The sequence below is a fragment of the Mobula hypostoma genome, chromosome 4, assembly GCF_963921235.1.
Source record: "Mobula hypostoma chromosome 4, sMobHyp1.1, whole genome shotgun sequence".
In the NCBI taxonomy this organism is placed as follows: Eukaryota; Metazoa; Chordata; class Chondrichthyes; order Myliobatiformes; family Myliobatidae; genus Mobula; species Mobula hypostoma.
The window spans coordinates 152487349-152631527 of NC_086100.1; the positions used below are offsets into that span (position 1 = coordinate 152487349).

A 144179-nucleotide genomic window follows, 5' to 3' on the forward strand; every position below is an offset into this window, starting at 1 on the left:
TCCCAGTTTGGCAAAAGAATAAATCAAGGAAGGTAGTGCACCTGTGGCTGACAAGGGAAATTAGGGATAGTATCAATTCCAAAGAAGAAGCATACAAATTAGCCAGAAAAAGTGGCTCACCTGAGGACTGGGAGAAATTCAGAGTTTAGCAGAGGAGGACAAAGGGCTTAATTAGGAAGGGAAAAAAAGATTATGAGAGAAAACTGGCAGGGAACATAAAAACTGACTGTAAAAGCTTTTATAGATATGTGAAAAGAAAAAGATTGGTTAAGACAATTGTAGGTCCCCTACAGACAGAAACAGGTGAATTGATTATGGGGAGCAAGGACATGGCAGACCAATTGAATAATTACTTTGGTTCTGTCTTCATTAAGGAGGACATAAATAATCTTCTGGAAATAGTAGGGGACAGAGGGTCCAGTGAGATGGAGGAACTGAGAGAAATACATGTTAGTAGGGAAGTGGTGTTAGGTAAATTGAAGGGATTAAAGGCAGATAAATCCCCAGGGCCAGATGGTCTGCATCCCAGAGTGCTTAAGGAAGTAGCCCAAGAAATAGTGGATGCATTAGTGATAATTTTTCAAAACTCTTTAGATTCTGGACTAGTTCCTGAGGATTGGAGGGTGGCTAATGTAACCCCACTTTTTAAAAAAGGAGGAAGAGAGAAACCAGGGAATTATAGACCGGTTAGCCTAACATCAGTGGTGGGGAAACTGCTAGAGTCAGTTTTCAAAGATGTGATAACAGCACATTTGGAAAGTGGTGAAATCATCAGACAAAGTCAGCATGGATTTGTGAAAGGAAAATCATGTCTGACGAATCTCATAGAATTTTTTGAGGATGTAACTAGTAGAGTGGGTAGGGGAGAACCAGTGGATGTGGTATATTTGGACTTTCAAAAGGCTTTTGACAAGGTCCCACACAGGAGATTAGTGTGCAAACTTAAAGCACGCGGTATTAGGGGTAAGGTATTGATGTGGATAGAGAATTGGTTGGCAGACAGGAAGGAAAGAGTGGGAATAAACGGGACCTTTTCAGAGTGGCAGGCAGTGACTAGTGGGGTACCGCAAGGCTCAGTGCTGGGACCCCAGTTGTTTACAATATATATTAATGACTTGGATGGGGGAATTAAATGCAGCATCTCCAAGTTTGCGGATGACATGAAGCTGGACGGCAGTGTTAGCTGTGAGGAGGACGCTAAGAGGATGTGGGGTGACTTGGATAGGTTAGGTGAGTGGGCAAATTCATGGCAGATGCAATTTAATGTGGATAAATGTGAAGTTATCCACTTTGGTGGCAAAAACAGGAAAACAGATTATTATCTGCATGGTGGCTGATTAGGAAAAGGGGAGGTGCAACGAGACCTGGGTGTCATTATACACTAATCATTGAAAGTGGGCATGCAGGTACAGCAGGCGGTGAAAAAGGCGAATGGTATGCTGGCATTTATAGCAAGAGGATTCGAGTACAGGAGCAGGGAGGTACTACTGCAGTTGTACAAGGCCTTGGTGAGACCACACCTGGAGTATTGTGTGCAGTTTTGGTCCCCTAATCTGAGGAAAGACATCCTTGCCATAGAGGGAGTACAAAGAAGGTTTACAGATTGATTCCTGTGATGGCAGGACTTTCATGTGATGAAAGACTGGATGAACTAGGCTTATACTCGTTGGAATTTAGAAGATTGAGAGGGGATCTGATTGAAACGTATAAAATCCTAAAGGGATTGGACAGGCTAGATGCAGGAAGATTGATCCCGATGTTGGGGAAGTCCAGAACGAGGGGTCACAGTTTGAGGATAAAGGGGAAGCCTTTTAGGACCGAGATTAGGAAAAACTTCTTCACACAGAGAGTGGTGAATCTGTGGAATTCTCTGCCATAGGAAACAGTTGAGGCCAGTTGATTGGCTATATTTAAGAGGGAGTTAGATGTGGCCCTTGTGGCTAAAGGGATCGGGGGTATGGAGGGAAGGCTGGTGCAGGGTTCTGAGTTGGATGATCAGCCATGATCATACTGAATGGCGGTGCAGGTTCGAAGGGCCGAATGGCCTACTCCTGCACCTACTTTCTATGTTTCTATGTTTCTAAGACATAACTACCAATGGAGCAATGATTAAAAGAAAACAGAATTTAAGGAGATTATAGAAGTAATTGCATCAGAACTTAAAAGCATTTCAGTCTGAGAAGCAGATTTTTGATAAATTGAAATAAACACTGATTTTCTGAAATGTAATAATTTTGAAGTATTTTTCTCTCAACTACACTATTTTCTTTACCAGAAGCTACAACTCAATATCTACAAGAACTCTATTTTTTGCTGCTTTTCTGACTTTGGTCTACCCATGTTTTTTCACAAGTTCAAAGTAAATTCATTATCAAAGTACATATCTGTCAGCATTTAAAACCCAGAGATTCATTTTCTTGTGGGAATGTCCATGCTAGCCTCCAGTGCAGCAGCCTTCTTGTGTTTTGTCCTTAATCCTGTCAATTATTTTCCCTAAAGCACCTATCCAATTCCCTTTTGAAAATACCAACTGATGCTCTTCTTTCCACCCTTACAGAAAGTTCCAAATCATCACCTTTGTCTGCATTAAGTAAAAGGTTTACCCTCATAGTTCCACCGCTTCTCCTTCCCTTCATTTTGAGTCTGTGTCCTCTGATCTGTCAATCATCTGCTGATGGGAACTTCTGTTCACCTTATCTAAACTTGTCATGATCTGGTACACCTCTACTGAATTACTTCTCAGACTCCTTTGCACCAAGGAGAATAGCCCCTTGTTTTTCTATTCTGATCTTGTAGCTGAAATCCTCTACTCCTGGAACCATTCTATAAGTCTTCCTGCACACTCTCTAGAATCGTCATGGCCTTACTAAAGTATAGCTAACGGAACTGGATGCAATTTTATAATTGTGTCCCAACCAGTATTTCATAAAGACTCAACATAATCTCCCTACATTTGTCTCATCGTATGAATCCCTGGATGTCAAATACAGTACTAGCCACTCTCCCATTACATCCTTCCACTTTCATGTACAGATAGTGTATAACGAAGCTCACTTGTTCCTCTACATTCTTTCTGTGTGCCTTTTAGCATATTTTGTGCCTCCTTATTTCTACTGGGTTGCAGATCCACCAGTTAAATTTCGGCTTGATTAGCAGTAGTCTGTAAAGCATACAGATATGTTCTGATTTTCTTCTCTGAATAAGATGTGTGAATTTAGAAAGTTAAAATTTGAATTAAACTTTAACAAACAGTTTAATCTCAATGAAAATTACATAACAGCTTTCACCTTTGTGTTATATATCAGAATTAGCAACAAACTTACTTATTAGATTATGTGAAATTAGTTAGGCAGCAGCAGTACAGTGTAAGGACATAAAATTTCTATAAATTACGAAACAACTAAATAGTGCAAACAAGAAGGAATAATGAAGTGGTGTTTATGGGCGTCTGGTCTGTTCAGGGAAGATAAGATGATGTTTCTGAATTGTTGAATGCAGTTTTTTAGGCTCCTGTACCACCTTTCCAATGGTAGTAGCAAGGGTATAAACAAGAATATAAGATGAAATAGTCTCTTTCAGATATACTCTGCAAAAGCAAATGTAAGAAGACAATTTGTACTAATATAGTAACATCATTATAACTAGTTCTACTGTCTTTAAGTCTTGCCCCATTTTACTGACATCAACCGTTTTACCACCATTGTAGAAGAGCATAAAATTATATCCAACATTGATAGTGCTATGACATTTCTATTCAATTAAATTCTGCAGTGGGAAAAATGTTATGAATGTAATAAAATGTTACTGAGGCATCAACAACTGTAATGCTGTAGATGGTGCAGTTGTCTCCAAGCTCCAAAGACCTGGGTTTGATTCTGACTTCTGGAGCTGTCTATGTGGAGTTTGCATGTCCTTCCTGTGATAGTGTGGATTTCCCCAGAGTGCTTTTGTTCCCTTTACATTGTAAAAAAAAAAGTGATAACTGGCCACTGTAAACTACCTCTAGTGTAGATGGTGGTGGGAGAATCGGTATGAGTTGGATTAGAAATGTTAATAGGCATATATGACAGAGAATGGACAAAAGGGAGGTAAGTGGTTGAATGAGACTGGTGGGATTGTTTCAAGTGCTGATATAAATGGAATGAGCCGAACAGCACATGAGAAATACTCACAGTCCTTCATACTCTACAAGCACATTGAATATCTGCACAGCAATTTGAATTTTCTGAATCTGCGGTTTATCCATGGTTTATTACAATGGATGAGTACCTGTTTGGCCTATTTCAGTTCCTTTTCTGGTAAAATAGCAGAGGGAGAACGCTTCAGGGATTGTAGAGGATCAACAAATTCCTCACCCCCACTCTGGCCTTTCACTACTCACCTGCCTATTACTTTCCCCTGGGTCCCCTCCTCCTTCCCTCTCTCCACTCTCCTCTCCTATCAGATTCTTCTCCAGCCTGTGACCTTTCCCACCCACCTTGCTTCACCTATCACCTTCCAGCTAGCCTTTTCCCCCTCCCCCACCCTTTTATTTGGGCATTCTGTCCCTTCCTTCTCAGTCCAGAAACACCGACTGATTGCTCTTTTCCCTTGGTGCTGCCTGACCTGCTGTGTTCCTTGAACATTTTGCGTTGCTTTGAATTTCCAGCATCTGCAGACTTTCTCATGTCTGTTATAGCATCGCACGATGTCATTCCCGGAAAGGAAAATATTTCATCACTTTGTGGTGCCGCAATTGATCCATGTTGCATGGGTTTAGAGCCTAATTAGAAGCTAGAATGGACTTGAACAAGTAGATTGGTGGCACTCTTTATGTTCCATTGTCGGATTCCTGTGCCATCAATAATTGGTACTTCATCTGCAGCTGAGCTTCATCATATCAGAGGAAGGAACTTCTGCAGAATACAGCACTACAGAATTCACTGCATGCTTCATGTTAATAAATATATTTGTCATATTTTGCCGGGAATTGTGTGCTGCGAGAGTTCTCAGATGAACTTCAAGTAAACCAGACTCAGCTTTCAGAGCCCTCTATGTATCATTCAGCATACTATTGCACCAGTGTACAGGAATTTAGATTACACTGGTAATAAGGTGGAAAGGACTTGAGATCTACGGAAGCAGCAAGTCATTAAATGCACTGAGTGACTTTGTACTCATGGTAGTGTGGGTGTGAAAACTAACAGTCACAGTAATTACAAAATGTAAACATAAAGAAATAGAGCCCTGGGTCAGGCTTCAACAAAAGGGTATGGTGATAGATTGTTGAACATAAACACGAAAGGAGTGATGGAGCAAAATGATGGCTCAGAACCGAGGTTACTATTAGCAGCCTTGGTGCTTGTAACAGAGTGCAGGGGCACAGAGCCTCATTGTGTAAAGCTGGACCCTGAGGCAAAATAACATTAATCAAGTTGAATGTAGATAAAAAGGCCAACACTATCAACTAGAACATGAGTCATCTGTATATACAGTGAAAGAGGCATTAAAAAAAAGCAAGATACGCATGGCAGATCAAGTCTCACTTTAAAGTAAAGTTGTAGATTTTTCTTTCAAGGTTCAGTTCAACACCAGACTTCACCCCAGGATGTATTCTTATAGGAGTGTGAATGTAAATAAGACTCGAGATGTACCTGAGTCATGTTCAATCATTTCTGAAAGGGAAGGGTGGAAAAGACAAATGTAATCACCGTGTTTTAAAGTGGTTCATATTGTTTGATAAGATTGGCATGCTAACACCACTAAAGATCGGAGATCAAAGATGAGAAAATGGGGCATTGGGGCACTGGACGGATTGTAGTAATATGTGGTTCCAGGACTTGTCTCTTGTGACTGAGACAATTTCATGTGGATCACTTAATACGAATTTCCTGGGACAACTCTAAGAAAGAATGTGTTTGAATTTGCTCTTGTGGTAAGTCCTGCAGCTGCTGAATCTGTAGATTAGCATCAAGACCAGAGGTGGATACTGCAACAAAAACCTCATTTGAGTTTCCAAGATCAAATCAAGTAACATCAGCACAGTTACAAGAGCAAGAAGAATATGAAATGCCGTAAATCAGTAAATATTTTCACACAAGATTAACTCAGCACTACCTACCCCTCCACCTATCTTCGTATCACCCGCAAACTTTGCCACAAAGCCATCAATTCCATTATCCAAATCGTTGATAAACAATGTGAAAAGTAGTGGTCCCAATACTGACTCCTTGAGGAACACCACTAGTCACTGACAGCCAACCAGAAAAGGCCCCATTTATTCCCACTTGATCCTTCCTGCCTGTCAGCCATTCCTCTATCCATGCCAGTATTGTGTCACTCAATTAGATATTTGATCATGTGTGTATCATTGTGCACTTGTGCACAGTGGAACCTCAGATAAATCTGAAATGCTTCAATAATCAGAGTCCTGTGTCTCCCTCTTGTATTACTTGAGCAGAGACAGGAATCCACAATGACAATCACATTACACTGTAATGGAAGAAGGGAGTTGGAATAAATAATATCAATTGTTCTCATGCAAAGAAAATAATCACTCTACACATGTAGTGAAAGAATTAGTGTTGCATTCATAATTCAGATTGCCTTCTACTTTGACAATACTGTCTACCACTTCCATTGGTGACTTCTTCACTATGCTTGTCACTAGTCATCTGATTTTCAACACGTCCGCATCTCCACTGTGTGCACATCTTTTGATATTAAACTAAGCCTCCAGGTAAAGCCAACACAGCTTCCAGTTACCAAAATTGACCATTGATGCATTCAGCCAAAATTGTTCAGGGAAACCGTGTAGATTTAGCTATCGACAAAGTTGGTGGGGGTGGGGGGAGGGCCTGTGGCTGAGAGTGACAAGAGGCCTAGGCGAGCATGGTTAGGACCCAGGTTCTGGAGTATCCGAAACCAGAATCAAGGTACGATATGGAAATGAAACAAAGATAGGGTTCTAAATTAGACACTAGACGAGAATTCAAAATTGAGCTAAGGATTGAGCACCGAAACTCAGTTCAGGTGCTCTTTAAATATTAAATCCTGGTGCCAAAATATGGCTGCCAATTAGTAGAGCAGCCTGGATCTTTAAAGGAGCCACACCAGTTATCCATATTCTGGAGAGTTAGAGCGTCTAAACCCTGGAAGCTGGCATGGTAGGGTGCATGCCATAACAGGAATCTCTTCCCTATGGCCAACTCCTGATGGCCCTGGCTGCTCAGAAAAATGATGATGGTGATCATGGATGACAGCCAGATCTAAGGTGTCCCTCTCAGGAACCTTGCACTATTCCACGGGTCCGAATCTTTCCCAGTCTACGAGGAACTGCCGACCACCCTGAACAGTTTGTGAATCCAAAATTCTTCTCACAGTGAAGACCTGTTCCTCATCAACAAACCTGGGTGTCTGCGGGGTTGATGGTGGTGGGGCTAAAGGGCTGGTGTTCATAGGTTTTAATTCGGAGATGTGGAAAGTGGAATTGATCTTGAGGATCTTGGGGAGCTGCAAGGTGTAAGCCACCGGGATTACTTTCTTGAGCATCTTGAAGGGTCCAATGAACTTATGTGTCAGTTTCCTAGACTACACTCATAGAGGGAAATCCTGAGTTGACAGCTAGTCCTGTTGCCCAGGCTGCAAAACTGGATCCTGTCTTCTCTTACGTTTGCTTTTATTTCAGCCTTCTGGATAGAGGCTAACAAAATCTCCCTTGCCCAGGTCCATTTCTCCTTCCAGTTTCAGATGAGATCTTCGGCCTTGGGAACCCCAACCTCAGCCTCTGGCTCAGGGAAGAGTGGCGGAGAATACCCAAATTGGCATTTGAAAGGGATGTCCCATGCACTGAATGCCATGAAGAGTTGTGGCGACCTCTGCCCACATCAAGTGGTCAGACCACTTGCCCAGTTTTTCAGGGTGCATTCCAAATCTTGGGACATCTGCTCCATCTGTCCATTGGACTGAGGGTGAAAGCCAGAGGAAAGACTCGCTGTTACTCCAAGCAGCTTACAGAATGCCCTCCAACAATGTGACATAAATTGTGCACAGTGATCCAACACAATGTCCACTGGAAAACCGTGGATCCTAAAGATCTGGTGCAGGGCAATTTCAGCTTTCTGTGCCGCATTTGGTGATCTGCACAAGGCGATGAATTTGCAGACCTTCAAAAAACGATCTACAATTACCATGATAATGATCTTCCCTTGGAAGGAGGAAGACCCGTGAAAAAGTCCATGGAGATGTGAGATGATGGTCTTTCCGGAATAGGCAGAGGGTGAAGGAGCCCTTGAGTTTGGGTGCAGGTCTCCTCATTCTGGCACACACCTTGCACACCTGAACATATTGACAGGCCCCCCCTCTCCATTCCAGGCCACCAATATTTTCTCTTAATAAACTTGAGTGTCCTGACAATCTCTGGGTGAGCGGTTATTCTCATTGCGTGTCCCCATTGACAGGATGGAACTAGGAACGAACAGACAACCTGGAGGGTCATCCTGAGGAACCTCCCCTTGCCCTTGGGCCTTGCAATCAAGTGTGTCAATTTCCCAATGCTATCACCTTGGCTTGGAGCAAAACAGTGGTAGGCTGCTCCTCTCATTCGTGTTCTTGAACTGATGTGTCATTGACCTCAGTCGATAGGTCAGGACAAAAGTAAAGCACTTATTTACAGCCAGATTCCCGTGGTCCATCCATATGTTAAAAGGGTTCTTGGCCCCCTCAAGCCAGTGACGCCATACATCCAGAGGTTGTAGTCATCTCTGCCAGGGATAGCCACCTGGAAAAGAACGCACTTGGGTGGAGTTTATTATCCGAAGGTGTCCATTGAGACAGCACCTCACCCATTTTGACATCTGAGGCATTCACCTCCATGATGAAGGGAAGGACTGGGTTGGGTGGGAACAAAATGGGAACTGTCATGAACTGCTGAGTTCTGCAAAAGCAGCCTCTGCCTCAGTAGTCCAAATAAAAGGGCCCATAGATCTTTTGGTTAGTGCTGTCAGCAGAGCTGCTACTGAGCTGAAGTTTCTGATGAACTTCCGATAAAAGTTGGCAAATCCCAGGAATCATTGGATCTGTTTCACACTGGATGGTTGTGGCCAATGTCTGACTGCTTGAGTCTTACTAGGGTCCATCTTGAGATTGTCATTAGAGATGATGAAACCCAACAATGAAATGGGAGTTACATGAAATTCGGACTTCTCCAGCTTGACATAAATTCCATGATCAAGAGTCCTCTTTAGGATATCTCTGACGTGAGCAATGTGCCCCTCCATGGACTTGGAGAAAATTAAGATATCGTCCAAGTAGATGAAGGCGCACTTATGGAGCACATCCTGGAGGCCTGGAAAACTACTGGCGCATTTGCAAGGCCAAAGGACTGACCAAATACACATAGTGCCCTGTTGGTGTGTTGAATGTCATCTTCCACTCGTCACCCTCCTTTATGTGAACCAGATTGTATGCACTCCACAAATCTAGCTTTGAGAATACACTTGTCCCTTGAAGAATCTCGAAGGCCATGCTCATGGGTGGAAGAAAGTAACGATTCTTGACCATTCTGCAATTCATCCCTCTTTAATCAATTCATAGCCACAGACTCTTGTCCTAATTCTGTGCAGAGAAGAAACCAGCACTGGCTGGAGAGGTAGAGGGTCGAAAGAATCCCAGGGCAAGAGCTCCTCAATATACTCCTCAAAAGTGCTTCTTTCCGGGCCTGTGAGCACATATAATTGACCCTGCAGAGGATAAGTACCAGGCAGGAAATCTACTGCACAGTCATAGGGTCGGTGTGGTAGAAGAGTCAAGGCGTCTCCCTTGCTGAAGACTTCTTACAAATCCTTGTAGATGGAAGGGATTTTTACCAGCTTAGGTGCTGCAATTACCCCCAGAACCTTCCCCTGAGGATGACTCATGAGGCTCCTTAGGTAGCAGGGGGAGTCGGCAGTCCCCAGAGTCCACTCCATAGGTTCATAAGAGTCTCTAGTGAAAACAGAGGCCAAATCGAAGTTTAAATCCTCGTCCATATCCTCAGACATCAGCAGCAAGGTGTGACAGATGGTCCTTGTGCTCTTGGGGCTAGATTTCAAGAGTCTCTGTTTCGTATCTTACCTCTTAGATGGAAGCTGGCAACCTTGGCTACTAAAGTTCCAGACTGCTTGGGCATCTCCTTGGCTTGCTTCTGAATTAGAGATCCTCTCTCTCTAGTTCCAGCACACTCTTGACTGAACAGGTTCAGGACTCACAGGGACCTGTTGGTGGAACCGGCTTGTCTGCCCTTGAAGGCAGAACTGGGTTTTCTGAAGGCTCCAGGTTACCCTAAACAGAGGTTTGCCCCCTCGTTGGCATTTGGTCTCAGGAGAGTCTGGGGGTCTGAACACCAAGCTGAAAACATACCTTTGTGCAGTGACCGGACCATGCAATGATCCTCCCTTCCTTCCAAGTTCATGGAATGGTTATACTGGGACAGCCAAAGGTGCCCAAGGATCAGGGGTTTGTGAGGAGACTCAGTGATACAGAAACCAATGATTTGCCTGATCCTCTATCCTCATCCACAAGTCTGCTCCCTGATCTGCCTGGAACTAAGCAGATGGTTATCCAGGACATTTGCTATATGCTGAGCTGATGTTGAAATTTCCTGCTGCCCCAGAGTCTAAGAAATCATTCTCCTCTCGCCAGTTCTTACCTCAGGAGATCTCTGCCCTCAGCATGACACCAAAATCCTTGGGTTTGGGGGTAGTAGCTGCTTCCGTCACAGTCCTCCCAACACCGTTCTCCCGACGGCAGCAGCTTTGGATATTTGGCCCACAGGTGACTTGCTTCCCCACAGTGACAGCAGCAACCTTGACTCCAATGCCAGAACTCCTCACTGGCGGAGAGTCTTGTGTGGCCAATTTGCATGAGCTCGACAGGATCCTGAGCAGGAGACAGGCTAGTCATTGTCCAAGGTCGGGATGTGAAACTGTGATGCGTTAAGGCCAGGCTTAGGCTTGCCCTCTTTGACCTTTTGAGGTAGCCTCACTTTCGCTCTACCAGGCGATTATCAAGGTGGATGGACCCTAAGTCCTCTACCATCTCCCCCCAGGCAAGAGCATCCTTTAATTCACCGCAGAGTCCATAGCAGTGCAGAATGACCAAGGCCTCCTCGTTCCAGCCCTCTTGGGCCAACGTCTGAAATTCAATCGCGTAGTCGGCTGCTGACCATCTGACCTGACACACCTTCATCAAATGCTCCGATGCTCAGTTTGCTTTGGCAGGATCAAGGAACCGTCTCCATGGTGTCCATGAATTCCTCCGCATCCCAGCAGATCTCCGAACCTTGCTGCCAATGCGTGGTGGCTCTCCCGGTCAGGACAGGGATCATGAAGGCCACCTTTCCACGCTCTGTAGGGAACCAGGCTGGCAGGACGTCGAACACCAATGGACCTTGAGTAAGGAAGCCACGGCATGAGCACAGGTCACTGACGAATCTCTCTGAGGTCGTGTCATAAGGGGGGCATTGGAGGAGGACCCAAATGCAAGACACAGACACTGATGTACTAGGAACAGGACTAGGTGTGTCAAGAAAGCAAGGGAAGTGAGGAAGAAATGACGCTGGACAAGACACAGGCCCTGGACGAGGCTAGGATACAGGGCCTGGGCTAGGACTAGATTAGGAAAGCGGGACCTGAACGAAACCTGGACAAGGACCCGGAAACTGGGTCTTGACTTGGGCTCGGACCCTGGATCTAGGTTAGGACAAGACGTGGCTACAGGACAAGGAGTGGCAACAGGACTGGACGTGAGACTCCTGGACAGGACGAGGGAACCCCAGCACCAGGCTGGGCAAGGTTGTCCTGGGTTGAGCAAGGCACGTGGACAGGACAAGAACACAAAGCCTTGACTTAGTCGAGGGAGAGAGGAACGCAGAGCCTTGGTCTTGAGAGAACAGGAACATGGAACACAGTGCCGGGACCCCTCCTTAGGAACAGGACTTGGGGCCGGGGCTCTACACAGAGTCAGGACCCCTCCTAGAGAGCAGGACATAGGGCTGGGACTCATACACAGAACATTGAGAGACAGATCTCCACTCAAGATAGTGGCAAACGGCCGTACCTACCCAGCGAAGGCAAGGGCATGGAGACAATTCCAAACTCAAGGTAGCGGCAAACAGCCAGACCTACCTAGTGAAGGTGAGGACACAAAGAGACAGTTCTAAGCAAAGAAAGACAGTTCCTTATCTAGACACAGCTAGGCTCCGGTCTTGCTCCGGCAGTAGAACCTGACAGCGATACAGACGAGGACGCAGGCGAGGTCTTCAGGTCAAGGCTTCAGGCAAGGGTTGCAGGCAAAGGTGAAGGTAAGGGAAGGGAACAGTCCAGCCCAAAAATGAGAATCATGTGCCTCAATTAAGGCCCACAACAGGACAAGGGAAAACTGAAAAACCTGGAATAAGGAACGATGGACCAGACCATGAACCAGAATGCGGACTTCACGGACCAGACCATAACAGGTCGGAAGATGGACTGGTTCTGCAGAACAAACAACAGCCTCACGTGAGCGGCTCTGGCTTCCTCCCTTCAGTAGTTGGAACACAGCGACCTGGAGGTCATGTTTCTCCAGCCTCTGTCTAGAAATTTTCTCACTGTGGCTGGCCACAGCTGACAACAGGATCCAATACTCCAGTGGATTCATGTTGGCTTCATTGTACAGTGACAAGAGACCTAGGCGAGGATGGTTAGGACCCAAGTTTGGAATATCTGAGTCTAGAATCGAGGCACAATATGAGGTTGAAATGAAGAATGGTTTCTAAACTAGATGCCAGACAAGAATCCAAAATTGAGCTGAAGATATTACACTGAATGTCAGTTCAGGTGCTCCTTAAATATTAAATCCTGACACCAAAACATGGCCGCCAATTAGCGCACTGGCCTGAATCTTTAAAGGAGCTATGCCAGTTGTCCATATTCTGGAGAGTTAGAATATCTCGATACTGGAGTGGTTAGGTGTGTGTTTTAATACTGAGCCTGAATAGGAATCTCTCAAATGCTTCATTAGTGCATTGTTAAGGAGACAACATGATTAACATTAATGCATTGCAGGAATGAGTGTAAAAGATGCTAGATATGCAGAATTATAGTTATGAGGATATACTATCCAGATTAGGACTGATTACTTTGGGGCAAAGCTGAGGGGGAAAATGAAGATATTTGATACCTAGCCATGGTGAGCTAGAAGGGGCAATTTCCCACATTACATTTTTCTCTACGTTCATTAGTTAGATACATTTTCTTACAAGGTGTAGAGTGATATAGTACTGCAACACAGAAACAGGCCCCTCAGCCCATGTAGTCTCTGCCCAACTATTATTCTGCCTAGACCCATCAACCTCAAGTTTCTCCTTAAACAATGCCCCCATAAAGTGTTTGCAAGACTGTCACATGGGCTCAGCACCCTCCCTCTCCCCCCCCCCACCATGCCCACCAGTGACAGGTCCTTGGTTTGTGCTCCTTCCCCACAGATCCTCTGAGGTGACCACTGCGGGCATCCCATGAATCCATCAGCATCTTGAAATGCACCAGTCAGCGCCATCTACTTGCAAACATCTCATTTCACTGGAAACCCAACAATACGGTGTAGGGAAGTGTATGGTCATGCAGTTTGGGAGGAGGAATACAGGTGTAGACTATTTTCTAAACAGGGAGAAAATTCAAAAATCAGAGGTGCAAAAGGATTTGGAAGCCCTCATGCGGGATTCCCTAAAGGTTAACTTGCAGGGTAAACTTGTGGTAAGGAAGTGAAATGCAAGAGGACTGGAAACTTTATAGGGCATTGGTGAAACTGCACTAGGGGTATTGTGAGCAGTTTTGGGCACCTTATCTAAGACAGGTTGTGCTGGCATTGGAAAGGGTACAGAGAGGGTGCATGAAAATGATTTCAGCAATGCAAGGGTTAACATATGAGGAGTGTTTGATGGCTCCAGGCCTGTGCTCAATGGACATGAGAGGGGAATCTTATTGAAATCAATCAAATCTTAAAAAGTCTAGATAGTGTGGATGTAGAAAGGATGTTTCCTATAATGGGGGAATCTAGGACCAGAATGCACAGCTTCAGAATACAAGGTCACCCCTTTAGGACAGAGATAAGGAGGAATTTCTTTAGTCAGAGGGTGGTGCATCTGTAGAATTCATTGCCACAGTGGCTGTGGAGGCCAAGTCTTTGGGAATATTTAAGGAGGAGGTTGGTAGGTTCTTGACAAGTAATGGTATAAAAGATTGTGAGGGAAAGGCGGGAGAATGGGGTTGAGAGATAATAAATCACCCATGATGGAATGGCTGCACCAACTCGATGGGCTGAATAGTTAATTTTCTCCTCTGTCTTACGGTGAAAGTCCCAGCAGATCAAAATATATCTTTTATTAAGTTGATCTTTTAGTAACAGTTGATATTTGCTTCACTTTGTATTCCTGGGAACAGCCTGTAGAAAGCAAAGTCCCCTGTTAAAAGGCTATTTAGCAAAAACCTCAGTGAGGATTAGTGCTTCCTTTTCAGACCTTTCTTGCAAACTGACTGTCCATCAGGAGGGAAACAATCATCTCATCCTCATCACAGTTATTCCAAGAGTAAAATGGTAGGAGTAGGACTCCAGTTGTGCAGGAAGAATCAGAGGTGATGACTTGGTACTTGCTTGTGACTAAAATAATATGTGCAGGAAATACAATACAGTCAGTACAGGTTTCTCTTTACATCATCAGTCCTGATGTCTTGGCTCAAAACATTGGCTGTTTATTCCCTTCCATAGATGTTGCATGACCTGCTGAGTTCCTCCAGCATTCTGGGTGCTGGTCGCCATGGTAACGTAGTGGTTAGCATGACACTATTACAACCTGGGGCATTCTGGAGTTCAGAGTTCAATTCCGGCGCCATTCTGTAAGGAATCTGTATGTCCTCCCCATGAAATGCGCGGGTTTTCCCTGGGTGCTCCGATTTCCTCCCACAGTCCATAGACATACTGGGTAGGTGAGTTGGTCACTGCGAATTGGGTGGCCTTCGATTAGGTTAGGGTTAATCGGGTTTATCGGGCTTTGCTTGGGTGGCGTGACTCAAAGGGCTAGGAGGGATACCACGCTGTATCGGTAAATAAAAATAAAATAAACACTGTTGTGATGATCAACACATGTGAGACAATGTTGTTCACTGTTTCTCAGTACATTTGACAAAAAAAAAACAATTTACCAGTGTTTGAGAGACTGATTACTTTGGCTTATGTCAGAAGATGGTTTTGTGATAACTGGATGTTGTACAAAGTATAGCCATTACCGTCATGGGTGCAAACTTTCCCGCCATCGAGGACGACTTCAAAAGTAGTACTTCAAGAAACCAGTATCCACCATAAGGATCCTCACCACCTGGGGCACGCCCTCTACTCATTACTACCATCAGGGAGGAGGTACAGGACCTGAACACCCACACTCTGTGTTTTAGCAACAGCTTCTTGTCCTCCACCATTCTCCTCGCTTTAGGAAGACTAAGCCTGCACTGCTCCCTGTAACTATTGATGGTGAGGACGTGGAGGAGGTGAGGACCTACAAGTACCTGGGGTGCACCTTGATGACAGATGAGTGGAGCTCCAACACAGAGGCTCTGTACAAGAAGGACTAGAGTTGCCTCTGCTTTGGAGAATGCAAGCCTCTCCTTCACATGTTTTACCAGTCTGTTGTTGCCAGTACAATCTTCTATGTAGTGGGGTGCCGGGGCAATGGCACCATCAATATAGGTGATGCTAACAGGCTCAATAAACTGATTAGAAAGGCTGGCTCTGTTGTAGGAGTCAAACTGGACGGTCTGGAGTCTGTGGGAGAACAAAGGACCCTACAGAAAATCCGGGCAATTGTGGACAATGTTTCTTACCCTCTCATGCCAACTTGGCTGATCAGAGGAGCTCTTTCAGTAATAGACTAAGACAACTGTACTATTCCAAGGAGCTCACTCTTACCCTCCTGTACCTCCTCCCTGATGGTAGTAATGCGAAGAGGGCATGCCCCAGGTGGTGAGGATTCTTATGGTGGATGCTGGTTTCTTGAAGTACTACTTTTGAAGATGCTCTCGGTGGCAGGGAGGCTTGCACCCATGATGGTGATGGTTATACTTTGTACAACACCCAGTTATCACAAAACCAACTTCTGTCATGGTCTGGTCCATGAAGTCTGCATTCTGGTTCACAGTCCAGTCAGTGGACTCAGGACTCTGGGTCTTCCAGCTGTCCCTTGTTTGACTAAATCAAAGGCACCTGATTCCCATCTTTGGGCTTGCAATATAAGTAGCCTTGGGATTGAGTGTGGGCTGCTGGTTTGTCTTGTCAGTCCCCCTTGGAGCAACCTGCTGGTGGAAGGCTAGAATAGCCAATTGCCATCTTTAGGCTGTGTTGGGGAACCATCTCCTCATGGAGCCTTGCTGTCAGTAGTTGGAGCTGTCTTTGCGGTATGGATTTGGCTGTTTCCTGGGCCAGCTGAGTGGCTGCCAGCCACTCCAAGCTAGGCAGGGATCCAGCTGTTTCTGTAGCCAGCTGAGGTTGCTGGCTGAACTGAGACTTGGAGCTACCCTGGAGCAAAGATGGAACTGCTGTCTGCCAAGCTCCAAGACCCCAAGCCTCGAGGATCCTGCAGCCAAGCTCAAGACCCAAGACCCCAGCCTCAAGCCATGTCATGGCCTTGCCTGATTCTGGGGTCTGAGCCCGAGGCAAGACCCAGGTTCTGGGTCCTTGTCCAGTCTCAGGCTCAGAGTCCAAGCTGTGTCTCCTAGTCCATGGTTCCTAGTCCTGGTCCTGCTTTTCCTAGCCCAACTCTGTGTTCTTGTCCCTGCTCCTTGCCTGAATCCTGTCACGTCCCCACTCTAGTCAAATCCTGTTCCTTGTACTTCAGTGTCTGTGTCTTGCATTTGGGTCCTTTTCCAGCACCCCATTGTGACAACTTCAGGCATAAGCCAAAGTTATCAGACTCAAATACTGGTAAGGTCATTCTAACCCTCAGTCATTAGGCTCTATAATGAGTCAACCTGTAGCTGGGGAAGTGATGACCCCCTCCTGTTAGATGGTTTGAGGTAACTTTTTAAAAATTCTTTCTTACTTTTCTTCTAATATTTGTAAATCTGTGCACTTGTAATGCTACTGTGACACTGTAATTTCCTTTAGGACTAATGAAGTATCTATCTATCTATCTAATCTACCAGATTTCTGAACAGTCCATGAATTCATTAACATCACTTGGCTGGTCCTCTTTTGCGTCATTTATTTATTTATTTATTTTTATAACTTTAATGTCTTGCACAGTACTGCTGCCGCAAAACATCAAATTTCACGACATATCGCCGTTGTAATAAATCTGATTCTGATTTTCGAGACTTCCACTGATACGCATACCTTCATATTTACGGTTTTGCCAACTACCTATGCTCACATCATCGACTAAAGTCTGCCTGAATATAGCAATGAGCATAGATACTTCGGCGCAAAACACACACTGGTGTGCAGGTGAAAAGGAAAACTTTTTTAAAAATCAGTAAATAGGTCCAAGTATTCCTCTCCTTAAATCATCTTAGCACTGCAGTCAAAGAAAGGAAAGCTGGGAGTGGTTAGGTCCTTGTGTGTAATCCTCTGGTGTAGAGATAACCTGTCTGACAACAAGGATTATGTTACAGGAGTGAGAACTCGCTTTACAGACTATAATGGAAAATGCCAATAGTTACATCAGCGGACTGTAGAGATATTTTGATCGTTCACCGACACTTCCAATGACGCAACATAACGACTGGAATTATTTCACTCAAAAGGATGTTCCCTACTTACAAATCAGGTAAGGGATATAAGCAGGACCGGCTATTATTGTATCACATGACACCTGAGAGAATTTACGCGCGCAGCAGTTCACCTTCAACAGCATTAGGACGACGCTTGCTGAGGGCAGTGAAACCAGCCAAGGCACCGTCTGTGCTTTCACAAGCAATGCAATGAGCTAGACCTGGTGCGGAGGTTGTGTACCTGGCGACATTGTCACCTGAATTTGTCCGGCAGAGCCCTCAGTTAGGTAGAAGTCACCAAAAATGAACAAGGAAGATGTGGCGAAATTCCTGGACGCCAATCCTACATTCACCAAGCAGTACTTTGAGAAGATACTGCGTCCCGAAGTTGTCGTTCAGTTCATGCCCACGACAGACTCTACTGCTGATATCACAACTTTCCGGGAAATGAGCCAAGTGGAAGAGGGGGAAATTCTCTTCGATCTTATCCGGGATATGCAGGAGAGCATAAACATGGAAAAAGTGGTGTTCAAAACTTTAAGGAGGGTCAGTTACCTGATCCACGCCGAGCGAATGAGTCTCTTCATGTACCGGCAAAGGAACGGCATAGGGGAACTAGCCACAAGACTGTTCAACATCCACAAGGATGCCGAGATGGAAGATTGTTTTGTTCATCCAGACCATGAGATTGTCTTTCCACTAGACATGGGCATTGTAGGGAATGTGGCCCAGACCAAAAAAACTGTAAACATCCCTAATGTGGCTGAGGTAGGTCTGAGAATGTGGGAACAAAGTAAATATCTGAAAGAAAGTCTTTGGGAGTTTATAAGTTTGCGGAGACGGGTGCTTTTACCTGACGGAGCAAATTGCTTAATAAGATTACCCGGCTCTGCCCGTGAGGTTGAATTAAGATTTTAATAACTTCACTGGTATGGAACGAAATTTGAGGAAATAAAGGGAAAGGAATTCAAGTTTATTGACATGGACAAACATACCCAGGGTGTAAATACCATGAAACTTTTTGCAGTAGCAGAATCGCATTCGCGTATACAAAAATAAATAATAGAATATAATTATAAAATAATATAACAATACAAAGAAATATTGTTGTGCTAACAAATTTGTATATCTGTACGTTTTGCATTTATGTGATTCTGTATACAGTATATGTGCCAATTAAGAGAAATTACGTAACACTGAGCGCTGGGACATCATAGCAAGGGTATATTTTAAGCCGACTAACTAACGGAAATTTTGGCCTCGTCATCAACATGTTTTATTTGTAAGGCCCCTACAATGTATGAGGTACTCAGGCGCTGTGCAGTTTGTGTCGCTTGTTGTAAAAAGTGTGTTTAAAGATGAGTCAAATCCTCTTGATGTAATCCAGTGACCTGGTTATCATATCTGGGATTAACTTTTCAGTTTAAATCTTATTAATTCTATTCAGTTTGGATCACTAAGGTCAGTTCCTCTGGTGGGCAGAGCGTTTCGGATGTAACCCACACTTTATTGTGTTAGTATGGGTTTTCATTTATCTTTTCGACTCTAGAAATTTGAGTCTGTGCGTCTCAGATCATGCGCCAGAATTCTGCATGTGTAAATTTTGTGCGGAGACGGTGACTGGAATATTTTACCTTCATAAAGTGCAATGTATTGTGCGTCCAAGCATTGTAATTCTGGGCCTTCTGTGTGGTTATGCGCAAAAAAAGAAAATACAGGTTAAGTGTGAAAGACGCCAGCTGAATACAAAATTCTCCAACGGCAGAAACGCTTAAAGCTGTGCCTCTCATCAGGAGTCGCCACTTTAAACGGGGGGGGGGGGGCACTTCCAGTAGCAGATCAGGTTCCAGATGTTTTTCCATCTTAGTGCACAAGGAATAACGCGCAAAAAAAAGCTGGGGGGACTCAGCAGGTCAAGCAGCAGCTAGGCAGGGATATATGCAATCGACGTTCAGGTTCAGACTCATTTCCATCCATAGATGCTGCTGGATTTTCTGAGTTCCTCCAGCGTTTTGTGTGCGTTATTTCTTGTGTGTGTGGCTCCAGATTTCCCAGCACCTCAGATTTCACAACCTGGTATGCAAACACCAATGCCCTTGAATAGAATATCCCATAATCAGTAGTGGGTTATCACTTCTGGGCCATCTGAGGTAAGGTCCTCCCCACCTTTGAACAGCGTTGTTGCAGGAAAGCAGCAACCTTCATCAGGGACCCCCACCACCAGCTCATGCTCTCTTCTCACTGTTGCCATCAGGAGGAAGGTACAGGAGCCCCACTCACATCACCAGGTTCAGGAACAGTTCTTAACTCTCAGCCATCAGGCTCTTGAACCAAAGGGGATAACTTCATTCAACTTCACTTGCTCCATCACAGAACTGTTCCCTCAACCAATGAACTCACTTTCAAGGACTCTTCATCCCATGTTCTTGATATTTACTGCTTAATTGTTGTTATGATTTCTTTTTGTGCTTTGTATTTGCACAGTCTGTTGTCTTTCACCCACTGGTTGCAGGCCCTGTTGGGTGTGATCTTTCATTGATTCTGTTATGATTATTGGATTTGCTGAGTATGCCCACAAGACAATGAATTTCAGGGTTGTATGTGGTGACATATATATACTTTGATAATAAATTTACTTTGAACTTTAACTTTGATCTGCAGTATCTCTTGTGTCCTGCACAAGGAAGTTCTAATTGCACTGAGCAATTGATTTTTTCATACCCAAGTAATTGTTGGCATTAAAAAAACTGAAATTCCTATTGGCCCAGTATGTCCCACATCACATACATAGGTGAGCCCTGATTCTCAATGCCCCAGGAAGCATTTACATGAATGAAGACTGTGTAAGGAGCAGGATGTCATTTTCCAGCTATTATCCCAGCTAGTGGATCCAACGTCACATCCTGACCCTTCCTGGTCTTCAGTTGGTGGCAGAGTGTCACTGAATTACAGGCTGCAATCCTTGGCATTTTCTGGGAGATTAGCAGAAAGCAAAGTACTGGGATGCTATAAGGAGAACTCCAGAGATTCATGATAGGGGAGTAACTCTTCACAGAAAGGGTGATGCACACATAGAATGGCCTGCCAGATGAAGTGGATGAGGCAGAGAAAGCAACAACATCTCAAAGACACTTGGACAGGTAAATATGAGGTTTCAAGGGATATGGGCTAAACATGGACAAATTGGACTAGCTCAGATGGGCAGTCTGGTCAGCATGGACAAATTGGGCTGAATGGCCTGTTTCTATTCTGCATGACTCATCAGAAAGCAAAGATCAAGCATTTGGTTGCTAAATATTTTAATCTTTTACTGGAGTTATCAGATTCTCATGACATATAAGGAAGCTATTCAGCCTATTGAATCTACATTGAATCTTGAAGCTTCCCTATCAATCCCATTCCTCTGTCACTTATTTCCCTGTAACCTCTTCTCCAATTGATTTAAGCTCACAAATATTAGGCCAACTCGGTATTCTTTGTTCTCATCCCATCTGCTGATGTACTATAGTTACTCCAAGTCTATGCATCCGTTCCAGTCCATTGTGCATCTTGTTTATCTTTTAACACAATTACCTGATCCTCACTGCAGTCCATTGATCTGAGAAATTGGTTCAAACTCTTCCATATGATGCTGATGAACTTGGCACAGAAGGTATTGGCTATAACTCTTTTTGTGTGTGTGTGTCACTGTTCTTTCTAAGCGGTGCATGTATGTGGCAGCAGAGTAACAGAAACGCTCCTGTGCACATAGCCTTTGTTACCACACAGCTGGAATAAAGACAGATGGGAAATAGTTTACAAAACATGAAAGAGTATCTTTGTACTGTATTTCATTATACCCTTCAATTAATAAAAAATCAAAACAAATTTCAGGCTGTGTAAAAGTTTCCTGCTCAGTGCAATGGCTGGTCCATGCAACTGTAAGAAAATTAAAGGGAACGTTGCTCAGAACTGGTCCCAATGCCCCTGGAATCTGGCTCCTTCTCTTCAGCCACACAGTCACATCCATTATCATTCTATTTCTGTACTCAATAGGAATCCAGAGATCATTGTCTGATATTCTGCTTAAAAGTATTCCAAACTTGCTCAGACCTGAAGGAGGAACTTATCCCTGCACCTATGTCACTGGCACCAATATGGACATAGTCCTCAGCTGTTCATCCCCATTCCTTCAAATAATCTTCATTCCCCTCACACCCCCTCTCTCCGCCCCACCTGCCCATGACCACCTTCTGGTCCCCTTACTCCTAACCTTTATTTTATGGTTCACTGTCCTCTCCTAGTTGATTCCTTCTTCTTCAACCCTTTAAGGATAAAGGTTAGCTTTATTTGTCACATGTAAATATTCAAAAACTTTTTGCTGTACAGTTCATTTTTCTGATGTATGAACCTGTTTCTCAGAGTAACTTGGGACCATTCTTATATGGGAATGAATGTGTGGATGTGGGGTCATTGGGGGGTGGATGGGTGTGTGTGTGTGGGGGGGGGGCAAGACTTGTGTCCGCGCTATCTATTCCTTCTCTTCTTAGAAGTTTGAAGTACAATTCCTGTGCCTGCCATGGTGAGCGTATGTTCAAGTGCTGGCCAGCTTTCCAGTGGTCAATGCCACATCTGCTGTTGGAGCTCAGTAGGTTGAGCAGCATCTGGGGAGAGAAAGGAATTATCAACATTGCAGGTCAAAACCTGATGCCGTCTCCCTCAGATGCTGCTCGCCCCACTGAGTCCCTCTGGCAGATCGTCTGTTGTTTGAGACTCCAGCATCTGCAGTACTAAAACTGCTTCTGGATCTACATACTGCTGCTGTCTCAGCCTGTGGACACTGGACCTAACCTCGGCACTCTTTAAAGCACTTCTTACCCATTGACTATACTTTTGAGTGCTGTATTTGAAACAATTACTTTCTGCGTATCACTTTTAATATTTAGTTATTTCTGTTTAAATCCAACATGTGTGACTTTATGAAAGGCGAATCAGTTGGCTCAATCTGTTCAGAAGTTTGGAGATTCCAACTAGTGGTCAGTCTGGAATTCATTGCCGCTGGCAGCCGGAGAAGCCAAGCCATTAAGGAAGAGGACTTGGTTAGTCAAGGCGTGAAGGTTTATGTGGAGAAGGCAGGAGATTGGGGCTGAGAAGGAAATCGATCAGCTATGATGAAATGGCGGAGCAGACTCAATGGGCCAAATGGCCCAATTATGCTCCCATATCTTATGGTCTTATGGTATAATGTGGGGGTTCCCAACCTTTTTTATGTCATGGCCCAATACCAGTAAGCAAGAGGTCCGTGGACCCCAGATTGCAATCCCCTCGTCTAATGGGACAAACCAGTGGATGTTAACATCTTTTAATTATTTTTTAAATCATCAGATGATTTTCCACATTAAATGTAATGGATAAAGGATTGGTTAATGAACAGAGAAATAAATGGGTCTCTTTTGATTAGTACTTTCCCTTTTCCTTAGTACTTTCAATTTATATCATTGACTTTAAAGAAGGAACAAGTAGCCTATTTATATGTGCTAATAATACAAACCTAGGTGAGAAAGCTGTAAAGAGACACAAGGTATGGCAAAGGGCTACGGGACATAGAAATGAATTCAGGTCCTCCCCAGATTTAGAATGTCCGATTTATGTTCAACCCATATATATGACCGAGCATTTGGGTGGCTTTTCTGGATGCTGCGGGGCTGCTGGCATCTTCTGCTGGGTTAGAATGGGGCATTTCCATGTGCCTTCTCTCCCCATCCACTACCCACCCCTCTCGATCCACAACTGAGCCGAGCAGAGCTGGGAGCGCTGAGCAGGTTCGCTCACTCGCTCACTGAGTCAGTGAGGCCAGCTGGTGGCCACTCCTGTGCATGCTCAGAGCGGGTTCCGTGATTCTCCCCCACACACTGTTCTTGTTCATTTCTGACCTACGGACTGGTCAGGTTAGTTCTCAGGAACAGGACACTGTCCTCATCTGGGGAGAACCTGTAGGAAAAGAATGTAGCAGCTGTAACATAATGCTAAGATCTATCTCAGAAGGTTAATTTACAAGCTGAGTCTGTGGTAAGGAAGGCAAATGCAATGTTGGCATTTATTTCAAGTGGAATAGAATATAAAAAGCAAGGAGATAATGCTGAGGCTTTATAGGACACTAGTCAGGCCACACCTGGAGTATTGTCAACAGTTTTGGTCCCATATCTTACAAGCGACGTGTTGTCATTGGAGAAAGTCCAGAGAAAGTTCACGAGGATGATTCCAGGAATGAAGGGGTTAACATATGAGAAGGGTTTGGCAGCCTTGGGGCTGAACTGACTGGAATTTGGAAGAATGTGAGAGGATCTCATTGAAACCTACCAAATGTTGTAGATAGGGTAGATGTGCAGAGGATGTTTCCTATGGTGGGGGTATTCAGAGCTAGAGTGCACAGCCTCAAAATTGAGGGACAACCCATTAGAACAGAGGTAAGGAGGAATTTTTTTAGTGAGAGAGTAGTGAATCTGTGGAATGCTCTGCCACAGACTGCGGTGGAGGCCAAGTCCATGGGTATATTTAAAGGGAAAGTTGATAGTTTTTTGATTGGTCAGGGCATCAAAGGAAATGGTGAGAAGTCAGGTGTGTGGGTTTGAGTGGGATCCGAGATTAGCTTTGATGGAATGATGGAGCAGACTCAATGGGTTGAATGGCCTAATTCTGCTTCTATGTATTATGGTCTTATTATGTGAATACAGGCGGTAGCGATGGGTTCTTCCTTGTTGTTAGGTTTCCCAGTATTCCTGTTGGCCCTTTTAAGGGCCCATTTGATTTCCTTCACCTTGTAGCCATTTTGTAGGAATATCGTACATTATGGTCTACTACCGCCTGTCTTTCCTATATTTTCACCATTTCTGGAAGAGTTGCAGGGATCCTGAAGGAATACCAGATAAACACCATCCACAAACCTGTAAGGAAGTTCAAATCCCAGATTATGCAGGCCAAAGACGACCTGGGACTCAGGATGGCTGGTGTTTACAGGATTTTCTGTGAATGCAGAGTAGCGTATATTGGAAAGCCACATCAAGGAGCATAGGAGGTGTATCTGTTTGGCTTACCAGGAGAAATTAGCGGTAGCAGAACACTGCATTCACGACGACGATAGGATTGATTTTGACGGCGCAAAACGACTGTGCCATGCCAATTGTTTTTGGGATCGCCTGATGAAGGAAGCCTTTGAAATAAGACTAATGAACAAGAATTTGACAAAGAGAAAGGTTTCACTTTAAGTAAGAACTGGAGTGCAATTTTAAACAAAGCAAGACAGCAGAAGCTTGACTCAAGATTCATTTATTATCAAAGAATGTATAAATTATACAACCTTGAGCTTTGCTTGCTCCCAGGTAACCACAAAGCAAGAAATCTGAAAGAAACCAATTAAAAGAAAAAGAACGGAAAAACAAAAATGAAAGACCAACACTTGATGCACAAGCAACTCGCTCCCGGCCCAGATTCCGTCACCAAGCCCAAAGCCGCTCTCAAGCTCTTCAGATCAGCTCTGTACCCAGAGTGATCCAACCTCACACCCAGGTCAGTTAAACATACGTCAGAACTTCTCTGCCTGGGCCTCAACCTCTTCCAGAGCGATCTATCCTTGCTCCCTGGGCCAGCTGTCTAGGCATCAGAACTCCAACTGCAACAATTCTGTAACAAACCATCTTGGCTCATGCTCTGAACTTGTCTCACTATCGCTCACCCCTTCACTAATTACAGTAATAATTTAATACTATTTACCACAGGAAAGGTATTTTTAGTGATGATTTTAGTCAGATTTCTTAACTTTACGACTACCAGAATCTGTCACATACGTTCAGTCGGTAGTGCCAGTTGAGGACTAACGAATCAAGAGGGATGAACAATGGGAGATGTGTATATATACCACTGGACTAGACAGGCCTAGGCATCATCCCTGATGAAGATGACGGAGTGTCTCATCGAAATGTCGGTTAAAATCGATATCTGGACCCAGCTGGAAGCCTGAGAAGAGTTTATGCATTTTCTTCCCTCTTTAAATAATTCCAGTGATTCATCCACCAGGATAGAGAATTCCAGAGGTTCACCACTCTGAAGGAAGAAAGTCCTGCTTTGTAAGATGGCCCTGACAGGACAATACTAAGAATTAGTCTAGTGAATCTCTTCTGAGCTGCCTCCAACGTCAGGATATCCTTTCCTTAAATATGTGAATCTAAATAGTACACAGTAGTCCATGTACGGCTTCACCAGTTTCCTGTTCAATTGCTGGACTCTTGTTCAATCCCTTTTCAATAAAGGTCGGTCTGCTATTTACCTTCCATCTACTTGCTGCACCTTTCTGCAAATATTTGCAATTTGTGCACAAGAACACTCAGATTCTTATATACTATGCTTACCAGCAATCTTTCCCCATTCAGTTACTCCTCCGCTTTTTGAATGCACTCCAAAATGGAGGAGGAGGAGAAGATGGTGGCGCGATGCAGCGCGCAGTGGCCGCTCCGGTGAATGATATCTGTTATTTGTCAAGTAGGGTGCCGTGCACAATCCTGATTTGATGGAGACGGACGTGAGAGTACTGAGGAACATCTGGAGAAACTTCTGAAATGCCTTCTTCGCTGCCGCTGTTACTGTGTGATCCAGAATCTCCGGAGGAGAAAGCCCTGAGTTCTCGGCTTTGCATGTTGCTAGGCAGCGGGGACGGGGTCGAAGCGCTCGGCAGAGATGGTGCTCGATGCTCGGTGTCGGAGGGCTGGTCAGAGGCTCGAAGTTTTCGGTCAGACTCAGAGTTGGCTGTGGTCGGGTGCTTCCAATGCATTGGCAGTTGTCGGTGCCTGGGAGTTTATGGCAGGGAGAGTTTCTCCCTTTTGCCGCCTTCTATCGGGGACTATCGGGAGTGGATCGGAACTTTTAGACTTTTTTTTACTGTTCCTATAGTCTGCTCTTTATCAAATTATGGTATTGCTTTGCACGGCTGTAACGATATATTATAATTATGTGGATCTGTCAGTGTTAGTCTTTGGTTTGTCCTGCTTTTTTGTGATATCACTCTGGAGGAACATTGTATCATTTCTTAATGCATGTATGCATTTCTAAATGACAATAAACGAGGACTAAGTGTCCTCATAATCTAAAAAAATCTAAAAAAAAATGTGTGACCTCTCACTCTCCTACACTGAACTCCACTTGCCTAGTTTCTACTCAGTCACTCAACCTATATTCATACCCATTTGCAGAGTCCAAATACCTTCATCTCGTTATGCCCGCCCATCTATTATGTCAGAGGCAACACTGGAAACCTTACACTCTATCTTTCCTTCCAAGCCACCAATATAAATAATAAATAAGATTACAGATATAATTACATGACATGTCTTCTAAAGTAATAGTCTCTAACACCCTGAAGGTGAGCACATTACCCAGCAATCAATACCGTTCATGAAATGGAAAGTTACAGAAATTTTTATTATGATTGAATTGAATTAACTTTAGTTCTTACATCCTTCACATACATGAGTAAAAATCTTTGTTACGTCTCCATCTAAATGAGCAATGTGCAATCATAGTAATTTATGATAGATAGAACAGTCAATGTAAAATAGAAATACACTCAATCAGCGTGAGTTAATCAGTCTGGTGGCCTGGTGGAAGAAGCTGTCCTGGAGACCTGTTGGTCCTGGCTTTTATGCTGCAGTACCGTTTCCCGGTTGGTAGCAGGTGGAATAGATTGTGGTTGGGGTGCCCAGTAAACTGCAGAAGGACCATAAGAATTGGAAACAGGAACAGAACAGGCCCCTCCAACAGACTCCCCCATTCACCAGATAGTGTCTGACCCTCTATCTCAGTTTCTTTCAGTCTAAACCCCTGCATTTTGTTATCACAAAATCCTCTGTCTTTGGCATATCCAATAGCTGGGCAACAGCGCCCCTCTGTGGTGGAAAATTATGAACGTACAGCGCCCTTTGCCTGAAGTAATTTCTATTCATTTTAAATTTACTTCATTTAGAAATAAATACATTCTGGCCCGACGAGCCCATGCTGCCTAATTATATCCATGACCAATTAAACTAACACACACAAAATGTTGGAAGAATTCAGCAGGCCAGGCGACATCTATGGAAAAGAGTACAGTCGATGTTTCAGGCGGAGACCCTTCATCAGGACTCATGTTTGTGACCAATTAAACTACTAACCCGTACATCTTTAGAATGTGTGAGAAAGCTGGAGAACCTGGAGGAAACCTATGTGGCCATAGGGTGAATGGCCAACCAATCTCCTTACCGATAGCAGTGGAATTGAATCTGGGTCAGTGGTACTGTAGTAGCATTACTCTAACCATTACATTACTGTGCCATCCCAATTGTGATCATGAATGACTAACTAGATATTCTAGGACAATAAATCTACAGAACCTGGCAACCTGATATGTCAAAGTATTTTTTTATGTTTCATGGAAATCACCTCCCATTCTGGGGAATAATTGCTTAGCCTCCTCCATCGTTAAGAGTTAAACTCATCTAATGAACCAGTCCGGTGAATCTCTTTAGGCAAGCAGATGAAGCCTGCTCATGGTGTTCCAGGAACAATCATATTAAGGCCCTAAATAATTAAAGTAAAATGTATTCACGATTTGATTTTGTGATTTCTTAATGAATTGTCTCCATTGGATAGAGAGTTGGAATAGAAGTGTCTTTGTCATGTGGAAGAATATAAAGTCAAGGATCAGTTCTTATCTGGCCAATGAATGTGATATCTTTGTCATATACTAGATACTGTATTTGTTCCCCACTCATGAATGGATATGATACTTGCAAATTCCCTACAAGATCCAATTATTCCCTATTAATAAAGTCAGGGACCTGCAAACTATAATGGGCTATTATAGTTGCCACCTCTAGAATCAAAAATGCTCTCTTGAGCATATTTGATGTTTTTCACACTGGCTCAGGGCTATAGTGATTTTTTTAGATTATGAAGAACGCAGTCCTCTTTTATTGTCATTTAGTAATGCATGTATTAAGAAATGATACAATATTTCCTCCGGTGTGATATCACAAAACGCGGGACAGACCAAGACTGAAAAAACTAACAAAACCATATAATTATAACATATAGTTACAACAGTGCCACAATACCATAACTTGATGAAGAACAGTCCATGGCACAGTAAAAAATTCAAAGTCTCTCAGATGTCCTACATCTCACGCAGACGGGAGAAGGAAGAAAACTCTCCCTGCCATGACCGACCACAGTCCGACTCTGAGTCATCCGAAAACTTCGAGCCTCCGATCAGCCCTCCGACACAAGTACCGAGCACCATCTCTATCCGAAAGATTCGACCTCAATCTCGGTCGCCAGCAGCGGGCAAAGCCGGGGATTTTGGGGCCTTCTCTCCGGAAGATTCTTGATCACCCAGTAACAGCGGCAGCGAACCTGCATTTCAGAAATTTCTCCAGATGTTCCTCTGTGCTTTCACATCTGTCTCCATCAAATCAGAATTGTCCACGGCCCCTATTTAACGGATACAATATCATTTTCACCGGAGGGCTGCACGCTGCTATCTCCTCCTCCCACCTAGTGATGGCTGTCATACCATACTCTACCATATGTCTGCCTTTAATGGCATTCAACAATTTGAAAGACTAACTCCTTTGAGTGACAGCAGCAGTTTAGAAAGAACATAATTCTGCCTTTCCTCTGCCAAGGCAGTGCTAAACTATTCAGGTGAAACCTAGTTTTAATGCAGGGAATGTTTTTTTCCAATATATATTGGTTCTTATTGTCAACAAACAGAATCATTGCTCGCTATGTTCAACATGATAAACAAATTGTAAAGTCGCTGGTTCTATTTTTCCAGTCAGTAGCTCTTTTCTTGCACAATAGGAAATTTAAAGCAACAGTCTGGACATTGTGATATCTAAACTTTAGTGAAAGATTTGTTTTTAAGTTGTTTGGGAAAGTTACCTTTACAGCTGGTCCTTAGATAGCCTGACTCAGACGTTGTCTCCTGGTCCACAGCTAACCTACTGATGGAAATGGTGAGAATGCTATGAGGTAAAGGATCTCAGAACATTTACCCAGTGGTGATGTATGGATGGAATGGATGTATGTATGGATAATGATCTTACTACATCATGTGCTCTTGTTGTTTGCAGTGGAAAAGGTCAGAGAGGTAGGAGTGAGCTTGAGTCAGTTGCTTCCGTGAATACTAGATAATGTACACTCCACAAACACGGTGCTCCTCAAGTTCAAGTTTATTGGTGTCTGACTGTACACATATACAACCAAAAGAAGCAACGTTCCTCCAGACCATGATGACCCACCCCAAAACATATATCGCACACAACACATAAAACAAAATATTACCGTAAATATGTTAATAAAATATAATTCAAAATGCATGTAGTGCACAGCACAGATAAACAGTAAATAGTAATCAGCTCACTAGTGACAAGACCTCCATGGTAGGGATCTTCAACAATGCTTTGGGCTCTTTATCTGCAACACTCCTATCCTCTCAGCTGTTTTTACCATGCTCTGTTGGGTCATACCTTGCAGCTTCCATACCAGACAATGGTACAGCCAGATAGAACACTGTCAATGATTATCCGATTGAAATTTATAAGAGTGAAGGTATGGAGCCTTGCATGCCTCAGTCTTCTCAGAACGTGTAGATGCTGCTGTACCTTTTTGACAAATGAGGACATGGTTTGGGTCCAGATTAGGTCATCTGTTATGGAACTCTGTACTATTCATTTTCTCCAATGAAGAGTGGTCAACCAGTGTCTTCCTGAAGTACACAACCATCTCTCTCTCTCTCCTATAGTTGGATACAAGGGTAGGGCCGTAGACTAAAGCAGGTGTTCTGTTTTGGGTGGTATTATCTGAGTGTTTTTTTTTCTTCTGTAACTCTTTCAGATAAGAGGTGAATATTCTGCTACAGTTCTGCCATGTAGATGAGGAAGAGTTTATTGGAGTCAGAAAGTGAGCCGTCATTCCACACTGCAAAGCTTCAATCTTCCTTCTATTAGTCCTATCCAAGTCTGGCCTGTCATGATCCCTAAGTTGGTGTCCGGATGATCTATGGCTGGACATCAAATATGGTGTGAGCTGTACTACACTTGTTGGGTTTTTACTGAGGAGCTCACTTGGATAGAATAAGCTAGTAAGGCATGATTACAAACATAAAGGTTATTCACAGTATATTGCTGGTAATAGGTTACACATCAGCTCTATGCACACTTCTGGAAGAAGACCTTGAGATGCTTTGTGTTTGGTAGTGTAATCACATGAGCATGGGATCAGTTATGTGATAGTCTGCTGCATGGTGCTTGCAGTAACAGATCCCGTGTCCAACTGCTTTAAGATAGCTGAAATTGTGTTTTTACTCAAATATCTTTCTTGATCTACTTCATTTCACTCTTTTGTTTAAATGAGCGATCAGAATAATGTTTCCAAAGTTGGGTAATCAGTATCAGAAATAGATTTATTATCACTGACAGGAGTACAGATGTACAAGAGTGAGGTGGGTTAGCTGCTTGATTGGTGTCACAACAACCTCGCATTAACTGTAAGCAGACCAAGGGACAGATAGTGGGTTTCAGGAAGGGGAGGTTAGTAGAATAAGCACCTGTCCTCACTGAGCAGCCAACGGTAGACAGGGTGAGCAGCTTCAGATTCCTGAGTGCCAACATCTCGGAGGCTCTATCCTGGACCCCACAGACCGACGTAATCAAGAAGAAGGCAGACAGATGGAGTATGAGGAGATTTGGTATGTCACCAAAGGCTCTTGCAAATTTCTACAGGTGTATGGTGGAGAACGTTCTGACCGGTTGCATCATAGTCTGGTATGGAGCCTCCAATGCACGGATCACAAGAGGCTGCAGCGGGTTATAGACTCAGCCATTTCCATCATGGACACATCCCTCCCAGCTATCGAGGACATCGTCAGGAGGCAGTGCCAAAATTAAAGACCCTTACCATATGGGACATGCCTCCTTTGCGTTACTACCATCAGGGAAGAGGAACAGGAGCCCAAGAGCCACGCTCAATGATTTAGGAAACAACAAATTTCACAACACATGTCAGAGACAATAAGCTTGATTCCAACATTCTGACTTACATGATGTGAAATTTGCTGCTTTGCAACAGCAGTGCAAAGACATGCGATTACTATTAATGACAAAAATCAATAAATAGCGCCAAAGAAAGGAATAATGAGTCGGTGTTACTGGATCCATAACCCAATCAGTGATCTGATGGTGGAGGGAAAAAAGCTATTCCTGAATCATTGAATGTGAGTGTTCAGGATCATGTACCTCCTCCCTGATGGTAGTAATAATAAGAGGAAATTATGCCATTCCTTCAAGTTATATTGAGTTTAGTAAAATAAAAGTGCAGTCTATCATTTGTGATGGTTTGCACTGGGCAATGAAATAGCTAGGTACGCTGTTTTGGACAGAATGATAATGTGTTGTATTGTGTACGATAGTTGTTGTGACTATGAACAAAGTTACTGGGACACACTAAATCATACCCCACAGACTGATGGGGAAAGTGCCTTCGCTGGGTCTCAACACCTCCCTCTGCAATTGAATACTGGACTGCTTAACAGTAAGACTGCCGTCAGTCCGCGTGGGCAGAGATGTCTCTCGTCCCATTACACTGAACACCGGGGCTCACCATGGCTGTGTGTTCAGCCCGCGCTGTTCACACTGTTGATGCATGACTGTGTCACAAGACTTAGTTCCAACCGTGTCATCAAGTTTGCAGATGACACAACAGTGGTCGGCCTGATCAAGAACGATGATGAGACGGAGTATAGAGAGGAAGTGGAGCGGCTGGTGGATTGGTGTGAGAAGAACAACCTAAGCCTGAAGGTGGAAAAGGCAAAGAAAATCATTGTGGACTTCAGGAAGGTGCAGACGAACCATCCCCTTCTGCAAGTACATGGTTCCTCTTTAGAGAAAGTTATGTGCACCAAACTCCTGCGAGTTCACATCACGGATGACCTCACCTGGTCCCTTAATATCACCTCCTGGAACAAGAAGGCACAGCAGTGCCTCCACTTCCTAAGAAGGTTGAGGCAAGTAAGGCTCCCCCACCCATTTTAACTGCGTTCTACAAGAGCACCATTGAAAGCATCCTGACAAATTGCATCTCCATCTGGTATGGGAGCAGTCGAGCATCAGACCAGGAGTCCCTATAAAGGATGGAGAGAACAGCTGAGAGGATCATAGTGGTCTCCCTACCATCCATCGGGGACGTTTATTGGGGGTGCTGTGTATGTAGAGCCTTTAGTATTAATGATCCCTCCCATCCATCCAACATCCTCTTTGACTTTCTACCATCAGGCAGGAGACTATGATGCATAAAAACAAGAATGATCAGGATGAGAAACAGTTTCTTCCCCGGGGCCATGAGGCCTCTGAACTCCCTGCCACATTGTATTCGAAGTGTCACTGGTTAATCTGTTCCATACCTTACAATAATATTAATGCACTTCAGTTTGTTATTTGTGAATGATTCATCTGTAGATTTTATGTTTACCTTTATACGTTATCGTGTGTTGTGTGCACTACTGTGCTTTACACCCAGTTTCGGAGAAACGTCTCATTTCTATATACATTATATAGTTATATACTTTATATATGTGTATCTAGTTAAATGACAATAAACTTGACTTGACTTGAAGCTGGTGATATAGTAGTCTCTATTCGGCACACAAACAGACATCATTCTTGACACACTCTCGGAAGAAGAGGATTCCTGATCCAATATTACATCACACTTTATATGTTAAAGAACAAAGGTAACAGGGACAATTTCTGTTACCTTTGTTATAATGCCTTCATAATGCTTGTCCTGAGTTCCAGGTATTTGAAAATACCTGGATCTTCCCACCAAAAGACCAAAATGAGTATTAATACATGAGTACGGCTCACAGACAATGGTAATTAACACTCATTTTGGTCTTCTGGTGGGAAGATCCAGGTATTTGAAAATACACGTAACTCAAGACAAGCATTATGAAGGCATTGTAACTATAGAAATAGTCCTGTTACCTTTGCATTTTAAACTCAGTCTACAGTCCAGTTCAGATTTGAAGACTGATTGCTGTTGAAATTAATACTTGCTATATACGATGACTTCAGAATACACCCTAACAATAGTGACACGGAGTGGGATAATCTGTTTTGGCATTCAGTGGTGTGGGATGTTGTGACTGGCAATGTGATGGTGTAGTGTACTGCGTTAGCCAATGTGGCAGTGTTCTGTTTTGTGTTTAGCGTTGTACAGATGATAAATTGTACTTGGCAGTTTAATATTCTGGTGTACTGTGCTTGGCAATATGATGGTGCTGTAGTTCAGGTTTGGTGGTGCAACATCTTTCAAAAAAAGTCATCAATAACATTGAAAGAGTAAAGATAAATTTCCAAGGGTGTTGGCAGGATTTGAGAACCTGAGTTATGGAGAAAGGTTGAACAGGTTAGGACTTTATTTCCTGCAGCGTAGGAGAATGACTGGTGATTTGATAGAGGCATATAAAATTATGAGTGGTATAGATAGGGTAAATGCAAACAGACTTTTTCCACTGAGATTTCATTCAGACTAGAACTAGAGGCCATGGGTTAAGGGTGAAAGGTGAAATATTTAAGGGGAATGGGGGGGAACTCCTTCACTCAGAGGGTGGTGTGGAATGAGCTGCCAATGGATGTGTGGATGCATGTTTAATTTCAATATTTAAGAGAAATTTGAATAGGTACCTGGATGGGAGGGGTATGGAGTGCTAGGGTTCTGGTGCAGGTAGATGGAACTAGGCAGAATTATAGTTTGGCATTGACTAGATGGGCCAAAGGAACTGTTCTGTGCTGTAGTACTCTGAATCTATGAAGCTAAAGAGTGATAAAGCAAAGTGTTGTGCCTGCTAATATGATATACTCTTCTATTGCTATTGGCAATCTGACAGTGTCATACTATGTATTTGGGAATCGATGTTGTAAAGTGCTGTGCTTGGCAGTGCATTGGTGCGGTGCATTAGGCTGCATAATAGAGTGGCTGATAGAGCTTCAGTGTAAAGATGGTGTTACATTGTGTTTGGCGATGTGAACGCATGGAGCATGGAACCAGCCCTGTGATAGTGTGCTTGCAATAGTGAGGGCGGGTTGTTTGGCCTTTCATAAAATGAAAGTACAGTGTCTTGTGTTAGGCAGTGGGATTTTGTTCTGTGCTATGTTTTGCAGGTTGTAATCCAGGGAGTGGGAGGCGCAGAATCAAATATCGCTGTGATGATTGTACGTTCTAGTACAAATTGTTTGGCGACAATGAAGTATAAAGTATAAAGGTTGATTATATGGTGTCTTGTATTTTACAATTCTTCAGTCTGAGTACTTGCAGCATTTTATATTTTTGTTTCAGATTTCCAGCACCTGCAGAAATTTTTTTCTCTTTGGTGAGGCAATGTCTTGAGTTTGCCAGAGGGCTGGTGTGCTGTCTTGTGTTTGGAATTGTGAAAACATAGAATATAGCATTTGGCAGTGTACTGGTGTGGTATACTGGGGTGTCTAGTAAAGTAATTGTATGGAACACTATTTAGCAGCCTCATGGTGTGATACTACATGCTTTGTAGTTTGCCATTCAATACCTTAGAGTTTTGTTTGGCATTGTAATGTTGCTTTGTATTGGACTGAACAGATGTTTGACGTGGAATGTTGTGTCTGACAGGGAGGTGCTGTAGATTTTGTGTTTATATGCAGGGTAGTCCTGTGTATTGTTCTTCTAGTATAACACTGTGTGCGTTGTGTTTGTCAGGTTGGTGGTCTGGTGTATTGTCATTATAAATCTGATGGTGTGGAGTACTGAGTTTGTTTTACAGTGGAGTAGTATTGATCTTGTGTGGGCACATGACCAAGTGGTTAAGACATTGAACTAGCGACCTGAAGGTCGTGAGTTCGAGCCCCAGCCGAGGAAACGTGTTGTGTCCTTGAGCAAGGCACTTAATCACACATTGCTCTGCGACAACACTGGTGCCAAGCTGGATGGGTCCTAATGCCCTTCCTTTGGACAACATTGGTGTCGTGGAGAGGGGAGACTTGCAGCATGGGCAACTGCTGGTCTTCCATACAACCTTGCCCAGGCCTGCGCCCTGGAGAGTGAAGACTTTCCAGGCGCAGATCCATGGTCTCGCAAGACTAACGGATGCCTTTACTTAGTATTGATCTTGGCACCGTGTTGCTGTTGTGTTATATTTGCTGGTACGATGAAAGACTGGATCGACTAGGCTTATACTCTCTGGAATTTAGAAGATTGAGAGGGGATCTTATTGAAACGTATAAAATTCTAAAGGGATTGGACAGACTAGATGTAGGAAGATTGTTCCCGATGTTGGGGAAGTCCAGAACGAGGGGTCACAGTTTGAGGATAACGGGGAAGCCTTTTAGGACCGAGATGAGGAAAAACTTCTTCACACAGAGAGTGGTGAATCTGTGGAATTCTCTGCCACAGGAAACAGTTGAGGCCAGTTCATTGGCTATATTTAAGAGGGAGTTAGATATGTCCCTTGTGGCTAAAGGGATCAGGGGGTATGGAGAGAAGACAGGTACAGGGTTCTGAGTTGGATGATCAGCCATGATCGTACTAAGTGGCGGTGCAGGCTCGAAGGGCTGAATGGCCTACTCCTGCACCTATTTTCTATGTTTCTATGTTTCTATGATGACGTGGTGTTTGTGGGTGGCTGTGTGGTGGAACAGATACTGTCCTACTTGTAGTTAACTTGTATTAATTAGTAATAACTAGTATTTTAACTACTATAATTTAATAGTTTTATTATATCTCTAAGTTAGCGAGGCTTTTTCAAATTGTCCTTCAAGCTTTTGCAGCGGACGCATCAGAGAGTGTACAGACACAAAATGCTGGAGGAACTTTTAAAATTCTTCAGAGAGTGTTCAGTGTGGGTTGCAAATCTGTTGAAACCTCAAGAGCCTTTTTATTCCTGCAATACAAGGTCCGCTTTCAAATATTCTTTTGGTTCTCCCGTCAGCTGATGCTTATACAGTGAAGTGCTTCCGTCTCTGGATCCTGACTTTGTGCCATTTACTGTGATTGACAGACTTGAAATGTGGAGGAGAATTATGTCAAATTTAATGCACCAAAACAAGTTATTTACTGGATTTTTTAACAGTGTTTCTGCTTTCTTGAACCTCTTCTCACTCCTTCTAAAATTCCATCAAATTTTCTAACCTGGTCTCTCTCACAGACTTCTCCTATCTCCCTCTAAGTACATATGTGCTGTTCGGCTAAACCTCATGTTGTGTGTCTGAATTCTGCATTCTCTCAGCTCTCCGAGATGTAGATTTCTTCTTCATTCTTTCATCGGATTATTGGAGACTTTATTAAGAAATTAAAAGATTTAGTGTTTTGCTCTACCATAAAAAATAAATATATTCTCCTTGATTAGAAGTTTTAATAAATTTCAGGACCTCTAACAGATTTTGCCGATGTTTTCTCCTAGTTATTGAAGACAGCTCTAACCAGCTCAGTGTTCTAGTGACCATACTTGCAGGATCTTTTTCATCTTTGTTCTCATCTGTTTTTGTGTGTAACCACATTTTTAGTTGTATTCTGCGAACTTGATTCTCATGGTAATAAATTAGACCATAAGACAAAGGAGCAGAATCAAGCTATTTGGCCCATTGAGTCTGTTCACCATTCAATCATGGCTGACTTATTATCCCTCTCAACCCGATGCTCCTCCCTTCTCCCTGTAATCATTGATGTCCCTACTAATCAAGGGCCCATCAACCTCTGCTTTAAATATAGTCAATCACTTGGCCTCCAAGCCACCAGTGGCAATGAATTCCACAGTCACCACCTCTGGCTAAAGAAATTCCTTCTCATCTTTGTTCCAAAGAGACATCCTTCCATTCTGAGGCTGTGTCCTCTGGTCTTCCACGATAGGAAACATCCTCTCCATGTCTATCTATTTCAGCCTTTCACTATTCGATAGGACTCAATAAGATTCTCGACCCCATTCTTCTTAACTACAGTGAGTACAGGCCCAGGGCTATCAAGTGTTTCCCTTTCATTTCCGGGATCATTCTCGTAAACCTCCTTTGGACACTCTCCAATGCCAGCACATCCTTTCTCAGATAAGATGCCCAAAACTGCTCACCATACTCCAACTGTGGTCAGACCAATGCCTTATAAAGCCTCAGTTTTGTTTTACTGAGTCTTGAGAACATAAATTGTATGCAGCAGTAGGAAAGGACTACTTGGCCCCTCAACACTGGTCCATCACAGAATAAGATCACATTCACGACCTTCAGATGCCACAAACCAGGGATGATCCTTTAAACCCTTGCTTAACAAATACTATACACCTGCCTTAAAAGCCTCTGTTTCCACTTCCACAAAAACTCTAGTACCAAGGACTTACAACCCTTTGAGTGAAAGATCACTTCACCATGTCCCCTTATTTTTAAACTTTATATTCAACCAGTTAAATCAGTCATTAATTAATGAGCTAGTAACTGTAATCAGTAAAACATTGATTTGATTTACCAATGTTTTTCTGCTGTATATATTGTACCTGGGCTGGCCTCTGTGATTTCAGATCCACCAATTAGCTAGCCTTTTAAAGGTCCTCTCCTGCTTCCGAATGCCCAATCTATGTACAGCCTGTATATAAGAACAAGTATTTGGGAGAGAAACGAGATGGAGTTACTGACTATTGCTTGGCTTCAGGCAACTGTTCTTGACACTAGCTGTAATCTTGCCACATCAAATCCAAGTGGAATACATTCTAGTTTATATAATTTTTATGTGAATCCTATCTAAAGACTCGCCATCCGAGCCCACAACAGTGTTCTTTTTAAAAGTGAGATATAGCATTTTTGGGTGGGGGGCGGTGGGTGAGAGTGGAGACGTATCTCTACCAAAGGAGGTGTAAGGCACTCCTTCTCTCCACGAGCCTGCAGATCACCCTTGGGCAAGGTACAGCACCTGCTTAGCCCCCTGATCAGGAGCACATGAAGCCATGGGAGCAGGTGGATGGCTGTATGAACAGCTGATGTATATAGCAAGTCCTGGTAATGCGACCACTGACACCAGACAGATAATGGCTTGGGTCACCTATCTTGTAAAGACACTGCCCAGAAGAAGGCAGTGGCAAGCTACCTCTGTAGAAAAATTTGCCAAGAACAATCTTGGTCATGGAAATACCATGAACATCTACGTCATATGACATGACACATAATAGCATTTAAAACGTCATCTGCAATAAAATCTTTTAAAAGAATATCATAAATAGCCCAAGATAGGCTAAATTTGTGAAAATCAGCTTTAAAATTAAGAATGGAAAAACATGATTTAAAATGCCTCTCTAGACCATAGGCATCTCCTGCCATGTAAAATCTCAGTTTGTGGCGCATTTCTGTCCTGTGACCTGTTTAGGTTATGAACAGTTCTCATGAAAGGAGCCCTTCCTTAACCTAGGGAGGACCTGTAATCATCTTCCTTGTTCAGGAGTGGACAAATTTCCAACATTTCCAATGATGTCTATGTCTTATAAACATAACCCCAACCTGAGGCTCCATGTTAACAGTGCTAAAGCCCTTTAGCCCATTGGTTTGTGTATCCCAGTGTCAACAGACTCAGCAACATGGAAAAGTTTCCAGGTATGTTTGGGTCTTCTTTTGACCCAGATAAAATGCTGAGGCTATATGCCATTACACTTGCATGTTAGAGTGGAATGTTTCTTTGCTGACTTCACATCTGCTGTGTGATGAGCTGCAAATAAAAGACTAAGCCTTTCTGCTTATAAGGTTGAGCTGGAAATAAGGAGAACTAAACTTGCAGTGTTGTCCTGCTTTTCGAGACATCATCAGAAGTTTGAGTCCAAAGCTCCACACAGGCCCAAAAAGAGGAATTGGGATAAAAATATTTTAAAGGACAAAATATTCTTTGGCAAAGGGAGCAAATCAATTCAGTAGAAGTTATGTCTAAGTTTTAGTTAGACCTTGAGAGGAGAATTTCAGAAAACTCTTTATGGAGACAAAAGGAAGAAGCCAGACTCTATGGCTTACGTTATGAGGAGAATATAGATACTAAAGCTATCTCCTGGAATATGGAAAGTTCAGGGTTGATCATTTTCAAGTTTTCAAAGCATTAAGGAAGAAATGACAGGAAAATAAATCAAGACTAAGTCTTACTCCTGAAAGGAAAGTCCAGGACAAAGGGAATAGTCTAAATATCAGCAAGACTTTTCAGGGGTGAAAGTGGCAAAGTGCTTTCAAAAAGGAATAGACATGTGAAAATCTCTTTGGAAAATAACAATTGACATTAAGTGTTAATTTTGGTTGATTGATAGATTTGAGTTTACCCAAAGATGTTGAAGGATATGACTGAAATGCAAGCTTATGAAATAGACACAGATGAGCTATGACGTATTGAATGACTGAAGGCTTCAGAGGTTAAATAACTCATTTTGCTGTAAATTGGATGATGCATAAAATCATATTAGTATATAGCTTATGGACAGTATAATGCTGTGGTGTTGATATCAGTCCCAGTGTCTCTACAGTAGACACTATGTCTCTACAGCTGTTATCAAATCAAATTTGGAAAATGTAGATCAAATAAAATAAAAACTAAGCAAATAACTTTCCTCATATTTTGCATTGCATTAATTTTGTGAAAATTCTCTCCCTCCTCTCTTCTACCTAATTTATTTTTGTTTCTTTCTTGCGGATTAGTCCAGCTTTTACAGCAGTTTTGTCGATGAACTGACAGAGTATCAAACAAAGAGTGTACTTGCAACCCCTATAATGAATGGGAAGGATGTTGTTGCTGTGATAATGGCAACCAATAAAACAGATGGATCTCATTTCACTGAAGATGATGAAGATGTAAGTCTTCCCATGTATCTGTAAAAACAAGTTCTTATATAAAATAAGTATGTTTGTATTGGTTTATTTACAGAGCATAATCTGTTTTCTTTCAGCTTTTCTTGAAATACCTCAACTTTGCCAGTTTGAACCTCAAAATCTATCATCTGAGCTACCTTCACAACTGTGAAACCAGAAGAGGCCAGGTAAAGAAAATTAAAAATAAACATTTCCGGACAGGGGAAGTCTAAAATAAAAACAAAAAGTACTAGAAAAACTCAGCAGGTCTGACAACATCTGTGGAAAGAGAAAGAGTTGGTATTTCAGGTTGAATAGATTGTCGTAGAAATGGATCTTTGATCTTCAAGTTTGTTTCTCTTCCACAGGTTTTTCCTTAAAGTTTCCAGCATTTTTGGTTTTTATTTGAGCTGAGGCAAAATTTCTGTTGAGATTTCTTACTGTTATCTTTGCTGCATTCCCAAGGAATATTATTATGATTATGATCAAGGAATGCATAGATTTTGAAAAGGTTGTAATTTTCATAATATTACATTGGGAATGTGGAACTACTGTTACATTACATGAAGTGCTCACATACCCTATTCACACTCCAAGAAAAGCCAGTTGCTTGGTGTTCACTTACATTACTGTGACATATAATTTAACACAAATGAAGAAAATTTCCAAATTAGCAGAATCAGTCACTGGGTTTTGGAAGTAGTTTATTTTTATTTCTTTTTCTTCAATTTATACATAGGTCATGAGCATTATTGACAAGTTCAGCATTTATTATCCATCCTGATTGCCCTTAGGATAGTTGTAGGAAACCACCTTTGTGGAGTGTGGTGGTCTATGAGATGATGGTACTTCCAGAGTAGTGAGTTTAAGGACTTGCATAAATTAACAACTGGAATTATATATTTTAAAGGCAAAGATGGTCTATGACTTGGAGGGAACCTGATTACATTTCTGTCAAGGTGTCAATGATAGTTGCTTCATGGTGTTTCAGTTTATTACTACAATGTATACTACTAACACTGTGAACTTCACATGAACAGGGAATTCCATTGCACACCAGTGTATGTACAATAATCTTTGCTGCATTCCCAAGGAATATTATTATGGTTATGATCAAGGAATGCATAGATTTTGAAAAGGTTGTAATTTTCATAATATTACATTAGGGAACAGATTTGGGAACAGCTTCTTTCCAACTGTGATAAGACTGCTGAACGGATCCTGACCCGGATCTGGGCTGTACCCTCCAATTATCCAGACCTGCCGCTTGGTTTTTTTTTTGCACTACCTTACTTTTCCTTTTCTATTTTCTATTTATGATTTATAATTTAAATTTTATTATATTTACTATCGATTTGTACTCCAGGGAGTGCAAAGCGCAGAATCAAATATTGCTGTGGTGATTGTACGCTCTAGTATCAATTGTTTAGTGACAATAAAGTAATAAAGTAATAGTCTAAACTACATGCATGTATTTGGGATATGGGAGGAACCAAGAGCACCTGGAGGAAACCTATGCCATCACAGGGGAACATGCAAACTCCACACAGACAGCACTTAATGTCAGGATTAAACTTTGGTCTCGGGCATTGTGAGGCAGCAGATTTGTTGCTACCTCCAAAATGGTGCCTGATTTGTTGGATATTTCTAGCAATTGTTGCTATATTATGCATTTCTAGCATTTAGTTTCATATCCACTCTTTTTATTCTAATATCGTGATATTTTTTCCATTGCTATAGGTTCTTTTATGGTCGGCTAACAAAGTATTTGAGGAGCTGACAGATATTGAGCGCCAGTTTCACAAGGCTCTTTATACAGTGAGAGCTTACCTGAACTGTGAGAGATACTCAGTTGCACTGCTAGACATGACCAAGAAGAAGGTTTGGATCGTGCTATGTTTATTATATTGATTTAAGTACCACATCATTGAGAACCATTGAATTGGATCTTGTCTACTATGAAATCATTTATGTGTCTGAATATTACTTTACAGAAATTTAGGCTTTACCCTATTCACAAATTCTTTCCTAAGCCAAACACTTAGGGTTCAGTTGAGTTCGTTTGCAGTAATCCTGATGTATTGACGACATAACTCTACTGGGGCTGGTGCAGCCACCACAAATACTCTGCAGAGAGAGGTTACAGTATAAGGCCTCCTGCCTTTGCACACTGAGGGTCTGGATCATGTAATTTGGTCATGGAATGAATGTAGATGAAAACATGATGCCATTTTATTTAATGGTGGAATGATATATCTTGGCTACATATAGTACTAAACATATTTATTAAATATTTAGTTTTATTGTAGATAAGGCTGTTTCTCGTGATAAAAGAAAAACACTAATACAACTATATTCTACTTGTAATATAGATAGTGAATGAGACAGCTAATTCACCTCTGTGATGGTATTGGCTTTGCTGTCTGTGAAATTCTAAACTCAAATGAAGATGTTAAGCCCTATTTGATATAGATAGCTATGGGTACCCCCACTAAAGAGAGGTTATATTGTAGCCACTTATTCTTTAAAAGCTAGATCACTTGCCTTGTTATCTTCCATAGCAAGTTTAACTGCCAGTACCCCGTATTTGAATGGTGTGTCCCCTTTTCACATAGATGATCCAAAAGCTTCTGGAGACGGAGTTCTCAGACAAACAAAATTAACACTGTGAAGGGTGATCCTCTGAGTACAGAAATCTTTCAACTATTGATGGATAAACGATTTGCTCTGCTAAGTGACAGTATCAATTTGGTCTGCAAACCTCCTTGAACTTAATAATTTTGCCAATGTTGTCTGGTTTGATACAGACCCAATTAACAATCCCACTGTCTTACACTGCATCTCTTAAGCAATCAGCCTCATGCTGTGGATCATCAGTCTAAGCTCTATAAACAGTTTGCTAACTGTCCTTTTAACTTCCGAGTGATTATTGCTTGCCATTTACATCAAGAACTGAAGACTGGCTCCCATTTATGACATGGGGCTGAACAAGTATTATTGGTTGGAAGTCTACCTTACTCAAAAACAACCCTTTGATCTCTACAAGCGTCAGCTGCTGTATTAAAAAGCTGAGTTTGGCAGAAAGGTGTCCTGGCCCTAGACAGTGAATATCCATCACATCTGCAAGCCCACCAAGCTCTATAGTCATTAGATATCCATTGATGCTTACTTTCACTGGTTAGCAATGCCGAGTGGGGGCCTTGGTTGATTTCATTTATGTATCCCAGTGACACAGGCTCATTGCAGCTTTGGCAAGGAACTTCAAGCTAAACTGATAGTGCAACCTATAGACTTGATAATAAAATTGCCTTTGTTGGTGATGCATTCGCTAAGAAAACCTTATGTCATCTTTATTGTGGTAATAAAATAAGGTAAAAGGTAATTTAAAAAAATTAAAATGGTTTAGGTTTAATTGGGGTTCTATTGGTCTATGTTGCATTAAAGTAAAATCTACTCTACAATTAAACAAATATAGAATAAAGCTATATAAATCTGAAGTTCATAACTTCACATTTCCAAATTTGTCATTGCTTAACACATTATTAATTAGTTTTGTATTCCTGAAGCTGTGACTTATATTTAATAGTCATAGTCATACTTTATTGATCCTAGGGGAAACTAGTTTTCGTTACAGTTGCACCATAAATATTTAAATAGTAATGGTACCATAAATAGTTAAATAGTAATATGTAAATTATGCCAGTAAGTTATGAAATAATTCCAGGACCAGCCTATTGGCTCAGGGTATCTGACCCTCCAAGGGAGGAGTTGTAAAGTTTGATGGCCACAGGCAGGAATGACTTCCTATGACGCTCTGTGCTGCATCTCGGTGGAATGAGTCTCTGGCTGAATGTACTCCTGTGCCCACCCAGTACATTATGTAGTGGATGGGAGACATTGTCCAAGATGGCATGCAACTTAGACAGCATCCTCTTTTCAGACACCACCGTGAGAGAGTCTAGTTCCATTCCCACAACATCACTGGCCTTACGAATAAGTTTGTTGATTCTGTTGGTGTCTGCCACCCTCAGCCTGCTGCCCCAGCACACAACAGCAAACATGATAGCACTGGCTACCACAGACTCGTATAACATCCTCAGCATCGTCCAGCAGATGTTAAAGGACCTCAGTCTCCTCAGGAAATAGAGATGGCTCTGACCCTTCTTGTAGACAGCTTCAGTGTTCTTTGACCAGTCCAGTTTATTGTCAATTCGTATCCCCAGGTATTTGTAATCCTCCACCATGTCCACACTGACCCCCGGATGGAAACAGGGGTCACCGGTACTTTAGCTCTCCTCAGGTCTACCACCAGCTCCTTAGTCTTTTTCACATTAAGTTACAGATAATTCTGCTCACACCATGTGACAAAGTTTCTTACCATAGCCCTGTACTCAGCCTCATCTCCCTTGCTGATGCATCCAACTATGGCAGAGTCATCAGAAAACTTCTGAAGATGACAAGACTCTGTGCAGTAGTTGAAGTCCGAGGTGTAAATGGTGAAGAGAAAGGGAGACAAGACAGTCCCCTGTGGAGCCCCAGTGCTGCTGACCTTGATGGAAACCATGATTGATAGTCTATGCTGTAACAGTAATAGCTTTTACTGTGTCACTGGTAATCTATGATAAACAATGGATACCATAGATCAGTAGGATCTTGTCTCCCCTGTGACTATCTCATCGATATTTTCATGGCCATGTGTTGCTTTCTCTTGTGATGACAAATTAACAGGCCCAATATACAGTTTCATAACAATAGATTCTACATCTTTTTTTACATTTCGTTTGCAGGAGTTCTTTGACCTATGGCCTGAACAGATGGGTGAAGTTCCTCCCTACCAAGGTCCCAGAACACCAGATGGCAGAGTACGTTTTTATTGGATTTTGTTTGAATATGAGAATTCTGTTATTGACATTGACAATAGAAACTATCTTTTTTATATTGTGCATTTCACAATCTGTTCATCCCTTTACAACCAATGACTTATCATTACCCTTATAATGTAGGGAAGGTGGTAACTCATTTGTACACAGCAAGGTTCCATAATGCAATGAGTATCAGATAATATGATTCATTTATATTGGGTGATACATATTGGCCGGAACTTCTGTGATCTCCTTTGTATAGTGCCATAGATATCTTTAAATGGGCTTCTGAAACACAGATGTTGCTTCAGTTCAACATTTCCTCTATTTTCCCATCACCCTAGTGCTTGCTAACCCACAGTGATTCACAGTCAAGCTATGCCCCGATTTTTACATTCTGAGCCTTGTCCTTAAACCCTCCCAGGCCATACCCCTCTCTATCTCTTTAATTCCCCCTCGTGCACTGTGATAAAGGATCACCTCAAATTTTGGCTTGTTGCTCAACCCTGAATTTCATTACATCTGTATTAGTTTCCTTGCCTTCTTCTGCCAACATCCCAAGCTCCAGAATTCCCTCCCTGTATATCCTTGCCTTCCCACCTCTTTTCCTTTCTTATAGGCATGTGTTAAAACCTTAGTCTGTGACCAAGATTTTGGACATCTGCCCCAACACTGTGCTGAACATAATGCCAAATTAAACTAAACCTCTTCTGCCTAAACTTGATCCATATCCCTCCATTCCCTGAATGTTCAGTGTCTATCTGAAAGCCTCTTAAATTTCACTGTCATATCTGTTTCCACCATTACCCCTGGCAGCCCATTGCAGGTATCTACCATTCCTTGTGTAAAAAAAAAACCCACCCCGTACCTTTCCTTTAAACTTTCCCCTGCCCCACTTTAAATGCATGTACTTGATATTTCTACCTGGAGAATAATTCTGACTACCTATGCCTCTCTTAATGCTACAAACTTCTGTCAGATCTCCCTTCAGCCTTTGACATTCTGGAGAAAGCAATCACAGTTTGTCCAACCTCTCCTTATGGCTCATGCCCTCTAATCCAGAAAGAATCCTGGTAAACTTCTTCTGCACACTTTCCAAACCTTCCTCATCCTTTACTGGGATGACAAGAAGAGCATACAGTAGCCCGCGTGCAGCATAACCAAAGTTTTATACAGCTGCAACATGACTCCCTTACTCTTACTCTCAATGCTCTGATCAATGAAAGCAAACATGGCATATTCCTTCTTTACCACCGTATCTACATCTGTGGCCATATTCGAAGTTATTGAATGGCTCTGTGATTTGAGGAAGCATCCTGGTATGTCTTTGCTAGTTTAAGGATGCTGAATAAACAAAAGCTGTTGTTGGAAGGTGGCAGAGCAGAATTTGGTCCAATAAAAAGCAACACACGCATTCCACTTCTGAAACTTGATTTTGTTAATTTCAATAGAATCAAATTTCCGAAGAGAGTATAAAACAAGATGAATTACTTCCCACCCCAGATCTCTGACAATTCCTCAGATTTCGTCAGAATAGTACATGAATCCACAACCTTATAGGCAGGAGGAATACCATCTAAACCAAGGTGGAAACCAGGCCATAGCAGACAACAAATTCCAGCAGATTTCATTGTAAATTCTGCCTGTTAATAGCAAATGTTATTATTTTATAGGAAATAATCTTTCACAAAATCATTGATTACATCCTACATGGGAAGGAGGAGATTAAGGTCATTCCGTAAGTTTTAAACATCTCAGTTGGCAACTTCTTTTTCGGGTGGTAAAATAATATAAATATCCAACTTGTGGTTTTTTCTCTCCTTCAGGACTCCTCCTGCGGATCACTGGGCCTTGGTTAGTGGACTGCCAACTTATGTTGCGGAAACTGGCTTAGTAAGTTTTGTTTTCAAAGCCTCTAAAACATTTTGCTAAATACCAACATCTTACCTTGGAAAACAAATGGAGGAGAGAGATGGAATAATTTATCTACTTAGAGTTGGGGCATGGGTAGTAACAAAGAACACCACCCAGTCAGCCTTGGCAACACATGCTAGGAAACTGAGAACATGAACTGTGAAGGCAATCCAAAGTAACATTTAATGGGTGATAGCTGCATGTCACAAGAGATAAGGGGGTTACAATTGCCCTATGGTCAAATGCATTGAAAGTCACTCTCAGTTCTGACTCCAGTGTATTCTGAATGTTCTAGCATGTGAGTAATCCTGCTTAATTTTAAACTTGTTTGTGACAAACTTTTCCATAGGCCTCACAACTTGGTCTGTCTCTCAGAAACTGTCTCCAAGCCATTTAATTCCGTACGCTTGGATTTCCTAAGTGGGCTGCTCCTGCGTAGCCTTTGTTTCATTACCTTTTGCTTCCATCTGAGAGCAACATGTCATTCCACTTGAGCAGCTACTAAAAACGCTGGCGACCCTGCTGTAAGGTTCCCCATGTGGAGGTCCACTCCTCTAGCACTGGAGATCCAGGACATAGGCTATGAAGTGATACAGCCACCTGAAGTGCACCAGTGCATACTTCTACCCTGTTTGTAAACTTTTTGAGACTTTAAAGCTCCTTTGTTTGTTCTGTAGATGCCAATATATTGCATTCTGAAGAGATTCCTTGACTTTTGCAAGGCAATTTGGAAATACTTTTGGATTGGAAACCTGGGGTTTCCCATTATCCTGTGGAGTTTTACTTCAACTGTGAATGCTTTTTGTTTAAGACAAAATCCACACATGGAAATCAGCCTAACTGGCTGACTGGATTCTGATGGAAAAGAAGAACATCCAATCCATGACCCACTGCGGTGAGAGGGTGCACGGTGGGGTCAAGGTTGAAGTGAGGTGATATATGTCAGGTGATGATGCTAAGATGCAACGATACCTTGTGGAGGTGGCAAGTCACCTTCACAAAATGTCTGAACTCATTGACCTTCTCCTGGAAGCCAACTTCATCCCACTTCAGTTGAGTTTCCAGAGATTTCGGACACCCATTCTTCCCAGTAAAACAGAGTTAGTTAAGCCAGAGGCTGAATATATTTAGGATGTTAACCTAGTATTGGAATGATTTCCTCTTTCTTGTTCTCTCCCAGTAAACGTAGAAGATGGCTTGTTGAAGTCAATTTTCCAATACAGTTGGAGCTTTATTTCCAAGTTAGCCCTTATATCCTCACAATCATTCACGTTTTCATGTTTGTGGACAATGATTGGTGGAATCAGCATTTATCTTATCTAAGCCATCTTGTGCTCTTTTATGTGGGTTCCTGAAACCTCCGTGGCATAGTGACACAACCAGTAGAGTTTCTGCCTCACTGCATCAGAGGCGTGGGTTCAATCCTGGCATGACTTCGCTGCCTGTGTGGAGTTTTCATGCTCTTCCTGTCACCATGTATGTTTCCCCAGATAAGAATACATGTTCTTCCTGTGTTTGCTTCCACATTACAAAGACATGTAGATTCATAGGATGATTGACTGCTGTAAATTGATTCTAACATATCAGCGAATGGTAGAATTTAGACAGGAATTGTTGAGAATATTGGGAGAATAATAAATCGGGTTAATATATGATTAGTGTAAATGGTAGCTGCTGCCTCTGTGACTAATCTGGTTTGTTATATCTCCTCAGATCTGCAATATCATGAACGCAGCAGCTGATGAAACTTTCAGCTTCCAGGTAAAGCAGTTATTCGCTAGAACCACAAGCCTACTGACTTCCGCACCCTCTTTAAATCCCAAGCTCTACAATTCAGAATGACATATTTCAAAAACAAAACTAAATTGTATTTGGATTATTCTGTTCATAATAAGAAACTGGTATTTGTTGCTGTCAATAATTTTATTGCTTTTGGATTTGCACAACTATGGCAAACAGGTTTAAAAAAGGATGGAATGTCAACTGTGGAAAATAGCTTTTGACAACTAAAGGGCAACGAGGCCTTCTTCATTTGTAGTTATGGAAGTAGTTAGAGGCTCAGAACTTATGAGTAATTCCTGAATCCTGAGGACACATGGAAGAGAAATGGTCTGTTTGGGCACTCTTGTAACTCCAAGCCACTTCAATAATGCCGGTGCCTGGTTGAGCACAAGATAGGTAGGTCAGTGGCAATGGTAGAGATGGAATCACCTGTTACAGCACTATCCTGGGTCATGTCTGTGGACCCTGACTTATGGACTCATGCATTTCCTAGCTCCCAGTATTAACGTATCAGTGAATTGTGTTTGGGTCCCCTTTTCACTGAACTGGCAAGAGAAACTGTAACTTGTGTACAGAGGAGATGCAGTGCTGTTTTACTGATAAGTCTCTTTGAAATATGGCTACTTTGAAGATTTCCCTCTCTCTTTGATGAGAGTTCTGTGAGATTCTCTCACCGCTCACCTCGCGATCTCTGTGCTCTCCTGCTCTTTGACCATGTGTTCATGCAGACTCACTACCACAACCATGCATTCTTCCTGGGTGCTCACCTCCCTACCTCCCTCCTTTTATTCCATGGTCACTTCCTGGGTGTTCACCTCCCTACCTCCCTCCCTTTATTCCATAGTCACTTCCTGGGTGCCCACCACCCTACCTCCCTCCCTTTATTCCATGGTCACTTCCTGGGTGCTCACCTCCCCACGTCCCTCCCTTTATTCCATGGTCACTTGCTGGGTGCTCACCTCCTTATCTCCCTCCCTTTACTCCGTGGTCACTTCCTGGGTGCCCACCACCCTACCTCCCTCCCTTTATTCCATGGTCACTTCCTGGGTGCTCACCTCCCCACCTTCCTCCCTTTACTCCATGGTCACTTCCTGGGTGCTCACCTCCCTACCTCCCTCCCTTTATTCCATGGTCATTTGCTGGGTGCTCACCTCCTTACCTTCCTCCCTTTATTCCATGGTCTATCCTCCCCTCCTACCAGATTCCATCATGTTCAGCCCTTTGTCACTGTCATCCATCACTTCCCAGCTTCTGATATCATTCCCAGTCTTCCCTCCCTCGTCTGCCTATCACCTCGCTCACCTAGATCCACATCACCCACCAGCTTCTGTTCCAATCCTTCTCTCCACTATTTTCTACTCGTTATTCCCCCTCCAGGTGAAGGGTCCCAACCTGAGATTTCCTCTATACATGCCATCTAACCTGTTGAGTTCAACTATTGCTTTGTACATCACTCACGAATGTGTATACAGTAGTACACACTTTTCCTAAATCAATTGTAAATTGGCAGTTGGGGTTTTGTGTGGTTACTACCAATTTAATGTGCCTGGTGTCTGGATCAGGCAAAATTAGGCCCATCAGTTGGAAGAGGTGGTAAATCATTAAACTCGATCTCTAGGGATTACCAAACCAAATGGGAACTTCAATCAGGTACCTCTTGTTATGGTAATGTTTTACACCAAAGTGGCTAACATTTCTGGATGAGAATGATACCGATTAACTCACTGAAAGTTGTCCAAGCTGCAATAAAAGGGAATGAAAACAAAGTACTCAGCAGGTCAGGCTAATGAAATAAAATTAACGTCTCAAGTTGGTGATCTTTAATCAGAATTGGGGGATGTTAGCAATAAACAGGTTTTAAACGACAGAAGAAAACTGAAGTGTGAAGCAATGAAGAAAAAAGAAAGTTTGTGATAGACTGGAAGGCAGGAAAAGTTAAATGAGAAAAGGGATGACAGTGCAAATGTATTGGGTGGTTGTGGGATAAGTAAGGAATTAAATGAATAATTCAGGGAGGCTCAAATGATAGAAATAGAATCGATATCTGAGATTATCTGAGTTAAATTCTGTAGATGTTGAAACAAATCTAAAATAATTTAGCTAACTATTCTACTTCCAGGATGTATTCCTCCCGCAGGTGATTCTTTTGTTTCTTATCAATCACTACTCCTTTTCTGTTTTTCATCTTTGGGAAGTATGGATCATGCAGGGAAATACAAAACATCTTTACGACAAATAGTAAGTAAATCAGGGAATAGATTGTCCTTTATGCAGCCATCACTAAGGGGTTTTTGGAGAGAGAAGTGTTTGAGAGGGATGGTGAGAGAGCCAAAACAGCAATCACAGTAGCTGCTGGATCAAAGACTTTTCCTGTTATTTCTGCTATTGACGTAGCATCTTCCAGTCATTTAAGCATTGGAGTTGTTGTCAGTGTTAAGTGTGTTGCATCTTTGTATGTAATCACCATGGGGCTCTGTTGCAGAACTGGGAAGAGAGCAAAGTACATTAAAATGGTTCCTAAGTGGAAAGAAAAGAACATTTTTACATTGGGGCAAGAATTGCATACTGTATTTCAAACTAGTGACTTTTTAAAAATTCATTTCTAGGAATGTGGACTTTGCAGGTTGAGTCAGTATTTAATTTCCCATCCCTTATTTCCCTTGATAAGTTGTGATGAGCTGCCTCCTTGAACTGTTGCAGTCCTTGAGGTGTGGGTATACCCACAATGTTGTTAAAGTGGGAGTTTCGTGATTTTTGCTCATCGACAGTGAAAGAGCGGTGATATATTTACAGAACAAGATGATAAATAGCAAGAGGGTAACCTCCAGGGGTTGGTGTCCTCATACTTTTGCTGCCACTGTTCTTCTTGCTGAGAGACGGCATGGGTTTGGAAAGTGATATCTAAGGATGCCATTTAAAATATTCTCTTTTCTCCTGCATTCAGACTGAACCTTTGGATAGCTTTGGATGGACCATCAAAAATGTCCTTTCAATGCCAATAGTAAACAAGAAGGAAGAGATTGTTGGAATCGCTACATTTTACAACAGGAAAGATGGGAAACCTTTTGATGAAATGGATGAAGTTCTTATGGAAGTAAGTCTCACACCATAACTTTTCATCATATTTGACCAGTTTGATTTTTAGTCTTGAAGTGATAACTGATATTTCATTATTCTCTGCCTCTAATTTCACCCCTAGTCCTTGACCCAGTTCTTAGGCTGGTCTGTTCTCAACACGGACACATATGATAAAATGAACAAGCTGGAATATCGGAAAGACATTGCCCAAGGAATGGTGCTGTATCACGTGAAATGTAGCAAGGATGAAATTCAGGACATATTGGTAAGTATTCCAAGTGTCACCACGCTTCCAGCGTCAACATAGGATGTCCATAACTCACTCATCCTAACAATACATTTTTGAAATGTGGGAGGAAACCTATGCAGTCATGAGGAGAATGTACGAACTCCTTACAGACAGCAGTGGGAAATGAACCCCAATCTTGCAGCAACTGATGTAAAGTGATGTGATAACTGCTATGCCACTGTGTCGTTCCACCTAATTCATCTAGTGGTCTAATTCAGTGTAGTTAAGATTGATATTTGCACACAGAAGAAAATGGTTTGACAAGTAGTCTTTCAGGAAAGTTATACCCCTACTATTCTGACAGTGAACTGTGTGTCTCTTCAGATAATCAACAGTAATTGCAATGAATCAGTAAAGCAATAAACCTACAGAATCAAACTGTACAGAATGTAGCCATTATCACTAGGGCCACATTTGCCTTCACCTAGTTTTCTGGTACCTCACATGTGCCTAGCAACAACTTCTATCAGGGCCCCAGTAATCCTCTGCTTTACTTCCTGTAACAGTTTGGAATACATTCCATTGTGTCGTAAGAATTTATTCACCTTTATATCTGGTAAGACATCTGAATACAACCACCATTTCGGTGTTAACATGTCCCGGATTACCTGTACCTCTCCCTGAAAAATGTAACTTCAGTGAATATAAATAAGAAGTATTCAGTAAAGACCTCTCAGGCTCCATGCACAAATTGCCCCTTGGGTTCTCTTTCCCTAGTTATCTTCTTGATCTCAACATATTTATAAAATCCCTTGGGATTTACTTTAATCTTGTCTGCCAGATGATATTGTTTGCCCCATTTGTCCCCCCTACACATTCTAAACCCCCGGAGGGCCTCACCTGTTTTCAGTGTTCAGTACCTGTAACCTGATTCAGTTTTCTTCCTGCATCAAGCCCTCAATATCCCTTGACAGCTAGGGCTTCATGGACTTATGTTCCTTAGCTTTCACCCCTACAGGTACCTGTTGGCCCTGAATTCTCACTACTTCAGCTTTAAAAGGCTTCCATTTGTCAGAAATATATTGACCCACAAACTCAAAATTTACTTTTTTTCTGGGCCTTGTCTTGTAATACTGAAATTACCTTTACTATCATTCATGTCCTTAATTTCTGGACCACTCTTTTCCCTTCCCACAACTACCTTGTTACCTTGTAACATATAGAGTTACGGTCATTATCCTGAAGATGCTTGTCCACAAACATTTCAATCACTTGCCTGACTTTGTTCCCTAAATATTAGGTCCTGTACAACTTCTGCTATCTGCATACTGGCACAAAAAGCTCTCCCCAATGTATTTTACAAATTCTACCCCCTCTAAATTCTACCTAGATGGGATAAAAATTGAAGGTGTTAACATCTACAATATAAGACATGCAGACGATACCACCCTAATGGCAAGCGCTGCAGAAGACCTACAAATCCTCCTGGACAAAGTAGTACAAACAAGTACAGATTTTGGTCTAACCGTGAACTGTAAAAAAAACAAATGTATGGTAATATCAAAACAGCAGGATGCTCCCAGCTGCCAATTGTACATCGGTAACCAAGAGATTGAACAAAAGACCAGCTTTAGTTACCTTGGTAGCTTTAAAGACAAGATCACAAGATGCTAGAAGTAAAGTAGAAATAAAAAGAAGAATTGCCATTGCCAAAACCAACTTCCAAAAAATGAAACCCATTTTTACCAACAGACACATTTCTATGACAACAAGGCTCAGGCTACTAAAATGTTACATCTAGTCAATCTTGCTGTATGCTTCCGAAACATGGACTATAACACTAGAACTCCAAAGAAACTTAGAAGCAACAGAAATGTGGTTTCTTAGAAGAATGCTGAAAATATCATACAGAGATAGGGTAACTAATGAGTCAGTATTCCAACGTGGCCATACAAAAAGATCTTTAATGAGAGGAAACTTAAATTCCTGGGCCATGTCATCAGAAAGGGAGAAATAGAATGCCTTACATTACAAGGCTGTATGCCTGGGAAACGCAGAAGAGGAAGGCGAAGAAGAAAATATATGGACACTGTGAAAGAACTAACAGATCTAAGTGTGCGAGATATCATTGATGCTGCATGGGATTGTTCGATGTGGAAAGCCATGATCACCCGAGCGTGTAACGCGCAAGGCGCATGAAGAAGAAGAAGAAGAAGACCCCGTCTAAAGCCTTCACACTAAGACAAGGGATATTGGGGAGGTGAACCTTATTGCTCCAACTGCTCTCATTGATCTGCTCTTCAGTTTCCTGCTGACTGTTGGGAGGCATGTGATATAATGCCAGCAAAATGATCACTCCTTTCCTTTTATTCCTAAGCTCTATCCACTCAATTTTTCAAAAAGCCTTGTAGGAAGTCCTCCCTCATTACTGAACGTTCTCTTTAACCAATATTCTAATGGCACTTCCCCTTTTACTTCCCCAGAAGGCCCAAAGCTTGAAGATCAAGTTTCCAGTGCTTCCATTTTTTTTACCATGTTGCTTTAGTTCTACCAATCTTTGTACTGCATTTGTGTGGACTATGATATTTGTAAGATAACCTGATTGATTAGCTGGCTTCTGGTGTAGTGCCACCAGCACCGGGCTTCAAAGTGGATGGTCCCAGGTTCGAATCTGGCCGGCCCCTTGCACACTTCCCATCTGTGCTGGGTCGAGCATTGAGCTGGCAACTTGGCCTCATAAAAAATCAGGCAAATGCTAAGGAAGCAGCAAAAAAATGCTGCCCAGTGCATCACAAAGCACGAAAAGGAACAGCAACCTTATGAATTCCATTCTATCAAGTTAAAATATGAAATAAATAACGCAGCAAGAAACTGCAAAGTAATTCCCTTGGAACAGTCATTACAGTGATTATTAGAGTATTAGATCCACTATTATAGATTAACGGCTTGGACATAGGAACTGAAATCATGGCATTAATTCCAAATTGTTAAAATAACTTGCAGCAGTATCACTGGCACGGAGTATCGCATACAGTGCTTTGAAAAAAGCTTTCAGACCCCACAACTATTTTCACATTTTACTGTATCATTTTCTAACTGTAAAATATATTGAGGTTGGATTTTTGAAACTAATCTACAAAACATTGTGCATCATATCAAATCAAAAAATATATTCCAAATTCTGTTAACAAGTTACTAAAAATTAAAGACCAAAATTGTGAGGCTGAAAAAGTATCCATCCCCTTTGTAACTGCTATGTTAATTTTACTCAGGTGCAACACTGTATATTACCTTACCAACTCACCCAATTTGTTGATGTAGGAAATTGGAAGATCTTCTGTTTTCAATAGAATAATTACCCTCTCGCCTTGTAAAGTCCAGCAGTGTGGTAGATTTTCAACAGACCAAACCTAATGAAGGCTAAAGAGCATTCAAGACAAGTCAGGGAAATGATAACAGAGAAGCACAAATCTGAGGAAGGGTACAAGGCCACTTTAAAGACACTGAACATACCTCGGAGCTCAGGGTAGTCTATTGTGAAAACGTGGAAAAACTATAAAACCACAGCCACACGGCCTAGGTCAGGCTGCCCCTCTAAATGTAGTCACCAGAGAAGAATGTCACTTGTAAGAGAGGTACTGTGATGCCAACCGTCACTCTGAACAAGCTGCAGAAGTCAGTGGCTGTAAGTGGAGTTGCATTTCATGGCTCCACAATCTCTAAAGTCTTGCACAAAAAGGGTATTTCTGGAAAAGTGGCAAGGAAGAAGCCCTGGCTAAAAAAAAAAGCATATCCTTGCCCATAAAGACTTTGTAAAGCATCATTTAGAAGATCCTGTAAAGATGTGGAGAAAGGTTTTGTGGCTGGATGAGACTAAAGTGCAAATTTTTGGCCTCAACTCTCAGTGGTACATGTGGCGTAAATCTCATACTGTGCATCAGCCAGGTAATTCCATCCCTACTGTAAAGTATGGTGGAGTAGCATCATGCTGTGGGGATGCTTTTCAGCAGCAAGGACTGGAAATCTGATCAGGATTGATGGGAAGATGATTGCAGCTAAATACAGAGAGATCCTGGATAAAAACCTGCTAGTCTCTGCCGGAAAGCTTAAACTGGGGAGGAAGTTCATTTTTCAGCAGCACACTGTCAGGGCAACCATGGAGAGGCTTCAAATGAAGAAAACTGATGTCCTTGAGTGGCCTAGTCAGAGTGCTAACCTTAACCTGATCAAACATCTCTCGCAAGAACTCAAGATTACTGTCCATCACCGCTCCCCAACTAAACGGGCACACCTTGAACAATTTTGCAAGGAAGAATGGGGAAATCTCGTTCCATCATATTGGGCAAAGCTAATAGAGACTTATCCAAAAAGACTACTAGCTGTAATAGCTGCGAGAAGTGGTTCAACTAAGTACTGAACAAAGAGGGATGAATACTTTAGAACTGCTGACATTTCAGGAGCATGTGATTCACAAATAAAACTTATCAGTTAAATTGATCAAAATCCCTGGTTGTAATACACATTTATGTGAACAAAGGGTTGGGGCTGCATACTTTTTCAAGGCATTGTATACAAGATTTATGATAAAAACAAATTATACAAAATTATACAAGAACACAATTAGAACAAAATAATTTAAATGGAATATGGATGATCTGTACTACATTCCCATTTACTACTACCTAATAAAAATGAACTTATAAGAGTTTTGAAAGCTCCAATGAACTCAGCAACCATAACTATTTGGAGAGTAAGTTGTAGATTTCTACTACCCTTTAATGTGGTGAGTATGTTTCCTGATTTCCCTGCCTACTACCAGTATTCCATATTTGAGATTTTGACCTCCTTAAACTTCCTTGATCAATAGAAGCAGTTGCCTTCTATAAACACCTTCAGGCAAGAAGTTAACTTTGCATAGTGGCCTGCTCAGCCATTGAAGCAATAATTTTGTCTGATCAATATAAAGCTGCCATAAGCTGGTCAATATGATAATCTAAATTCAATTTGCATCACTTAATTTAACTGCACTAAGTAGCATCAACTCTGATTCAAACAGTGACCATTCTCGTAGCTAATACTCAGGAATAAAAATTTAATCATTTGTGCGATCAATAAATCTTGTCCTTTGTTACCAGCCAACAAGGAAATATTTTGGAAAAGAGCCCAATGAATGTGAAGAAGAAGAATTGCAAGAACTCCTGGTAAGACATTCCTGATTGCTGATGCTCGAAGCATTATAAAATTGGGCTGTCATGTAAAAACAACATTAAACCTGCTATCTATCAGGGCAAAGAGGTGACATGCACAAGTTGATACGCAAATTTGTAAGTTGAGATGCCTGTTACTAGATCATCAGCAGTGAGAAAAAGTTAGTTTTAAGTTACTTCTGTAACTATATTCTGAGTTATGATAAAGCATCTTGACCTGAAACATCAACTTGTTCAAACTTTAATTCCCCATCTCACTCCCACTCTGACATCCCTGCCTGCCATCTCCTGCACTACTACAACAAGGTTGAGGAACAATACTTCATCTTCTGACTGGTTATGTGGGAGTCATCTGAACTCTATGAACTCCAACTTTAGTTAACTCAATCTATCTTTCCCTCTAGGTCACAGCTGGCCATTTCTGCCAGTCATCCATCTCTCATTTTGGCTGAGGTTTTAACTTTCTGCTGGACATGTTCCACACCTTTACTATTTTCAAACCATTAAACTGACAAAGTAGCATTATCTTATTCTAAATCTCACATTAACTCATTTAGTCACATCCTATCAGAGACATTTTTGTTCTATTCTTCCCTCCCTTCATTCTCCAAATGAAAATTAACTTGTTTTCTCTCTCACCCAGTTCCAACAAATGGTCTCAGACCTGAAACGTTAACTCCACTTCACTTTCCACAGATGTGGCCTGACCTGCTGAGTGTTTCCAGCATTTTCAGTATTTATTTCATAGTTTCCAAGACAGTTCTGGTTAGACACTTTATCCTCCCATGTTCTCTCTTAACCCCTCCATTCAAAGTCTATGAGGGTTGAGGCTGAGATTGTTGCCATGGAGAACAAAATTCTTTCATGCTTATTCCACCATTAAGACCTTCAGCAGCATTGTAAATAATAATAATATGAAGCTTTCTATAATAACCAGTTAAATATTTAATGATGAGTTCTCCAGATAAATTAGATGGATTTATTAACAAAGATGATTTCAATATTTTATTGATATCAATTAATATTTTCATTATTGAATTACAGTGCAAAAATGAAATTGGTATTTAATAACCTTCCAAAATTTTTATATGTCATTTTCAGATGAGTAAAACTACAGCTATGATGAGACTTAGACTACTTAATCATACAGACACAACTCTCTCCTAAATCCATTTTCCTTTAGAAGAATGAGTATGAGAACAGCAGGCCAACACACTTCCGCAATAGTACTGACTAAATAATCTGACAAAATCATCTTATTTTCCAGGACCAGCAACTTCCTGAACCAGAACAGTTTGACCTTTATGAATTCGGTTTTAGTGATTTAGAATTTGCTGAGATGGATCTTGTGCGATGTGGCATACAGATGTACTATGAATTAAAAGTTGTGAACAAATTCCATATTCCACGTGAGGTAAGTAATTCTGTGCTGTGGGGAAACTAAAAAGGAAGGAGCTGGATAATTATTGGGATTTAAAATTCCTGGACACTAAAAGGATCTTCAAAGAATCCAGTAGTTGTTGTTGTTGCTTGTGTGTTCTGTAAACATGGTAGGCATGTTACATTGGTGCCGAAATATGTGGTTACACTTGCAGCCTGCCCTCAGTACATCCTTAGATGGTGGTGGTTGTTAACACAGATAAAACATTTCACTGTATATTTCCATGTTCAGGTGATAAATAAACCTAAATCTGAATCAGATTGTAGTAGATTATTGAATAAACTGAATATAACTTTCCAAGTGTCATTAAGAGCAAGAGAGTTATACAGCATGAAAACAGACCTTTCAGTTCATCGAGTTCTTGCCAACCCACTTACACCAATCTTATACTTGTTCCAATTCTTCCCAGATTCCGTTCAAATCTCCCTAGACTCTACCATTCACCCCAAACACTAAGGGCAATTTCAATACCAATATCTTCATCTTTATTCCTTTGAAGAAAATATCTGACCCTAAAGTTTCTCTTTAGTTGACTCTTATTGAGTAATTTCAAGGTATATGATTTAAAAGATGTAATGATAGCAATAAGTACTTTATTGATCCCATGTAGGAAATTATTTTGTTACAGCAGCAACATTTAAAAACACACTTAGCAATGATAATAAATAATAATAATATTAACTAATAATAAAGTACAGAATAATATACACAATATTAATTTACCAATGTGCAATACTATGCAATAATAATGTGCGAAATAATAAATGAGACTATTGTACTATGATGTGTGTTCTGCTGTCGCACAGAAATGAACTGTTGTATATCTTACTGCATTTAGTCGTAAAGATTTGCTGTAACAACCTTTGTGACAGCAGAGCTGGATGAGGCTGTTTGAAAGGGTGCTCCGCTGCTTAGTCAGTCGGTCATGGAGAGGATGTGTCTGACATGTAGCATGGGTCAAACAGTTCATACTGCATTTAGTTTAGTTATCTAGACCCAGAAAAACCAACTGTCATTGCTGCCACATGTTGATGATTTCAGCCATAGTAACATGTTAGCAAGGAAAAGCAACATAGTTCTAACTCGTGATCATTCATCCACTGAATTAATGAGGTCCAAGCCTAAGACTGGAAAGGGACAACTGATTGGAACAGAAATAGAAATAAATCATGATTTAACCAGTTCCGGCACCATTGGAAAGCACATCAGTTCCTCATTCAGGATGCAGAGGAGGTTTACCAGCAATGGAATTGGGGTGGGCCACTTCAAATAGGTGGAGAGTCAAGAAAAGCTATGATTGGCTCCCTTGAAGCATATAAAGCTAAGGCAAGATTTAATAGAAATTAGCAAAATAATGAAGGGTGTTTAGAATACCAGGGAGATGCAAATTAACAGGAAGACACACTTAAGAAATAGGAAAAGAATCAGGAGGAGGTGGTAAAGGAAATTGTTGTCATCCTATGAATTGTTGTGTTCTGAAATGGACTGCGCAGAAAGATGGTAAGAGCATACTAAATTATCATATTATCATATCAAAGTGAACTGGAGAATGTATTTGAAGGTATTGAGGAAGGAGCAGGCACATGAGATTAATTAGATGAGCTTTCAAAGAGCTACACAGGCATAACAAGCCACAGAATCCCCTGTTCTGGTTCGGTCTATGATCCTGAGAGGTTCCGAACTGATCAAAGTTAACATTTTGTTCGAGTATTCTTCTCCAGCTATGTGGCGGTGCTTGGTCTCAGATTTCTGGGAATGAAAGGCTTGTAGGGACGTGGTTTGTGAGCTCCATTGCACTGACTGTCCTTGATTCTCATAAAGTGTCAAAGACAATGTTTTATATTGATTGCCTAATATTGCTCTCTCATTTTCCTGTATTAATAAAATATCCTATGGATAATTCATAGGTGTTAGTCCGATTTATTTATTCATTAAGTAAAGGATATCGAAGAATTACGTACCACAATTGGCGCCATGGATTCAACGTTGGGCAGACAATGTTCACTCTTCTGATGGTAAGATTAGTTTCATGTTTGAGACTCTAAAATCTGCATTAATGTTACAGCCCGTTTTTCCCCCTTTGTCCTGTAACACACAGCACTACCTTAACATTCATGATCTAAAGTATGCCCTAATAAATCGCCTGTGAGAAATCTTTCTAAATTAATACATTATATCAGCATAAGATATGAATGTTCTTAAAGGAGAGGACAACGCTAATGACCGATATTAGCACCCTACATACTTTATCTACAAATTCCATGTTCACACTTTTGTGGGCCTGCAACCTCTGATTACTGCTTAAAAATATGTAATGATCAATTCTCCAGTCAGGAAGCTACAGGAAGCTTCATCAATAAGATATGCAGCCATGTGGATTAGCTCCTAAATGTCTTTGATTGTTTTGCATTTGCAGACCGGTAAGTTGAAACGGTATTACACAGACTTGGAAACACTGGCCATGTTAACTGCAGGACTTTGCCATGATATTGATCACAGGGGGACCAACAACTTGTACCAGATGAAGTAAGTTCTTGATGAACAGATATTCTACTTCTCACTCACAGCTACATTTCAGAATTATTAAACAAGGTCTCTTTATGTTTCTTTTATTCATAGTTCTCTGACAAGTTTCTATTTGTCATTGTTATTTATTTATCATCAGATCCCAGCACCCACTAGCAAAACTTCATGGCTCTTCAATTATGGAGCGTCATCACCTGGAGCTTAGCAAGACTCTACTTGCCGATGAGGTGAGCCTTTGGATCACATGGACACCTGTGGTTAGATGTGGGTCTCCTTACCAAGCCCATCAAACATTAGAGTGAAATGGAACAGAATGTAGTTACAACAGGGGGAACTGAAGATGAAATTCCCTTGGGCAATCGCTCTGCCTCTGCATGATGACTCACTGCAGCACATTGTGATTATTTTTTCCATCGACTTCAAGAGAAATTTCAGTTGTATTAACACCAGGAGAAAATAAACTGGGCTACTGCATATATTAATTGAGCTACAAAGACAATCACTGGAAATGTGAACTAGGGAGTGCAGAGGCCATTTACAAAGGTAGTAACTGTTCTCTTATTTGCACGTGGAATGTAGGTGCCATTGGCAATGCCAGCATTTATATTTAGTCCTAATTATCTCATGAACTGAAAAGCCAGTTAAGAGCCGAACAGGGTAAGGATGGCAGATTTCCTTCTCTGAATGATACGTGGACCAAAGCAGAGTTTACAAAAATATAGTGCTTTCATGGCTACCATTACTGATTTGTGACCTTTAGTTTCAAGTTCGAATTCAATCATACACATGAATACAGCCAAATGAAAGAGTGCTCCTCTGGGGCCACGGTGCAATACACAGGGCCAATAGTCACAGAGGGGACATATAGCATATATAGAACATAGAATAGTAGAGCACAGTACAGGCCCCTCGGCCCACAATGTTGTGCCGACCCTCAAACCCTGCCTCCCGTATAAGCCTCCACCCTAAATTCCTCCATATACCTGTCTAGTAGTCTCTTAAACTTCACTAGTGTATCTGCCTCCACCACTGACTCAGGCAGTGCATTCCACGCACCAACCACTCTCTGAGTAAAAAACCTTCCTCTAATATCCCCCTTGAACTTCCCACCCCCTACCTTAAAGCCATGTCCTCTTGTATTGAGCAGTGGTGCCCTGGGGAAGAGGCGCTGGCTATCCACTCTATCTGTTCCTGTTAATATCTGGTATACCTCTATCATGTCTCCTCTTATCCTCCTCCTCTCCAAAGTGTAAAGCTCTAGCTCCCTTAATCTCTGATCATAATGCATACTCTCTAAAGCAGGCAGCATCCTGATAAATCTCCTCTGTACCCTTTCCAATGCTTCCACATCCTTCCTATAGTGAGGCAAACAGAACTGGACACAATACTCCAAGTGTGGCCTAATCAGAGTTTTATAGAACTGCATCATTACCTTGCGACTCTTAAACTCTATCCCTTGACTTATGAAAGCGAACACTCCATAAGCTTCCTTAACTACCCTATCTACCTGTGAAGCAACTTCCAGGGATCTGTGGACATGTACCCCCAGATCCCTCTGCTCCTCCACACTACCAAGTATCCTACCATTTACTTTGTACTCTGCCTTGGAGTTTGTCCTTCCAAAGTGTATCACCTCATACTTTTCCAGGTTGAACTCCATCTGCCACTTCTCAGCCCACTTCTGCATCCTATCAATGTCTCTCTGCAATCTTTGACAATCCTCTACACTATCTACAACACCACCAACCTTTGTGTCATCTGAAAACTTGCCAACCCAGCCATCTACCCCCACATCCAGGTCGTTAATAAATATACAATTACAGTATCAGGTAAACATACAGCTACCCAAAAAAATATAGCCCAAGTCCCTGAGTGTCATGGCCTGGAGATTGATGGTGCATGGGATGTCGTCCTGACGCCACATTTTCTGCAAGTAGAAGGCAGCAGCAGTCCTCCTCGTGCACTGGTACGGCTGCAGACGAACGCAATCCACCTCGTCTTCCAGTGAGCAAAAGCTCCGGCAGGGAGGACCGACAGGAGGGGCCAGCCGCCAGCCCAACACTGAATCCAGCCGTGTCCCTGCTCTCTCCTACACCACCTTCAGCAGCTCCTTCCTTGGGCGGCTGCAGCAGGAGACCCCGTAGCTTGTGGGCCTGGTCCACGTAACAACCACGGCTACACGGCTCCCCTGCCATTCTCTAGCCAATGAACCCATGAATTGGACTTGTAGCATTCAACATTATCAATGTCCAACAGGGTTTTGTGACCGTAAGAAAAACGACCAAGACAATCATTTGCACTGTTTGCTGGACTGCACACGGCCCCTGCTCAGCACCTTTCTCCTTGGGTGGCTGTAGCAGGCTGCACCACAGTACACAACAGGTCCAGCTCCGCCGTGACTGGGCAACTCACCAGTGGGGTAGACCTGCAGTACTTGATATTCTTAATACCCAACAGTGTCTTGCTATCATAAAAAAACTAAAGGATGAACTATCACACCTTTGTTTGGATCCAGAGAAGCTGCTGCAACCGAGCACGGCACCATCTTACCAAAAGATATTTCACTGAACAAGCCAGAAGTGTAATGATGTGAAGTTAAATTCCCCTGCTGGCATGGTAGGAGTCGAATTCACATCCCTGGATAAATAATCCAGCAATCTAGTCACTAAATCAGTAACTATATCACACTGGAGTGCTTAACATAATTGAAGGTTGTGTTGATAATAACACTTTTGAGGTTAAAATATCTATTATTCCTGGATTGGCAGACTATGAATTAACCTTGACCTGCCTCACAACTCTGAAAATCTGTCGTGCTATGGTTTTGTACTGCTATGTTTTGTACCTCTGGAAATTAATTGAGAGGTAAACATGGGAGCCCGGGAGTACTCATGTTCTTTGTTTTATTTTCAGTGAGGCGTGCACGTATGCTGTGCTGGCGTAATGACTTATTCTATTCACTTATTTCTTATATATGACCCACGGTAAACAAACAAAGAATGCTTAATCAAACAATATATTTACAATATTACTCAAATAGTCCAGTAATATTAAGTACACAGCACTTCTCCCTGCTTAGCTATAAACTCCAACTCAATATAGAATGCATCTCTAATATACATACATACACATGCACAGTATGCTATATAATACAGATACCATACAGATATACGCAACTAGTAAATTTTAAATTGTCCCACTCAGGCCTAACGATTTAATCACTGTGGAGGATTTCTTATTCTTGTGGAATGATGTCTTTCCTGACAAGGGGAGTCATTGTGTTTGACAGGTGAGACTTGTGGCTGTGAAATAGTATCAGGTTCTGGGGCCTCCTCTGTGGTGGTTGTAGGAGTTGACTGAGGGACTGAAGGAAGTGGTTCTGACAACTCTGGGCACTTTTCTTCTTCAACAATTGACTTTTCTCTCCTCAACTGATTGATGTGTATCGCCAGATGACATCAGACACAATCTCCACTGTGTAGGAGAGTGGACCAGTCTGTTCCTAATCATTCCAAGTACCCACTTTTGAACATCTCTGTCATCCATCACTAGGACTGCTTGTCCAGGAGTGAGATATTGAACCTACTTGTTTGTGGAGCCCTCAGTTTGCCTCAACTGTTTGTCCTGCATACTCCTTCTGAGACTGGGTTAGAGGACATTCAAGTGTAAGCACATGGGACAATCCAGGAAAAGCAAAGCTGGTGAGTTGGTTGTGGAGTGTACTGCACTGCAACATGCAAGGAGAAAGTTGGCGAGTTTCGGATTCAGTGTTGGTGTGTTCAGTTGACATTGCTCAAAGAATGTTCTTTAGATTTTGGACAAGCATTTCCACCAAGCCATTTGGAGCTGGGCGGTACAGTGCTGATGCAATTATTCCATTATTTTCAGGAATCTTATTCCATTCATTTTCAGGAATGACTGAAACTGTTCTGCAACAAACTGTGGTCCACTGTCAGTGACTAAGTGTTCTGGAACACCAGAACTCTTGCGAAGAGCCTTCTCAACACATTAGCAGTGTGCAGTGCTGTAGTGGAGGCTTTTGGAAACAATTCTGCCCACTTTGTAGTTGCATCCACTACTACCAAGGAATATGAGCCCATGAATGGTCCTGAAAAATCCACATGAATCCTCTGCCAGGGCAGTGAAAGCTGTTCCCAGGGATGGACAGGCCCTGCTCTTGGCATCCCAGACAGTGCATGGCAAGCTGCTTAGTCTGCTGGTCTATCCCATGCCACCAGACAAAATGCCTTCACTTTAACCATGCCTAGATGACTGGCATGTAGCTCGGCCAACACTTTAGCTCTCAACTTGGATGGTACAACAACTCTGAGTCCCCACGTAAGACAACTCCTGCCAGGTGCAAGGTCATTCCTGTGCTGGTAAAAAATGGAGTAATTGGAATTTCTGCTGCACATTCCAGCCAGTTTGTGTTGCCATATAGACTGTGACAGTGTGTGGTCTTTCTGGTTTCCCTTTGGGTCATCTCTGCCGTAATAGGGAGACTTTCAGTTTTGATTAGAGGGAATACGTCAAGAGGAGAGTTTTCTTTTGCCAGGTTTTCTGACATTCCCTTTTCCAAAGGTAAAAGGGACAATCAATCTGTATTTCCATGATGAGATGTCCTCTTGAATTTGATCTTGTAATTGTGTTCTCCCAGAACCAGAGCCCATCTCTGCAGTTGTACTGCTACTGCTGTGAAACACCCTTCTGAGGACTGAAAATGGAGACTAGTGGTTGATGAACAGTAATGAGGATAAACTCTCTCCCATACAACTACTGGTTGAAATGTTTTACTTCTCAACCAGTCTCAAGGCCTCTCCGTCAATCTGTACATAATTTTTTTCTACAGTGGTAACGAAACATAATGCAAAGGCTATGGGAGTCACTTCCATCCCTCATAACATGTGACAAATAGGCAGGTTTGGAAGGAACCTGTTGTAGGAATTGACAATCCTAAAAAGGCCTGCAACTGTGACACGCCCTTTGGCCTTGGGTCATCCACCACTACTTGAACCTTCTTGTGTATTTCTTGTGCATCAATGGTGTGACCACAGTAAGTGATGCTTGGTTTAAAGTCACACTTGTCGCATCATACTCTGAGCCTATATTTTTCTAATCTTTTTTCACACTGTCTGGAGATTTTGGAGATGATCCTTGTAGTCCTCATGGATAACAATGTAACACTGAGTACCTGTGCAGCCTTGTAGCACCTTGTCGACAGCTTACTACCAGTGTGCTGGTGTAGATACTGCTCCAAAATAGGCCTATTATAGTGATAAAGTGCTTTGTGAGTGTTTATGATGAGAAACACTTTGGACTCTTCTTGCATCTCCATCTGTAGGAAGACCTCAGCTAAGTCCACTTTGCTGAAGTGTTTTCCTCCAGAAAGATTTGCAAAGATATCCTCTATCCTGGGCAGACGGTCTTGATTGACTTTCAGTACTGGGTTAATGGTGACCTTAAGATCACCACAGATCCTGACAGACCCATTTTTCTTGGTTACTGGGACAACTGGTGATGCCCATGGGCTCCACTCAAACTTGGAAAGAATTCCTTCAGCCTCCATGTCATCCATCTCAGTGTCTATCTTATTACAGATGGTATAAGGAACTGGATGAGCTTTGTAAAACTTGGGTGTAGCATTTTCATTTGACATTATTTTACCTGTGATATGTTTGAATTTTCCAATGCCATCCTTGTATACTGCTATGGCATCTTACCTTTCTTAATTTGCTTTCAGTTGACTTTATTGCAGGGGATGTGGTATGAAAGTGGTGGATGGATCTCCAATCAAGTTGTAGTTGTCTCAGCCACTCACTACCCCACGATGCTGGCCCTCCTGTTTTTACTGCATACAAGCCCAATGTGGCTTGTAAGTTGTTGTGTTTCACTGCTACAAATGTCATTCCCACAGGAGTTATCTTTTCTCCAGTATAAGTTCCTCGTGGAATATCTGCAGGCTTCAGTTCAAACTGCCTTTGTGGAATGACTGAAACAGCCAAGTCAATATCCAAATCCATTTTAATTAATTTGATGTTCACTTCTGGTGTAAGCCATATTGCCTGTCTCCTGTTACTTTTCGCATTGTATACTGTATCTCAAGGTTACTCAGTTTCATGTCACTCTCATCATTATCATATTTTTCACCAAGAGCATGCTCTTTTTGAAACTGCAACTTAATTTTTTTATCTTTTTCTTTTTACTGTGCAGTATATTTATTTTTGTCTGCCCTCCATGATCTTGTATGTGTCCTACTTCGTGGCATTTTCTGCAAATTTCACCTTTAAACCTACATTGGGTCTGGTGTATGTGAACCCCTGCCACAATGGTAACACAACTTGATCGATCAGGCAAGTTTCTGTTTAGATGTTGCAATTTTTTTCTTGTTCACTTTCATTCTTGACTGCTACTCTTTAGTTGCTGTTTTCATGAATACAGCAATTTCAACCAACATACATCAAAGTTGCTGGTGAACGCAACAGGCCAAGCAGCATCTGTAGGAAGAGGTGCAGTCGACGTTTCAGGCCGAGACCCTTCGTCAGGACTAACTGAAGGAAGAGTGAGTAAGGGATTTGAAAGTGGGAGGGGGAGATCCAAAATGATAGGAGAAGACAGGAGGGGGAAGGATAGAGCCGAGAGCTGGACAGGTGATAGGCAAAAGGGGATACGAGAGGATCATGGGACAGGAGGTCCGGGAAGAAAGACGGGGGGGCGGGGTGACCCAGAGGATGGGCAAGAGGTATATTCAGAGGGACAGAGGGAGAAAAAGCAGAGTGAGAGAAAGAATGTGTGCATAAAAATGAGTAACAGATGGGGTACAAGGGGGAGGTGGGGCCTTAGCGGAAGTTAGAGAAGTCGATGTTCATGCCATCAGGTTGGAGGCTACCCAGATGGAATATAAGGTGTTGTTCCTCCAACCTGAGTGTGGCTTCATCTTTACAGTAGAGGAGGCCGTGGATAGACATATCAGAATGGGAATGGGACGTGGAATTAAAATGTGTGGCCACTGGGAGATCCTGCTTTCTCTGGCGGACAGAGCGTAGGTGTTCAGCGAAACGATCTCCCAGCCTGCGTCAGGTCTCGCCAATATATAGATGGTCACATCGGAAGCACCAGTGCCTTGCAAGCACTGAATTTATCATGCTTCAGAAATTTAAAGCATACCTTGGCCTTCAACATCAGTGTAGTAACAACATGTTGCATTCCTGGTGGTGTGAATGGGATAATAATGGGTTAAGTCAGGCTGCACAGATAATTCTTTTTCCCTATTATTAGCTGGTTCAAGGACCATGAAATATAGAGTTAATGTGAAGTGAACAAGATATAGAAGGGATATGAGGATTTTTTTTTTATGCAGAGTAATGACGATCTGAAACTCACCGTCTGGTGGTGATGGAAATGGAGGCAATCACATTTTTCAAAGGTAAATAATTCATGGGTTTGAGGAAAAATAATTTACAACCTGTGAGGAAGCAACAGTGTGACTGGACAGAATTGATAGCTGATGAGGAGCAATATATACTCAGAGGAGTAAATAGCTTCCAGTGCACTGTATGATTCTACAGTGATGGATTTATATTACATTCAACGACTACTTCTAATAAGATATCAAGAGGCCATTTTTGTCATTAATGAACAAAACTTGTTCTTCAAATAATAACAGCATAAATTACTGGCCATTCATCTCACTGCTTTTACTGGGTTTTGGCTGCAGCAAAATTATTGAAGTTTCTGTCCACTTTAACATTAAATATTCTACTTCATGTTAACTGATTGTACATGAAGATCTTTAAAATGTTCTAAGAAACATGGTAAGACTCATTATATACAAATTTATCCTTGGCTGCTTTGCTGGAATGTATTTAGTACTGGTATCCAGCAATTCGAGATCATTTGTTTCATACTATTCAGCTACAATGCAATTGACATTCAGGGATATGTGTCCTCAATTTACAAAGCTTTTCTCATTATAATGAACATTCTTAAAGTTATGAAATAGACAACAAGATTATTTCAATATGTCCAGTAATCTGTTGTTGAACTCCCAGGTGTGTCTTTGACAAAAAAACTCATTACCCAATAACACCGACAGGCGCATTGACATAAACAGCTGCTTACACAGTCCATTGACATAAAGACCTAAGAAACAAACCATTGCCAATTACATTAATTCATTATTAATGCAACTCACTGACTCTAATGGTTATAATAGAATGCTACCCCTGGAGGTACATCTTGTTGTTATGAAGGGCAAAGATTTTGTGATGTAGAGAATCAGAAAAGGCTTAGGGATATGGTTAGAAGGTCAGAAGCAATGGCAGGTCCCTCTGAGTTTGTGATGTACAGGAAAAACTGCAATTGCAAGGCAAGGAGCTCACAGGATCTGTTAGACTTTGAGTATCAGATGTCAAAGGAGGAAGAAGAAGCCACCAGCACTGCACCATTACCATGACCAAAACAGCTCACCACAAAGAGACATTGACAGACTTTCAGCCCTTTGAGAAAAACAAGTCAGCTACAAAGATGACAATCCCAACATAGAGCACATTAGATGTAACCGCATCACTGGAATTGCTTGATCAGATGAAGAAGAGGCAAACTGGCCAGATGCCAATTGATATCTTCCCTAAATCTTGTTTATTAGCTTGCCAGAAAAAGTCAGAAGGATCCTTATCTTCAATGTTGCCAGCACCAAAAATTCTCAGAATCATCAGGACCACCATCAAGTGACCCTGGGGAACTCTGCTCTCACATTTTATGCTGACATCTTAGCAACATCAGTCAGTAGCAAGAGTAGACCACTGGGCCCTTTGAGCCTGCTCCACCATTCAATATAATCATGGCTGATCTGATTGCCACATCAACGTACCATTCCCACTTTCGTTATCTGCGTATAAGGGAAGTGTCTCAAAGAAGATTTATACTTATGACTTAATACAACTTCAATGTCATATTTAAGCTTTCTGATGATGCTACTATTGGCCGAATCAAAGGTGGTGAGTGAATCGGCGTATAGGAGGGAGATTGAAAATCTGGTTTAATCGTGGGACAGCAACAACATTTCACTCACAATCTTCAGAACTAAAGAGCTGATTATTGACTACAGGAGGAAGAAACCTGGGGTCCACAAGCCGGTCCTCATTAGGTGATCAGAGGTGGAGATGGTCAGTAACCTCAAAATCCTTGGTGTCCTGATCTCTGAAGATCGACCCTGCATCCAGCACATAAGTGCTATCACAAAGAAGACACGGCAGTGCCTCTACTTTCTTCAAAGTTTACACAGATGTGGCATATTATCCAAAACTTTGACAAACTTCTACAGATGCACAGTGGGGAGTATGCTGACTGGTTGTATCACGGTCTGGTATGGAAACACCAGTGCACAAGAACGGAAAAAATCAAAACAAAAAACGGTAGATACAGCCCAGTCCATCACAGGAAAAACCCTCCTTACCATTCAGCACATCTACAAGGAGAGCTGCCGCAAGAGAGCAGCATCCATCATCAAGGGCTCCCACCTTCCAGGCCATCTCTTTTCTCCTGCCATCAGGAAGGAAGTACAGAATCCTTAGGTCTCACAGGATCAGGAACTTCAACCATCAGGCTTTTGAACCAGTGTGAATAACTTCACTCACCTGAACGCTGAATTGGTTCGACAACCGTTATTCGTTTGTCTATTTACTTATTTATTTGTTTGTTTATTAATTATTTTTTGCATTTGCTCAGCTTGTCTTCTTTTACACATTGGCTGTTTGTTCATTTTTGTTTATATGTAGCTTTCCATTGATTCTATTTTTCTTTGTTCGCCTGAGAATGCTTGCAAGAAAATGAATCTCAAGATAATATAGTATATGATGACATATGTATAGTTTGATAATAACTTTACTTTTAACTGAAGTTTCTGTTTCTTGGTAAGCAGAATATTGGGAATATTAATGCAAGATTCCCTCAAAGTTAACTTGCAGGTTGAGTTGGCAGTAATGAAGGTAAATGCAACATTAACATTCATTTTGAGAAGACTAAAATATAAAAGCAAGGATATAATGCCAAAACTTTACAAGGTATTAGTTAGACCACATTTGGAGTATTGTGAAGAGTTTTGGGTCCCATAACTAAGAAAGGGTGTGCTGGCATTGGAGACAGTCCAGAGAAGATTTATGAGAATGATCTCAGAAATGAAAGAGTTAATGTAGGAGGAGCGTTTGATGGCTAAAGTCCTGTACTTACTGTAGTTTAGACGAATGAGGGGTCTTTTTTCATTGAATCCTACTGAATATTGAAAGGCCTAGAATGAGTGAATGTAGAGAGAATATTTCCAATAGTGCACTTTGGAAGGACAAACTCCAAGGCAGAGTACAAAGTAAATGGCAGGATCCTTGGTAGTGTGGAGGAGCAGAGGAATCTGGGGGTACATGTCCACAGATTCCTGAAAGTTGCCTCACAAGTAGATAGGGTAGTTAAGATCACAAGACAAAGGAGCAGTAGTAGGCCATTTGGCCCATCGAGTCTGCTCTGCCACTCCACCATGAGCTAAACTATTCTCCCATCTAGTTCCAATTTCCGGCTTTTCCCCCATATCTCTTGATACCCTGACTAATTAGATACCTGTCAATCTCCTCCTTAAACGCCCTCAATGATCGGGCCTCCATAGTTGTATGTGGCAATGAATTCCATAAATCCATGACCCTCTGGCTAAAAAAATGTCTCCTCATCTCTGTTTTAAATGGGTACCCTCTAATTTTAAGACTGTGGCTTCTTGTCCTGGACGCACCCACCAAGGGAAACAGCCTTTCCACATCTACTCTGTCCAACCCTTTCAACATTCGAAATGTTTCTATGAGATCCCCTCTCATTCTTCTATACTCTAATGAATACAGTCCAAGAGCCGACAAACGTTCCTCATATGTTAGACCCTGCATTCCAGGAATCATTCTCTGCATTCTCTGAACTCTCTCCAACATCAGAACATCCTTCTAAGATAGGGGGCCCAAAACTGCACACAGTATTCTAAATGAGGTCTCACCAGTGCCCCATAGAGCCTCATCAACACCTCCTTACTCTTATACACTATTCCTCTTGAAATGAATGCCAACATAGCATTCATTTTCCTTACTGCCGATCCAACTTGGTGGTTAACCTTAAGGGTATCCTGCACGAGGACCACCAAGTCCCTTTGCACTTCCGATTTTTGAATTTTCTCCCCATCTAAATAATAATCTTCTCTATTATTTCTTCTTCCAAAATGTACAACCGTACATTTCTCAACATTGTATCTCATCTGCCATTTCTTTGCCCACTCTTCTAAACTGACCATGTCTCTCTGCAACCTTTCCATTTCTTCAACACTTCCTGCTCCTCCACCTATCTTGGTGTCATCTGCAAACATAGCCACAAAACCATTTAATCCATAATCTAAATCATCGATATACATTGTAAAAAGAACACCGACCCCTGCAGAACGAAAGCTTATGGGGTGTTAGCTTTCATAAGTCAAGTTCAAGAGTCGCGAGGTAATGATGCAGCTCTATAAAACTCTGGTGAGGCCACACTTGGAGTACTGTGTCCAGTTCTGATCGCCTCTCTATAGGAAGGATGTGGAAGCATTGGAAAGGGTACAGAGGAGATTTGCCAGGATGCTGCCTGGTTTAGAGAGTATGGATTATGATCAGAGATTAAGGGAGCTGGGGCTTTACTTTAGAGAGAAGGAGGATGAGAGGAGACATGATAGAGATATACAAGATATTAAGAGGAATAGATAGAGTGGATAGCCAGCGCCTCTTCCCCAGGGCACCACTGCTCAATACAAGGGGACGTGGCTTTAAGGTAAGTGGTGGGAAGTTCAAGGGGGATATTAGAGGAAGGTTTTTTACTCAGAGAGTTGTTAGTGCGTGGAATACACTGCCTGAGTCAGTGGTGGAGGCAGATACACTAGTGAAATTTAAGAGACTACTAGACATGAATATGGAGGAATTTAAGGTGGGGACTTATATGGGAGGCAGGGTTTGAGGGTCGGCACAACATTGTGAGCCGAAGGGGCTGTACTGTGCTGTACTATTCTATGTTCTATGTAGTGGGAGAGTTTAGGATGAGAGGGCAGAAGTCAAACCCGAGATTGGTGAGTCCTGAGGTTGAGGCCCGAGTGAGAAAGTCCCATTATTGGTGAACTCTGGGGTCAATATCCAGAGATTGATGAGGTCCGGAGGACAAACGCAAAAGTCAGAGAGTCTGGAGGTAGAAGCCTGAAGTCGAAGCACTTGTGTCAGCTTGTTTGGAGGTTGAAGACCTGACACCTGCAAGTCTGAGAGTCCAGTGCCAAGGACTGGAGGCCTGGAGGAAATCTGCCCTGGAACTGGTGGCCTATCAGTGTATGTGAATGGGAGGGGGGTGGGAACAGCCTTGCTTTGATGGTTTTTTTTGCTGCTAGTTTAGTTCTGCTGAACATTGTGGCAATGCTGTTTTGGCAGTGGTGACATTTTCAGTTTGCCCCATCACATCCTGAGGTGTGCTGGTTGTTAACACAAATGAATTTCACTCTATGTTTCAATGTCATGTAACCAAATCCAAATCTGAATCACAGCCTCAGAATGTAATGACATCCTTTTACAACAGAGATGAGGAGGGATATCTTTTGCCAGATAGGGTTGAATCTGTGGAATTCATTGCCACAGATGGCTGTGGAAGCCAGGTCATTGGGGATATTTAAACTGCAGGTTGATAGGTTCTTTAGTGTAAGGGTGTCAAAGATTATGGGGAGAAGGCAGGAGAATTGATCCGAGTGGCCAAATGGCCTAATTCTGCTCCTATGTCTCATGCTTTTATAGTCTTTCACCAGCCTTTGAGGGAAGTTCTAAAGAACTTGTGAGAGAAAAAAAAATTAATTCATCCCCATCTTAAATGGATGTCCCTCGAATTCGAAATGGTGATTGCTAGTTCTAATTTCTCTCTCAAAAGAAGGTATCCACTTTGTCAAGACCTTGCAAGATCTTGTGACTTTATATGGTATATAATATGGCATATTATGACATTTTTTTGTCATTAGTTGATTTAATAGTTAATAAAACACTTTTTAAACTTTCAGGTAATTGTATTGGTATCATTTTTAGGTGTCATTGACTGTGATGCTTGAACTTTGAAATACAAGTTTTTACATTGAAACCAGTGGAATCATCTCTTTGATAACAAATTTCCACTTTAACTGAAACATTTTCACAGAAAATAACTACTTAAATTGAGGAACATCCTGATAATGCATTCCTCTGCTTCAAATGTAGAGATTAGGTGGTTATTATTAAAACCTAATTTCAAATGTGGAGCACAATGTATAGCTAAAATTTGCACAATCTACTGAGGACAGATTTTTACCATTGTTCCTTCATCCATTCCTCCCTGTAAGTAGCTTCGATCCAATGCTGCCCAAATCCACAGTCTAGCTAACAGCAGGAGTTCCCTGTCCAGAGAATTACAGGTGAAGTACTGTTTTAATACATCACTGGGCAACCATTTTTAACACATCTCATCTGTTTTCTTCCAGACATTGAACATATTCCAGAACTTGAACAGGAGGCAGTATGAACATGTCCTGCGCCTGATGGACATTGCTATTATTGCTACAGACTTGGCTCTCTATTTTAAGTAAGGGACAGTAAGTTTCCCATTTTGAGAAACAACTTTGTTGTTCATCCAGCGTATATATTGTAGAAAGAGAAATAAGGCTCAGCAGTGTCTGACCCCGAGAACTGATCTTAGTCACAACGATTTAGGATAAAGAGATTTTTAAAAAATGCATTGTGACATAGTTTAAATTCTTCATTTCAACTACAAAAGGTTTGTAGGATGGGGAAGCTGGTGGACTCCATTTTGGTAGCTGATGACCACATCTGCTGCCAGTGTTCATTGCTTGAGGAAGTCAGCAAGCCGGAATATGAGCTTCAGACACTGTGATGGTTCAGAGAGGGGGAGAGTTACTGGGCACTGACTTTCGAGAGGCAGTCAAATCCACTAGAGTGAGTGCTGGAGGAGCCTCAGCCCTTGAGGTTGCATGACAAGGTTGATGCTCCCTATGAGGATGAGAGTGGAGGTTGAACAACTGAACTATGGCACTGTCATTCAGAGAGCCATTCACGAGAGGGGAGAGAAGGGAAATGTAGCTGCAACTGGGAACAGTATTGTCAAGAGAATAGACAAAGTCCCTTAATGCACAGATCAAGAGTCCTGAAGGTTGTCTGCCTAGTACCTGGGTTTGGTATATCTTAGGAGTTTGGAGCGGGAGAGGAAATAACCAGCTGTCATGGTCCACGTAGTTCCCAACAACATAGGAAGAACAAGGAAAGAAGTTCTCCTGAGAGAATTTGAGCAGCTAGGGATTAACTTAAAACGCAGAACCAAAAAGGTAATAATCTCTGGATTGTTACCTGAGCCACATGAAAATTGGAACAAGGTTAATATGATTGTAGAGAGTTAAATGCTTGACTCAAAGATCGGTGAGAGAGAAGTAGGTTTGAATTCATGGGACATTGTCACTGGTATCAGAGAAGGAGGGAGTGTTCCAATGGGACAGGCTCCACCTAAACTATGCTGAGACCAGGGGGGTCCTGGCAAATTGTACAATGAAGGTTGTGGATAGAGCTTTCAACTAAATAATAGGGGTACAGGTTCAATTACTTGGAAAAGAATGAATAATGTGAAAGGGAAGTAGAGTGCAGGAGAGTTTGTGAAATTGTCCAGAGTAAATTACAAGACAAAACATTTAGAAAGGGGTAAGAATTTAACTTCAGGCAACTTGGAGAGAAAATTGAAAAGGCTGGCAAATACAGGACTAAAGGTGTTTGAATGCACACAACATATGAAAAAAGGTAGAAATTGACAGGTATGATGTGGGCATCACAGAGTCGTGATTGAAAGAAGAACACAGCTGGGAACTTAACACACAGTGTTGAAAGGACAGACCGGTGGGTAGAGGGGACGGGGTGGCTTTGTCAGCAAAAATTAGTGGGAAGCTAGAGGACTGGGAAGTTTAAACAAAAACAATGGAACATAACTGAAAAAAAAAGTTAGCAGAGAAATGATGAAATATGATGGTAAGCTAGTCAATAATATAGAAGAGGATACCAAAAGTTGTTTCAGATATGTAAAGAACAAAAGAGAGCCAAGAGTGGACATTGGACTGCTGGAAAATGATGCAGGAAAGGTAGTAATGAGGAACAGGAAATGGTGGATGAACTGAATAAGTATTTTGAGTCAGTCTTCACTATGGAAGACACCAGCAGTATGACACAAGTTGAAAGGATGTCAAGGAGAACTGACGGTAGACAAGTCAGCTGGACCAGATCATCTACACCCAAGCTTTCTGAAAGAGGTAGCTGAAGATATCGTGGAGGCATAAAAGACATTAGTATTGATCTTCAAGGGGTGGGTGGGTGGGTGCGTGCGTGCGTGCGTGTGTGTGTGTGTGCGCGCGCGCATACATGAGTATTTGCATGTGTGTCAGTGAGTTTTAGAATGTAGAACAGTATGGTGCAGTACAGGTCCTTTTGTCCACAATGTTGTGCCAACCCTCTTAACTTACTTTAAGATTAATCTAGCCCTTCCCTCTTGCATGTGCTTATCTAAGAGTTTCTTAAATGCCCCTATTTCTTGGTTCTAAATCTTGGTTTTACCAAGAAACTTTTTGCTGCCTGAAGCTCTCATTTGGTGCTAATGCCAGATAAGGTCTCTCATGAAGCATCATGAAGTTTCCCAAAAAAGTCATTTAAAACACCATCCGGGTGAATTCCACCCTAAGATCTGCACTGTCACAAGGTTTATACACTTTCTCTTTGGATGAGGTTCAAACGAATGTGACTGCTGATTACTTGCTGAGCAGCAAATATAAAGAAACATCGGCCTCTAAAAGCAAGCTCTCTGTGGCAGTGAGGCAACAGCATAACATACCATGGCAACCAACGAAGGGACAAAGGCTGCACGGAAGAAGAGTTCCCAGAACATTTCCCAGAAATGAAATACATGCCATGAGCACTGGATGGAGCTGGTGCTGGAAAACTGCCTGAGCTGCTGTTAGCAGGGCTTGGCAGGAGTTGGCTTGTCTCCTCCAAGTCCATGGAGCAATGAGTTTTAATGGCCTCACAAGTTAGTATGTCCAGGTGAGCTGCGCACACCATTGAAAATACTGGTCTCTTATAGACACGTACACTGTGGTCGCAATGAGAGTTCCTGAATACTGGAGTAATATTGGAACAAAATTCATGACTTGGCAAGATATATCAAGGTAGGCTATAGAGAAATAGAAAATAAAACTCTTCAATGCTGACATTTTTAAACACACACACACTCACATGCACATAAACTTACTCCATTCACACCTCCAACACACTTTCCCTCCTCTATACCAGCTTTCCACCGTCATTCCACTATAAACATTTTATATCCTCTATCTACAATATGGGCTGGAACCTTCAAAGGGTGAACATGAAAAGATTACTTAATGTCCTTCAACTCCACCCTTTAGGCTATGACAGCAATGAATAGATGAGAAGCTACCTGTACAGGGACCTCAGTGAATTTAGTAGTTTGACAGGTTAGAGGAGACCACCCTGCTCCTCAAGATTAAAGGGAACAAGGCTACCTAAAAACTTTACAAGCAAAGACTATATGTGAATTATCAGGCAAGGTGAAATAGCATCAGTGAAGAATTATTGCAGGTGATTCCAGTACAGAACAATTAGATCTGAGAATGCAGACCTGTTCATCACCAGACGAAGAAAAGAACTGAAAACATTACTGCTGACTTCATCCACCCTAGCTGTCACCTATTCACCAAATTGCCATCAGGGAGACACCATCACCACCAGGACCCCAAGTCTTCTCCAAAGCATCTTTCCTGTAGCTATCCAGCTTCTCAACAAAACTCACTCAGGTGTAATACTCTTAACTGTCCCCCGCACAACATCTGTTAAATGGTTTTCCTGCTCTCCTTGTTGATAATTTTTGACTCTGTTCATATGATCACATTTATTTAAGTTGATGACTGATGTTTGTGCATGTGACTGCTCTGCTAATTATTGATTGCTCATATCTGTTGGCACTATTGTCTGATAAATTTTTTGTTGCTATTGTGTTGTCTGTGATGGAATTATCCTATGTTCTACGCTTGGCACCGCACAACAATCACTTCTGGTATGTTTCACATACTGTTAATAAAGTGATTCTGAATCTGATTCTGATGATAATGCTCTGTGCTGAGTGAAAAGCTGTGCTCTACCATTGACATACCATATTGTTTATCTTGAAACGGTTGGTTGATACATTGCTTTAAAATGAAATTCAATTCTTCACTTCAAGTCTAGTGAGTGATTTTTCATTATTTAATGGTTATGGATTTTATTGGCTTCAAATGTAGGGCAATATGATATATGTGTTATCAAGTGCATTACTCTCAGCTGGAGTAACTGTAATGCTGACCTGCTGTTCTTGATACAAAAGGCTTACACAGTTCATACCTACACAGTGGTTCTGCTTTGAGGAAAGGATATCTTGTATTGAGGTCAGATTTCTTTAGACCAGGTATGACTCATCAGCAGACAGAGATTCAATGGAAACCAGTTTAAGTTATTAGATCAGGAAATCTTTCATGACGATTTATAAGCAGTACGAAGGATGAAACAAAAGACGACATGAATGATTATTCAACTGGATTCTGCTGGCTGTCTATTTGTAAATGATGCTGGTGCTAAGTACTGTAATGTAGAGTGGACTGCAGTGAGGGCACTCATTCAGCAAGCTATGAAAAGTGTCCGTCTGTGAGAGAATCCCTATTCTGACAATGCATCTCTCTTCCAATCTGATGGGAGTCCAGATGGTTGCTTTTGGCTCTACCTGCGATCTCTACAGACTTCGGTCTGCACTAGTTGTTGTTTTTGCTTGTCTAGGGTGTGTAGGACACCACAATAAAGTCTTTGCACTTGACTAGCATTTATTGTAGGGAACCTCTGAACTGAACAAGTACTGAACCTTATTTCAAAATCAGAGTTGATTGTTATACATAGGTGCAATGAAAAACTTACTTGCAATGGTGGGTAACAGCACACAACTTTCGCAAGAAAAACATAAATTATGCATAAATTATACATGATTTTTACAAGAAAGAATATAAATAGAACAAAAGAAAATAATTTGTTGTGCAAGTGGTCAAAATTGCAAATATCACTCTACTCTTCAAGAAGGAAGAGATGCAGAAGAAAGGAAACTATAGGCCACTCTGACCTCAGTGATTGGGAAAATTTTGGTTGATTATTAAGGATGAGTTCTCAGGGTACATGGAGGTACATGATAAAATAGGCTGTAGTCTGTATGGTTTCCACAAGGAAAAATCTTGCCTGACAAATCTTCAGAAATTTTTTGAAGAAGTCACAAGCAGGATAGGCAAAGGAAAATCGGTTGATGTTATGTACTTGGACTTTCAGAAGGTCTTTGACAAGGTGCCATACATGAGGCTGTTTAATGAGCTAAGAGCCCACGATATTTCAGGAAAGATTTTGGCATGGATAAAGTAGTGGCTAATAGGCAGGAGGCAAAGATTGGGAGTAGTGGGAATAAAGGGACCCTTTTCTGACTGGCTGCCAGGACTAGTGGTGTTCCACAGGGGTCTGTGTTGAGACCGATTTCTTTTATGTTATATGTCAATGATTTGGATGATGGAATTGATGGCTTTGGTGCAAGGTTTGCAGATGATATGAAGATAGGAAGAGGAACAGGTAGTTTTGAGGAAGTAGAGAAGCTACAGAAGGATGTGTACAGTTTAGAAGAATGGGAAAAGAAATGGCAGATGGAATACAGTGTCGGGAAGTGTATGGCCATGCACTTTGATAGATGAAAGAAAGGGCTGACTATTTTCTAGATGGAGAGAAAATACAAAAAACTCAGATGCAAAGGGACTAGGGAGTCCTGCTGCATGATTCCTTAAAGGTTAATTTGCAGGTTGAGTCTGTGCTGAGGAAGGCAAATGAAATGTTAGCATTCATTTCAAGGGGACTAGAATATAAAAGCAAGGATATAATGTTGAAACTATATAAAGCACTGGTGAGGCCTCACTTAAGAGTATTGTGAGCAGGGTTAAGCCCTTTATCTTAGAAAGGATGTGTTGAAACTGGAGAGGGTTCAAAGGAGGTTCATGAAAATAATTCCAGGATTAAATGGCTTGTCATATGAAGAGTGTTTGATGGCTCAGGGCCTGTATTCACTAGAGTTCAGAAGAATGAGGGGTGACTGCATGGAAACCTATCAAATGGTGAAAGGCCTTGATAGAGTGGATATAGAGAGGTTGTTTCCCGTGGGAGAGTCTAAGACCAAGAGGACACAGCCTCAGAATAGTAGGCATCCTTTTAGAACAGAGATGAGGAGGAATTTCTTTAGCCAGAGAGAGGCGAATCTGTGGAATTCTTTGCAACAGGCAGCTGTGGAGGCCAAATCTTTATGTATATTTTAGGCAGAGGTTGATAGATTCTTGATTGGTCAGGGCATGACAGGATACAGGGAGAAGGCAGGAGATTGGGGCTGAGAGGAAGATTGAATCAGCTATGATAAAATGGTGGCGCAGACTCAATGGGTCAAATGGCCTAAGTCTGCTCCTACATCTTATGGTCTTATGGTCATGCTGTTGCTATACTGAGGTGGTGATTAGGGTGTGCAGGTTGTTTCAAAGGCTGAATGGTTGAATGGGGTAGCTTTTCTTGAACCTGGTAGTATGGGACTTCAGGCTACTGTACCTTCTGCTGAGTGGTAGCTACGAGTAAATGGCATGGCCTGGATGGTGGAAATCTTTGATAATAGTTGCTGCCTTCTTGAGGCCGTGCCTCATGTAGATACTATTGACGTGGGATGGGATGAGTCAGTGATATGTTGGGCTGAGGCAAGTTTTATCTGCGGCTTCTAAAGTTCCCGTGCATTCACATTGCTGTAACAAACTATGAAGCAAAAAATCAGGATACTTCAAGTATCTTTGCTAGAGTATTCAGTGTCATGTCAAACTCCTAAACCTTCTAAGAAAGTGCACCTTTCTTGTGATTGCATCTATATACTGAGCATAGATCAGGTCATCTGATATGTTAACAACCAGGAATTTAAAACCGTGGACTCCCTGCACTGCTGATCCACTGGTGTAGCCCGATGTACACTTGCATTTTTAGAAGACCAATGATATTTTAAACATACTGGAACCTTCTTATCTCACATTGTGGCATCGTTCAGATTCATAGTCTTGGATAGTAATAGCATGGAAATAGGCTCTTCAGCCCATTGAGTCTGTACTCACCATCAACACCCTTCTTACATTAAGCCTACAATAATTACCTTATTCGCCCCACATTCTCAACAATTCCTCCCGCATTCTACCTGCTCCCACACACTGTGGGAAATTTACAGTGGGTGATTACCCTACCTATCTACATGGCTTTTGGATATGGGAGAAAGTTGGAGCACCTGGTGGAGACTCATGCAGTCACATGGAGAATTTGCAAATTCCACATAGACAGAGGTTGAGATCGAGCCCCGGTCTCTGTTGTTGCGGGTCAACTGCTTTACCAGCTGTGCTGCCCGGAAGGAGCAGTGTACACTAGTGTTTGGAGTGTGGTCCGTAACCTCCAGAAGCCATCCGTCTGGCAGTGCCAGCCACTAAATATGTCTGCTAGTTTGGTCCTTCTGTGGTTGAAGATGTCATTGTGCTTCCCAGAAGATCTAGTTTCTTACGTGGCTTTTGTGTGCGCCTGAGTGGAAAATCATGATGCCCCAAGCACCACTTCATTCTCGCTGAAATGATAGAAAATGAGATAATTTCTCTATGAAAACAATGCCCGGGTGACTTTGCTGAAGTAGGATGTTAATTAAAATGGGATGCACAACAAATATCTGCGCCGGCTGCTTGGAAAGTTCTTAGGTGAGGAAATTCAAAATCCATGTGACTTCGATATTGAGGAAGTGTGCAATCCAGGCATGAGAAAATGTACTGAAGGTCTCTCTGCATATGTTAGTGATGACATATGCATTCACACTCATTCCATATCACCATATCAAAACATTGGACACATTATTAAATGTATGGGGTGGCCTTCATAGATAAAGCTTCTGGTCTAGATAATGACAGTTCCAAGTGTTTTTACTGCAATGATGCTGCCGTTTCCCTTTCACCCTTCACACATTTCTCCACTTACCATACAAGTAAAACTCAACCTGGGCAGAATTGTGCTGCTTGTGTTTGCTAACAGCTGGTTCAAGCAGTATTCTAAATATTGCTTGGTTTACAGAAAGCATGGAAGTTGCCTCATCTGCTGGATGGGATATGTTTTTAAGCCCTAAATCCATCAGGCAGTTTAACACATAAATTTACCCCTGGAAATCCAGGTCCTTTCTGAGTCCATTTTGTTTAAGTTTGGCATTTTAAAATTATTTTTAAAATAGGTTTAGATTTATTGTCAGCTTTTGTTTACAGTTTACCAGAGCTTTCCAAAGCAACTATGATGCAGAAAACAAAAGTTTGTGTCACAAAATAGAGCCCGTTCCATTGAGTTCTGATCTATATCAGGAAGGGAAGAAATGGACCATTCTGGAAAGGTACATCTTTTATAGGATTTAATTGCTTCTATTCTTGCAGAAAAAGAACCATGTTTCAAAAAATTGTTGACCTCTGCGGGACTTATGAGGATGAAAAGGCATGGGTAGAATATATGTCTCTGGAGAACACCAAGAAAGAGATTGTAATGTAAGTATAAGGCTCAAGGTTCAAAGTTCAAAGTACATTTATTATCAAAGTATCTATACATTATACAACCTAGAAATTCATCTCCTAAAAGGCAGCTACGAAACGAAGAAACCCAAAAGAACCCATTTTTAAAAAAAGAACGTCAAACACCTGATGTACAGAGAGAGAAAAAACAAATCATGCAAACAATAAACACAAGCAAATGGTGTTCTGAACTGAAGTCCGCAAAGAGAATCCAAACCCAGACCCCTAGTTGGAGTGCAGGGCAGAGCAGCGAGCTGAATCAGCCCGTCCCTCACCTCGGGCCCCGACAGCCCGACTTTTCTGATTCGGTCCGGCACTTAAATTGTCATCCAGACATCAGTTTCTGTCACTTCACTATGCTGTGGAGCCTGGACCCCACCACCTTGATTCGGCTTGTTTCCGACATTTCCAATTTGGCCTGGCCTTAAATCGTCGTCCAGACATTGGGTTCAGTCACTTTGATGTGCCCTGTAGCATGGACCCCACTGCCTCAATTTGGCCTGTACCTGACCTTTTCAATTAGGCACGGCACTTAAATCATCATCTAAACATCGGGTTCTGCGGCTCTGAAGCCTGGATCCAGGCACTTAAATCGATCACACCTCAGGTCTGAGAGTGAGGGCCTGCTGTCTTGCTTTGCCTCGGTTCTGCCACGTCAAATTGCATCCAAGTCCAAAGGGAAGTTACAGTCTTTCAAAGTTACAGCTAGGTTATGTTGAAAAACTGTATGAATAACTGATAATATTTGGTCTTGTTACACTCAGGGCCATGATGATGACAGCATGTGACTTGTCGGCCATTACCAAACCCTGGGAGGTTCAGAGCAAGGTAAGTTCCAAGATCCATCAACTGTCTGTGCCGTCAAGAACCCATGCTACTTGGAGGGTCACACAGTTTTCCATCGTTCAGACTAAATGTTCATAGTGCCATGTAGCTTATTCTACATTGAGCTTTTTGTGAACTTGCAAGCTATTGTGCAGATTTACAATGGGTTTAATTCAAATGACAAGACTTATTGGAAGTTCTTAGTTACTATCTCCCAATGGAGATGTGGTGATTTAATAGTTAGTAGATTATCTAGAACTTTAAATTTAGATTTTAGAATCAGCTTTATTATCACTGACATAGGTCATGAAATTTGTCATTTTGCAGCAGCAGTACAGTGCAAGGCATAAAATTAGACCATAAGACGTAGGAGCAGAATTGGTTCAGGCATTGCTCCACCATTATTAATTACAATAAATTACAATAAGAATATATAATAAATAAATGGTGCAAAATAATGAGGTAGTGTTTATGGGTTCATGGACTGTTCAAAAATCTGATGGTTGACGGAAGAAGCTGTTCCTAAAACATTAAGTGTGAAGCTTCAGTCTCCTGTACTGTACCTCCTCTCTGATGGTAGTAATGAGAAGAGGACATGTCTTGAATGACGAGGGTCCTTGAATGATGGACAACACCTTCTTGAGGATAGAAATGGTTAAATAATCTTATAAAGTATAAAAGGGGGAGGGGAAATAGATATATAAGTTACAATATTTCTTTGTTTTGAACTCATTGCTTGATTATAACAATGAGATTTCCATGCTTGCGAATTGTCTATTCTTTGTATTCAATTATAGCATCCATGATGTTAAAATGTCATTTCTCCATTGGACTCCAAATGACTCAATATCATGAATTTGGCACTAAAACCTGGAATTTTTAATTTGAAGAAAATTGGCTTGAGTTTTAATACATTGAAGCAGAATTATTGAGTGAAAATAAATTATAGTATTTCAACAGACACCTATATGGTGTCAAATTCTTCAGAGCAATCTCTACATTTGGATAATCTATGGAGATCATATGTGCAAATCAATGGAGTTTTAATGGTGGGTGAAGATACAATTTGAAACAACATGGTCATTGGTGTTTGGGGAAATCCCAACCATGGAGTCACAATGACATCCATTGAGTAAAAAATACGGACAGAGGAAAAAAATCACACAGCAGAAAAAAATCACAGAGGAAGGTTGGGCTCAGGTAGATGTATAGTGGGCAAATTCCCCTCCACCATTCACATGTTCCTTTTATTTTTGGTGCCATCATTATTACAAGATTACAGGTATTCCTCGATTTATGAATGATAAGCTTACAAAATTTTGGTATAATGCCATTCACTCTTACATATCATTAGTGTACACATCTATACTCAGTAGCCACTTTATTGGGTACACCTTTAGTATGCCAACTCATTAATGCAACTATCTGATCAGCAAATCATGTGGCAGCAACTCAATGCATCAAAACATGCTGGTGTGGTCAAGAGGTTCAGAATGGGGAAGAAATGTGATCTAAGTGACTTTGACTGTGGAATGATTGTTGGTGCCAAATAGGGTAGTTTGAGTAACTCAGAATCTGCTGATTTTGTGGGATTTTCACACACAGCAGTCTCTAGAGTTTACAGAGAATTGCAGTTCTGTGGCCAAAAGTGTCTTGTTAATGAGTGAGGTCAGAGGAGAATGGACAGACTGGTTTGAGCTGACAGGAAGATGACAGTAACTCAATTAACCAGGAGAGGTTTAAAAAAAGTGTCTTGCTTTTCAGAACTTTTCGAAGGGCTGCAAATATAACAATCTCTTAGGCATTCAGCAGGGGCCAATAAAAAGAAATGAGACGTAAGTGGAGTGGCCATTGATGGAGTGGACAGTGTTATAGTGGCCAGGCTTTGGCTTAACAGGCTTCGACTAAAACCTAACCAGACAGAGTATAAATCCAATAATTACCAACCTTCTATTTCTTTGTTCCTTTTGCTATCCAGACAGATGCAGACTAGAACTTAAGCTTTAGAAATTCAAGGTATAACAAGTGTAGGCAGGATAGTAGTTAAGGCAGTTGGATGGTCCTCCTGGGAGATGTGGGATTTCAGGGTACCAAATGATCTCCCTGGTGACATACTTCTCCAGGAAGTGCACCCAGCTTTAGCTCCTGACTGTCAAGGTCAAAGCACTGGAGCAGGAGCTGGATGTACTCAGGACCATATGGGAGGCAGAAAACATCATAGATGAGTCTTTTACTGAAGTGATCGCACCCAGGCTGCAGGCTTCACATAGTAGATGGGTGACCACAGGGAGAGTAAGGGCAGTACAGGATTCCCCCCGTGGCCACTCCCCTCAGCAACTATACCCCCTTTCAATACTGCTGGGTGGGGATCATGGCACAGCAGCAGCAACCAGGCCAGTGGCACTTTGGCCAGCTCTGAATCTCAGCAGGAAAGGGTAAAGTCAGGCAGAGCAATAATGATAGGAGACTCGATAGTTAGGGGGACGGATGGAGATTCTGTGGCCACGAAAGACACTAGGATGGTGTGATTCGTCCTAGGTGCTAGGATTCAGGATGTCTTAGAGCAGCTGCTGAAGATTCTTGAGAAGGAGGGTGAGGAGCCAGAGGGAGTGGGGCACATTGGCACCAAAGACATGGGAAGAAATACTGCACAGTGAGTATGGGGAATTCGAGAAAAGGCTGAAGAACAGTTCCTCCAAGGTAGTAATTTCTGGATTACTCCTAGTACCATGTTCTAGTCAAGGCAGGAATAGGATGATAGTACAGATGAATGAGTGGCTGAGGAAGTGGAGCAGGGACCATTGTTTCTGGATCATGGGGAATTCTTTTGGGTATGACCTGTTTAAAAAAAAAAAAAAAAAAAAAAAAATTGGGTTACAGCTCAACCCAAGGAGGACCAATATCCTATCAGGCATGTTTGCTAGAGTTGTTGCGGAGGGTTTAAGCTAACTTGGCAGGCGATGGGAACCAGAGTGACAGAGCGGATGATGAGGTCATTGGTATACAAGTAGACGCAGTGTTGTGAAGCTGTGAGGAAGGACAGGCAGATGATAGGGCAAATTTGCAGTCAGTGGAATGAGTTGAAGTGTAACATGGGTGTAAAATTGAAAAAGGTGATGAATATAGGACTGAAGAATGCATGCAGTATATGGAATAAGGTAAATGATCGTGTAGTACATTTAGAGATTGGCAGGAATGACGTGCACATTATTGAGTCATGGTTGAAAGAAGATCATTGTGAAGAGCTAAACATACAACGATACATATCGTGTCATAAGATCAGACTGGTAAGCAGAGGGGGTGGGCTGGCTCTATTGGTAAAGACTGACAACAAATTCTGAGAAAGAGGTGACATAGGATTAGAAGATGTAAAATCTTGTGGCAGAGTTAAGAAACTGTAAGGGTAAAAGGACCCTAATGGGAGTTTTATAAAGGCCTCTGAAATGTAGCCAGGATGTGGGATATAAATTACAACCGGAGATTTTCAAAAAAGCATGTAGAAACAGTAATGTTCCAATGGTCATGGGGGATTTAAATTTGTAGGTAAGATTAGGAAAATCAGTATGGTGATGGATCCCAAGAGAGGGAATTTTTAGAGCAGCTTGAGATTGAATCCATTATAAGACATAAGACCATAAGAGATAGGAGCAGAATTAGTCCATCTGGCCCATTGAGTCTGCCCCACTGTTCAATTATGGCTGATCCTTTTTTTTTCTCCTCCTTAACCCCAGTTCCCAGCCTCCTCCCTGTAAGCTGTGTTGCCATGTCTAATCAAGAGCCTATCAATCTCTGACTTAAATACACCCAACAACCTGGCATCCACAGCTGCATGTGGCAACAATTCCACAAATTCACCACCCTTTGGCTAAAGAAATTTCTCCATATCTCTGTTTTGAAAGGGCTCCCCTCTATCCTGAGTCTGTGTCCTCTTGTCCAAGACTCTCCCGCCATGGGAAACATTCTTTTCACTTCTACTCTGTCTAGGCCTTTCAACATTCAAAAGATTTCAATGAGATCCCCCTCAACCTTCTGAATTCCAGTGAATACCTACCCAGAGCCATCAAAGGTTCCTTGTATGATAACCCTTTCATTCCTGGAATCATCCTTGTGAACCTCCTCTGGACCCTCTCCAATGCCAGCACATCTTTTCTCAGATGAGGGGCCAAAAACTGCTCACAATACTCACCAGTGCCTTATAAAGCCTCAGCATCATATCTTTGCTCTTGTGTTCTAGACCTCTTGAAATGAATGCTAATATGGCATTTGCCTTCCTCACCACCAACTCGACCTGTAAGTTAACCTTTAGGGTGTTCTGCACAAAGACTCCCAAGTCCCTTTGCATCTCAGATTTTTGGATTTTCTCCCCATTTAGAAAATAGTCCACACATTTATTTCTACTACCCAAGTGCATGACCATTCATTTTCCAACTTTGGATTTCATTTGTCACTTTTTGCCCATTCTCCTAATCTGTCTCAGTCTTTCTGCATCCTACCTGTTTCCTCAACACTACCTGCCTTTCCACCAATCTTCATATCATCTGCAAACTTGGCAACAAAGCCATCTATTCCATCATCTAAATCACTGATATACAGTATAAAAAGAAGCAGTCCCAACACCAACCCTTACAGAATACCACTAGTCACTGGCAGCCAACCAGAAAAGGATCCTTTTATTCCCACTTGCTGCCTCCTACTAATCAGCCAGTGCTCTAACCATGTTAGTAACTTTTTTGTAATACCTTGGTTGTTAACTTGGTAAGCAGCCTCATGTGTGACACCTTGTCAAAGGCCTTCTGAAAGTCCAAATATAAAACGTCCACTGCATCCCCTTTATCTATCCTACTCGTAATCTCCTCAAAGAATTCCAACAGATTCGTCAGGCAGGATTTTCCCTGAAGGAAACCATGCTGACTTTTTCCTATCTTGTCCTGTGTCACCAAGTACACCATCACCTCATCCTTAACAATTGACTCTAACATCTTCCCAACCATTGAGGACAGGCTAACTAGTCTATAATTTCCTTTCTGCTGCCTTTCTCCTTTCTTAAAGAGTGGAGTGACATTTGCAATTTCCAGTCCTCTGGCACCATGCCAGAGTCCAATGATTTTTGAAAGATCATTTCTAATGCCACCACAATCTCTAATGCTACCTCTTTCAGAACCCTAGAGTGCAGTTCCTCTGGTCTGGGTGTCTTATGTACCTTTAGGTCTTTCAGCTTTTTGATCACCTTCTCTCTGGTAATAGTAACTGCACCCACTTCTCTTCCTTCACACACTCCAACATCTGGCCTTTTTTAGTTGGCTGCCGGTGACCAGTGATGTGTTGCAAGGGTCTCTGCTGGGACCGTTTCTTTTGAAGTTATATATCATTGGTTGTTTGACGGAATTGATAGCTCTGTTTGTGGATGATACAAAGATAGGTGGAGTGGCATGTAGTATTGGAGTAGGGAGTTTGCAGGAGGACTTAAAGAGATCAGGAGACTGGGCAAAAAAGTGGCAGATGGAATATAGTGTAGGGAAGTATATGGTCATGCACTTTCGTAGAAGGAATAAAGGTGTAGACTTTCCTAAACAGGGAGATAATTCAGAAATCAGAGGTATTGCGAGTCCTCATGCAGGATCCCTTAAAGATTAACTTGTAGGTTGAGTCAGTGATAAGGAAGGCAAATGTAATTTTAGCAGTCATTTCGAGAGGACTAGAATATAAGAGCAAAGATGTAATGCTGAAGCTTTATAAGGCACTAGTCAGACTGCATTTGGAATATTGTGAGCAGTTTTGAAACGACGTGCTGGCATTGGAGAGGGTCCAGAGGAGGTTCACGAGAACGACTCAAGGTTTCGTGGCTTGGGTCCTGGACTCGCTGGAATTTAGAAGAATGAGGGGATCTCATTAAGACTTATCAAATATTGAAAGGCCTAGATAGAGTGGACATGGAGAGGATATTTCCCATTGTGGGTGAGTCTAGGACCTGAGGGTACAGCCTCAGAATCGAGGTACATCCATTTAGAACAGAGTTGAGGAGGAATTTCTTTAGCCAGAGGGTAGTGAATCTGTGGAATTTGTTGCCACGGACAGCAGTGGAGGCCAAGTCATTGAATTTATTTAAAGCAGCAGTTGATATGTTCTTGATTAGTTAGGGTATCAAAGGTCAAGGAGAGCAGGTTGGAGAATAGGGTTGAGAGGGATAATGAATCAGCCATGATGGAAAATGGAGCTGATTGCTGATTGAATAATGGTCTGTAAGAGACGAGAGTGCATGTTGACTTCTGCTAATTATGGTTGGATGGGGAGTTAATTGGACTGAAAAATTATCTCATTCAAACTGATGGCAAGGGCCAGAAGTTGTGGCTTGTAAAGTCTCAGGTTTGTATTTTGTCATTGCTGAAGTCAACAAGGCAATAAGACAATATTAATGCATAGCAACTCTCACAAACAACAGATTAGTCCATTTTAGGATTGTTGTACAGAGAACCAATAGTGGCCAGGGCATTTGGGTCAATTTCCTGGGTTCCCCTTGCTCTAGCTATCCCTGTCTCTCCTCTTTGTAATTTAAAAATGTATTTGTTTTCTTGCTTTTCAGGTTCTGAAACAATAATTTTATTTCTCTTTTGACAGATGCTGTTGACCTGCTGAGTTTTTCCAGGTTTTATTTGATTTGATTATGGGGAGCAAGGATATGGCAGACCAATTGAATAATTACTTTGGTTCTGTCTTCACTAAGGAGGACATAAATAATCTTCCAGAAATAGTAGGGGACAGAGGGTCCAGTGGGATGGAGGAACTGAGCAAAATACATGTTAGTAGGGAAGTGGTATTAGGTAAATTGAAGGGATTGAAGGCAGATAAATCCCCAGGGCCAGATGGTCTGCATCCTAGAGTGCTTAAGGAAGTAGCCCAAGAAATAGTAGATGCATTAGTGATAATTTTTCAAAACTCGTTAGATTCTGGACTAGTTCCTGAGGATTGGAGGGTGGCTAATGTAACTCCACTTTTTAAAAAAGGAGGGAGAGAGAAACCGGGAAATTATAGACCGGTTAGCCTAACGTCGGTGGTGGGGAAACTGCTGGAGTCAGTTATCAAGGATGTGATAACAGCACATTTGGAAAGCGGTGAAATGATCGGACAAAGTCAGCATGGATTTGTGAAAGGAAAATCATGTCTGACGAATCTCATAGAATTTTTTGAGGATGTAACTGGTAGAGTGGATAGGGGAGAACCAGTGGATGTGGTATATTTGGATTTTCAAAAGGCTTTTGACAAGGTCCCACACAGGAGATTAGTGTGCAAACTTAAAGCACACAGTATTGGGGGTAAGGTATTGGTGTGGGTGGAGAATTGGTTAGCAGACAGGAAGCAAAGAGTGGGAATAAACGGGACCTTTTCAGAATGGCAGGCGGTGACTAGAGGGGTACCGCAAGCCTCAGTGCTGGGACCCCAGTTGTTTACAATATATATTAATGACTTGGATGAGGGAATTAAATGCAGCATCTCCAAGTTGTACAAGGCCTTGGTGAGACCACACCTGGAGTATTGTGTGCAGTTTTGGTCCCCTAATCTGAGGAAAGACATCCTTGCCGTAGAGGGAGTACAAAGAAGGTTCACCAGATTGATTCCTGGGATGGCAGGACTTTCATATGAAGAAAGACTGGATGAACTGGGCTTGTACTCATTGGAATTTAGAAGATTGAGGGGGGATCTGATTGAAACGTATAAGATCCTAAAGGGATTGGACAGGCTAGATGCAGGAAGAATGTTCCCGATGTTGGGGAAGTCCAGAACGAGGGGCCACAGTTTGAGGATAGAGGGGAAGCCTTTTAGGACCGAGATTAGGAAAAACTTCTTCACACAAAGAGTGGTGAATCTGTGGAATTCTCTGCCACAGGAAACAGTTGAAGCCAGTTCATTGGCTATATTTAAGAGGGAGTTAGATATGGCCCTTGTGGCTACGGGGGTCAGGGGGTATGGAGGGAAGGCTGGGGCGGGGTTCTGAGTTGGAGGATCAGCCATGATGATAATAAATGGCAGTGCAGGCTCAAAGGGCTGAATGGCCTACTCCTGCACCTATTTTCTATGTTTCTATTTCAGGTTTCCATGCTCTATAGTGCTCCATCAATGGGTTTGATTGCATTTGCACAGAAGAGCCGGCTTAAGCCTCACGTAACATGCAGGTGGTTTCTGTTGTGCTGAAATAGACAATGGAGATAACAAACAATAAGCCACTCTTGATTGCCTGCTGGTGGCTCTCACTGAATGAGAGTGGGATTAATGTTACTCTTGATAGCCCCAATCAAAGCATCTGGTTATATTCATTCTGGGCTCTGACTGGAGCAGAAAATTAAAACAAGTAGAAATAGTGCTAAACTGAATTATTGTGGTAATAATGTAAAGGATATTGAGCTGAACTGAGCAGATGCATTTGTGCTGTGTTATATAGGTGGCTCTCTTAGTAGCAGCTGAATTCTGGGAACAGGGAGACTTGGAACGGACTGTATTGCAGCAAAATCCTATTGTGAGTATGGAACAATATACAATACTTTATATCAGCTTAAAGTAAAAATTTACAACGTTAGGAAATATTATTTATCCCCATACCTCTGTGCCAGTGCTCGTCCTCCACAAAAGCAGGCGCTGATCCTCTTCAAAGTTCAAAATCAATTTATTATCAAAGTACAATGAGCTGAATACCTTCTATGCTCGTTTTGACCATCAAAAAATCGAGGAACCTTCATGAACCCCCACAGCCCCTAATAACCCTGTGATTTCAGTCTCTGAGGCTGAAGTGAGAGGAGGGTGAACCCATGGAAAGCATCCAGCCCAGATGGGGTAATTGGTTGAGTACTAAAGACCTATGCTGATCAACTGGCTGGAGTGATCACCAACATCTTTACCCTCTCACTTTAGCAGTCTGAGATAGCCACCTATTTCAAGCAGGGTTCAATTATATCAGTGCCTGAAAAGAACATGGTAATCTGCCTCAATGACTATTGTCCAGTAACAGTTACATCCACTGTGATAAAATGCTTTGAGAGGTCGGTGATGAAACCTATCAACTCCTGTCTAAGAAATGCCTTGCAGGTGTTATTTCATTGGTTCTTCACTCAACCCTGGAACATCTGGACAGCAAAGATACATACATCAGGATATTCCTTATTGACTACAGTTCAACTTTATCATGCCCTCAAAACTTACCAGTAAACTACAAGACGTTGGCCTCAGTACCACCTTGTGCAATTGGATCCTTGATTTTTTTCACCTCCAGACCTCAGTCAATTTGGATTGGCAACAACATCTCCTCCTTGGTCTCCCTCAGCACAGGTGCACCACAAAGCTATGTGTTTAACACCCTGCTCTACTCACTTTATACATATGCCTGTGAGGCTAAGCACACCTCCAACGCCATACTTAATTTGCTGATGGCACTATTGTTGTTGGCTGAATCAAAGCTGGTGATGAATCAGCATTTAGGAGGGAGACTGAAAATTTGGCTGAGTGGTGCCACAACAACCTCTCACACAATGTCAGAAAAAACAAGGAGCTGATTATTGATTTCAGGTGGAAGAAACCAGAGGTGCATGAGCCAATGCTTATGAGGTGGAAAGGGTCAGCAACTTTAAATTCCTTGTCGTTAGCACTTCAGATGATCTGTCCTGGGTTCGGTATATAAGTGCATTCTGAAGAAAGCACAGCAGCACCTCTACTTCCTCACAAGTTCGTAAAGATTCAGCATGACATCTAAAACTTTGACAATTTTCTACAAATGTGTAGTAGAGAGTATACTGACTAGATGCATCGTAGTTTGGTATGGATATAGCTCAGTGCATCATGGTAAAGCCCTCCCTGCAACTGAGCACATCTACACGGAACATTGTTGCAAGAAATCAGCATCCATCTTCAAGGACCCTAACCACCCAAGCCATGTCCTCTTCTTGGTGCTGCCATCAGGAAGAACGTACAGGAGCCTCAGGACTCACACTACAAGGCTCAGGAACAATTGTTACCCTCAACTGACAGGATGTTGAACCAGTGGGGATAACTTTACCTTGCCCCATCACTGAACTGTTTCCACAACACAAGACTCACTTTCAATGATTCTTAAACTCATGTTTTTGATATTTATTGCTTATTTATCTGTTTGTTTGTTTATTTACTTCCTTTTGTATTTTGACAGTTTGTTGTCTTTTGCACATTGGCTGTTTGTTCGTCCTGTTGGGTGCAGTCTTTCATTGATTCTATTATGTTTCTTAGAGTTACTGCATATGCCTGCAAGGAAGTGAATCTCAGGGTTGTATGTGATTACATATATGTACTTCGATAATAAATTTACTTTGAACTTTGCATATGTTGTCATATACTACCCTGAGATTCATTTTCTTGCAAGCACTTACAGTAGAACAAAGTAATGCAATGGACTCAAAGAAAAATACAAAAACTGACAAACAACTAATTGCAAGTACAAAGAAAATCCCCCAAAATAACTAAATAAACAATACTGAACATAGAACTGCAAGAGTTTGACAGTCCTTGAAATTGAGACCATGGGCTGTGGATTCAGTTCAGTGCTGAGGTGAGTGAAGTGCCACATGTTTCACAAACTGAATGGTTGAAGGGTATTAGCTGTTCCCAAACCTGGTGATATGGGACCTACGGCTCCTCTACCTCGTTGCTGACGGCATGGATGGTGCAGTCTTGACAATGGATGCTGCTTTCTCGTTGCAGCACTCCATGTAGATGTAGTCTTTGTCTCATTCTATAACGATAGCCGTGTTATCCTTTCTCCCTCGTGTTTGTCAAGCTAACTGCATAATATTCTCGTCAAACACTCCAAGTGGTAGCAGGATCCAATAACTAATAGCTCTCTAGATAAAAATGTTGCCTCTAAATTCATAATTGGATTCATTATTGACACTCTCATACTGGCCTTTTTCTGGACTTTCTTTCATTTTACATTTATGATCTGTTTATAGTTTTAAAGATATCAGTTAGATCACCTCTTGACACTTTTTAAAAAGAAGGAATCCCGGCTTCATGTCCCATTGTAGGTCCTTGTAAATGGGAGCACATTTGCCACACAAGTGTTGACTTTATATCAAGCAATTTTAACAATAATGTTTTCCTAGATAAACAATATAACTCTACAATGTATTTAAAGCTCGCAGATTTTAACTTTTTAGTTCTGTTTGTTAAAATCCCTAGCCTATGATGGACAGGAATAAAGCTGATGAACTGCCCAAACTCCAAGTTGGTTTCATCGACTTTGTGTGCACATTTGTCTACAAGGTATGTCCATCGAAAAGATTTTTGAGTCAGTATAATTTCTTTTGTAACCTCTTAGAGGGTTTGCATCTGAGCATGTTAAGAATAATGCAAACACGAGGAAATCTGCAGATGCTGGAAATTCAAGCTACACACACAAAATGCTGGTGGAACGCAGCAGGCCAGACTAGCATCCATAGGAAGAAGCACAGTCGACATTTCCTGTCTGGCCTGCTGCATTCCACCAGCATTTTGTGCGTGCTGGATGTTAAGAATAATTCTCATTACTTTAATGGTTTCCTGCAAATATAGCTGCAGAAAAACTGACCACAAAATTATCACCAGATTCATTTTTGTTAGCAAAATGCAAAAGCGGCTTGTGTCATCCACAGAAATGCAGGCATAACTGGAGAATTGAAGCCTATTCCAAGATTAGAGGGTTAACAGTTAATTAGTCTTGAACACAAGATGTTGGAAATCCAGAGCAACATACACAAAATGCTGGAGGAACTCAGCAGGTCAGGCAGAATCTATGCAAATAAACAAACAGTTGACGTTTCAGGCAGAGACCCTTCATCAGGAATATCAGAATGGGAATGGGGATAAGAATTAAAATGGTTGGCCGCTGGGAAATCCTGCTTTTTGTGAGTGGAAGTGCTCAACAAAGCAGTTCCTAAACTACGTCAGGTCTCAATAATGCAGAGTAGGCTGCATTGGGAGCACTAAATACAGTAGATGAATGGAGGTGAGGGAGGGTTTGAACAGATAGGTGTACCACTTTGGCTGCTTGCCAAGGACAGTGCCAGGCGGGAGATTAGTGGGGAGGGACAAATGAACAAAGGAATCACAGAGGCAGTGGTCTCTGTGGCAGTTCTCAGTCACTTCCTCTTACTTACCTCTTGAAAAGGACCCCATTTGGGATCATCAGGCCATTGTCTCCCCCACCATCACCAAACTCATCAACTCTGGAGATCTTCATTCCACTGCCACCAACCTTATAGTTACCTTGTCCCACACATTGCTGTTTCTATCTCCTACCCAAAATCCACAAACCTGTCTGTCCATTTGGCCCATTGGTTTCACTAGCTCCTGCACCACTGAACTTGCGTCCAAATGCCTCCATTATATCCCTTTTGTTTCAGTCTCTCCAACTACATGCATGACACTTCACATGCTCTTGATCTCAACAACATATAATTCCCTGGACCTGATCGCCTCATTTTCACTATGAATGTCCAGTCCCAATTTACTTCTTTTCCCCATCTTGAACGCCTTAAAGCTCTGGGCTCCTTCTCAACATTCCCGACCAATTTCCCTTCACCACCACCCCTCTCTATCCAGTAGAACTGGTTCTCACATGCAGTACTAGCACCCACCTAGGCCCCAGCTATGCCTGCCTTTTCGCAGGCTAGATGAAAAAGTCTATGTTTCAAGCTTTCCCTAGTAATACTCTTTCTGCATTTTATTAATTACTGCATTGGTGCAGCTTCAAGCACCCATTCTCGGCTAATCGATCTTATCATCCTTGACTTCGACTTCCACCTTGTCCGTAAATTGACTCATACCTGTCTGTCCATTTGGCCCATTGATTTCACTAGCTCCTGCACCACTGAGCTCCACATTATTCTCCGCAACTTCTGCCATCTTCAATGGAATCCTACCACCAAACACATCTTTACCTCTGCCTCCCCACTCTCTGCTTTCCACAATGGTCAATTCCTCTGTGATTCCCTTGTCCATTCATCCCGCCCCACTAATCTCCCACCTGGCACTTATCCCTGTCAGTGGCAGAAGTACTACACCTGTCCATTCACTTCTCCCTCACCTACATTCAGGGCCTCAAGCCGTCCTTCCAGGTGAGCCTGTCCTTCCTCTGAATCTGTTGGGTCATATATTGTATTCAGTGCTCCCAATGCAGCTTCCTCTACATTGGTGAGACCTGACATAGATTGGGGAACTGCTTTTTCGAACACCTCTGCTCATCTGCAAAAAGCAGGATTTCCCGGTGGCCGGACATTTTCCTATCCCCATTCCTATTCTGAAATATCAGTGCATGGCCTCCTCGTTTGCCAGGATAGGCCATTCTCAGATTGGAGGAACACTTCATAATCCATCTAGGTAGGCTTCGACCTGATGGCATGAACATTGATTCCTCCAGCTTCTGATAATTTTTTCCCCTTCCCTCTTCTTCAGTTCCCCACTTGAGCCTCTTACCTCTTTTCCTCACCTGTCAATCACCTCCCCCTGGTGCCCCTTCCTCCCATGGTCTACTCTCTTCTCCTATCAGATTCCTTGTTCTCTGGCCCTTTACATTTTCCACCTATCACCTCCCAGCTTCTTATCTCTCCTCCCCACCCACGTGGCTTCAAATATCACCTTCTAGCTTGTCCTCCCTCTGCCCCACCTCTTTTTCTGGCATCTTCCCCCTCCTTTCCAGTACTGATAAAGGATCTTGGCCCTATATGTTGACGTCTATTGATTTCCATAGATGCTACCTGACCTGCTGAGATCCTCCAGCATTTTGTGTGTGTTGCAGATACTGTTGCTGGTAAGACAGGGACACCTATCTTCTGTTAGACAGATCAGGTCATTTCAGTGTCTCCCTCAAGTGCAGAGTGAACCATGTCAGAACATCTCCTGCAGGTTGCACCCAGACCTTCTGTAAATGGAAAATGAGGGAAATACATGTGTATAATTATTGCACATTATATCTGTGAGGTAGCCATTATTTCATCTGCAGTCTAAAAGAATTCCACCAGTTTGCCATCGCCGCAATGTCATTGCTAATCCAGAAAATAATTTGTATCATTACAAAATAAAATGAGATTTATTTGCTTTCAAAACAAAGGAAGCTATTAACTTTACTCCTAAAATCTAATAGAGTAAGCACAGTAATTTTTTTAGAATTATGGTCACTGGATTAACTTTGGAAGTGCATATGGGGAGATCTTATGCCGATATTTCAGGTTCTGAAAATAATGAGACTTGATAAACTTGAGGCTCAAATTTAGGTTTGTTGCTGCCCAAGTACCAGCCCTAATTGGTAGTTGCATTTGATCTCTTTCAGGAATTCTCTCGCTTTCATGAGGCTATCACACCAATGCTCAATGGTCTGCTCAACAACAGAAAAGAATGGAAAGTACTCGCTGAAGAACATGAGATGAAAGTTAAAGCTTTGGAGGAAGCAAGACAAAAGAAAGCAGAAGAGTTAGAAGCAAAGAAAGGTTAGAACAATTTTTATTTTTTTCTTCTGAAAAATCAGAGACTGGTAATCACTTCAAGAGCTTAACATTTTTTTAAGGATGAGGTTTACTGGGGAATCTGGGTGATTCATTGTTCTTGACCTTCTCTAGTATTCAAACCAAGTCCAGGGTAACCAAAACAAAGTTTTTTTTTGTGTGTGTGTGTGTCTCTCTCTTATATATATATATATACACACACACACACACACACATTACTAAATGAAAGTACTCAAGGTTTCTGCTCATTTGCTTTCCATAAAGTGACAATAATTGGATGATTATATTTGATACGCAATATATTTCAATAATGTAATGATACCAACAGCGGGTTTCTTGACTGAGGTCTAGAGTAATTAAAATTCAGATCCACTCTGAAGTGAATTTCTTTTAATGTGAGATTTAATTAAAATGGTACTGCCAAAAGTGGCCTTCTTTGTTAATTTTACCCCTGCTTCTTTGAGGTGAGTCTCAGTTCTCTTCTCTTGACCTAGTCTTAAAATGTTTTCCTTTTCAGTGTACATGCAATCCAGTTATGAAAGTTAATACCTAATAGTGAGATCTTTCCTTGTCTATCAATGATGAATCCAAATCTCTTTTAGTTCAGAGAACTGTCCAACATGGTTTCCTGCAGTTCTAGAACCTATAATCCACTGACAGTATGTTTTTTAAGCCAGCAGGTCCAGAAGTTCAAAATATCCACCAACTCAGTGCCATGAATGTAATGGTCTTCTATTTCTTCCTTCCCTTGAGGAAGGAAATGGCCCATTTACAGAGCAGTGACTACCTCTAAGTGATTATCATCTTTATTTGAAAATGTTGGTGAATATACTTTGGCTTCAATGGACAATGCAGAGCTGGTACCAAATACCTGGAATCCCCAACCACAGTTCCCACATGCTTAAATTTAGCCACTATGAATGCTGAAAACTGAACCCACAGTTCAAAGCAGAGGTCCACTACACATCCCTGACGAATTTTGATAAGAAGCAAATCCGTCACTCATCAGAGCAGTTTTTACAAACTGTTCGGAACTGTTCACCTGTTCAACTGCAGTCTGCATTCTGCAGTTACACTCTGTTTAAAAAAAAAAGACAACACTGGAATAGTAATTTAAAATATTGATTAAATTGACAGTAAGACATCTTGAAATGACAAAATAAATAATCTATTAAAATGCAGCTTTCTATAATCAATAAATTCTCAATACAGAAGAACATAAAGAAAATTTTTAAAAAAGAGAGTAATGAGCATGTAGGAGACCAGGAAGTAGGAGCTAAGGAACAGAGACTCTGAAGGCATGGTGACATAGAGAGCACTGGGATAAAATAACCACCTATAAGAGAAACTCTGCAGATGCTGGAAATCCAAGCAACACACACAAAATGCTGGAGGAACTCAGCAGGCCAGGCAGCATCTATGGAAAAAACTAAAGTCGATGTTTCAGCCCGAAACATCGCGTGTACTTTTTTTTTCCAAAATAACCACCCAACTTGTTTAGTTCCTTAAAGCAGAAAATAGAAGTTTTTCAAACATATTGCATTCCCTCATTCATTTTCTTCTTTCTCTATCATTTCCCCTTTCAGCTGCTGCTGCTGCTGCTGATGCTGCAGCAGCAGAGAAGGCTCAATCCAAAACTTGTTGTGTGTTGTAACCCTTATGGTTCCTTGGCTGCCTCACCCTCTGATATTCACAATGACAAGAAACTGCACAAACAGTACAGCAGGAAATCAAGAGAATGCTGTCTTTTCATCTATTGAATCATGCTTGGAACCTAGAAGTGTGTCAAGGAATGACCACGTAAGATAAGACCATCCTGTGTTAAAGGGATTCATTACAATGGTTATTCTCTTATGTGTGGCGCTTTCGTTCTTATGTACATATTAATAAATTTTGAAACCAGTAAATGTTGGAGATCTCCCAAGTTCATGGTGATGGTACATGTGGGTACAGAAATCGGCTATCAGCTGTGTTCTAAACAATATTCTGTTTCTTTGATGGCAGTGAGAATTAATATTGAGTAGGAAGTCAATGTGATACTGCCCTATTTGCTCTGCCATCCAGAGTAAGTGCTGCCTCCAGGAAGAGCTCCTTCCAATCACATCATTTTTAAACAACTTACTTAACGTTAATGTTCGTGAGTAAAACATGTGGGTTTTAAACAGCTGAACCCGCTTTTTGCAGCATGTAATCAAAATTATGTCATTACTTTTGAGAGGACATTATGCAAATACTAATCTATAAGGCTGGATATAACAGTGTTGGTTCATACATTGTAATAACAATGCAATCTGATCAACTTGATTACAATATTGTTTTGTTACTCCTTTCCTCCTTTGGGTACTCGGTACTTTAAAGCAAGCAGTTTCTAATTATTCAGGATGCAACTTGAAATCTTTGACCTAACTGAAAATTTAGAAGACATATTGAATTTTAACCACTGTGAGCACTTTGGAAACAGGTGTTGAGCTTTTCTACATTTTGGGCCTCTTTACCCATATAATTTTATTTTAATTTTCAATTTTTTTCCCTTGCAATAAATTGCAAATGTTACTTTTCCATTGTTTAGATTTTTTTTCTGAATTTCTATCAGAAAGAAAAATAACGTTAATTTTAAATGGAAATTGACCTGTTCAAACTCTTTAGATTTTGCAAATTATTTATATATTTAAATATATAAAGGTTGTTTTAAATTCCACAGAACACTTAAATGCTGGAATAGGCAAAGTTATAATTAGATGGATCAGGTATAGACCTATGAGATTATGAGATTATGCATTAGGGCAGTGCTTCCATTCTGATATATTACTATATTTTTACATAACTATGCATTGTAAAAATGTCCATATATTTTTAATGCAGAATACTTAATTCCTAATTTCAGAAGCTTCAGAGATATAAAGTAACTACTGTGAATTTGTATTGTGTAATCACTCTTCAGAGCTAGTTAGAATAAACTGTTTCTCTAATACTAAAGTTTAACAGAAACCTTAAATTGTTGCATAATTTATGGACAACCAAGATATTGCATATATATTTTCACATCAGCATACTTAGGACTCATCTTCTTTTAACCATAACAAAGCATACATCAGATCTCATGCAATAATGTTCCATTTAGTTGCTCAATGATTCTATGAAATGAAGACCACAAGGTAAATGCTCCTCAAAGTGTTATTTATAAGGGATGAAGAAAATACTTGGTACTTCAACTGCCTGAGTACATTTAATTAATTGTGTATTGAATACATTGTATATTTAACCATTTGTGACATTTGTTTTGTGTTGTACATTTGCAATGATGTTTTCATTTATAAATGATACAAACTAGATTTAATTAAGATTATCTTACAGAATACTTTAAAATCTGTCAATGCTTAGTCATGCTTCCATCAACTGCAATTGGCTGTTAAATGGAACCCTGTTGTATATTTATTATAAATAGCTCATTATAAGCAAGAGTTTTGAAAGTGGACATGTTTTGATGAAAATTCACAGAAAAGCAGTAGTGGAGGATTGAGTGTAATAATGGTGATAAATAATCAGTTCATAACATTCATGTAGAGCCTAATACCATGTCCTTAGATTATGTCACCTACTGAAAGTATACAGATGACAAAGCAAAACAGAGAGAACTATTTCTCAGAATGAAGAACTGTGGCATCAGGCAGACAATCTTAAGTTTATGGTACTCTGCCCAACATCGTCTTAAATTCCATAGAAAAAAAGGCACAGGAATCTAGTGAATTTCCCTAAATGGAGAATAAACTGTATTCTTAAAACTGTAAAACTGCAATGTTCAAAAGCCATTTATATGACTGGTGCCAATCTGGTATTGATACTACTTATACACAGGAATTATCACATTTTCCTTCACGAAGATCAACAGCTGAACAAGCAGCATAACTTTCAACTTACTAAAATTAATAACAAACTTTATGACAAACAATGGTTAATTGCATACAAAAACAAAATTCCAGTGCTAGAATGTTTGTGTATTTGAGAGAAGAACACGAAGCTGACTTGGGAGGAATACATTCTTGTTTGAACTTGGGGAAACTATTTGTGAGCAAAAATCTGTGTGTTTCTTAAATATCATATTATTCTTCATGTTAGTTTGTCATTACAAACATTGACAATACATAAATTGCATACATTTTACGTGTTTATCCCTGACACATTTAAAAAGAAACCTTGTTAATAATATTTAACAGCACTCTGCATTAGGTATTACAGCAGTTAATTCCACACTTACAAGGATTACTGACTCCATTGTATAATAATACACACCAATGTGTGCAGATCAGTAATTCATTGGTTGATAAATCTTCTTACCCAATAGAAATACTCAGCAGTTTCCTAAATCACCTATCATTTCATTAATGCATTTCAAGGTCAATTTAGATTTCATTTTTATGTATTTAGCTATTGAATATTATTTCTATATATTCATAATTCTTATTCATTTACTGCATTATGGATGCAGTTTAGCTGTATATAAATAAAGTGCATGAATCAAAACTTTATATATAACACAGTGAAAGCAGTTTGATCCGGTTCCGCTCCTGTCTTTCCAGCATTAGTTTCTTCTGGCCTCCAAATGCTCTCAGATTAAAACATACACACTACACATTAATCTTCATGGTTTGAAAAGGCCACTATCACTTGGCAACACTTTATTCATTATGTACTATAGATATAATAGGAAGGTCATGTTATAAAATGCAGTATAGTATGCTAAAATATGTTTTACATTTGCATGGTTAAATGTATCTAAGAACAATTACTCATCAGCTTTAAGCACTGCTTGACCTAATTCAAGGGTTCAGCTATGTATACATGAGATTACAGAACTTTCTCTTTATCTGTTTTGAAGGAAGGTCTAACTAATAACAAAGTAAAGGTTTGTCATTGCAGTTCACGCCCTCTCCACTGGAAATAAATCTTAAATCTAGGTAGCAATTGTGGTTTTCCACATCACAAAGCAATTACATTTCAAAAACCATGAATGAACCAATTTGGGACAAGCTGAGATGGTGAATATCAGTGTTGAGAAGATATTTTAAAGCCAGAAAATAAAGTGGTCATCATAAATTGAATATTGCTCTCCCCATTAACAATATTTGTATTTTAAATGCACATAACTAAGTACAGTTTGCTACCGACCTATATTTGCAGGCAAAAAAATACCCCTCCTATTAAGGCCCAGTTCAAATGATTATCATTTGTTCGTTACAATTTAATGTCCATTATCACAGCCCTCTAATTCTGAGGGACAGTAACTCCAAGCCTGCAGAGGACATCAGTGCCAAACCCTTAAGATCATATCAAACCATCTTCCCCTGCTCAGTCAGCACACACAAAATGCTGGAGGAACTCAGCAGGCCAAGCAGCATCTAAGGAAACAAGTAAATAGTCGATGTTTCAGGCTGATACCCTACATTGGGACTCATGAAGGGGCAACTGTTTACTCTTTTCCATAGATGCTGCCTGGCCTGCTGAGTTCCTCCAGCACTTTGTGTCTGTTGCTTGGACTTCCAGCATCTGCAGGTACTCTCATCTTCCCCTGCTCAGTGCTTGCTTTTGAATAAGAAGGGTGTCTTTTGAAATACTCCCTATTGAGATATAGGTTTACACTTCACTGTGCTTCTCAGGGAAAATGTTAAATTAAGGCTCTCTGGTGGAGTTAAAAGTCCTGTTCAGAAATCTACTCTGTTGTCCTTGCTAGTATTATTTCTCAACTAAAGCAAAACAATATAAAACAGTGCAAGTTCTTCAGTGTTGTAACACACATCAAAGTTGCTGGTGAACGCAGCAGGCCGGGCAGCATCTCTAGGAAGAGGTACAATCGACATTTCAGGCCGAGACCCTTCGTCAGTACTGACTGAAGGAAGAGATAGTAAGAGATTTGAAAGTGGGAGGGGGAGATCCAAAATGATAGGAGAAGACAGGAGGGGGAGGGATGGAGCCAAGAGCTGGACAGGTGATTGGCAAAGGGGATATGAGAGGATCATGGGACAGAAGGCCTAGGGAGAAAGATGGGGGGGGGGCGGGGTGGACCCAGAGGATAGTCAAGGGGTATAGTGAGAGGGACAGAGGGAGAAAAAGGAGAGTGAGAGAAAGAATACACACATTCTTTGTCTCACTTTCCTTTTTCTCCCTCTGTCCCTCTCACTATACCCCTTGACCATCCTCTGGGTCCCCCCCACCCCCCACTTGTCTTTCTCCCTGGGCCTCCTGTCCCATGATCCTCTCATATCCCCTTTGCCAATCACCTGTCCAGCTCTTGGCTCCATCCCTCCCCCTCCTGTCTTCTCCTATCATTTTGGATCTCCCCCTCCCACTTTCAAATCTCTTACTAACTCTTCCTTCAGTCAGTCCTGACGAAGGGTCTCGGCCTAAAATGTCAACTGTACCTCTTCCTAGAGATGCTGCCCAGCCTGCTGCGTTCACCAGCAACTTTGATGTGTGTTGCTTGAATTTCCAGCATCTGCAGAATTCCTGTTGTTTGCATCTTCAGTGTTGTGCTGACTTTTTAGCCTACTTCAAGTTCAAGCTAACCCTTCCCTCCAACATAGCCCTCCATTTTTCTTTCATACATGTGTCTATCTAAGTTTCTTAAATGTTCCTAATGTATTTGCCTCTACTACCACCCTGGCAGTATGTTCCATATACCTACTACTCTAAAAGAAAATCTAGCTGTAACATCTCCCCTATACTTCCAAACACCTTAAAATTATGCCCCTTCATATTAGCCATTTCCACTCTGGGAAAAAGTCGTCGGCTGTCCATTTCATCCATGCCTCTTATCATCTTGTAGACATCTATCAAGTCACCTTTCATCCTTCTTCATTCTAAAGGAAAAAACCCTAGCTTGTTCAACCTATCCTCATAATAAATGCTCTCCAATCCAAGCAGCATCCTGATAAATCTCCTTTTCACCCTCTCTGAAGCTTCTGGATCCTTCCCATCATGAGGTGACCAGAACTGAACACAATACTCCAAATGTGGTCTAACCAGTTTTATACAACTGCAACATTACCTCATGATTCTTGAACTCAATCCCCTGACTAATGAAGCCCAACACACCATATACCTTCTTAACTATCCTATCAACTTGCAGGGCAACTTTGAGGGAACTATATCTCAAGATCACTGTTTCTCCACACTGCTAAATATTCTGTCATTATCCCTGTACTCAAATTCAACCTTTCAAAACGTATCACTTCACCCTTTTCTGGATTGAACTTCATCTGCCACTTTTCGGCCTAAATCTGCATCCTATCAATGTCCTGCAGTAACCTAAGGCAATCTTCTACACTACACACAACCACCTTCTTAAACAGAAGATTATTTTCATCATTTAAGAGGGCATTTAAATTGCTTTTTTTTTTTGGGCATCGCCACAGTACGTAAAAATGAAAACTAAAGCGCTACAGATACCAGAAATCTGAAATAAGAACAAACATGCTGGAAATCCTAGGTCAGACAATTAAGTTTTATGTTGCACCTGTATATACATGTTCTTGTGCATGACAATATAACAATAAATCCTATGTTAAATAAACTGTGCAAGAGTTAATGTTTCAGAAACACTTTGTTTCTTCTTGCACAGATAGTACCTGAACTGCCGAGTCTTTCCAAAATGTGCAAAATGTTCTTTACTGGCTGCAAAAGACTTGCACTATTCTGTTGTGAATGGTACTACATAATTACAGGCCTTGTTTTGCTTTGTTTTATGTGTTATATATATTTCCTAATTGTGGATCAATCTTCTGTTATTGAAGGGTCATTGGATCACGAGAACCAGATGAAAAGAGTCTTACTTTAGCACCACCTTCAGGTCAGCTTGGTTAGTCAAGCAGGTAGAATTCACAATATCTAAACAGCACACCATGCAGTTAGCTCATTCACAAAATCTGCAGCACTCTTGATATGTCATCTACGACAGACCAGCTTCATCAGGATTAGACATCAAGCAGCAACAGTAAATAAAGAGCTGTCAACTTCCATGTGTGACTGCCTAGGAGAAATATGCAATAATCATGATAAACCCTGTACAGCACTCCCTTAGTACTGCATTATTGTAATTGCTATGTGCTGGACAAAACATTGAACCTCATTACTTTGTAAGAGTGTAGTTAACCTCAGCAAACAGGCAAATATTTATTTCTCAAAGAACATTACAAAAACATACCCCATCAGTTTTCAAATTTCCTATGGTGACTCTTCTTGGCCTCAGTCAGTTGACCATGGACATCATGTCCTGGCTGTCTAGATATGCAAGCCTGGGCAGTACGATATGGAAAGCAAGCTTTTGCCCATGTAGCAAGTTCACCCTCTCCATGCATCTGATGAACCCAAAGGAATGGCAGAGACCAATAAAGTTTGGTACTAGCAGCATCGTCAGTTAGCATTGAACTCAATTTAGGGCTGCCTTAAGGACTCCAGCTCCAGATCTTTCCCTCGGGATTTACTCCCAAAGCCTTCCCCATGAGTGGGTATAGCCACAAGGCAGCAGAGGTTTGAGACCAGTGTCTTCCTTCTCCTAGATGAGCTACCAACCACAGCTGACGAGCCTCATCTGCCTGTAGCAATTGGCTTTAAGGCACCAGTAACCTGCCTTTGTCTCTTCTCCAGTCAGTAGAAACGGTTCTGCCGGGCTTAGTAGCTAGGCCACATGCGAAGGCCAGGAGCTGGACCTGTGTGTCAGAGGCTATTTGAGGCACACAACATTAGGAGCATTTAGCATGTAGTGGGAGCTTGTCTAAAGTATTTAGTTATATGATGCGCTTTGAGACGAACTGGTTGCAGTATAACTCACCTTAAACTCATTCACACATACATTTCCCAGTATTACTTGGAACTTAATCAGGATTCACTTTAGGCAATATTGAAGCTGATATTCACAATACAATGACCTTTGCGAGATGTTGCATAACGTACATCACACTGAAGTATCCTTGAAAACTTTGTTGCATGACCTGAACAAAATCCCGGGTAGATCCAGGCACTAGAGCTTTTGCTTCAGCATCCGAGATGTTTACTACACAAAATCCCCTGTCATTATACTTGTTAATTTTGCATTATTGTTAATTATAGCCTTTAAAAGAAAGGTCATAAAATAGTTCGTCGTCATCATCTGAACCCTTAGGGCCTCGGTGGCACCTGGGGCCTCCATAAAATAGTTAACATCCTTAAATCTTCTAGCTTCAGAATACAGTTCATGCAGAAATTGAGGGTAATGTATAACTCAAAATTATTTTGAATGTTCTTAATAATGGGGAGAGAATTAGCAAATAGAAGAGTTAGAGAACCAAACAACATTTGAGTTGTAAGACAAAGGGGTTAAAGTGGGTCAGAGCAAGGGTATAAATAGTTATACATTGAGGGAATTAAAACAGAGAATGATGTGAGGAATGATCATAGAAAGGCAGCGACAAACAATACTCCAGCAGCGGAAGTGGTCTTAATGCTAAATACAAGAGATTCTGCAAATTCAAGAAATCCAGAGTAATACCACAAAATGCTGGAGGAACTCAGCAGGTCGCCAAGGTCTGGCAGCATCTATAGAGGAATAAACAGTTGACGTTTTGGGTCAAAACTCCATCCAGCATTTTGTGGGTGGTCTTAATGGTGGAGGTAATACCATGGATTCCAGTTAATTGAGCCATCGGTTAATAAGAGCAGCCACTTATTTGGGACAACTCTTAATAGAACAAAAACTAATCAACAAAATAACCAGGATCCCCTTCATTTACTTGGGATACTATGCCACTTAATTGGGACAGGGTACCGTTGCTGAACATTTTCTAATTAGTGTCAGTCGCATGCAATTGTGCAGCTGTTAGACACTACACCATGCTTAGAGAGAACAGTTTTTTTTTAAAATGGCATCAGTTGCATGTGCTTTTGTTAAAGACACTGGTTTTCGTCACTGACAGTGGGTGACAGATAAGCAGCAAGACAATTCAGAACTGTTGCTCACTGCAATTGCAAGCAGTCTGACCCGGGGACAAAGTCAACTCCAGCAGACTCTGCAGATGAGATCCACAGTGAAATCCAACCTCCAACCTCCAGGAAGGTGGTTATGCGGGATGGAGAGCAAAGGGCATGACAAGGCACAGAAGTCACGGTCATCCAATGTAACCAGGAAATACTCCAGCTGTGACGTCTTCTCGTACCAATGTACCTGAACCTCTGAGTTCAAGAGTGGAACTGCCTCAGTGCAATGGCTTTCCACTTTAAAAACTCTCCCTGTCATCATTGGTGACAAACAACCACCAGTTGTATTGGTAGTGCCCAAAGGTGTTCTGTATTTCAGTTAAATACATAATTTGTTACTTAGTTAAACAGAAGTTTTTCTTTCTCTTTTTTTAAAAGTACAGTACCTTTTTAACTATTTCCATGAAACTTTGGTTCATTGGGGCAGCTGCTTAATTGGACCAAAATGTACTGGTCCCAATTAAGTGGAATCCATTGTATTTTAATTCAGCACTGAAATTGCACAGAATCTCAAACTTCCCAAGTAAAAGCACACCTATCACTGGGGAAACAAGTATTAGATTGCAGTAACTGCTAGCTCAAAAATTATGTGATGCGAAAGGAGATGTGTGGCACTGAGGCTGGTTATGAAACGAGGAAGATATAGAACAGATGGGTTACAGTACCCATAGTTTTTTAAAAAAAAGCAATATAGTTTTAGGACTATATAGGTTTCCATGTATAGAAACAAGTAAAACCAAAGTAAATTATTTTATTTTTTTTCCTCAGAAGCTTTGCTTCAACAGCATATATTGGTCTATATTCAAGAGTTCAGGGGATCGGAACAACAAACTGTCAAAAAAAAAATTAGACTCTTACACAATTTATACAGACACAACAAATTATACGTGAACTGTTAACGTTTTTAAAATTCAAAAGCACACATTTAGCAATACCCTCTAAATCACATGTTCCACAATTTGAAAGCAATAAACTTAAAAGACTACATAACGTTCAAAAGAATTTATTCTCACATTGGGATGGTGGAAAAATGCACCAGAAAGTTGTCTTGAATAGATACTCTTGATTAGTCCATACTAGGAAAACAGAAGATCACTTGACATATTCTTCATTCTTTCAATGGGTTCAATCATTTCAAAATAGTGTCTTCATTTGCTGAAATGGGAAGTAAATTTCCTATTATATGCACAGATAACATCTATTTTTCCAATTTTGTTTTGAACATTTGGGTTACATGTTACCTTCAAGGACAAATCATGGTGTCACTCTCAGCATAACCTCTCTGGACTGAAGCAAGATAAGGATCCCCAACTCTCCCTCTCATGTCTGACTCTCTAAATTTAGCTAATAGCCTCAAAATCTGAAAAGGAATCCTATATTGCCATTTGTATTTGATTTAACCTTTATCTATGCTAACACTATTTCTCCTACCCAACTTGGAGTCTATTTTATGCAAAATCCTGTTATGTAAGACCTTATCAAATGCCTATTGTACATTTAGATTTATGACATTCATTGTTTCTCCCATTAGTCACAACTGTGCTAGTTGTTATGGAAATACACTTTACTCATAGGAACAAAATGGAAACTATATTGTACCAGAGTGCTTTGCTAATAGTGTTCATGCAACATTTTGCCAAAGAAACGAGAGTCTTTGACAAGTGCAGACGAACAGATGCATTACTAGAAGAATGTCAAGTACACTGATTAAGGAGGAGGACAGAATGCACCCTTTCCCTGAACTGAGGAGTAGGTAGTTGCACTTGCGTATAAAGGAGCAACTATGCTGTCTGTTTTTTTTTAAGGCTATCACCAGTGCTTGTGTGGCGATGGTCTCCCCTTGCTACAAGTAAAATAATTGCACTTACAATTGATACACTCTAAGTTATTTGTTGTTTGTTATGGGATGTAGTGAAAAGGTGCTTGACAATATCCTCAATGTTCATAAAACAAAAAAAAAATTCCCTTTCATGTTATCCTTGTGTTCTTTTGCCACTATTTTTAATGGTTCAACAATTTTCCTGACAACTAATATCATGCTATCAAGTTTGATGCTCTACATTTTCTTTTTTTTTTAAGCAACAGTATATAGTTACTACCTTCTAAATCACTGAAACTATTCTAAATCAAAGTAATTTGGAAATCAGCAGTAATGAATCCATTTTCTTACTGTCCAATCATTTTAGAATTCAAGGCTGTGGTCCACCTACTCTAAAGATTGAATCCTTAATTTTTCCAGTGCTATTTAGACCAGTTGCAGATATATTCAGAGAAATGGCAGATTGAGTTTGACCCAGATAAATGTGAGATGATGCACTTCAATGGGGCAAATACAAGGAGACAGTACACTGGTATGGGCAAGATCCCCAGCGCAGCTGAGCAGAGAGATCTTGGGATCCTTGAAAATGGCTTCACAGGCCAATAAGGTGATTAAGGCAGCTTATGGAATGCTTGCTTTTATTAGTCGAGGCAGTGAGTTCAAAAGTCAAGTAGTTATGTTGCAACTTTATAAAACTCTGGTTAGGTCACATCTGGAGTATTGCATACAGTTCTTTGGGTACAATTTCTGCACTTTGGTAGGTATACAGTAACTGCGTACATCTATAGCAATATATTTGCTTGAGTATCAACTTGAATATCAAGGATTGATCTGAATATAGGTTGCAAGTTTCAGATAAGAAGCAATTGAGGTGTTTAAAATGAAAAAAAGCAACTTTGATAGGTCCATGGAAATAGTTTTGTTTGGTACCCAAATACAGAACATAGCTTTAAAAATGAGAGTTGAAATATAAGTGACTCTACAGTTGTGTACTGGAAATAACAGTATAAGCAAGAAGCATTTTTCCATAGAGAATATTGGAAATTTTGAAGTTATTGCCACTATACCCTGTGGGTCAACTGAAATTATTTAAGATTGGATTGATGGACTTTTGTTAGGTAATACGATGCATGGCTATTGCGCAACTCAGAATGGAAAACTTTGATACATTTGTGGTTCAAAATCTCTAGCATAAATTATACAAGTTCCTAGACACATGCAACTCTTCCTTTCAAACTTATACAAGAAACCGGTGAATGAGCAGGGCATTTGGCTGCTTAAGCTATCTTTATGACTCAAGATCCTGGCTGATCTAGTACCTCAATTACATTTTCCTGCGTACACCCATATCCCTTGAATCCCCGATCTGTTTTGAATTAACTAACTGCTGAGGTTCCATTGCTCTTTGGAGCACAGAATTCAAAAATTTGCGACACTCAGTATTTAAAATTTCTCATCTCAGACCTAGAAGACCTTCTCCAGGTGAAACATTCTCCCTGCATCTAGCTTGCAAAGCACTGCAAGATTTTGAGTTTCAATGAAACCTTATCTACTGAAATACCACTGCAATGAATTAACTGGACTTTTTAAAATACCTTCTGCTAGTTGTTTTGCAATACGTTCAAGTTCTTCTCTCTTCTTTTTTTCTTCTGCCTCTATTCTTCTCTCCTCTTCTGCAATAGGCTTCAAATAATCTTCAACATAAAATAAGCAGTTAAAAATATTAAACATCAGACATAATTTTATAATAATCTTTGTATTTTAATGTTTTAGTTCTTAAACATGGAATTTCAGTTGTTCCTCCAAATGCAGTTATTGCCTTGTCTACACTGAGACTAGTCTTGGGCCATCATCTCAGGAATGATCAAAAGTGCAGAGTAATTTGTTCCAACTCTGATAATCAGTTTACCAACAATCCTGATGGACCAGTATCTGAGTCACCAAGTAATGTTTGCACATAGTCTTTCCACTCAAATGGGCAGACTTGTGTAATTCATTTCAAGCCAAATACAGTGAAACTCTCAAACTGCTGTTTAATGATTTGAAAACCCCAATGGTTCAACACTAGGTCATTAGGTAATGTTTGCTGTGCTGCTTTCTGACTCGTGATGGCCAGTTCCCCTGGGGTCCTTACGCTGACCTGTGTCACTGGAAAATCTTATACAGTTACATCTTTTAAAAAAGTCAATTTCAAAGAGTGTTCAGGTATCGGTAAAAATAACATCCAATTGTGTGAAAAATCTACGATTATGGCACAACGTCCTGAATATGACAGATTATTGCAGTTTTACATGCTGGATAAAAAAGTCCAAGTTCTTACCATATCGCTTTTTGCCATAAAAGATACCAACCAGCAATGCTGAGTATCTAGCCATCTGCAACAGAAACAGTACAAGTTAGTAACATTATCATCCTGAAAGGTCTCAGCCTAAAACATCAACTGTTTACTCATTTCCATAGATGCTGCCTGACGTGGAGAGCATGTGAAAGAGTGTGTGTGTTACATTGCTTTGAATTTCCAGTATTTACAGACCTTCTTGCATTTAACATTACCATTCGTACAGATGACCACAAAGAGTGATGCCACCTCAGCACAGTTAGACCTATTGCTTCACCACACAGCTTAAAGGGTTTTGATTGAAAACTTTCTGGAAGTACAATTAGGTAGCAAGAGTGAATGTATCCTTAATTGAAGACTTAAACTAAGAAGGCAAATTGGCGGACTTAATCAATGAAATTAAATTAGCAGTTAAAAGGCTCAGAAGATGCCTCTGCTTCCAACATATCATTCTCCATAACTTCCACCATCTTGAATGGGATTCTACCCCCTTGCTTTCCATAGAGATAGCTCCCTCTGTGATTCCCTTGTCCATTCATCCCTCCCAGCACCTACCCCTGCATCCACACCCTCTCTCACCCCCATTCAAGGCCCCAAACAGTACTTCCAGGTGAGGCAAAACTTCACCTGCAAATCTGTTTGGGTCATCTATTGTATCTGGTGCTCCTGATGCGGCCTCTACGTTGGTGAGACTCAAAGAACATTGAGGAACCGTTTTGTCCAACACCTCCGCCAACCAGTGGCCAACCATTTTAATGCCATTCCCATTTCCGCATTTATAGACCCGTCAGTTCAGATTGGCAACATCTCCTCCACAATCTCCATAAGCACAGGTGTACCACAGGGGTGTGTACATAGCTCCCTGCTCTACTCAGTTTACACCTATGACTGTGTGGCTAAGCACAGCTCCAATGCCATATTCAAGTTTGCTGATGACACCAATGTCATGGGACAAATTAAAGGTGTGATGAATGGGTATACAGGAAAGAGACTGAAAATCTGGCTGAGTGGTGTCGTAACAACAACCTCTTACTCAATGTCAGCAAGACCAAGGGAATGATTACATAGAAACATAGAAACATAGAAAATAGGTGCAGGAGTAGGCCATTTGGCCCTTCGAGCCTGCACCGCCATTTATTATGATCATGGCTGATCATCCAACTCAGAACCCAGCCTTCCCTCCATACCCCCTGACCCCTGTAGCCACAAGGGCCATTACGGACTTCAGGAGAGGGAAACCAGAGTCCATGAGCCAGTCCTCATTGGAGGAGCAGAGGTGGAGAAGGTTAGTAACTTTAAATTCCTGAGTGTTACTACTTCACAGAACCTGTCCTAGACCAAGCACGCAAGTGCAATTGCAAAGAAAGCACAGTAGGGCCTCTACCTCCTTAGAAACTTGTAGAGATTCGCCATGGCCTCGAAAAAAATTTGACGAACTTCTATAGATGTGTGGTGGAAAGTATATTGACTGGATGCACCCCAGCCTGGTATGGAAACACCAATACCCTTGAACAGAAAATCCTACAAAAAGTAGTGGATTCTGCCCATTACAGCACACAAAGCCCCACCCCAGCAACCACTGAGCACATCTACACGAAAGGCTGTTGTAAGAAAGCAGCATCCATCCTTAGAGATTCCCACCACCTAGGTTATGCTCTCTTCTCGCTGCTGCCATCAGGTAGAAGGTACAAGAGACTCAGGACTCACACCACCAGGTTAAAGAACAGTCGTTACTCCTTAACCAACAGACTCTTGAATAAAAGGGAATATCTCCATGCAACTTCACTTGTTCCGTCATTGAAATAGTCCACAACCAATTGCCTCACTTTCAAGGACTCTACCTCATTACTTCAGACTTTTGTTACTTATTGCTATTTATTTATATTTGCATTTGCAGTTTGTTGTCATTCTGCACTGGTTGATCTTTCATTGATTTGCTGAGTATGCCCACAAGAAAATGAATCTCATGACTGTATATGGCGACATATAAGTACTTTGATAATAAATTTACTTAGAACTTTGACATGCCAGTCCATAGTCTCCTCTTCTGCCATGACGAAGCCACTCTCAGGGTAGAGTAGCAATACTTCATATTCCGTCTAGGTAACCTCTAACCTAATGGCACAAACATCAATTTCTCCTTCCAGTATTTTTCCTCTTTATTCCCCTTCCCTCTTCTTCTGTTCCCCACTCTGGCCTCCTATCTCTTCTCACCTACCTATCACTTCTCTCTGGTGCCCCTCCTTCTTCCCTTTCTCCATTCTCCTCTCCTATCGGATTCCTTCTCCGCCAGCCCTTTACATTTTCCACTCACCACCTCCCAGCTTCTTACTTATATAGTTATACACCCCACCCCCTTCCCCCGCTCTCCTGGCTTTACCTTTCACCTTCTTGCTTGCCCTCCTCCTCCCCCCCCACCTCCACATTCTCATTGTAGCAAATTCCCCCGTCCTTTCCAATGCTGATGAAAGGTCTCGCCCCAAAAGTTGACTTATTTCCACAGATGTTGGCTGACCTTCTGAGTTCCTCCAGCATTTTGTGTGTTGCTATAGAAGGACCAAACATTATTTGAATTCAACATTAATTAGCTTTTAAAAGAAATTCTACTGACCCCCTCTTCCTAAACCGCCTTCCCTACCCTTCACTCTCTCGCCACTCACTATCCTCTCCCACTTACCCTCGTTTTCTACCCCTCACACCCTCTTGTACCCTCACCCTCCTCTCCGCCGACCTCTCTCCTGCACCCCCTTACCCTTCCTTTCCCCTGTCACCCTCTTCTCCTCTGCCCCAGCATCCCACCTCATCCTCCCTCTTGTTACTTATCGCCCCCTTGTCCCGGTCACAACGTCCATGTTTGACCTTAGCTCAGGCTCCACTAGGCCCGAGGTGCAGGGAGAGGCGACGCAGCATCCCACTGAACCCAAGCGGTGGGACGAGGGGATACATCGGTGTCCCTAGGCGCCGCCACCTACCTTGATTAAGGGCGACACCTGCACCGGGGGAACCATGACGGCCGTCGGTAACCGAAGTCAATGTCCGCCGAAGGATAGAAGGTTCGGCCGCGCGCCTTACGTCATCACGTTGTGGGAGAGGAGTTTTGACGTACATACGTAATAGCGTCGTGCGTGAAGTCTGGCTTTGAGACGTGCTACGTCATGAAGTTGACAAGGTGGATATCCTCTATGGTTGGAATTGCATTTCGGCAAAGTTTTCCTCGGATGTTTATGAACTAGCCTGCGAGGGGGAATGTGAAAGGAAAACGTAAAAGATTGAACAGGTCGGACAGCGTTCTTAAAAGTGAAACAGAGTAAACGTGAGGAGGTGAGAAGCCCGTCGAGCCCTGTCCACTCTAATCATTAAATCAATCAACCAACCCTACAGTTTCCATCCCTGCCCCATATCTCTCTGTGTCTTTAATGATCTTCCACAATCGTCCGGGGTAGAGACACAACTAAATTGCTCCTTCTGGCAATCTCAAATGACCTCGTCCTTATTTTGAAATTCCAGCCACTGGTTTTAGAGTCTTCATCCAGGACAAATGGTAAGTCGAGTTTACAGCCATATTCATAAGGTCAACACAATCATATCCTCAGTTCTATTCAACAAGCTCCAACCCTGGACCTCTGTCCTTCTCTCTGCAGCTGGATCCTTGACGTCTTCACTGGGAGACCACAGTCTATGTGGATCAGAAATAACATCTCCTCACTGACAGTCAACACTGGCTCACCTCAAGGACGTGTACTTAGCCCAAAGCTCTAGTCTCTCTGCATACATGACTCTGGGGAGGCACAGCACAAACAGCATCTATAAATTTGCTGACGACACAGTTTGTTGGCAGAATTTCAGACAGCTGAGGAGGAGTACAGAAGCCAAATAGGTCAGCTGGTTGTGTGGTGTTGCCACAGCAACCTTGTACTCCATGTCAGTAAGACCAAGAAATTGACTGTAGACTTCATGAAGGGGAAGTCGAGGGAACGCATGCCAGTCTTCATTGAGGGATCAGCAGAGGAAAGGGTGAGCAGTTTCAAGTTCCTGAGTGTTAACATCTCTGAGGATCTATCCTGGAACAGTAATCCATACTAGTGGAACAGTAATGCTGATTTCTACAGATGTAGGAGCATTATAACTGGTTGCATCACCGGCTGGTACAGAGGGACCACTGCACAGGATTGGAGAAAGCTCCATAAAGTTGTAAACTCAGCTCGCTCCATCATTGGCACTAGCCTCCCCGGCATTGAGGACACCTTCAAAAGGTGATGCCTCAAAAAGGCGGCATCCATCGTTAAACCCCATCACCCAGGACATGCCTTCCTCTCATTGCTACCATCGAGGAGAAGGTAGAGGAGCCTGAGTACACAAGCTCAATGTCTCAGGAACAGCTTCTTCCCCTCCGCCATCAGATTTCTGAATGGACAGTGAGCCCATGAACACTACCTCACTATTTTTCCTCTCTTTTCACTACTTACTTAATTTAATTTTTCTTTTATACATATTTATTGAATGTTATCATTTTTAAAAATTATTATGTATTGATTCTGTTACGTACCCCGTAACTGGGTTGCCAAACCAGCAGAAATGGATCACTCAGTTGGAGTCTGGAGTACTAGAACTAAGAAAGTTTTATTAAAGAAACAAGCAACACGGTAATCGAAAGGATAATAAATGCAACAGTTCAGTGATGATAAACACACATGTGCACAGCATTAAGATAACAGCATCAATCAAGCTCTATCGTTGTCTAGGGGTAAATGACCAAATTTCAAAATGACTCAAAGTTCAGTCCAGTTAGTAGTTCAGTTTGCAGTAATCGTTGCCATGGCGATGGACAACGTGGGGGGAGAGAGAGATAGAACAGGAACAACTGATCATTCAGAACACTGCTTCACTCACAGACCAGCGAGATGGCTCACAGACCAGCGAGATGGCTCACAAACAGCTTTTGGGCGGGTCCTTGGTGATGTCACCTGAGGTCACCGACTGTGACCCCTCCTCCAGATGCGGTCGATCCTCTGCAGTGAACCCGGCACCCAGGCAAGGGCGGACACACACCGGGTTCCCGCTGATCGTACCTTTCCACCCTTGTCGTTGTCTGGTGCTTCTCACCCACTCGTGAGAGGCGCACCGCTTCCAGGGTCTCGTTACCTCGGGTGGCGTGTGTGTCCTGTCTTAGCGAACCTGTCCCTTTTTATCCCCCTGCTGGGGTATCGCCTGTCCATCACTTCAAACAGTTCAGGGTTCAAAGGGGGGAGCCGCTCCAGACAGCTCTCTCTCCCACATCCCTTCATTACACATCTCCAGACGCTGCTCCATTGTTCCTTATCTCTCCTTCCCCTGAGGGCAGGTGGCAGACCAACTGCTGATGCCACTGATGCTAGCCCAGGCCAGCAAACATCTTAATTTTATGTGTATTCTCGTAACAATTCTGATTCTGATTTTCAAGTACACATGAATTTGTAGTGACATCACATGCACATTGTATACAAGAAGCATTTACAAAAAAAAATAAAGTAAACTTAACTTTCACTAGAAAGGACACAATTAGAACAAATAGAAACACCATTTAGATTTATAGGACAATACAGCACAGATACAGGCCCTTATTAATCTGTTTTACTTGTTAGACCTCATGCATTAAACTCAATGCAATTTATCTGAGTATCTTCACTGTGCCCCTGGCTGTCCTGATTACTACACTTGCTCTTGCTTGCTGCTGCTTTATTCCATGTCTTTCTCCTGCTTAGTATCCAGCCCATCCTGCCAAACCAGTGTAAACCCTCCTGTGTAGCATCAGCAAATTTTCTTGCAAGATGTTGGTCACTCTCTGGTTCAAATGCACCTTGTCTGTTTCATTCTTGAGAAAAGAATGGTCCAAGAACCTGAATCTCTGTTCCTTGCACCAGCTCTGACTTATCCTTCTAATTCCAACCTCACCAGCATGTGGCACAGGGAGAAATCCAGAGATCACTACCTTTGAGGTCCCGATCTTAGACTTACTAACTAATTCTCTATATACATTCTGCAGGACCTCATGTCTTGTTCTCCCTATGTCATTTGTACCAAAAAGTACAATTAACTCTGGTGTTCTCTCTCCTGCTTGAGAATTTTCTGCGCCCACTCAGAGATATTCTTGACCCTGGCATCCTGGAGGCAACGCATTATCCTGGTGTCGCCTATCACTTGTGTCCTGTCTGATTGCCCCCTTTCCCTCTTAGCCTCACAGCCAGTCACAGTGCCAGAGATCTGACTACTGCTGATAGCCTCCAGAGATACTGTTAATGAGGGGAATTGTTACAGGGGAACCCTACACTAACTGTATTCCCCTGGTGGTCATCCATCTATCTCAAGCCTGCAGCTTGAGCATGACACATTGATGCAGTCACAATGAATTACCCTTGAAATTGCATCTATGTTCTTTTAGTGCAATATCCTTTGAATGTAAAGTGATCAAAGTGAACACTTGTTAAGCACTAGTGATTAGGGTTGTGTTGTGCTGCTTTGTCAAGAGGCAAATTGTTGAAGGAAAGTAGATGTTCTTCAGCCTGGTTGTGTGGGACTTCAGGCCTCTGTACCTTCTGACTGATGGCAGTTCAGGAAGATGGCATGGCCTGAATGGTGGGGATCTTTGATGATGGATGTTACCTTCTTAAAGGATGGCAGTCTGGAGATATGTCTCTACCAAAGGAGGTGTAAGGCGCTTCTTCCTTCTGTTAGCCTGCAGGTCACCACTGGGCAAGGGATATAATTGTGAGCAATATCTCCAAAACAAATTTTTTTTGAGATACTTTATCATGACTTCTCCAAACCTTCAGTAATGCTTAGACCAAAAATTTTTGAGAACTTCATTTGAAAATAATTCTGTGCTACTCCATTTTTTAGGGGATCACTCAAAGCGAAGAAGATTGTTAATGGACCCTTTGTAGACCTGACAAGTAATATGAGGGTATGTGGAAAGGTAGTGTAGTAGCAAATGGTGTAAAAGAAGGGACAGGAAGGCAGGTTGAAAGCTCCAACATTGGAAGAGAAATGTACCCTCACTATCCAACACTTAAGTCTCTGCAATGATGATCAGTTACTTGTTGCCCTTAAGTATTTCTTCAACAGGGCTGCACAAAGATGCAGAAGAAAACTATAGCTAAAATCACCATCCCCATGGGAAGGAACCAACTAGTACCATTGATGGCCACTGTGAATGAGAAGATGAGTTGTAAGGAATCAACCTTTTCATATTTGTGTAGATTTTTAACAACTTTCATGTGGTAAAATTGGACTACACTAGCGAAGAACCCATAGATCCACTGGTTTCCAGCATTCTTTGTTTTACACTTTCATTACCTTTGTTTATCTCTTTGCTTTTTCTGTTTTGCTCTCTGATCTCATTGTATTTAAAAGATGGTCATCTTTGAATTCAGTGTAGAAGTTAATCATAACCTCCATCTGTTTTTTTAATTTATTCATTTACGAGATGTGGGTGTCGCCAGCTAAGCCAGCATTTATTACCCATCCCTAGTTGCCCCTGAGAAGGTGGTGATGAGCTTCCTTCTTGAACCGCTGCTGTCCCTGAGGTGTAGGTACACCCATACTGCTGTTAGGGAGGGAATTCCATGATTTTGACCCAGCAACAATGGAGGAACGGCAGTATGTTTCCAAGTCAGGATGCTGACTGACTTGGAGGGGGATTTCCAAGTGGTTGTGTTCCCAGGTATCTGCTGTTCTTGTCCTTCTAGATGCTAGTGGTCATGGGTCTGGAAGGTGCTGTCTTAGGAACTTTGGTGTGTTGTTGCAGTAGATAGTACAAACTGCTGCAACTGTTCGTCGATGGTGGAAGAATTGAATGCTTGAGGAAGGGGTACCAATCAAGTGGGCTGCCTTGTACAGAATGGTGTCAAGCTTCTTGAATGTTGATGGAGCTGCACTCATCCAGGCGAATGGCGAGTATTCCGTTACACTCCTGACCTGAGCCTTACACCAGTTAAATCCGGTCCTTCTTTATGAGGATTTTCATCAACTGCAATACGAGTGTTTGTCTTCTTATTGAATAAAGAAGTAACTATTTTCACTCTGAACCAAACAGTAATAAGTTACACCCAAAATGTGAAGATGTGTGCTGTGACAGTCCTTTTGAAATTTATCTAACAAACCAAAAAGAAAATACTATGAGAAGACTAAGAGTTTTGAGAAGATACGTAATTTACTGAATCTTAAGCATTTACAAACTTTATGCGATGTAGATGATTCAATAAACTAGGTTGAATAACTAATGTTAATCCTTTGCTGAAATTGTTGGCATGAAGCATTATAGAGAAAAAAGGATTAGATGTTTGTTGTATGTTTTTAAATTCAAGGGATTGTAACTAAATATGGATGATAAGTTGCAATCAACTGTGCTGGGAACTCATGGTGGGGCTCAGCTGTCTGTGTAAATATAACTTCTTCATTCCTGTGTATAATGATATTCTCTCTGGGATGTGACTAAACCATCAGGTTCTTCTTTTAGATTTTGCCGTTGCATTCTCAATCGTTTCTTGTGTCTAGCCAGCTTATAAAGGTTTTCTACTAAAGTTACTGTTTAATGAAAAGGATTTTCTTCATAACATGGGAAGCCTTTATGATCTCTAAGTGTATTGTTATATGTTATAATAATGAATATTTCTTTATCAAATGTTTTATAGTTCATCAAAGTTACCAGCAACTTTGATGTATGTTGCTTGAATTTCCAGCATCTGCAGAATTCCTGTTGTTTGCGTTTTATAGTTCATCTCATTCTATTCTGTTTCAATATAACACTATTTTCAACAAGCTAGAAGACCTCACTAGAAGAAAGTGATTATGTTCACTTCATCCTGTCATCCACTTTACCAATTTAAAGCTATCTTAACTTTGAAAATTAGTGGTAGTAGACTTAGTAGATAGGATTTTAATGTGTTATTTGAGAAAGAAACCATCATGTTTCTGCAATGCATACTGAAGTTGCCAAAGGACCTGCGAATCAAAATTGAACCCATGGTGAAAAATCAAAGCAGGCATTTTATAAAAGTGACCTTTCTGCTACTTCTCATTGTTTTTAATATGGTTTCTTCTGTGGACACGTTCCTTTTGCACAAAACAAAATGCAAGAATCCATTTAAAAAAGACTGTCACCCAATATGCAGAGAAAAAAACAAATTGTTCAAACAATAAAAGTAAGTAAATAACATTCAGAACTGAAGTTTACGAAAGTGATTCCACAACTACGAAGCTAGTCTTCGCTGCAGCAGACCCAGGAGCCTATTAGTTACAGGCCACAACCTTCGTTCAGCGCAGAGAAGAGTAAACCTCATGGAGCAGTGAGCTGAACATCGGCCTGCCCCTTGCCTCCAGCCCTGACCCCCTGATCTTTTCAAACTGGCCCAGTGCTTAAATCGGCCAAGCCTCAGGTCAATCCCCATTCTCAGACATGGGCCCAGGCCTGCAGCCTTGACTCTGCCTCACCTCCAAGTCCACTCCAGCTATAGCCAAACACTGGCTAATTCCCCACTCCTGAGCCCGGACCCCGCCAGCATGCCACATCTATCCTGCATCTTCGAGACTTCAGTTCACTGCAAAAATGCCAAGTTGTACACACTGTTCAAACGATCAACTCCAAAAGAGAAGTTGCACTCACAAGATAGGACACTTCTCTCCCCTTTCTCGATCTCTCTGTCTCCATCTCTGGAGACAGACTGTCCACTGACATCTTCTACAAGCCCACTGACTCTCATAACTACCTCAACTATACCTCTTCCCACCCCGCCACATGCAAAAATGCCATTCCCGATTCCCAGTTCCTCCGTCTCCGCCGCATCTGCTCTGAGGATGAGGTTTTCCGTTCCAGGACATCTCAAATGTCCTCTTTCTTTAAGGATCGTGGTTTCTCTTCTGTCATCAATGATGCCCTCACCTGCATCTCCTCCATTTCCTGCACTTCGGCTCTCACCCAATTCTCCCACCGCCACAACAGGGACAGAGTTCCCCTTGTCCTCACCTACCACCCCACCAGCCTCCGGATCCAGCACATTATCCTCTGCAACTTCCGTCACCTTCAACAGGACCCCACCACTAAGCACATCTTTCCCTCTCCCCGCTTTCTGCAGGGATCGGTCCCTCTGCGACTCCCTGGTCCACACAACCCTCCCCATGGATCCCCCACCTGGCACTTATCCCTGTAAGCGCAAGTGCTACACCTGTCCCTACACCTCCTCTCTTGCCACCATTCAGGGCCCCAAACAGTCCTTCCAAGTGAGGCAACACTTCACTTGTGAGTCTGTTAGGGTCATCTATTGCATCCGGTGCTCCCGGTGCGGCCTCCTCTACATCGGTGAAACCCGACGCAGATTGGGGTACCACTTCGTCGAGCACCTCCACTCCGTCCGCCACAACAGACAGGATCTCCCAGTAGCCACCCACTTCAACTCTGCTTCCCACTCCCATTCAGATATGTCCATAAATGGCCTCCTCTACTGCCATGATGAGGCTAAACTCAGGCTGGAGAAGCAACACCTCATATACCGTCTAGGTAGTCTCCAGCCCCTTGGTATGAACATAGAATTCTCCAATTTCCGGTAATTCCCTCCCCCTCCCTTCCCCCATCCCTATGTCACTCTGCCCCCTCCCCCAGCTGCCTATCACCTCCCTCATGGTTCCGCCTCCTTCTACTACCCATTGTGTTTTCCCCTATTCTTTCTTCACCTTTCCTGCCTATCACCTCCCTGCTTCCCCTCCCCCACCCCTTTATCTTTCCCCTTACTGGATTTTCACCTGGAACCTACCAGCCTTCTCCTTCCCACCCTCCCCCACCTTCTTTATAGGGCCTCTGCCCCTTCCCTCTTCAGTCCTGACGAAGGGTTCCGGCCCGAAACGTCGACCTATCTTTTCCATGGATGCTGCCCGACCTGCTGAGTTCCTCCAGCGTGTTGTGAGTACTGCTTTGACCCCAGCATCTACAGAGTATTTTGTGTTTACAAAAGAGAAGTTACAGGCAGTGATCGTATCTGAGAAAAAGTGCGACTAATACAGTAGTTTGTAGTTTTGTTTGTTTTCTTTGCTAACAGCAAGTCATCACTACATGTACCTCCAGCTTCAAAGGCAACTTCTGTCCAACTGTTATTAGAGTCGTGATCTCCCAGTCTTCCTCATAGTGACCCCTGCAATTTATTTGTTTACTTGCACTGCATCTTCTCTGTAGCTCAACACTATATTCTGTATTGTTTTATTTTTACTATCTGGATGGCATGATGCGGAAACAACAAATTTCACTGTATGTCGGTACATGTGACCATAATAAACCAATACCAGTGCTGTTGATGCAGAATATTTCATGGATAAGTGAATTCAGTGTTGCATCTGTAAGTCATTTATAATAAAATTATAGGTGTATTTTCCTAGTCTATTAGCATACTTTGAAGATGATCTAGCAGTTATCTGCCGGGAGGCTAAGCTTCAACAGATGATTATGGTAAAAAAAAATCACCCTGCTCTTCTTGGGCACTGGAATAATTGTTGCTCTTTTGAAGCAGGTGGGAACTTGTGACTGTAGAAATGAGAGATTGAAAATGTTTTTGAACACTTCTATCTAATTCTTTTATCATCTGTTTCATTATAATCGGAACAGCCTGGTTTCTTTACACACCTCCCCGACTCCTGGCCAATTATTTCGTTCCGTGTTCATGTGCAAGAACATTTGATCTCATATGTAATATTCCTATCATGTGTTATCCCTTCAGACCCTCAACACTCACAACTTCTGTATCGATACTCAGCGCTACAACTCCTGTCCTGCAAACCCAAGATGTTACTTGGCTTCCGTGCATAGGCGCCCTGGCGGACACTTTATGCACAGCGAGCTTTCACAGTGTGAAAAAGACTTGTAGATCGACTTTGGCTGATGAAACATTAACTGCTGTCTTCTTCAAGTCCAAGCTTAATGTCATTTGACTGTATATGTATACAACCACACGAAGCCACTTTCCTTCGGACCACGGTGCACCCACAATACATATATCACATACAGCACATAAAACAAAATATTACCACAAATTAGTTAATAAAAATAATTCAAAATGCATGTGAAGTGCGCAGCACAGGTAAACAATAAACTGTACAGTAACAGTGAACAGCTCGCTCGCTGTCTTATTGACGAGATCTCGGTACTGACAGGCTCTTCATTAGTCTCACAGCCTGGAGGAAGAAGCAATTACCCCGTACTCATTCAGCGGTGCTGCTCCTGATGCACTTGTACGTCCTTCGTGACGGTTGTGGATCAAAGAGATTGCGGGACTGGTGGTGGGATCCTCAACAATGTTTTGGGCCCTTCATATATAGCGCTCCTGGTAAATGTAACAGATGGGGTGGGGGGAACCCTGGTGATCGTCTTGGCAGTTTTAACTATCCTCTGTGGGGTCTTTCTGTCCGATGCTTTGCAGCTTCCGTACCACATAAAGATACAGCCGGACAAGACACAGGTGCTGTCTGCCCCGCTACCAAGAAGAGTTCAGTTTATATTTCTGTTTTATTAACGTTGGCTGTCTAGCAAGTATTGGGTAAAAATGAATTACTTCCTTAACTCTTAGTTCCACCAAGCAGTGTCTGAACATTACTCTTTTTTCGCTCCACCATTGGTAACAGTTTTTAACTGATGTTCCCCACTCTCAGAAAGACCCATTTTACCCTCCAGCGGGATCCTGAAAACCATCATTTCGCAAGTGGATCGTCTGGGGTGCATTTCTGTCAGTTTAAGCTCATAAAGGATCTTAACTTGAGTTGATAGTAGGGCTCAATAAATGCAGACTGCTGTTACCTTAGTAAGAACCCTTTATAAACCGTTTTGAATATCACGTCTGTGCTGCCCTGTGCTCGCTTGATAGCATAACGTGAACCTGGGTCTGACAAATTTATCCAAGTGAAAGGGATTCGATGGAGAATCTTACAAACTGCACCAACGTTTTGCTTTAAACCCGCTGTTTCATGAGAAGTGTTGAACTAATTTGGAATAAACACGCTTCAACTTCAACTGGGAATCCAGAGGTTTTCTGAATAGCCTTTTTTTTTGGCAATTGGATTTCTTGCTATCTCTTCTTGACGGAGTCAATTAAACTTCAAAATTCCTCCCTAGAAGTTCAGAATGGATCTGCATCAGGTGCAGAAGCTTTAATCTCTGTCTCCGGGGACCCATTTGCTGTCGAGCTGAACGTTTCCTTGTAAGGAGTAGTTTGTGCGGGCTGTCGGCTGCCTTGGGGACTAGAGTCGGCTGCAGCCTTAGCGTCCGGCACCGGGACAGCTCTCTATATAAACCACAACCCTCGCTGCCCTACCACGGGTGAGCATGGTGAGTATGTGTGAAGTTCGGGCGCTGCGTGTTCCGCCTAATCCAACTACCTGGTGATATTTCTCACTCATTTTCTTTGCCCTGCAGGCGAGCAGGAAAACCAAAAAGAAGGAAGGTGGCGCCAAGCGAGCCCAGAGGGCTTCCTCAAACGTCTTCTCCAGTTTTGAGCAGACCCAGATCCAGGAATTCAAGGAGGTAAGTGTGTGCGCCACACCGGAATGCTACAAACTTTCATTTATAAAACGTCTTTCCGTTGTCCCCTAGTGCTTCTCCAGCCGACGAAATAGATGAAGCGGGACGAAAGGAAGAAAAACCTGCAGCCAATACAATATTTGGGAAAGAGTGGACAGAGGCGGATAGGCTGATAGACGGGATGTGGGAGGAGAGAGGGATGAGTGAAAATACGTATACATTGGCATGAATAAAAAGAAAGGAGAGGAAAGATTACTGGATTGCTCTGGGAGCAGCATGGGTTCGACGGGCAGGATTATCGCCTTTTCTATTTTGAGGGCATATGAGAAGGATTAGAATATGGTATATGACTTTTAAATTTAATAATTTGCTGGAACACTTTTTGATATCCGAAGCGATCTAAATCTGATTCCCTTGTTCGATTAGGGACAGTAATATTGAATAGAATGTAAGGATGAATCTAAATTATTAAACAACGTCCCAGAACAAAGTTTAAAAGAAAGCGATTTCCCTTTCCTCATTCTCTGTTTGGCTTCTGCTGTTCAATATATTTCTTGTGATGTTTTTGACTTTGTAGTTATTACCATTTAACAAATGCATGAAACCAGAAACGGATGTCTAGGAAGGTATGCATTGAAGTACATAAATTAACATATTTTACAGATGAATTAAATTGTTAGTATATTGCTCTTTGTTCAATTGCACTACCAGAAGCAAAGGTACATGAGAAATTACAAGGAGACGTTCGTTATAATCCAGTGATCTTCTATTGTATCTGGCAGATTGTCATGTTTAACTGGATTATTTTGATGCTTTTCCCCGTTTAGGCTTTCACTCTGATTGATCAGAACAGAGATGGCTTCATTGACAAGGAGGATCTGAAAGACACTTATGCATCCTTAGGTAAATGTTACTTACAAACCTTATACCATCTTAGTATACTGATGCAGGTCGCAGAAGCACATCATTATGAAATTGGTTTGTCCTTATGAAAGCTATTAATAGCTTGAGACATTTTCGTTGATATTAAAATATTCTGTAAATGTTTGGATATCACATTTCATCCTCTGGGATGTCTCAGTTCAACCCTCAGTGGTATCAGGTAGATTGACCAGCTGACAATCAGTCAAACAGTTGTCTCCATCTTCAGCTGTTCTTTTCCCATGAGCCAGTATCATATGAATACTGAAAAAAGTCACCATTTGTGTCTGTTTCATTTTAAAGTTTACTGCAACCTATGAATTGCTTTTTGAACTGTCAGTAATACAAGAAATAGAACTAGCAAACAATCAGCTGGAGGAATGCAGCTGGAGCAGCAGCATTTGTGGTGTAAAGGAAATGTTAATGCTTTGGATTGAAAGCCTGCATCAGGACTGGAACGCAAAGGGGAGATGCCCAGCATAAGGTGATGAGAGGAGTGGAGAGAGAGGAGAAATGGGGACCAGTTGCACCACTCCCCGCTCTTCCTATACAGGCTACTTTCCTTCTCCATTCTCAACCCTGATACAGCATTTCAATCCAAAATCATGTCAATTCCTTTTCCACTGGAGATACTGTTCAGGACACTGAGCTCTACCAGATGATTGTTGTTCCAGATTCCAGCACCTGCTGTTTCTTGTGTCTCCAATTTCTTTGACCATCTGTAGCTTAGTGCACTACAATATACTTCAATTTTATTGAACGATAATGTAACACTTAATTGTACTAATAGAATATATATTGTATCCAGCCATTAATGAATAATATGAAATATTTTGTTATTATTATGACTAGTTTGAAGAATGTTTTTAAAATGTGTGGGAGAGTTTGCATAAAGTCAGAATTCCGTATGTCAGGTCATTCATTATTTGGGGAATCCCTGATAATGTAGAGAGATGCTGCTAAAAGGAAAGACAAACTGTTTAAAGGTGTGTAGGTATTGATCAGACAAACTCATGACAAAGTCCCAAGAAAATAAATGAAAACCAGAAAATAAACTAAACTAGACATAGCTAGAAATGCTGTCAATAACATACCAAGATCCTTACATCTAAATTAGCTTCTCAGGAATCTTTAAAGAATTTGGAATGGTTGGGATGGCTGTCTATTCTTTGAGAATAATTGTAATGTGGAATGCAGAATTCATTAATATGTGAAATGTTAAAACGAGCAACATAGCTACTTTCAAGGGAAAGCGTGATGTACATGCAGCGTAAAGGGGATGGACGACATGCTGGGGAATTAGAAGGAGGATGAGAGAATACTCATATAGCGCAGTTCTGACAAGAGCTCATGAGGTAAGGAGACACAGAGACTCAGAACAGAATGGTTCGTTCTGTCATTAATTCCATGTAATCAGGTACAATTCCATGTCTTCAAATGTTTGATGAACAGCCATGCACATTGAGATGATGAGATGAGCTGATAAAAAGTATTAACCCATTATTTTTTTGTTCTATCTTCAGGCAAACTTCAAGTAAAAGATGACGAACTAGAATCCATGCTGAAAGAGGCCACTGGTCCAATTAATTTCACCATGTTTTTAAATCTATTTGGAGCAAAGTTACATGGTACAACAATACTACTTCTCTCTTTTCATTTCTTGCTCCCTAACTTTAGTCTCATAGATTCTTCTCACTGATTTTTTATATATATATATATATGCAGGCACTGATCCAGAAGAGGTATTGCTAAATGCATTCAAATTATTTGATCCAGAAAGCAAAGGACACATCAACAAAGACGAGTATGTGTTTCTTTTATTTTCCTGATTTTTGTTCATTTTTATTTTGCATTTTCTGTAGCATCCTTATTGACAAGCTTCTCATCTTGTTTTTTCCCACCTTCAGATTAAAACGCATGTTGATGACACAAGCTGACAAATTCACAGCTGAGGAGGTTTGCATAAACACTTAATCATTCACTCTTCTTTGACCAATGCAATTGCCAATTAGGAAAGCAAATATATTTATGTTCAATTATACTGAGGTCTTACACCAGCAGTGTAATAGGTGTAACAAGAAAACCTCTGCACATTGCAGCTCCAAAATGGAATAAATTCTATATTTGATTTTCCAAAGATTAACTAGCACTTATACAAAACAGAAGTAAATAAAAGGTGTATTTTTTCATAAATGTATGTAAAGATAATATAATCAGGATATATGAGGTGTAGATGAAAATAATCCCTTATTAATAACAATTTGTATTCATAAGGTGTCTATGCACTAAATAAGGTTGAATTGATTGCAACAGATATCATTATTTCCCTTTTATACTTACATTTCATGAGATTGTTGACATATATTTTATTTATACAGGGAACCATCTTGCAAACTTGCAGCAGTTAACATTTTAATAGCAATGTAATATGTCTCCCTCTCTTTCTTCTGTCTATGCATGTGCTGTAGGCTGACCAAATGTTTCGGTCCTCTCCTATTGACCCAGCGGGTAATCTGGATTATAAATCGCTCTGCTACATCATCACGCATGGTGAAGAAAAGGACTAAATGAAAAATAAAACACACGTACCTGAAGTCCTCAGATTTTTGTATTTATCACGTTGCATCAACAGTGAATAAAACCACATTGTAAATAAGTGGTTCTTGTAGTTTCTGTTGCTCCCCAATCCTATGACCTAACTTCAGGTACAATTTACTTTCCTATTTGTGCTATATATATACATGCTAATCCTGATAATTCAAAAGCATTTTTGAGATGCATATCACTGGTAGCTCAGTTGGTGGCATTCATGCTTTCTGACTTGTAATTGTGGGTTCAGGTTCTGCTTCAGTGACTAGAGCACAAAATCAAGACTGTTATTGCAATACAGAACAGCATAGAGAGAGGTGCTTCCTTTCAGCTAAATTAGTAAATCAAGCCCCCTTTGGATTCTTGTTCTATTTTGAAGAGCACCAGGGGAATTATCCCTGGACTCCTGGCTCTGAGATATTGCTCTGAATAAATAGTACTGTTTGGAAGTGGATGACCCAAGGCTGTGAAAGGCTCTATTTAAATGCAGGGGACTTTTTTGTTGGGGGGAGGGGTAATGTTAAGAAAATGTAAAGTTAAGAAAAATTGGAAATTGCTTGAAAAACAGAGTCAACTTTCAAACCGTACAGGAAGTCACGGTCAACAAATTGTGTAACTTCTAACTCCTAGGTGCAGTTTTCATAGTCATAGGTTGTGAATCAACAAAATGCAAGATGATGAGCAAATTCTGGTTTCTTCTGCCCCAAATTGAAAGTAAAATGTTCCGGATATCCCTTCCACCAACATAACCTCGTAGTCAAAAACTGCTGCTGCTTGACTATTATCTATCAACCAGTCACTGGTGACTGCTCTGGTGCTCTCAGCTGATTACAAGCAATGGAGCAGGAGGACCAGAGAAATAAATGATGTGACCGTGCACTACTGCACACAGGGTAAAACCAGCTAGAAGCACATTTACATTGATATTAGGAAATGTTTCTTGGTGGTGTAACTATCTATTTCTGGGTAATAGCCCTATCATCTTTCAGTCTTCATGAGAGTGATCTTACTGATCTTACCCTAAGGGTCTCAGCCCAAAACATCGACTGTACTCTTTTTCATTGATACTGCCTGGCCTGCTGAGTTCCTCCAACATTTTGTGTGTGTTGCTTGGATTTCCAGCATCTGCAGATTTTCTCTTGTTTGTGATTCAATTTCTTTGGATTTATGTTGGTCAGGACACAATTTCAGGTAACTTATGTCTCCTTTGTTCCTTTCCCATTTACACTGGTCCATCCTTGTTCTCTCTCCCTTTATTCACCTTTTTCATCAGCCTCACCATTTCCCTTTCTTGTTACCAATCGGCTTCCGCACATGGTTCCATCTGCCCATCATTCACATACCTATCCATTTGGATTTCTTCTCCATTGGTTTACATTTCATATGCTCCCACCCTCCAATCTGGTTCTACTTGCCAGTCTTCCTTCCTCTCTGGTTCCAGTTATCAGCTACCAGCCACTGCCTTTACTCTTCTTTCCCCTTCTCCATCCATCTTCTCCCTTCTGTATGCATCTTGCTATCACCTACCAGTCACTGTTTCAAAACTCCCCCTTCCCTATATAGGTCTATCTACCAACCATTCCCCACCTCACTTTGTTCTATCTATCACCTGCCAGCTCCTGTCTCATTCCTCCCTCTCACTTTCATGTACTGGCTGTATTCCCTCCACATTCTTAGTCCTGACACAGGGTCTCAACCCAACATATTAACCATTCCTTTGCCTTCACAGATTCTGCTTAAGATATTGAATTCCTCCAGCAGTTTATTTTTGGCTACCAGTGTTTTCATGGAGAGATATATTTCAAATAGTGTCACTGCATTATTTATATTCACCTAGAAGGGCAGAAAAGTCTTCACTTTAATGTCTTAATTGTATACAGTATGTCAATAATGGAGCACTGTTTTGGTTTTTGTACTGGTGTTGGTCTGGATTCTTGTGTCCAGTCTTTCGAACCTTAACTTACTAACTGCCTCATAGGTGTGTGTTTGTGATACCACCGAGTCCAAATTAACCTAAAAGTTGGACTGAAGTAGTATGGGAATGTAATCTTACTCTATAATCATTAAATATAATTATTTGTAAAGTATCTGATCTGATATTGAACATTACACAACTCAAGAAATGAGACAAAACCAAAAAAAGCTGTGAACAATCAGAATTAAAGATCTCTGAAAGGCCTTAGAGCCACGGAGTTGTGCAGTACAGAAATAGGTCCCTCTGACCACTATGTCCATGCCAACTATTTTGACTATATACACTGATCCCATTTGCTCATGTTTGTCATCTGACCAAGGGTCTTCAACCAGAAATATCAACTCTTATTTCTCTTTCCATGGATGCTACATTATATGTTAAGTCTTTTCAGCACTTTCTTGTTTCAGCTTTCCAGCATCTGCAAGTTTCTTGATTTTCAAATTAATTAGACTATTGACATATGGGATCATGACTGTAATACCTAATTTGGCTCTTGATTGCCCATTTTCCCCACCTTATTTTCCTCAGAGAATCTGATTCCTCCTAGTATATGGATGTTGTTTTTCCTCTAATATGTTATCATTATTTGATGATGGGCTACATTGGAAACCAAAATGGACTGATCAGGAGTGGGAAATCTGCCAGTGTTAGGTTCTCAGCCACAACTCTCGTCAATGAGTTCAGGATTCATTTAACGTCTACTGTGGTCTTTATATTTCAATTATTCATTGACAAACTTGCTAAACCATTCAGATGTCTACTGGTGTCAATGCAGTCCTTCCAATGTCAGGCTCAATAACTGCATCAAATCTGTTTTCCCTTTGGCAACATCAATTCTAATAATTTAAACATACTCAAAGAAATGAGAAAAAATATTTTCATATCTTAAGGTTTCTAAAAGTGGTGCTGTGAAAATCTTCTGAAAATGGCAGAGGAATCAAACTGTCAGTTTGAATCTCTGCTAATCTTGTTACATAGTGTAGATTGCTTTAAAATCAGATCCTAAACAAATGGTTCACTAACCCTGAAGCTCATTCCTGTCTTTAACTTACCAGTCTGTCACTGAAGGTGTTCACCACATCAAAACCACAAATGTTAGGTCATAAGACATAGGAGCAGAATTAGGCCATCACGTCTGCTCCACCATTTCATCACAGCTGATTTATTGTCCCTCTCAACCCCATTCTCTTGCCTTCTCATTCTTTTAAATTCCAGAGACTGCAGGCCCAGAGCCATCAAACGCTCCTCATATGTTAAACTTTTCATTCCTAGGATCATTCTCAATACCTTTTCTTAGATAAGGGGCCCAAAACTTTACACAATATTCAAAGTACAGACTGACCTATGCTTTATAAAACCTCAGCATTATTCTGTTCTACTCCTCTCGAAATTAATGCTAACATGACATTTGCCATCCCAACCACTGACTAAACCTGCAAGTTAACCTTTGGAGAATCCTCCCATGTCTTTTTGCACCTCTGATTTTTGAATTTCCTCTCCATTTAGAAAACAGTCTTTATTCCTTCTACCAAAGTAGAAGACCAGGCACTTCCCTACATGATATTCCATTTGCCCATTTCCCCAATCTGTCTAAGTCCTTTGGCAGACATCCTGCTTCCTCAATACTACCTGCCTCTACACCTATCTTTGTATCATCTGCAAACTTGGCAAAAGGGCATTAAGTTCATCATAAGACCGAAAAACCATAAGATATAGGAACAGGATAATGCCATTTGACCCATCAAGTCCACTCCGCCATTTCATCATGCCTGATCCAATTTTTCCCTCAGCACCAATCTCCTGTATTCTCCCTTCACGCCCTGACCAATCAAGAACCTATCAACCTCTACCTTAAATATACTTAAAGACTTGGCCTTTACAGCAGTCCATGGCAAAGAATTCCAAAGATTCAGCACTCTCTGGCTAAAGAAATTCCTCCTCATCTGTTCTAAAAGGACAACCCTCTATTCTGAGCCTGTGTCTTCTGGTCTTAGACACTCCCACCATAGGAAACATCCTCTTCAAACCACTCTATCAAGGCCCTTCACAATTCGATAGATTTCAATCAGGTCACCCCTGATTCTTCTGAATTCTGGTGACTACAGGCCCAGAGCCATCAAACACTCTTCATATGACAAGCCATTCAGTCCTGGAACAATTTTCATGAACCTCCTTTGAACCCTCTCCAGTTTTAGCACATCCTTTCTAAGACAAGGGACCCAAAATATATAAAATCATAATATTACATCCTTGCTTTTATATTCTAGTCCTGTTGAAATGAATGCTATCATTGCATTTGCCTTCCTCACCATAGAATCTACCTGTAAATTAACCTTTAGATTATTAGATTATGAAGTCCTCTTTTATTGTCATTTAGTAATGCATGCATTAAGAAATGATACAATATTTCCTCCAGTGTGATATCACAAAACACAGGACAGACCAAGACTGAAAAAACTGACAAAACCACATAATTATAGCATATAGTTACAACAGTGCAACAATACCATAACTTGATGAAGAAGTCCATGAGCACAGTAAAAAGTTCAAGGTCTCTCAAATGTCCCACATCACACGTAGACGGGAGAAGGAAGAAAAACTCTCCTTGCCATGCATGACGACAATCCATCTTTGAGTCATCCGAAAACTTTGAGCCTCTGAATCAGCTCTCCGACACCGAGTACCGAGCGCCATCTCTGTCTGAACGATTCAACCTCAATCTCGGTCGCCAACAGCAGGCAAAGCCGGGGACTTTGAGGCCTTCCCTCTGGAAGATTCCCGACCACGCAGTAACGACAGCAGCGAACAAGTGTTTTAGAAATTTCTCCATATGTTCCTCTGTGCTTTCATGTCCATCTCCATCAAATCAGAATTCTCCACGGCCCCTATTTAACGGATACGATATCATTTTTCACTGGAGGGCTGCACACGCGCGGCGCGCTGCTCTCTCTCCTCCCGCCGGCTTTAGGGAATCCTGCATAAGGACTTTTTTTGTATTTTCTCTCCATTTAGAATATAGCCAACCCTTTCATTTCTTCTACCAAAGTGAATGACCATACTTCCTGACATTGTATTCTATCTGCCATTTCTTTGCCCTTTCTCCAAATCTGTCCTTCAGTAGCCTCTACTTCCTGAAAACTACCTACCCCTCCACCTATCTTCATATCATCTGCAAACTTTGCAACAAAGCCATCAATTTCATCATCCAAATCATTGATATATAATGCAAAAAGAATTGGTCCCAACACCGACCCCTGTGGAACATCATTAGTCACTGGCAGCAACCAGAAAAGGCTCCTTTTATTCCCACACTTTGCCTCCTGCCAATCAGCCACTGCTTTAACCATGCTAGAATCTTTCCTGTAATACCATGGGCTCACAGCTTGTTGAGCAGCCTTGTCGCCTTGTCAAAGGACTTCTGAAAATCCAAGTACACGACATCAATTGATTCTCCTTTGTCTATCCTGCTTGTTATTTCTTCAAAGAATTCCAACAGATTTGTCAGGCAAGATTTTCCCTTGAGGAAACCAGACTAACTGTGGCCTATTTTGTCCTGTGCATCCAAGCACTCTTGAGATATCATCCTTAATAATCAATTCCAATAGCTTTCTGACCACTGAGGTCAGACTAACTTGCCTATAGTTTCCTTTCTTTTGCCTCTCTCCCTTCTTGAAGAGTAGAGGGCCATTTGCAATTCTCCATTTTTCCGGAATCATTCCAGAATCTAGAGATTCTTGGAAGATCATTACTAATCCCTCCACAAGCACTTTCAGAACCCTGGGGTTTACACCATCTGGTCCAGGTGACTCACCTACGTTCAGACCTTTCAGTTTCCCAGGAACCTTCTCTCTAGTAATGGTAACTTCAGATTTCATGACCCCTGACATCTGGAACTTCCGTCATACTGCTAGTGTTTTCAACAATGAAGAATGATGCAAAATACTTATTCAGTTCATCTGCCATTTCCTTGTAATACTGATACATCTGACTTTAGTTTCACCTTCTCAAATTTCAGGGTGAATTCGATCTCATTATGTTCATTTTCCCCTAAGGGTTCTTCTATCTTAAGCTCGCTAATCAGTTCTGGTTCATCACACAACACCCAATCCAGAATAGGTGATCCCATAGTGGGCTCAACTATGAGCTGTTCTAAAAAGCACTTCCAGGAATGCTGTACCAACCTGACTTTCCCAATCCACCTGCATACTGAAATCCCTCATGACTATTGTAACATTGCCCTTTTGGCATGCATTTTCTATCTCCCATTTGTAGGCCACATCCTTCCTACTGTTTGGGGGTCTGTATACAACTCCTATCCGGGTCTTTTTATCCTTGCAGTTCCTTAGGTCTATCCTCGATGATTCAACACCTTTCGACCCTGTGTCACCTCTTTCTAATGATTAAATTCATTTTTTTACCAACCGAGCACCATCACCTCCTCTGTCTTCCTGCCTATCCTTTCGATAGAATGTGTCATTGTCATTCATTCAAATCATTGACACATAACATGAAAAGAAGTGGTGCCAACACCTCCCATGCGGCATTAGAAATTAGGGATAGTATCAATTCCAAAGAAGAAGCATACAAATTAGCCAGAGAAAGTGGCTCACCTGAGGACTGGGAGAAATTCAGAGTTCAGCAGAGGAGGACAAAGGGCTTAATTAGGAAGGGGAAAAAAGATTATGAGAGAAAACTGGCAGGGAACATAAAAACTGACTGTAAAAGCTTTTATAGATATGTAAAAAGGAAAAGACTGGTAAAGACAAATGTAGGTCCCCTACAGACAGAAACAGGTGAATTGATTATGGGGAGCAAGGACATGGCAGACCAATTGAATAATTACTTTGGTTCTGTCTTCACTAAGGAGGACATAAATAATCTTCCAGAAATAGTAGGGGACAGAGGGTGCAGTGAGATGGAGGAACTGAGCGAAATACTTGTTAGTAGGGAAGTGGTGTTAGGTAAATTGAAGGGATTGAAGGCAGATAAGTCCCCAGGGCCAGATGGTCTGCATCCTAGAGTGCTTAAGGAAATAGCCCAAGAAATAGTGGATGCATTAGTGATAATTTTTTGAAACTCGTTAGATTCTGAACTAGTTCCTGAGGATTGGAGGGTGGCTAATGTAACCCCACTTTTTAAAAAAGGAGGGAGAGAGAAACCGGGGAATTATAGACCGGTTAGCCTAATGTCGGTGGTGGGGAAACTGCTGGAGTCAGTTATCAAAGATGTGATAACAGCACATTTGGAAAGCGGTGAAATCATCGGACAAAGTCAGCATGGATTTGTGAAAGGAAAATCATGTCTGACGAATCTCATAGAATTTTTTGAGGATGTAACCAGTAGAGTGGATAGGGGAGAACCAGTGGATGTGGTATATTTGGATTTTCAAAAGGCTTTTGACAAGGTCCCACACAGGAGATTAGTGTGCAAACTTAAAGCACACGGTATTGGGGGTAAGGTATTGATGTGGATGGAGAATTGGTTAGCAGACAGGAAGCAAAGAGTGGGAATAAACGGGACCTTTTCAAAATGGCAGGCGGTGACTAGTGGGGTACCGCAAGGCTCAGTGCTGGGACCCCAGTTGTTTACAACATATATTAATGACTTGGATGAGGGAATTAAATGCAGCATCTCCAAGTTTGCGGTTGACACGAAGCTGGGTGGCAGTGTTAGCTGTGAGGAGGATGCTAAGAGGATGCAGAGTGACTTGGATAGGTTGGGTGAGTGGGCAAATTCATGGCAGATGCAATTTCATGTGGATAAATGTGAAGTTATCCACTTTGGTGGCAAAAATAGGAAAACAGATTATTATCTGAATGGTGGCCAATTAGGAAAAGGGGAGGTGCAACGAGACCTGGGTGTCATTATACACCAGTCATTGAAAGTGGGCATGCAGGTACAGCAGGCGGTGAAAAAGGCGAATGGTATGCCGGCATTTATAGCGAGAGGATTCGAGTACAGGAGCAGAGAGGTACTACTGAAGTTGTACAAGGCCTTGGTGAGACCACACCTGGAGTATTGTGTGCAGTTTTAGTCCCCTAATCTGAGGAAAGACATCCTTGCCATAGAGGGAGTACAAAGAAGGTTCACCAGATTGATTCCTGGGATGGCAGGACTTTCATATGAAGAAAGACTGGATGAACTAGGCTTGTACTCATTGAAATTTAGAAGATTGAGGGGGGATCTGATTGAAACGTATAAGATCCTAAAGGGATTGGACAGGCGAGATGCAGGAAGATTGTTCCTGATGTTGGGGTAGTCCAGAACGAAGGGTCACAGTTTGAGGATAAAGGGGAAGCCTTTTAGGACTGAGATTAGGAAAAACTTCTTCACACAGAGAGTGGTGAATCTGTGGAATTCTCTGCCACAGGAAACAGTTGAGGCCAGTTCATTGGCTATATTTAAGAGGGAGTTAGATATTGCCCTTGTGGCTACGGGGATCAGGGGGTATGGAGGGAAGGCCGGGGCGTGGTTCTGAGTTGGATGATCAGCCATGATCATAATAAATGGCAGTGCAGGCTCGAAGGGCTGAATGGCCTACTCCTGCACCTATTTTCTATGTTTCTATGTTTCTATTCCACTGGTCATCAGCTGCTAACCAGAAAAGGCCCTCTTTATTTCCACTCTTTGCCTCCTGCCAGTCAGCCAATCTTCTATCCATGTTAGAATCTTTCCTGTAATACTATGGGCTCTTATCTTGTTAAGCAGCCTCATGTGTGGCAACTCGTCAAATGCCTGAAGATCCAAATAAACAACATCCATTGACTCTCCTTTGTCTACTCTACATGTTATTTCCTCCAAGAATTCCAATAGATTTGTCAGGCAAAATTTCCCCACAAGGAAACTATGCTGACTTTGGCTTATTTTGTCATGTGCCTTGAAGTACCTTAAAACTTCATCCTTAAATAACAGATGTCAACATCTTTGCAACTACTGAAGTCAGGCTAACTGGCCTCTAATTTCCTTTCTTCTCCCTCCCTTCCTTCTTAAAGGGTAGAGTGACATTAGCAATTTTCCAGCCCTCCTGAACCATTCAAGATCCTAGTGATTCTTGAAAGATCATTACTAATGCCTTCACAATCTCTTTAGCAACTTCTTTCAGAACCTTGTGGTGTAGTCCATCTGATCCAGATGACTTATCTACCTTCAGATTTTCCAGCTTCCCAAGCACGTTCTCCTTAGTAATAGCAACTACATTCATTTCTGTCACCTGACACTCTCGCATTTCTGGCATTCTGCCACAATGTCCTCCACAGTAATGACTGATGCAAAATACTTACTAAGTTCATCTGCCGTTTCTTTGATCTCCATCACTATCTCTCCAGTGTCATTTTCCTCCATCACTATCTCTCCAGTGTCAACTTCCACTCTTGCCTCTTTCACTTTTTATATATTAGGAAAAACTTTTTGTACCCTCTTTTATATTATTTACTAACTTACCTTCATATTTTATCTTTTGTCCCTTTATGGGTTTTTTATTTGCCTTCTGTTAGTTTTCAAAAGCTTCCCAATCCTCTACCTTCCCACCAATTTTTTGCTGTATTATATGCCCTCTCTTCTGCTCTTATGCTGTCTTTGACTTCCCTCATCAGCCTCATCCTCCCTTTATAGAGTACTTCATCTTTCCTACACCTTCTGAGTTGCTCCTAGAAACTCCAGCTACTGCTGTTCTGCTGACATCACTGCTGGTGTCCACTTATAATCAACCTTGGCCAGCTCATCTCTCGAATTCCCTTTACTCCATGCTAATACTGGTACATTTAATTTTAGCTGCTTCTTCTCAAATTGCAGGGTGAATTACCTTAAATTATGATCACTATCTTCTAAGGGTTCCTTTACCTTAAGCTTGCTCATCAAATCTGGGTCATTACATAACAACCAATCCAGAACTGCCATTCCCTTAGTGGGCTCAACCACAAGCTGCTCTAAAAAGCCATTTTGTAGGCACTACAAATTCTCTGTCTTGGGATCCAGCACCAACCTGATTTTCCAAACCCTCCTGCGTAGTGAAATCTCCCATGTTTATCACAACATTGTCCTTTTTACATTCTTTTTCTACCTCCATTTGTAAATTGTAACCCACATTATGGTTACTGTTCATCCTATGTGTAACTCCCATCAGAGTCTTTTTATCCTTGCAGTTTCTTAACTCAGCCCACAATGATTCTACATCTTCTGATCCTATGTCATCTCTTTCTAAGGATTTGATTTCGCATTTAACCAACAGAAACACCCCACACATACTGCCTAATAGCCTATCCATTCAATACAATCTGTATCCTTGGATGTTAAGTTCTCAACTATGATCTTCTTTCAGCCATGACTCAGCAATGCCCAAATCATACCTGCCAATCTCTAACTTTGCTACAAGATTATCTGCCTTACTCCATATACTGTATGCATTCAAATATAACACCTTCAGTCCTGCATTTATCACCATTTTTGATTTTGCTCCCGTTACACTTTAACTCATCCACTGACTACAATTTTACCCCATCATCAACCTGTCCTTCCTCACCGGTCACACTACTCACTGTATGTAGTTCTACATCAACTGGCCCATTCTCAGCACCATCACTCTGGTTCCCCTCCCCCTACCAAAACCATCTCCAACAGCTCTAGCAAACCTGCCCACAGGATATTGGTCCCCCTAGGGTACAGGTGTAGCCTGTTTTTTTGTACCAGTCATACCCTTCCCAGAAGAGATCCCAGTGATCCTGAAATCTGAAACCCTGCCTCCTGAAAATGTTCTTGCATAATACTAACATAATTTATAAAATTATGATAAAATTCATGAAACCATTGCAAAAATACTTATTTCCAAAGTTATGACTATTCTTCAAGGCGATTGGCACTACTAGGCTTTGAAGTGCAGTAGAATTTGCCCAATAATAGCCACTAGGTGGAGACAAATGACTAAAAGGAGCTAAATAGGCAAGCACCAAAAACAAGAGCAGGGATCTGAATGTGTGCGTAACCGGTGCACATTGATTGTAATGTAGCTAGGAAATCTGCCTATTTTAATGATTTCTGCATGCAGGCTGCACTAACTGTCAGACTGATTGGCTGATTGTAAGAGGGGAACTGCTAGTCTCAAATAAACCTGACGTAAATGCACCCCACAATTCTACAATGATCTTGACTGCCACGCAACAAGTAAATCTGCAGCAGAAAACACTAAAGAGCATGATGAACATCACAGGCTTCAGACACTTCTGAAGTTTGTAGGAATAGATGTATGAACACGTTTGCACATTCACTCCACAGTCTGTACGAATTCTAGGCCAGAATGATTTGATGTATTAATTACATTATGTTTGGAATTGTGTCACGTTCTTCCTCTTTCCCAAGGATCTATTCTTTTCTTTCCAGTCTCAGTCAATAGGGTGCATAATAGATGGTCGTAATGGATCCGGTGGGCTGAAGGGCCTATTTCTAAACTCCAGAACACTCTGCCTTTAACTGAACACAAATGGCAATGTGAGGGTTGCAGGTAATTTGTTCTATAATGATATGAGTAGAAGGATAAATATTGGTCATAGTTCTCAAAATTTTTTCCTCAAAATGGTGCCAAGCACTCATTTACATCTACCTTGCTAAGTACAACAATTTCTTCTCCTCATCATGGAAGACACCAGCAGTATGTCAGAAATTTGAGAGCGTCAGGGTTATAAGTGAGTGCAGTAGCTATTACTAAGGAGGTCTCTGGGATGCTGAAAGATCTGGAAGTTCAAAGTAAATTTATTATCAATGTACATATGTGTCATCATATGCAACTTGATGGCATAATCAGTAAATCCAAGAAACATAATAGACTGCACCCAACAAATAACCAATGTGCAAAAGACAACAAACTGCAAATACAAAATGAAAAAAAGTAAATGAGCAATAAATATCGAGAACATGAGACGAAGAGACCTTGAAAGTGAGTCCATAGGTTGTGGGAACAGTCCAGTGATGTGAAGTTATCAGGTGAGTGAAGTTATCCTCACTGGTTCAAAAGCCTGATGGCTGAATGGTAATAACTCTTCCTGAACCTGGTGGTGTTGGTCCTAAAGCTCTTGTATCTCCCTCCTGATGGCAGCAGTGTGAAGAGAGCATGGCCTGGGTGGTGGGGATCCTTGCTGATGGATGCTGCTTTCCTTGCAAGTGAGGAAACTGAGGATCCAATTTCACAAGGGAGGTACTGAGACCAACATCTTCAAGCTTATCGATCAGTTTTGAGGGGATGATAGTATTGAATGCTGAGCTGCAATCAATAAAGAACATCACAATATATGCATTTTTGCTGTCCAAGTGTTCCAGAGTTGAGTAAAGGGCCAATGGCAGTTACTGTGGACCTGTTGTTCTGGGAGGCAAATTGGAGAAATCCACGTCACTTCCTAGGCAAGAGTTAATGTGTTTCATCACCAACATCTCAAAGCACTTCACAGTGGATGTAAGTGGTATTGAATTATAGTCAATGAGGCAGGTTACCATATTTTTCCTGGGCAGTAGTATAATCGATGCTCGCTTGAAGCAGGTGGGTAGCTCACACTGCTGAAGGGAGAGGTTAAGATATCAGTGAGTACTCCCGCCAGTTGATCACCACAGATCTTTCATACACGGCCAGGTGCACTGGCTGTATCAATTGTTTTCTGTGGGTTCACCCTCCTGTACAATACTCAAACTCTGAAATCACAGGCTCATTGGGTCTCTGGGAGTTCATGAAGGATCCTCCATATTTTGACAGGTAAAGAGAGCATAAAGAGGCATTGAGCTCATCTGGAAGTGAAGCCTTGTTGTCACCTACGTCACATGGTTTCACTTTGTAAGAGATAGGTCATGCGGATCAGATGGACTACACCCCAGGGTTCTGAAAGCGATAGCTGAAGAGATGGTGAAGTCATTAGTAGTGATCTTTCAAGAATCATTAGATATTGGAATAGTTCCAGATGATTGGAAAATTGTAAATGACACTCCATTCTTTACAAAGAGAGGTTTAGTTTGTAGAATCTTACAAGAAAGCATTCCAAAATGGTACCTAACTAAAGCACAAATCATATTTAAAAGGGCAGTTGAAATCACTGCATCAATGGAAACAGCAGACACTATTGAGTTGCAGTCAGGAACGAAAGTGAGAGTGAACTTAATTGCAATGTCTAAACAGAAACCTGCCTGGCTGAACAATTTGTGTCATCATTGTGGCAGGGGCTCACAAACACCAGATCAATGCAGGTTTAAAGGCGAAACTTGCAGAAAATGCAACAAAGAAGGACACATACTAAGAGCATGCTGAGTAGACAAAATTAAATAGACTGCACAGGGAAGAGAAAATGCTTAAAACTCAAATTGCTGTTTCAGAAAGAGCACAAATCTGCATGCTGTCAATGGAAAATCTGATAATGATAGGAGTGACATGGGACTAAGTAGCCTTGAGATTTATAATGTGAAATCTAACAAGTGACAAGCACGATGGCTTACACCAGAAGTGAATGGTAAATTAATTAAAATGGAATTGGACACTGGCTCAGCTGTTTCTGTAATTCCACAAAATGAGTTTGAATGGCATTTCAAAGATACTGAACTGAAGCCTGTAGATAACCAACTAAGAATCCATACGGGAGAAAAGATCTCCTGTGGGAATGACATTCATAACAATGAACTGCAACAACCAACAAGCCACACGGGTCTTGTATATGGTAAAACAGGAAGCCAGCATTGTGGGGCCATGAGTGGCCGAGATAACTACAACTTGATTGGAGATCCATCCACTATTTGTATGCCACATCCCCTGTTGTATTGTCAACTGAAAGCAAATTAAGAAAGGTACCACATGATGCCACAGCAGTGTTCCAGGATGTTTGAGTTTTCAGTATGTGAAAATATTGAAATATTGGGTGTGGCATTTTCATTTAACACTAATTTAGAAAGGGTAACACCCAGGGCCATGCCCAAGTTTGACATAGTCTGTCTAATTCCTTATACCCCCATGATAAAGTAGCCAGTGAGCTAGATTGCATGAAGGCTGAAGGATTTCTTTCCAAGGTTGAGTGGAGCTGATGGTACCAGTAGCCAAGAAACATGTATCTGGTGGGATCTGTGGTGATTTTAAGGTCACCATCAACCCAGTACTGAGGGCAAATTGATTCTCTCTGGCCATGATAGAGGATATCTTCGCAAATGTTTCTGTCGGGAAACACTTCTGCAAAGTACACTTAACTGGGGCCTGCTTACAATGGAGATGGAAGAAAA

The 144179-nt window shown here is 41.6% G+C and overlaps 3 protein-coding genes across 3 annotated transcripts; 2 read left to right on the top strand and 1 right to left on the bottom strand.

The window, feature by feature from the left end:
- Positions 1-18056: 18056 nt before the first annotated feature.
- Positions 18057-100665, top strand: LOC134344952 (rod cGMP-specific 3',5'-cyclic phosphodiesterase subunit beta-like). Its single transcript, XM_063045086.1, has 22 exons — positions 18057-18521; positions 40490-40642; positions 40738-40827; positions 42380-42520; positions 45427-45501; positions 47175-47239; positions 47328-47394; positions 49129-49176; positions 52142-52291; positions 52397-52540; positions 57640-57705; positions 58979-59125; positions 61060-61167; positions 61569-61678; positions 61818-61905; positions 75210-75310; positions 83319-83426; positions 84215-84278; positions 92710-92784; positions 95469-95552; positions 98596-98752; positions 100354-100665. Exons 1-22 carry the CDS (start codon positions 18057-18059, stop codon positions 100419-100421), a joined length of 2574 nt encoding a protein of 857 aa, XP_062901156.1. The 3' UTR covers positions 100422-100665.
- An 8844-nt stretch (positions 100666-109509) lies between these two features.
- LOC134345681 (ATP synthase subunit e, mitochondrial-like) lies at positions 109510-116051 on the bottom strand. The gene is made up of 4 exons (XM_063046734.1): positions 115902-116051; positions 112912-112966; positions 112187-112285; positions 109510-109927 (listed from the first exon to the last, which is right to left on the bottom strand). Exons 1-4 carry the CDS (start codon positions 115935-115937, stop codon positions 109902-109904), a joined length of 216 nt encoding a protein of 71 aa, XP_062902804.1. The 5' UTR covers positions 115938-116051; the 3' UTR covers positions 109510-109901.
- A 10283-nt stretch (positions 116052-126334) lies between these two features.
- Positions 126335-130037, top strand: LOC134345682 (myosin light chain 5-like; the record flags this gene model as incomplete). The annotated part of the gene is made up of 6 exons (XM_063046735.1): positions 126335-126463; positions 127288-127363; positions 128905-129009; positions 129107-129185; positions 129289-129337; positions 129850-130037. Coding segments are annotated over 6 exons (537 nt in total), but the record flags the coding sequence as incomplete, so codon positions are not given.
- Between the last annotated feature and the right edge of the window lie 14142 nt (positions 130038-144179).

Bases quoted from the DNA above. Each gene is read 5' to 3' on its own strand.
- LOC134344952 (XM_063045086.1), top strand. From the start codon at position 18,057: ATGAACAAGGAAGATGTGGCGAAATTCCTGGACGCCAATCCTACATTC. The intron at 59,126-61,059 runs GTAAGTAATTCT...GATAATTCATAG, and splicing joins AATTCCATATTCCACGTGAG to GTGTTAGTCCGATTTATTTA. The intron at 61,906-75,209 runs GTGAGCCTTTGG...GTTTTCTTCCAG, and splicing joins AGACTCTACTTGCCGATGAG to ACATTGAACATATTCCAGAA.
- LOC134345681 (XM_063046734.1), bottom strand. From the start codon at position 115,937: ATGGTTCCCCCGGTGCAGGTGTCGCCCTTAATCAAG. The intron at 112,286-112,911 runs GTAAGAACTTGG...TTTATGTTGAAG, and splicing joins TTATGGCAAAAAGCGATATG to ATTATTTGAAGCCTATTGCA. The intron at 109,928-112,186 runs GTATTTTAAAAA...TTCCCATTTCAG, and splicing joins TGCAAAACAACTAGCAGAAG to CAAATGAAGACACTATTTTG.